At 51.4% G+C, this 144179-nt stretch overlaps 3 protein-coding genes across 7 annotated transcripts in view; all 3 read left to right on the top strand.

Annotated features, from left to right (window-relative positions):
• The first annotated feature begins 16355 nt into the window (after window positions 1-16355).
• On the top strand, window positions 16356-64011 carry CHRNB1 (cholinergic receptor nicotinic beta 1 subunit). The gene is made up of 11 exons (XM_073564856.1): window positions 16356-16866; window positions 30976-31115; window positions 33876-33920; window positions 34149-34258; window positions 34347-34455; window positions 34555-34702; window positions 34778-34969; window positions 50208-50431; window positions 50530-50693; window positions 53784-53931; window positions 63683-64011. Exons 1-11 carry the CDS (start codon window positions 16674-16676, stop codon window positions 63821-63823), a joined length of 1614 nt encoding a protein of 537 aa, XP_073420957.1. The 5' UTR covers window positions 16356-16673; the 3' UTR covers window positions 63824-64011.
• A 9767-nt stretch (window positions 64012-73778) lies between these two features.
• On the top strand, window positions 73779-108415 carry LOC141078054 (thialysine N-epsilon-acetyltransferase-like). Of its 4 annotated transcripts, XR_012227643.1 has the most exons (8): window positions 78034-79400; window positions 89014-89093; window positions 89168-89219; window positions 90678-90761; window positions 97852-97953; window positions 101113-101153; window positions 101346-101593; window positions 108043-108415. XR_012227643.1 is itself a non-coding variant. In XM_073564861.1 (7 exons), exons 2-7 carry the CDS (start codon window positions 89031-89033, stop codon window positions 101520-101522), a joined length of 519 nt encoding a protein of 172 aa, XP_073420962.1. In that variant the 5' UTR covers window positions 73779-73918; window positions 89014-89030; the 3' UTR covers window positions 101523-101738. The 4 variants fall into 4 exon arrangements, 3 of the variants coding, with proteins under 3 accessions (XP_073420962.1, XP_073420961.1, XP_073420960.1); XM_073564861.1 differs by lacking the exons at window positions 78034-79400; window positions 108043-108415 and adding an exon at window positions 73779-73918 and having other exon boundaries at window positions 101346-101738; XM_073564860.1 differs by lacking the exons at window positions 78034-79400; window positions 108043-108415 and adding an exon at window positions 73925-74068 and having other exon boundaries at window positions 101346-101738.
• A 22271-nt stretch (window positions 108416-130686) lies between these two features.
• SAT2 (spermidine/spermine N1-acetyltransferase family member 2) overlaps window positions 130687-144179 on the top strand; it is an 18285-nt gene continuing 4792 nt past the window's right edge. The window contains exons 1-4 of one of the 2 annotated variants that reach the window (XM_073564854.1): window positions 130687-130815; window positions 136347-136398; window positions 136490-136561; window positions 138824-138925. In XM_073564854.1, the coding sequence (XP_073420955.1) occupies window positions 130687-130815; window positions 136347-136398; window positions 136490-136561; window positions 138824-138925 (355 nt within the window). The remainder of the gene's footprint in view (window positions 130816-136346; window positions 136399-136489; window positions 136562-138823; window positions 138926-144179) is intronic. The other variant, XM_073564853.1, reaches the window with a different exon arrangement.

The following is a 144179-nucleotide window of genomic DNA, read 5'->3' on the forward strand; positions in this document are numbered from 1 at the left end:
ATACTACATGCTACATACATACTACATATATATTACATGCATGCTACATACATACTACATGCTACATACATACCACATACATACTACATACATACTACATGCATACTACATACATACTACATGCATGCTACATACATACTACATGCTACATACATACTACATGCTACATACATACTACATATATATTACATGCATGCTACATACATACTACATGCTACATACATACTACATATATACTACATACATACTACATACATACTACATGCTACATACATACCACATACATACTACATACATACTACATACATACTACATGCTACATACATACTACATATATACTACATGCATGCTACATACATACTACATGCATGCTACATACATACTACATGCTACATACATACTACATATATATTACATGCATGCTACATACATACTACATGCTACATACATACTACATATATACTACATACATACTACATACATACTACATGCTACATACATACCACATACATACTACATACATACTACATACATACTACATGCTACATACATACTACATATATATTACATGCATGCTACATACATACTACATGCTACATACATACTACATATATACTACATACATACTACATACATACTACATGCTACATACATACCACATACATACTACATACATACTACATACATACTACATGCTACATACATACTACATATATACTACATGCATGCTACATACATACTACATGCTACATACATACTACATACATACTACATACATACTACATATATACTACATGCATGCTACATACATACTGCATGCTACATACATACCACATATATACTACATACATACTACATACATACTACATGCTACATACATACTACATACATACTACATACATACTACATATATACTACATGCATGCTACATACATACTGCATGCTACATGCATGCTACATACATACTACATACATACAACATATATACTACATACATACAATACATTCATACAATACATACATAGACATACAGTACATATAACATAGAGTAACATACTTACCAATACTTGTCACATTGTTCCCCGAAACCATTGTCTTTTCCGGAATAAATATTAACATAACAAACCACAAAAATACTCACCCACGATCCGAAGCAGTCCACGAGTGTGTCCCACGACGATCTTGGGTAGAGAACTGCAGCATCAGATGATGCTGCCGTTCTCTACGGGCTGCAGGAATCCAATGACGGAAGGTAGGTATCCTTCCGCACTGTATTCCTCCGCCACTTAAAAAAAAAAAGTCCCTAGTCTCACTTTATGCCATTGCTGTGTGGGAATTTCCCACATGTAGTATACACTCACTGGCCACTTTATTAGGTACACCATGCTAGTAACGGGTTGGACCCCCTTTTGCCTTCAGAACTGCCTCAATTCTTCGTGGCAGAGATTCAACAAGGTGCTGGAAGCATTCCTCAGAGATTTTGGACCATATTGACATGATGGCATCACACAGTTGGCGCAGATTTGTCGGCTGCACATCCCTGATGCGAATCTCCCGTTCCACCACATCCCAAAGATGCTCTATTGGATTGAGATCTGGTGACTGAGGAGGCCATTTGAGTACAGTGAACTCATTGTCATGTTCAAGAAACCAATCTGAGATGATTCGAGCTTTATGACATGGCGCATTATCCTGCTGAAAGTAGCCATCAGATGTTGGGTACATTGTGGTCATAAAGGGATGGACATGGTCAGCAACAATACTCAGGTAGGCTGTGGCATTGCAACGATGCTCAATTGGTACCAAGGGGCCCAAAGAGTGCCAAGAAAAAATTCCCCACACCATGACACCACCACCACCAGCCTGAACCGTTGATACAAGGCAGGATGGATCCATGCTTTCATGTTGTTTACGCCAAATTCTGACCCTACCATCCGAATGTCGCAGCAGAAATCGAGACTCATCAGACCAGGCAACGTTTTTCCAATCTTCTACTGTCCAATTTCGATGAGCTTGTGCAAATTGTAGCCTCAGTTTCCTGTTCTTAGCTGAGAGGAGTGGTACCCAGTGTGGTCTTCTGCTGCTGTAGCCCATCTGCCTCAAAGTTCGACGCACTGTGCGTTCAGAGATGCTCTTCTGCCTACCTTGGTTGTAACGGGTGGCAATTTGAGTCACTGTTGCCTTTCTATCAGCTCGAACCAGTCTGCCCATTCTCCTCTGACCTCTGGCATCAACATGGCATTTCCGGCCACAGAACTGCCGCTCACTGGATTTTTTTTCTTTTTCGGACCATTCTCTGTAAACCCTAGAGATGGTTGTGCGTGAAAATCCCAGTAGATCAGCAGTTTCTGAAATACTCAGACCAGCCCTTCTGGCACCAACAATCATGCCACGTTCAAAGGCACTCAAATCACCTTTCTTCCCCATACTGATGCTCGGTTTGAACTGCAGGAGATTGTCTTGACCATGTCTACATGCCTAAATGCACTGAGTTGCCGCCATGTGATTGGCTGATTAGAAATTAAGTCTTAACACACAGTTGGACAGGTGTACCTAATAAAGTGGCCAGTGAGTGTATATGTAGTATGTAATTTTTTTTTTTTTTTTTTTACATTCAACACATTAGCCGGATGATAGGACTATTACTGTCCCATCATTGGCTAATGTGTCAATCACTGTCATGGTAGCAGGCATCGTCCGATGGGACTTGTAGTCCCATCGGACGATGCCTGCACAGACCCCCGAAGCCTGCACAGACCACCGGCAGGCCGGCACAGCCCCCCGGAGCCTGCACAGACCACCGGCAGGCCGGCACAGCCCCCCGGAGCCTGCACAGCCCCCCGGCAGGCCGGCACAGCCCCCCGAAAGGCCCGTACAGACCCCAGAGAGGCTGTACAAGGGCAGGAAAGGGTTTTTCTTATTCCGATACCGGAAGTCCCATAGACTTGAATGGGACTTCCGGTATCGGAATCGGCGATACCGATACTTTTTTTAAAGATCGGCCGATACCATCCGATACGATACTTTGAAGTATCGGACGGTATCGCTCAACTCTACAAGTGACGTGAAGCAGAACTATCAATATGGGAGAGGGAGAAACATAAACATTGGACCAGTTCATAGATAAGGAGTCCGGATGTTTTATGGTCCTCTGATTGGGGTCTAGTTCTGTGTTGCCCCCGCAAGGTTTTAAAAGGAAATTCCTTAATTGATGTAAAAAGAAGACACTCTCAGTGCTGGAATGAATGTGTCGCGTGGATTTATGTCTTTTTACATCAATTAAGGAATTTCCTTTTAAAACCATGAGGGGGCATCACAGAACTAGACCCCAATCAGAGGACCATAAAACATCCGGACTCCTTATCTATGAACTGGTCCAATGTTTATATTTATGTTTCTCCCTCTCCCATATTGATAGTTCTGCTTCACGTCACTTGTCTTATCTATTGCATTTTTTCTAGGCTGTATTGTGCATAAATGTGACTCTTCAGATTTTGTATTAGTCTAGCCTGATGAAGAGACCTGAGTAGTCTCGAAAGCTGCAATGTGTTACCATCTTTTCAGTTAGCCATTAAAAGGTATCAACTACTGAGGTGTAATACAGACACCCCTGTGTAATATTACAGGTGTAATACAGACACCCCCATGTAATATCATAGGTGTAATACAGAACCCCCTGTGTAATATCACAAGTGTAATTCAGACACCCCCCGTGTAATATCACAGGTGTAATACAGACACCCCCATATAATATCATAGGTGTAATACAGAACCCCCTGTGTAATATCACAAGTGTAATTCAGACACCCCCCGTGTAATATCACAGGTGTAATACAGACAATCCCCCATGTAATAACTGACATGCAATACAGACATCCCACCAGAGAGCTGCATGTTCCTAAATAGAACTGAAAGTGGAACCAAAAGTTGTGGGGTGATATCTCATTACAAAGTGATCATATATTCACGTTTGAATTTGTGACATATTGGTGGCAGCGGTGGGATCATAGAGCATTAGTGATCTGGTTTGAGCAATCATTCCTCTCACTTAAAACTTGCACGGTTCTTGTGAGGACCCTGCGCAAAACGTTTTGGAGAACGAACTTAGTGTTTATTAGATCTGAGACAATACTGTGTGTGTAGCAGTTACCCCCTCCCCATCTCTTCATTTGTTTGCCCTATCTTTTATTTGGCAATTATGGCTACGAGGGGAGCGCTCTGGTACGCCCAGCAGATAAAGGACACTTGCTGGAATATGTAGGTACAGAGGCATTGACCCCCATGGCAAAAACAAGACTAAATGGTCGCGGAACAGGTGCAACTTGAAGCAGATCAAGACCATTCCCAGAGCTCAGTGGAGGCAGGGGTCAGCCAAAGTATGGATGATACTGATCCAGAGGTCCAACCGGTGAATGCCGGCCCTACTCGCATCCAGAGCAATGTGGACCACTATCTGCATATGGCTCAATAACAATGCCCTGCAAACAATCATGAGGGACGTCTGAAGCTGATCCAGCAATACCAAGAGAGCCGAGCGGCAGGCCCAAGCCCTGCGAGAGGCCGAGCGGGAAGAGAGATAGTACCAGCTGGAGTTAGCCCGAATCCGGGGGAGAGGTCTTACCAGTCCAGCAGTGAGTCCAGCAACGCTCATTTCCTTAACCCCATCCTGAGCATTTTTCTGTGATGGAAAAGGACGCGGACTTGGATATACAGTGTGGAAAAAAGTATTTAGTCAGCCACCAATTGTGCAAGTTCTCCCACGTATAAAGATGAGAGAGGCCTGTAATTGACATCATAGGTCGACCACAACTGAGAGACAAAATGAGAAAACAAATCCAGAAAATCACCTTGTCTGATTTGGCAAGATTTATTTTGCAAACTATGGTGGAAAATAAGTATTTGGTCATTAACAAAAGTTAATCTCAATATTTTGTTATATATCCTTTGTTGGCAATGACAGAGGTGAAACGTTTTCTGTAAGTCTTCACAAGGTTGCCACACACTGTTGGTGGTCTGTTGGCCCATTCCTCCATGCAGATCTCCTCTAGAGCAGTGAGGTTTTGGGCCTGTCGCCGGGCAACACAGACTTTCAAATCCCTCCAAAGGTTTTCTATGTGGTTGAGATCTGGAAACTGGCTAGGCCACTCCAGGACCTTCATATGCTTCTTACGAAGCCACTCCTTCATTGCCCTGGTGTGCTTGGGATCATTATCATGCTGAAAGACTCATCCACGTTTCATCTTCAATGCACTTGCTGCTGGAAGGAGGTTTGCACTCAAAATCTCATGATACATGGCCCCATTCATTCGTTCATGTACACGGATCGGTCTTCTTGGTCGCTTTGCAGAGAAACAGCCCCAAAGCATGATGTTGCCACCTCCATGCTTCACAGTAGGTATGGTGTTCTTTGGATGCAACTCAGCATTCTGTCTCCTCCAAACATGATGAGTTTTGTTTCTACGAAACAGTGCTACTTTGGTTTCATCAGACCATATGACATTCTCCCAATACTCTTCTGGATAAACCAAATGCTCTCTAGCAAACTTCAGGCAGGCCCGGAAATGTACTGGCTTAAGCAAGGGGACATGTCTGGCACTGCTGAATCTGAGTCCCTGGCAGTGTCGTGTTACTGATGGTAGCCTTTGTTACGGTGGTCCCAGCTCTATTCAGGCCATTCACTACATCCCCCCGTGTGGCTCTGGGATTTTTTTCTCACCGTTCTTGTGATTATTTTGACCCCACGAGGTGAGATCTTGCGTGGAGCCCCAGATCGAGGGAGATTATCAGTGGTCTTGTATGTCTTCCATTTTCTTATTATTGCTCCCACAGTTGATTTCATCACACCAAGCTGCTTGCCTATTGCAGATTCAGTCTTCCCAGCCTGGTGCAGGGCTACAATTTTGTTTCTGATGTCCTTCGGCAGCTCTTTGGTCTTCACCATAGTGGAGTTCAGCGTATGACTATTTGAGGTTGTGGACAGCTGTCTTTTATACTAATGACAAATTCAAACAAGTGTCATTACTACAGGTAATGAGTGGAGGACAGAGAAGCCTCTTAAAGAAGAAGTTACAGGTCTGTGGGAGCCTGAAATCTTGCATGTTTTTAGGTGACCAAATACTTATTTTCCACCATAATTTGCTAAATAAATCTTACCAAATCAGACAAGGTGATTTTCTGGATTTATTTTCATTTTGACTCTCATAGTTGTGGTCTACCTATGATGTCAATTACAGGCCTCTCTCATCTTCTGAAGTGGGAGAACTTGCACTTGCATTGGTGGCTGACTAAATACTTTTTTCCCCCACTGTATTTCTGCAGGGATTTGAAAAAGCCTGCAGACTGTACCAGCTGCCTGAGGACCAATGAGCCCGATATTTAACCCCAGGGCTCAAAGGAAGAGCTCTGGAGGGGATTGCTTCTCTTCCCCAAGAGCAGAATAGAGATTATGAGGCCATCAAGCAGGCCTTGATAATGAAGTACCAACTGACTCGGGAGGTCTACCTCCAACGTGGCCCACACAACAGCTACAGAGATGTGGTGCATGGACTCAGAGCCCATTCTGACCAGTGGGTCCAAGGACTGTCAGTGATCTCCTTTGAGCAGCTGAAGGATCTGATGGTAAAATATCAGCTCCTATATCTTTTTCCGGCTGAGGTGCGACAGTTCATGATGGACCAGGAGCCAATAGATGCGGACAAAGCAGTGCAGATCGTCGACAATTACAAGGCCAACTGTAAACCGGAGGTGCAGAAGCCAGTCACCACCAGCTGGAAATGGGGTAGGTAAGCCATCAACCAACCCCAGTAGCCCTCCCGGCTGACCAATTGGAGGCCCTGTCTCCTTTGCCAACGCCAGGACTACACCTGAACCCTGCAAGTGTTATTACTGCAGTCGAACTGGACATCTCAGTGCCACTTGTCCGGAAAAGCAAAAGAAGAGCCCTCCAGCCAAGGCCTAATGCAGCAGTTCTTTTTGAGGGGGGGGGGCGGTTGGGAGGGCCAGTGAAAATTTGCAGATAGTCACCGTTGGGAACACTGTCGCTATAGGCCTCAAGGACACCGGGGCCGAACGAACCCTCATCCAACCTGAATTGGTGCCCCCTGAAGAGATTATTTTGGGGAAAACCCTGTCACCGGGATTGGGGGCGTCCACTGTCCCTTGCTGATGGCCCCAGTTTTTATAGATCGGGGTGCCAGGAGCGGTGTGAAGGAAGTGTGGGTGTCTGACAACTTGCCCACACACACTTTTGTTAGGAACTGATTTGGGGAGGATGTTTGCGTTTTATGTCCCTGACACCCCTCTCCAATCTGATACTGAGGGTAATGTTAATGCTAAGAATGTGAGTGTGCATGCCTTACCCATACCTCCCAACTTTTGAAGAAGGGAAAGAAGGACAAAGGCTGCGGCGCGTGCCATACAAATTTTAGGCCACGCCCCGACCACACCCATTTCACGACTAGTCACTCCCATGTTCATGCCCAGCCGCACCCATTTAGCACTGCTGATCACACTGACTGCTATTAGGGGCATAGCGGCTGGCATTGTGTGGCTGGCATTATGGGCACAGTGGCTGGTACTGTGGGCACACTGACTGGTACTAAGGAAAAGAAAGAAAAACAGAGAGAAAAAAGAAAATAGAGAGAAAGAAAGAAAGGAGAGCGAGAGAGAAAGAAGAAAGAACAGAAAGAGAAAGAAAGAGGGGTGTTACGTGCTACAGATCCACTCAGCACCCAGAATATGTTGTGCAGTTATATGGATGTATAATAGGTTCTATGTGAGATGCATGTCCCTAATGCATCAGCCCGCAGGCTGCACTCCTGGGCAGAGGGGACACGATATTCTCCTTTTGTCCGCCCTCCCCCCCACCTTTGTAATTCCCACAGTAAACATCGGCCACCTGCGGCTTTTGTAATGCTTGTCTGGCCTGCCGCTTTACTGTTGGCCTGCCCTCTGTATCTGTGTGATATATTCTGTGTCCTGTGCGTAAAGTGTTGTCAGACTGGAAATACGTGGAGAAGCAGTGATCTTTTATATGCGCCCATTTAACCAAGGAATTCCAGCCAGCGTCATTCATTCAGACTCCAGCCAACGCAGAGCGGACCTCCAAAAACACGGGGTGGTACTGAAAGAGGTACCCCAGCTTGGGTAGACCCCCTTACACTGGTGGCAGCAGTGGGATTTGATACCCCTTCTACAGGAGGAAAGGAATGAATGGAAAACAACTACCAGAAGTTAAAGAGGACTACATTAAAAGATCTGGTGAAAGCCCGAGTGTTGATCGCCAGCAACAAAACAAAAGCGGATTTGATAGCAGCCATTATGGAACACGACAGTGCAGCGCCTACCAATGTGAATGTGGAGGAGACAGAATTCCAGAGGGAGGTAAAGAACAGACTGGCGTCCTATGGCCCAAACCCTGCGGTAGAGATCATACAAGAGGTGGTGGCTGATGTGCGTACTGATCTGAAGGAAAAGATGGCCGAGCGGACCAGGATAGAGCTAGCCAAGATGGAGATGGCAAAGCGGACCAAAGTGGAGCTGGCCAAGATGGAAATGGCAGAGCGGAGAGAGGAGAGCCAGCGAGCAGGGGGAGCTCTGGCCTTCAACCAGGTACCTTCAACAGTAAGCCACAAAAAGATCCAGTATAATGCCTTCTGACAGTTGGGGGAGGCAGAGGAAGACATTGATGGCTTTCTGCAGGACTTTGAGCGGCAGTGTGCCCTTCATCAAGTGAAGCCGGAGGAACGGGTTCAGATTCTGGCCAGCAAGCTGACAGGCCGGGCAGCGGACGCCTATAACATGGTACCTGATGAGGACTGTATGGACTATGAGCAGATCAAAGAAGTGATCTTGGCCCGGTATGCGCTGACACCAGAGGCCTACCGCCAAAAGTTCCGCGGACTTATAAAACGCATAACCGATACCCACACTGAATGGGCCTGTAAATTACGGCCGTCACTGCTACAGTGGGTAGAAGGGAGCCAAGCAACCACTAAGGAGGACGTCCTCCAGCTCTTCCTGATAGAACGATTCTTTAATGGACTAAACCCCGAGACACACGAATGGCTTCGGGACAGGTGGCTAACGACTCTTGAGGAAGCCGCTCGTCTGGCCGATGAACATCATGATGCCAGGAGGCCGCAGTTGTCCGGATCAAAGGTGGTCACTAGGGGCATGCCCATGGACCTGGAGGGCCCCAAACCACCGAAAATTGTAGGGGGACCAGCTAGAAACCCGGCCTACCACAGTCCCCCTGGGGCGCGATGCCACACCTGTCGTCAGCTGGGCCACCTGCAAAGACAATGTCCCAACCGGACTCAGCATACCCAGTGGCCAAAGGCAGGAACAGCTACCTTCAGCCGGGCTGCTGTACACTGCTACCAAGGCGAAGCTGACCCGGCATTGGGGGCTACGACTGTAACGGGGTCTTCCAAGCTGGGGTAACTCTTTCAGTACCACCTCGTGTTTTCGAAGGTCTGCTCTGCGTTGGCTTGAGTCTGAATGAAGGACGCTGGCTGGAATTCCTCTGAGTGCATGGGCGCATATAAAAGATCACTGCTTCTCCATGTATTTCCAGTCTGACAACACTTTACTCACAGGACACAGAATATTTCACACAGATACAGAGGGCCGGCCAATAGACAAGCGTCCGGCCAGACATGCATTACAAAAGCAGCAGGTGGCCGGAGCCTGCGTATGTTTACTGTGGGAATTACAAAGGTAGGGGGAGGGCGGACACTGCTGATACATTAGGGACATGCATCTCACTTGGAACCTATTATATATACATATAACTGCACAACATATTCTGGGTGCTGAGTGGTTCTGTAACAACGACTAACCAAGGGGTGGAAGAGATTGAGGAAGTGCTGCATGAAGTAGACCCCGTGCAGGCAGCCCGGGCATATAATCGACAACAGCATCGACAGGTCATGTGGGTTAATGGGAAACGTATGCAGGGACTAAGAGGTTCTGGGGCAACTTTGACCCTTGTGAAGCCTCATCTCGTCCGGGACCAAGAGAAGACGGACCGGACAGTGGCAGTCCGTGTAGCAGGGGGAGCTATACATCGCCTACGCACTGCCAGGATTAACCGGAACTGGGGAGTCGGGGATGGCCTTGTTGAGGTCGGCTTGATGGAGGATTTGCCTGCAGACGTCTTGCTGGGAAATGACTTGGGGCCCATGTTGTCTGCATTCTCGGTGGCCCCTCTGGCTGAGACATATCCTGTGACCACCTGGAGACAAGCTCGAGCTGCGGAGGCGGAATCACACAGAGAAGGCCCAGGTAAGACATCCCAGCCCTGCACGTATTCCCATAGCCAGACACATTTCTTGGGCCACCCCAGATGAATTTAAGAGGGAGTTACTTGAGGATCCTTCATTAGAGGGATATCGTGGGAAGGCACAGGAGGGGAGAAGAGTACTGGAAGGGGAACAGTTTGTATGGAAGCAGGGACTCCTCTACCGGATCACAGAGCAGCACCACACAGGGACGAGCCCCACTATAAAACAGCTGGTAGTTCCCAAGAAGTATAGGCAGGAGTAACTGCGAATCTCTCATGATATACCCTTGGCCGGGCACTTCGGCGTCAGTCGCACCAGGCATCGTCTGACACAAAACTTCTTTTGGCCGGGGGTAACCTATGATGTTCGTCAGTACTGCCAGACCTGTGACAGTTGTCAGCGCATTGGCAAGAGGGGGGATCGATGCAAGGCCAAATTACACCCCCTCCCCATTGTGGAGGAACCATTTAGCCGAGTAGCGGTCGATCTGATAGGGCCGTTAGCCAAACCCAGTCCGTCAGGGAAAAAATATATATTGACAGTGGTAGATTATGCCACACGGTATCCAGAGGCGGTTGCGTTACCTAACATACTGGCAGAGACGGTGGCGGCCGCCCTGCTCCAGGTTTTCTCACGGATTGGATTTCCCCGGGAGATTACCTCGGACCAGGGTACCCAGTTTACAGCAGAGGTGACCAATCAACTGTGGAAGCTGTGCGGCGTAAAGTCCATTAGAAGCGCCCCATACCACCCGCAAGCCAATGGGTTGTGTGAACGCTTTAACGGTACATTAAAACAGCTCATTGGGACTTTTACCAGGACCTACAGGGACTGGGAGAAATTCTTGCCACACCTCCTGTTTGCCTATCGGGAGGTGCCCCAAGAATCCACGGGGTTCTCCCCGTTCGAGCTGGTATACGGGAGACGGGTAAGGGGACCCCTAGACTTAGTGCTGGAACACTGGGAAGGGGAGGGCCTCATAGAAGGGGTACCTATTGTACACTATGTGCTGGAATTCCGGGACTGCCTACAGGAGCTGGCTCAGGCTGTACGTGAGAACATGCAGGCGACCCAGCGGCGCCAGCGCATACGGTACGATCGGAGGGCCAGAGAGCGCACCTTGGAAATAGGACACAAGGTCCTGGTGTTAGAGCCCACTAAGCAGAATAAGTTTCAAGCTGCATGGCAGGGGCCCTACCAGGTAGTGGGGAAAATAGCCGACACAACCTATAATGTCGCCTATTGTGACGACCCCAGGGTTATCCGCATGTTCCACGTGAATATGCTGAAGCCTTACCGGGAGCGCCCTGAAGAGGTAGTGGCCATCTGTGCACCTGAAGCAGAGGATTTAGCCGGACTTCCCTTGCCGGATGTCTTAGGGGAAAGGACTCAGTCTAAAACATGGGACCAGGTACACTTGGGTGAAGACCTAGGCCCCCGGGAGAGACAGCAGGCAGAGGCGTTGTTGAGGCTGCGACAGAGGATGTTTTCAGAGAGACCGGGGTACACTCACCTGGCACAACACAAGGTTGAGACCCAGTATCAGACCCCCCTGCGACAAAACCCCTTCCGCGTCCCTGAGTCTGTACGAGCGGGGATGCGACAAGAGATACAAGAGATGTTGCGTTTAAGGGTCATTGAAGAGTCAGATAATCCCTGGGCATCCCCCAGTAGTGTTAGTGCCCAAGAAGGATGGGACTACACGGTTTTGTGTAGACTATCGTAAGCTCAATGAGAAAACAGTGACGGATGCATACCCCATGCCGCGTGTGGATGAGTTGTTAGACCGGCTGGCGGGGGCAAAGTATTTGACCACCATCGATCTATGCAAAGGCTACTGGCAGATTCCCCTTAGTCCTGACACTATTCCCAAGTCAGCATTTGTCACCCCGTTCGGCTTATTCCAGTTTCGAGTTAAGCCATTCGGGATGAAGAATGCCCCAGCGACCTTCCAAAGGCTGGCTGACCGGCTTCTGGATGGTCTCCAGGACTATGCTTGTGCCTACCTGGACGACATCGCCATCTACAGTGTGACTTGGGAAGAGCATCTAAATCACCTAGAGACAGTATTGGACAGGATCCACCAGGCTGGAATCACCCTGAACCCAAACAAGTGTCACGTGGGCAAAGCAGAGGTTCAGTATTTATGGCATTGGGTGGGAAGTGGGAAACAGCGACCAGAACCAGCCAAGATTGAAGCCATAGCCAAATGGCCCACCCCACGCACTAAAACCCAGGTCATGGGGTTTCTAGGGACAGCGGGGTATTACAGGAAATTCGTTCCCAATTACAGCAGCGTAGCCAAGTCCCTCACTGATTTGACCCGTAAGAACCAACCCCGCCAGGTAACCTGGACCTCAGAGTGTGAGGAAGCCTTCCGCCAACTAAAGGACGCCGTCACCAATACCCCTGTATTGGCCGCACCCGATCCAACTAAACGTTTCCTTGTTCACACAGACGCTTCTATGTTTGGATTGAGGGCAGTACTGAGCCAAGTCGGGCCGGACGGCCAAGAACACCCGGTAGCTTACCTGAGTCGGAAACTACTGCCCCGTGAAGTAAGCTATGTGGCCATCGAGAAGTAGTGCCTGGCGGTAGTATGGGCACTCAAGAAGTTGCAACCATATTTGTATGGACGACAGTTTTCCCTCCTAACGGACCATAATCCCCTAGTCTGGCTTAATCGGGTCTCCGGAGACAACGCCAGATTGCTGCAGTGGAGTTTAGCCCTACAACCTCTGGACTTCACCATCCACCACAGACCCGGCAAACAAAATGGTAACGCCGATGGACTAAGTCGACAAACGGAACTTGTACCAACCCCATAAACTTCAGTCATCCCCAAACCGATCCGTTGAGGATCAGACTGTGTATGCCAATCACGTCGCTGAAAAGGGGAGCCGTGTTACGTGTTACAGAACCACTCAGCACCCAGAATATGTTGTGCAGTTATATGTATGTATAAGAGGTTCTATGTGAGATGCATGTCCCTAATGCATCAGCCCACAGGCTGCGCCCCTGGGCAGAGGGGGCACGATATTCTCCTTTTGTCCGCCCTCCCCCCACCTTTGTAATTCCCACAGTAAACATCGGCAGGCTCCGGCCACCTGCGGCTTTTGTAATGCATGTCTGGCCTGCCGCTTTTCTATTGGCCTGCCCTCTGTATCTGTGTGATATATTTTGTGTCCTGTGAGTAAAGTGTTGTCAGACTGGAAATACATGGAGAAGCAGTGATCTTTTATATGCGCCCATGTAACCAAGGAATTCCAGCCAGCGTCATTCATTCAGACTCCAGCCAACGCAGAGCGGACCTCCGAAAATACAGGATGGTACTGAAGGAGGTACCCCAGCCTGGGTAGACCCTGTTACACCTGTGTAATCCGACACATGTAATAGACACTTCCCCATGTAATGCAGAGTTTCCCCCTTGTAATATCATTTGTATAATAAAGACACTCCCTCCATGTAATATCACACGTTTAATAGACACTCCACTGTGTAATACAGACTCTCCCCGTGTAATATCATACGTGTAATACAGACACTCCCCATTGTAATATCACACGCAACAGAGACTTTCCTTGTTTCCCCTTCCCCTTGGTGGATGTCGGGTGGGCCATCCGGCGCTGTTCTTCTGTTTTGAGCATATGGATGTTTGCCTGTCTGGGTGTCAAGGCTCGGATCTCAGGGTTTCTGGGTCTGGCCCCTCTGCAGCCTCGGGGCCCATGCTGTTCTACCTCTGACCGGCCACCACAGGGCTTAGTCATGGTTCACATTTGCGGCTGGGCGAGCTGCAAACATCCTCCGTGAAGCTCCGCCCATGGCCGCGCCTCCTCCGGTCAGCGCCGCATACTTCTGCATGCGGCCTGCGTACCCTATCTTTAGCATTGGGAACGCAGGTCATGCCGCAATATGCGGATGCCTCCGCATGTGTTGTTTTGATGATGTGACGAAAAAAACAAATTCCAACATGGTGCGTTTGACGCAGGTCGCCGCATCATCAAAACGACGCATGCGGACGCATCCGCATACTGCGGCATGACCTGCGTACCCAATGCTAAAGATAGGGTACGCAGGCCGCATGCAGAAGTATGCGGCGCCAACCGGGGGAGGCGCGGCCGTAGGCGGAGAATCACGGAGGACGTCCGCAGCCCTCAACAGCTCGCCCAGCCGCAGATGTGAAACCAGCCTTAGCTCTTCCTCTACTTTATACAATCTTCTGGATAATAATCCCTTGCACTAGTCTAAAATCCAAGACACTATGAAGAATGAAGTGTTGTTCTGGGCTGAGCACTATATTATGTGGAAATCTGGGGTTTCTGGTGGGTAGGTGATGTATCTGCTCCTCCACACTGAAATTACCACACCGAACAGGAGATGTGGTTAATTATGGAGATCACAGGATGGAGACGTCACTGATCTGTACATGTTGGAAGATGGGCACAACTTCATCACATCATCTGGATTGTCTAGTCTGGAATCTGAGCTACGTGCTGGGGTCCCCACAGTCACACAGCCCTCAGGATGCTCACAGAAGCACCAGCACCCACGCCCTGGCATTGTTGGGACACTTTGGCCAAGGGACCAGTACGATGGGTATTTCTCCAAATCGCTGCAACGCTAAGCTGTTAGTGCCCCTGGATGAAATCTAGAGGGGTCCAGCTGCCATACATGCCCCCATTCTACACCGTAATCCTCAGCGTAGGGACAGTGTGACGTTCTCTCATGATGGCCTCTTCATGGCGTTGCCTACATGGTTCTGTCAGATTAGAAGAATGGCTGTTAGTGATCCCTTCTGTACTGCAGGTAAAACTAGATGTGCCATACTGAGACTGACGTGTTACACAATCCATCGGATGGCATCAGGTAGGCAATAGGCTACAAGCCAGACATCTGGGCACTGGTGACCCCCTAGACTCACTACTCCACTGTCAAAGGTGATAATGGTGCAGATCACGATGGCAATGGTAGCTGGAGTGGAGGTCCATCCACCTCAGTAATGAATTCCAGTTTGGGATTGACAGAGATTGGTATGGAAACCATTAAGCATTAAGAGGTGTCCCTGGACCTCTTCCACACAAAACTTCCACACTGCATGTTCCTCATCCTACTGTAAGCTGCCTGTGTGGCCTAAATGTGCTCCTGTGGCTCAAGTGTCACCGGACTTGTTTCCATCGAGGACGTCAATGGTCAGTCATTACACAGGAACTGCCAGCAGCGTCTCTAGACTTGTCTCCATTGAGCACATTAAGGAGGGCATTGGTAGATGATTACACAGAAGCTGCCAGCAGCGTCTCCAAACTTGCCTTCATTGAGCAAATCGGAGATGTGATTGTTTGGTGATTTCATAGACGCTGTGGCAGCTTCTCCAGACTCTTCTCCATCAAGCACATCAGGGACATTATTTGTTGGTCATTATACAGGAGCTGCCAGCAGCCTCTCCGGACTTTTCTCCGTAGAGAACATCGGAGACATCATTGGTTGGTGATTACACTGGAGCAGCCGGCAGTGTCTCTGTACTTGTCTCCATCAGGGAGGGCATTGGTCGGTGATTACACAGGAGCTGACGGCAGCAAATCCTGATGATTCAGCCACAGAACCTTCCTCTGATGACCATTAATAACTTCATTGACAGCCGAGGCTGGAGGTGCCGGGATTTCTGCACAAGGTTCAGACTCCGAAGGGATATAATCTAGAGCAGAGGTCCCCAACCTTTCTGACCTTGAGAGCCACATTCAACTCAGAGAGGGTCGTGAGCCACATTCAGCTCCCGCCCCCCTCACAATAGTGGAAACCAACGCCCTCATTACAAGCATAATGGTATCCAAACATTTTCCACAGAAATCACCCCAAAGCAGTATACCATGATCCAGGGGTTCCCACGATACCCCCATTCAGTTCTCTCTCATCAAGCACTCCCAACACACTGTCACATCACGCTTCAATCACCTCCTCTGACAGGTGGTATCATCTGACAGCGAACCATACTTAAAATATCTCAAAACCCAAGACCAGTATATGTGCATCCAGATCTGCTCTTCTGTGCAGGGCTACTCACAAAATTCACCATTTTCCTATGTGCTCTTCATACCTGTTTGCTAGATCTGGAGCTAATGCGGCAAGCTGGCAGACAGTCGCGAGCCACAATTCATGGGACCGCGAGCCACATGTGGCTCCCGAGCTACAGGCTGGGGACCCCTGATCTAGAGGATGTGAAGAGGTTGTGCCCATTCTTCCATCATGTAGAGATCAGTGACGTCTCCGTCCAGTGGTCTCCATCATCCTCCACTTCTTTTCGATGCTGAGGAGTGGGGTCCCATACATGTAGTATATGGTGCGATTATCTGGGGTCTCCACGGACAGGACAGTAAATACGTGAGGGGAGGAATGTCTGGCGGAGGAGCAGGGGCTCATGTGACAGCTGCTGGAGGATTTCTGGATGACAAGACCAGACCCTCTGTCCCGTCTGTCAGACACATCCGGCAGCTGCTGCCAGAGACCGACCTGATCAGAAGAGACGACATGGAGGAGACGTGGAGACTGCTCACTACTATACTGCTGACCACCGCAGTCCTGCAAGGTAAGAAATGTACTACAATTCCTTGCATGGCTAAAATATGATTAATACACACTACACATAGAACACTATCCAACATACAGGAGCTTCTCACAAAATTAGAATATCATAAAAAAGTGAATTTATTTCAGTTCTTCAATCCATAAAGTGCCTCTACTCTATTCTATAGAGTCATTACACACAGAGCGATCTATGTCTCCTGTTATTTCTGGTAATGTTGATGATTATGGCTTACAGCCAATGAGAACCCAGAAGTCATTATCTCAGGAAATTAGAATACTTTATAAACACAAACCTGAAAAATGATTGTAAAATCTGAAATGTCGTCCTACTGAAATGTATGATCAGTAAATGCCCTCAGTACTTGGTCGGACTCCTTTTGCATCGATTACTGCATCAATGAGGCGTGGCATGGAGGCGATCAGCCTGTGGCACTGCTGAGGGGTTATGGAAGCCCAGGTTGCTTTGATAGCAGCCTTCAGCTCGCCTGCATTGTTGGGTCTGGTGTCTCTCATCTTCCTCTTGACAATACTCCATAGATTCCAATCAAGCCCAGTGATACTGTTGTGTGTACTCCAGGTATTGGTACTTTTGGCAGTGTGGACAGGGGCCAAGTCCTGCTGGAGAATGAAATTTCCATCTCCAACAAGCTTGTCAGGAAGCATGAGGAGCTCTAAAATGTCCTGGCAGACGGCTGCGCTGACTTTGGTCTTGATAAACCACAGTGGACCTACACCAGCAGATGACATGGCTCCCAAACCATCACCGATTGTGGAAACTTCACACTAGACCTCCAGCAGCTTGGATTGTGGCCTTCACGCCAATTGTCTGCCAGTTCTTGATGTTTACAGATGTGTTTTATGATAATTGCCTGCGGTACTGCTACATGTATAACTATGTATTACCGCTCATTGCTTATGACGTACCTCTTCCGACAAGCCTACAACCTGCAGTAACCACCGATCCACCAAACCGCTGCATGACCAGCTCTACCCTCGCCTACTGTATCCTCCCATCCCTGTAGATTGTGAGCCCTCGCGGGCAGGGTCCTCTCTCATCCTGTACCAGTCATGACTTGTATTGTTTAAGATTACTGTACTTGTATGTATTATGTATATGTACGGAAGGTGACCTGACGGACGGACGGACTTGTCAGAAAAGAGAGAGGAAGGTTTGCACAGCTTAGACAGGTGTCAGTTAGTACAGTGGGGAAACAGCTAGGAAAGTGTAGTGGACGTGCAGTACCTTGGGTTGACCATTAGAGGGCAGGGAGGAGTGTGAGCATAGGACTTGACATCAGCTTAGGGCTTAAGAAACCGTTGGTCATGGGGGCGGAGTCAGAGGGAACCGGGAATGATATAAATTTGACAGGAGGGTTCCAGAAAGTTCCAGTCCCCAGGGGAGCTCAAGTGACGAGGAGACTGACAGTTGCCGCACTGTGAGGAAAACCAAACAAGGGGGACTGAGGAGAAAGGAAGTCAGGGGGGTGGTCCTGACACCAGAGTACCGCAGCACAGACGAGGCCCCGGGGAAACACATACCGAATTGAAGACAATAACTGACCAGAAAAATTACTGTTGGTGTACGGGCCTAAGGCGGCCACAGTGGCCGAGCTGACAGGAATGTCGTTAAGCAGAAAGGGACGGTACGTGTATTTGCGTCCCTGGTGATAAGTACGGTGTGTGTGTGTAACGGGGCCTGGACACGGAGGGCCGTGAAGAGAATTGGCAGTGTATTGTGAGGGCCGTGACCTGAGCCAGCTGGCACGGGAAAGGAAAGGAGAAAGACATTGAACTGAAGCCTGAGCTTCCATAGGAGAGAAAGACAAGTACGGAACGTAGGAGTAAAAGGGAACACAGAGGACGTGGGTTAGAGGAAGAACCCTGCCTAGAAGTTCTAAGCGCAAGGCCGGGGCCCGGTCCCTGAAGTTGTATGGACACTTATGGTTCTGCAGCAGACACCGGTGGAGTAGTGGGCTGTAAATGCACTACTCCCATCTAAGACTTGAGGGCACAACAGCAACACGGATAGAGAGCCGGGACTCAGGAGTAGAGAGTCCCCGAAGCAGGCTACAGCTGTCTGCCGTGCCGTTCTTGGGAACATATGTCAGGAGGAACTCCAGTGTAACTCAGTACTAGGAGATCTTCACACTTAAAGGCGCTATAGAGGAGACGTTCAGGAAAGGCACATAAGTTGGCGGAGTGTGGAAGGGAGCATTCCATCTTGCCTGGAGGTTGGCTGAGTCCCAGACCCAGAGGACACGGTACAGAAGCTGGCACTACAGACTGTGAGTAAAGCTTTGGAACTACATGCCCTGGTGTCCTCCATTCCTTCCTGCGTCCGTCCGCCTGGCACTGCTACATCCCCTGCGCCAAACACTACACCAGCCAAGTGTCTCCACATCTACACTGCCCTGGGACAACAGCCCTGCCTGTGGAGGGCTATAACATCACTGCTGCACTACACCATCTGTCCCGGAGGATCTGTCTGCAGCGTCGGCTTAACACCTCCCTTGCCGAGCACCACAGGTGGCGTCACAAACTATTTATATAACTACATTCCACCATTCACACATCTTCCTATTACTTGGGCGCCCAGGGCCACGGTCCAGGTCACCGCTGCTGTGACACGTCCCACTGATACCGGCCCGGTACCGAGTACCCCACGGCCCTGGGAGGGCGACCCACTGAAGAGTGGTTTAGTTAGATGGGGCCAGGGCGCCAAAGTGTCCACATGGGCTATAGGCCCGGACAGCATGGCAGTCACATAACGTTAAGTCGTTATAGCCCATGTTACCCACGGCCACTGCGGTTCTTAGCAGTGGGTCAGAACAGGAAAAGGAAGATGTGGCGTCTTACCACCTGGGCCAATGCTTTAAGGGCAGAAGTTGGCTGGACTAAGGAGATGAAAGGAGTTGGAGCTTCAACGAGATCGGTGCAGACAGGCCGGACGCTTCATCAGGGCTCACCAAACATAGTGATTGATGAATTTGTGTCTGGTGCGAAACAGGCTGAAGGAAATGTCACTATAGTGAGGTCAGGCCTGGAAGGAACTGGGAAGCAGTCTAGTACGGTCCGGTCTGGCGTGTACTGCACACAAGTGACAACAAGCAAGGAAAAGATCAGGAAGCAAGCAAATGTTATCATCTGCCAACTGTGGATGTAACATGCGAAATCCTAAGTAAAGAAAGTGTTAAAGTTGTCTCAGACTGTGTCTCCATTGATGGGGCTCCCCTAGAAGAGGGACCGTTATGGCCTGGGAAGTGCCTGGGTGAAGCTGAATCTGAAGATGCAGGTATGCCGAGGAGAATAGTATTGCTTCATGTAGGGGAAGGACTGGACACAGCTGCCACCAGACTACAGGACACGACTGCAGCCCTGTCCCTCCCTTACAGCCTCTCCACTCTTCCTCCAGACTCTGGGACCACTGACAACAGTCCGGTTCTTCTTCTCCTTGGTCCAGGTAAGACGCTTCTGGCGTTGTCTATTGGTCATGAGCGGCTGACACAAGGAATGTGACACTTGTAGCCCATGTCCTGGAGACGTCTGTGTGTGGTGTGAAGCAATGACTCCAGCAGCAGTCCGCTCCTTGTGAATCTCCCCACATTACTGAATGGCCTTTTCCTAACAATCCTTTCCAGGCTGCGGTTATCCTGGTGGCTTGTGCACCTTTTTCACCACACTTTTTCCTTCCACTCCACTTTCCATTAATATTCTTGGATACAGCACTGTGTGAACAGCCGGCTTCTTTAGCAATGAGCTTTTGTGGCTTCCCCTCCTTGTGGAGTGTGTCAGTGACTGCCTTCTGGACATCTGTCAGGTCAGCAGTCTTCCCCATGATTGTGGAGTGTATCAGTGACTGCCTTCTGGACATCTGTCAGGTCAGCAGTCTTCCCCATGATTGTGGAGCTACTGAAACAGACTAAGGGACCTTTATAAATGCTTAGGAGCCTTTACAGGGGTTTATTGTTAATTATTCTAATTTCCTGAGATAATGATTTCTGGGTTCTCATTGGCTGTAAGTCATAATCATCAACATTACCAGAAACCCGTTACATAGATCACTCTGCGTGTAATGACTCTATAGAATATAGGAGAGTCACTTTTTGAATTGTGTCCTCAGTATTCCTCCCTACCCTCGGGCTGTCTACTCGATGCTCCTACCAGGAAGTCTCTTTAGCACGCCTCTTTACCCTCGGGCCATCTCCTCGGTGCTCCTCTCAGGCAGTCTCTTCAGCACTAATCTTTGCCCTTCGGTCTGTCTCCTCGGTGCTCCTCTCAAGCAGTCTCTTCAGCCCTTCTCTTTGCCCTCAGGCCGTCTCCTCAGCGCTCCTCCCTACCCACAGGCCAAGTGATGTTGCTGTCTGGAATGTCGCAGTGTCCCCTGGATCAAGAGCAAAACATCTTACTAGGGTTTTCCTTTTCAATCTTCTGTGCCTCATCTGTGGTATAAATGATGAAGTTTCCTGACCTCGCCTTCCCCGGCCCAATCACCCACTGGATCTGCTGCTGTTCTGGTCTTTTTTTCAGGCAACCACCAGTCACTGAGATCAACAGCTTGAGATGATTAAACCTGCAGGAGGACTGAACTTAGTGATTGGTGGCAGCGCCTCATGATGCACTAAAGGCGAGACATCACCAGGACGTCACTTATAACCAGTGAGGACACAAAATGAAAATGTGAAAATACCTCAGTATTCTCATATCATGTGATCGCTCACAGTACCCGGTGGTCTCTCTCATATCATGTGATCGCTCACAGTACCCGGTGGTCTCTCATATCATGTGATCGCTCACAGTACCCGGTGGTCTCTCTTATATCATGTGATCGCTCACAGTACCCGGTGGTCTCTCTCATATCATGTGATCGCTCACAGTACCCGGTGGTCTCTCTTCTATCATGTGATCGCTCACAGTACCCGATGGTCTCTCTCATATCATGTGATCGCTCACAGTACCCGATGGTCTCTCTCATATCATGTGATCGCTCACAGTACCCGATGGTCTCTCTCATATCATGTGATCGCTCACAGTACCCGATGGTCTCTCTCATATCATGTGATCGCTCACAGTACCCGGTGGTCTCTCATATCATGTGATCGCTCACAGTACCCGGTGGTCTCTCTCATATCATGTGATCGCTCACAGTACCCGGTGGTCTCTCTCATATCATGTGATCGCTCACAGTACCCGGTGGTCTCTCATATCATGTGATCGCTCACAGTACCCGGTGGTCTCTCATATCATGTGATCGCTCACAGTACCCGGTGGTCTCTCTTCTATCATGTGATCTCTCACAGTACCCGATGGTCTCTCTCATATCATGTGATCGCTCACAGTACCCGGTGGTCTCTCATATCATGTGATCGCTCACAGTACCCGGTGGTCTCTCTTATATCATGTGATCGCTCACAGTACCCGATGGTCTCTCTCATATCATGTGATCGCTCACAGTACCCGTTGGTCTCTCATATCATGTGATCGCTCACAGTACCCGATGGTCTCTCTCATATCATGTGATCGCTCACAGTACCCGATGGTCTCTCTCATATCATGTGATCGCTCACAGTACCCGGTGGTCTCTCTTCTATCATGTGATCGCTCACAGTACCCGGTGGTCTCTCTCATATCATGTGATCGCTCACAGTACCCGGTGGTCTCTCTTCTATCATGTGATCGCTCACAGTACCCGGTGGTCTCTCTCATATCATGTGATCGCTCACAGTACCCGGTGGTCTCTCTCATATCATGTGATCGCTCACAGTACCCGGTGGTCTCTCTCATATCATGTGATCGCTCACAGTACCCGGTGGTCTCTCTTATATCATGTGATCGCTCACAGTACCCGGTGGTCTCTCTCATATCATGTGATCGCTCACAGTACCCGGTGGTCTCTCTCATATCATGTGATCGCTCACAGTACCCGGTGGTCTCTCTTCTATCATGTGATCGCTCACAGTACCCGGTGGTCTCTCTCATATCATGTGATCGCTCACAGTACCCGGTGGTCTCTCTTATATCATGTGATCGCTCACAGTACCCGGTGGTCTCTCTCATATCATGTGATCGCTCACAGTACCCGGTGGTCTCTCTTATATCATGTGATCGCTCACAGTACCCGGTGGTCTCTCTTATATCATGTGATCGCTCACAGTACCCGGTGGTCTCTCTTATATCATGTGATCGCTCACAGTACCCGGTGGTCTCTCTTATATCATGTGATCGCTCACAGTACCCGGTGGTCTCTCTTATATCATGTGATCGCTCACAGTACCCGGTGGTCTCTCTTATATCATGTGATCGCTCACAGTACCCGGTGGTCTCTCTCATATCATGTGATCGCTCTCAGTACCCGGTGGTCTCTCTCATATTCTGTGATTGCTCACAGTACCCGGTGGTCTCTCATATCATGTGATCGCTCACAGTACCCGGTGGTCTCTCTTATATCATGTGATCGCTCACAGTACCCGGTGGTCTCTCTCATATCATGTGATCGCTCTCAGTACCCGGTGGTCTCTCTCATATCATGTGATCGCTCACAGTACCCGGTGGTCTCTCTCATATCATGTGATCGCTCACAGTACCCGGTGGTCTCTCTCATATCATGTGATCGCTCACAGTACCCGGTGGTCTCTCATATCATGTGATCGCTCACAGTACCCGGTGGTCTCTCATATCATGTGATCGCTCACAGTACCCGGTGGTCTCTCTTATATCATGTGATCGCTCACAGTACCCGGTGGTCTCTCTTCTATCATGTGATCGCTCACAGTACCCGATGGTCTCTCTCATATCATGTGATCGCTCACAGTACCCGGTGGTCTCTCATATCATGTGATCGCTCACAGTACCCGGTGGTCTCTCTTCTATCATGTGATCGCTCACAGTACCCGATGGTCTCTCTCATATCATGTGATCGCTCACAGTACCCGATGGTCTCTCTCATATCATGTGATCGCTCACAGTACCCGGTGGTCTCTCTTCTATCATGTGATCGCTCACAGTACCCGGTGGTCTCTCTCATATCATGTGATCGCTCACAGTACCCGATGGTCTCTCTCATATCATGTGATCGCTCACAGTACCCGGTGGTCTCTCTTCTATCATGTGATCGCTCACAGTACCCGGTGGTCTCTCTCATATCATGTGATCGCTCACAGTACCCGGTGGTCTCTCTCATATCATGTGATCGCTCACAGTACCCGGTGGTCTCTCTCATATCATGTGATCGCTCACAGTACCCGGTGGTCTCTCTCATATCATGTGATCGCTCACAGTACCCGGTGGTCTCTCTCATATCATGTGATCGCTCACAGTACCCGGTGGTCTCTCTCATATCATGTGATCGCTCACAGTACCCGGTGGTCTCTCTTCTATCATGTGATCGCTCACAGTACCCGGTGGTCTCTCTCATATCATGTGATCGCTCACAGTACCCGGTGGTCTCTCTTATATCATGTGATCGCTCACAGTACCCGGTGGTCTCTCTTATATCATGTGATCGCTCACAGTACCCGGTGGTCTCTCTCATATCATGTGATCGCTCACAGTACCCGGTGGTCTCTCTTATATCATGTGATCGCTCACAGTACCCGGTGGTCTCTCTTATATCATGTGATCGCTCACAGTACCCGGTGGTCTCTCTCATATCATGTGATCGCTCACAGTACCCGGTGGTCTCTCTTATATCATGTGATCGCTCACAGTACCCGGTGGTCTCTCTTATATCATGTGATCGCTCACAGTACCCGGTGGTCTCTCTCATATCATGTGATCGCTCTCAGTACCCGGTGGTCTCTCTCATATTCTGTGATCGCTCACAGTACCCGGTGGTCTCTCATATCATGTGATCGCTCACAGTACCCGGTGGTCTCTCTCATATCATGTGATCGCTCACAGTACCCGGTGGTCTCTCTCATATCATGTGATCGCTCACAGTACCCGGTGGTCTCTCTCATATCATGTGATCGCTCACAGTACCCGGTGGTCTCTCTCATATCATGTGATCGCTCTCAGTACCCGGTGGTCTCTCTCATATCATGTGATCGCTCACAGTACCCGGTGGTCTCTCTCATATCATGTGATCGCTCACAGTACCCGGTGGTCTCTCTCATATCATGTGATCGCTCACAGTACCCGGTGGTCTCTCTCATATCATGTGATCGCTCACAGTACCCGGTGGTCTCTCTTATATCATGTGATCGCTCACAGTACCCGGTGGTCTCTCTTATATTCTGTTATCGCTCACAGTACCCGGTGGTCTCTCTTATATCATGTGATCGCTCACAGTACCCGGTGGTCTCTCTTATATCATGTGATCGCTCACAGTACCCGGTGGTCTCTCTTATATTCTGTGATCGCTCACAGTACCCGGTGGTCTCTCTTCTATCATGTGATCGCTCACAGTACCCGGTGGTCTCTCTCATATCATGTGATCGCTCACAGTACCCGGTGGTCTCTCTTCTATCATGTGATCGCTCACAGTACCCGGTGGTCTCTCTCATATCATGTGATCGCTCACAGTACCCGGTGGTCTCTCTTATATCATGTGATCGCTCACAGTACCCGGTGGTCTCTCTCATATCATGTGATCGCTCACAGTACCCGGTGGTCTCTCTCATATCATGTGATCGCTCACAGTACCCGGTGGTCTCTCTTATATTCTGTGATCGCTCACAGTACCCGGTGGTCTCTCATATCATGTGATCGCTCACAGTACCCGGTGGTCTCTCTTATATCATGTGATCGCTCACAGTGCCCGGTGGTCTCTCTTATATTCTGTGATCGCTCACAGTACCCGGTGGTCTCTCTCATATCATGTGATCGCTCACAGTACCCGGTGGTCTCTCTTATATCATGTGATCGCTCACAGTACCCGGTGGTCTCTCTTATATCATGTGATCGCTCACAGTACCCGGTGGTCTCTCTCATATCATGTGATCGCTCACAGTACCCGGTGGTCTCTCTCATATCATGTGATCGCTCACAGTACCCGGTGGTCTCTCTCATATCATGTGATCGCTCACAGTACCCGGTGGTCTCTCTCATATCATGTGATCGCTCACAGTACCCGGTGGTCTCTCATATCATGTGATTGCTCACAGTACCCGGTGGTCTCTCTTACATCATGTGATCGCTCACAGTACCCGGTGGTCTCTCTCATATCATGTGATCGCTCACAGTACCCGGTGGTCTCTCATATCATGTGATCGCTCACAGTACCCGGTGGTCTCTCTTACATCATGTGATCGCTCACAGTACCCGGTGGTCTCTCTCATATCATGTGATCGCTCACAGTACCCGGTGGTCTCTCTCATATCATGTGATCGCTCACAGTACCCGGTGGTCTCTCATATCATGTGATCGCTCACAGTACCCGGTGGTCTCTCTCATATCATGTGATCGCTCACAGTACCCGGTGGTCTCTCTCATATCATGTGATCGCTCACAGTACCCGGTGGTCTCTCTTATATTCTGTGATCGCTCACAGTACCCGGTGGTCTCTCTCATATCATGTGATCGCTCACAGTACCCGGTGGTCTCTCTTATATTCTGTGATCGCTCACAGTACCCGGTGGTCTCTCTTATATTCTGTGATCGCTCACTCATTCTCACTAAATACATCATAAAAGTCCGCCAAATAATCAGGAACATCATGCGACTGAGGAGAGGTGGAAAACACCGGAGCCTCACTAAGGGCACACCGACAACCCCAACTCACCACAGACACAGATTTCCAATCCAAAACTGGATTATGGATTTGCAACCAGGGAAACCCCAGAACAATGGTATCATGCAGATTATGCAACACCAAAAACCTGCAATTTTCTTGATGGTCTGGGGCGACCCGCATTACCACCTGGGTCCAAAACTGAGGTTTATTTTTAGCCAAAGGAGTAGCATCAATCCCCCTCAAAGGGATAGGCGTCTGCAGAGGTGTCATCGGAAATCCACAACGTTTAGCAAAATCCAAGTTCATTAGGTTTAGAGCTGCTCCCGAAGATTCACCTCCGCCCCGGTTCTGCGGCAACCTGATGTCTCACTTCCGTTCCAGTTAGAGGTGGATGCTTCTGAGATTGGTGCAGGAGCTGTTTTGTCCCAAAAGGATCCTGTAACATCTAAAATGAATCCCTGTGCTTTCTTTTCCCGAAAGTTCTCTCCATCTGAACGTAACTATGATGTGGGGAATCGGGAACTGTTAGCCATGAAATGGGCATTTGAGGAGTGGAGACATTGGTTGGAGGGAGCTAAGCATCAAGTCGTGGTCCTCACTGACCACAAGAATTTGATTTACCTAGAGTCGGCCAAACGCTTGAACCCTAGACAGGCTAGGTGGGCCTTGTTTTTTTACACGTTTTGATTTTGTGGTTTCTTTTCTTCCTGGAACTAAGAATGTCAAGGCAGACGCCCTCTCTAGGAGCTTCTTTGCTGATTCTCCTGTGGTGACCAAGCCTGCTACCATCTTAGGCGAGGGGGTAGTTCTTTCTGCCATCTCGCCCGATTTGAGACGTGCTCTGGAAGAGTTCCAGCAGGACAAACCTGAGCGTTGTCCCAGTGGAAAGTTGTATGTTCCTGACCAGTGGAAGAAGAGAGTGATGTCTGAAGTTCATTGCTCTGCTTTGGCTGGTCATGCAGGTATTTTTGGTACTAGAGATCTGGTGAGTCGTTTTTTTTGGTGGCCCTCCTTGTCTCGTGATGTCAGGAATTTTGTGCAGTCCTGTGGAACGTGCTCCCGGTCTAAATCGTGTTCTCGCTCTAGTGGGTTGTTGATGCCTTTGCCTGTCCCCAAGAGGCCATGGACCCATATTTTAATGGATTTCATCTCTGATATGCCGGTCTCTCAAAGGATGACTGTTATTTGGGTGACTTGTGATAAGTTCTCTAAGATGGTTCATCTTGTACCACTCCCTAAGTTGCCGTCTTCCTCTGAATTGGTGCCCCTGTTTTTACAACAGGTGGTTCGCTTGCACGGGATTCCTGAGAACATTGTATCTGACAGAGGAGTCCAGTTTGTGTCTAGATTTTGGAGGACGTTCTGTTCCAAGTTGGGAATTCAGTTGTCCTTCTCCTCTGCATTTCACCCTCAGACCAATGGGCAGACAGAGAGAACAAACCAGACCTTGGAGTCGTATTTGAGATGTTTTATTTCTGCTGATCAGGATGATTGGGTTTCATTTTTGCCCTTGGCCGAATTTGCTTTAAATAATAGAGCTAGCTCTGCCACTTTGATGTCACCTTTTTTTTGTAACTTTGGGTTTCATCCTCGATTTTCTTCAGGGCAGGTGGAGCCCTCTGCCTGCCCAGGTGTTGACACTGTGGTGGAGAGAATGCACCAGATCTGGGACCAAGTGGTGGATAAGTTATCTCTCTCCCAGGAAAAGGCCCAGCGGTTTTCTAACAGACATAGGACCATTGGTCCCCAGTTTAAGGTTGGTGATATGGTGTGGTTATCATCAAAAAATATTGCTATGAAGGTGGCTTCTCCTAAGTTTATGCCTAGATTTATTGGACCTTACAAGATTTTGGAGATTATTAATCCGGTCTCTTTTCGTTTGGCTCTTCCTGTCACATTTAAAACCCATAATGTGTTCCATAAATCTTTGTTGAAGAGGTTTGTTGAACCTGTTGTTCCGGGGGTGGCACCTCCAGACCCTGTATTGGTTGAAGGTAACATGGAATATGAGGTAGAGAAAGTACTGGATTCCCGTCTGGCTAGACGGAGACTCCAGTATTTGGTTAAGTGGAAGGGTTATGGTCAGGAGGATAATTCCTGGGTCTCTGCCTCTGATATTCATGCCAAAAGATTGGTGCGTGCCTTTCATCGGGCTCACCCTGATTGCAATGGTGGCGTGGTTGAGGGTTCGGTGACCCCTCCTCAAGGGGGAGGTACTGTTGTGAGTTCATTTTCCCCTTCATTACTGAGGCCCGAGGAACTCCCTCTTCTGGTGAAGAAAGGTAGTGAGCCTGATTGTCAAACACCTGGGGCTGATGATGATGACTGGCTGAGTGGAGTTAATGACTGGATATAAGGCTGCCGACGCCCTTCTGGCCTGCGGGTGATTTCTCTGTGGACTTCTAGGAAACCAGTCTGATTCCTGCTCATCTAAAGCTAAGATTTCTGCTTTGCCTTTTTGCATTAGTGTTTTGTTTTCCTTGCTTTTCTGGATTCTGCCATTCCCTGCTGGGGTGAGCAGAATCTCCTTTTGCCTGTTGCTCTGTCTTCAGAATATTCCTGAGTACTGACATAGTCTTTTTGAAGCCTAGCGTCTTCATGGCCTTTTTCACTGTCAGTCTGTTGGCTCTTATTTTCATAGGGTTTTTTCACGGATTGCAGACAGCAGCCTTCCTGTCCTTTCCTATCTAAGCTAGCTTGGGCCCCATCTTTGCTCAGTCTATCTTTCTGTCTGTGTTTTGTTCTTTCTTCTTGCTTCACCGTCATTATATGTGGGGGGCTGCCTTTTGCTTTGGGGTCTGCTCTGGGGCAGTTTAGATTTCCCTTTCTGTCTTTAGGCTATGTAGTAATCCGGCTGTGATCGAGGGGCCTAGGGCATCGTAGGAGCCCCCCACGGCTACTGCTAGTTGTGTTGATAGGGTCAGGGGTCTGCAATCCGATAGCTGCCAACTTCTCTGGTTTTCTGGATTTAGCTAGCATTTCTATTTTTGCCTCCTACGGTGACTCAATCATAACACCGGTGGTCTCTCTTATATTCTGGGATCGCTCACAGCACCCGGTGGTCTCTCTTATATCATGTGATCGCTCACAGCACCCGGTGGTCTCTCTTATATCATGTGATCGCTCACAGGAGCCGGTGGTCTCTCTCATATCATGTGATCGCTCACAGTACTCGGTGGTCTCTCTCATATTCTGGGATCGCTCACACTACCCGATGGTCTCTCTCATATCATGTGATCGCTCACAGTACCCGATGGTCTCTCTCATATCATGTGATCGCTCACAGTACCCGGTGGTCTCTCTCATATCATGTGATCGCTCACAGTACCCGGTGGTCTCTCTCATATTCTGGGATCGCTCACAGTACCCGGTGGTCTCTCTCATATCATGTGATCGCTCACAGTACCCGGTGGTCTCTCTCATATTCTGGGATCGCTCACAGTACCAGGTGGTCTCTCATATCATGTGATCGCTCACAGGAGCCGGTGGTCTCTCTTCTATCATGTGATCGCTCACAGTACCCGGTGGTCTCTCTTCTATCATGTGATCGCTCACAGTACCCGGTGGTCTCTCTTATATCATGTGATCACTCACAGGAGCCGGTGGTCTCTCTTATATTCTGGGATCGCTCACAGGAGCCGGTGGTCTCTCTTATATTCTGTGATCGCTCACAGTACCCGGTGGTCTCTCTTCTATCATGTGATCGCTCACAGGAGCCGGTGGTCTCTCTTATATTCTGGGATCGCTCACAGTACCCGGTGGTCTCTCTTATATTCTGTGATCGCTCACAGTACCCGGTGGTCTCTCTTCTATCATGTGATCACTCACAGGAGCTGGTGGTCTCTCTTATATTCTGTGATCGCTCACAGGAGCCGGTGGTCTCTCTTCTATCATGTGATCGCTCACAGGAGCCGGTGGTCTCTCTTATATTCTGGGATCGCTCACAGCACCCGGTGGTGTCTCTTATATCATGTGATCGCTCACAGCAATCGGTGGTGTCTCTTATATCATGTAATCGCTCACAGTACCCGGTGGTCTCTCTTATATCATGTGATCGCTCACAGCACCCGGTGGTCTCTCTCTTTTATCATGTGATCGCTCACAGTACCCGGTGGTCTCTCTTATATCATGTGATCGCTCACAGTACCCGGTGGTCTCTCTTATATTCTGTGATCGCTCACAGTACCCGGTGGTCTGTCTCTCTGTAGCTTGTTCTTGGCACTGTCTCTCGCTCCCCGGCTGTCCTTCAGTATTGATCGTGTTCCTCCCGCCATCATTGATCCCTTCCAGTGTCGTCTCCGCAGTATCTATATAAAGAGAGCACTACTGCCCCCATCATGATCCAACCCTGCGAAATGAGTGAAATGCAATTATCTTATGAAGATGAAACACTACAACTCCCAGCATGACCTGATTATGTGACACTTCTATTATTGACAGGGGCTGGCGCTTCTAATGGTGAGGGACCACTGAGAGACAAACTGTTTGAAGGTTACAATGCTGATGTCCGACCTACGAGGAGCCCCCAGGAGAAGGTGACCGTCCAGGTCGGGATGGTCTTGTCCCAGCTCATCAGCCTGGTAGGAAGATAAACTGCATGCCGGCATCACCAAAGTAAGAGGTCACCATGATATCCCAATGCTGACCGAGAGAGAGCGGCCCCTGGGGCCACCATGCTATCACCATGTCAGTAGAGGGCGCCATGCTATACCCATTCCACTGCCCCAGGAAGAGCGGCCGCTAGAGGGCGCCATGCTATCTACATTCTAGTGCCCCAGGAAAAGCTGCCGCTAGAGGGCGCCATGCTATACCCATTCCACTGCCCCAAGAAGAGCTGCCGCTAGAGGGCGCCATGCTATCACCATTCCACTGCCCCAGGAAGAGCTGCCACTAGAGGGCACCATGCTATCCCCATTCCACTGCCCAGGAAGAGCTGCCGCTAGAGGGCGCCATGATATCCCAAGAATGCTGACCGAGAGAGAGCGGCCCCAGTGGCCACCATGCTATCACCATGTCAGTAGAGGGCGCCATGATATACCCATTCCACTGCCCCAGGAAGAGCTGCCACTAGAGGGGCGCCATGCTATCCACATTCTAGTGCCCCAGGAAGAGCTATAGCTAGAGGGCGCCATGCTATCACCATTCCACTTCCCCAGGAAGAGCTGCCACTAGAGGGCGCCATGCTATACCCATTCCACTGCCCCACGAAGAGCTGCCACTAGAGGGGGCCAACTATCCCCATTCCACTGCCCCAGGAAGAGCTGCCGCTAGAGGGCACCATGCTGTCCCCATTCCACTTCCCAGTAAGAGCTGCCGCTAGATGGCGCCATGCTATCACCATTCCACTGCCCCAGGAAGAGCTGCCGCTAGAGGGTGCTATGCTATACCCATTCCACTGCCCCAGGAAGAGCTGCCACTAGAGGGTGCTATGCTATACCCATTCTACTGCCCCAGAAAGAGCTGCCACTAGAGGGTGCTATGCTATACCCATTCTACTGCCCCAGAAAGAGCTGCTGCTAGAGGGTGCCATGCTATACCCATTCCACTGCCCCAGTAAGAGCTGCCGCTAGAGAGCGCCATGCTATCACCATTCCACTGCCCAGGAAGAGCTGCAGCTAGAGGGCGCCATGCTATCACCATTCCACTGCCCCAGGAAGAGCTGCCACTAGAGGGCGCCATGCTATCCATATTCTAGTGCCCCAGTAAGAGCTGCCGCTAGAGGGCGCCATGATATCCCAAGAATGCTGACCGAGAGAGAGCGGCCCCAGTGGCCACCATGCTATCACCATGTCAGTAGAGGGCGCCATGATATACCCATTCCACTGCCCCAGGAAGAGCTGCCACTAGAGGGCGCCAACTATCCCCATTCCACTGCCCCAGGAAGAGCTGCCGCTAGAGGGCACCATGCTATCCCCATTCCACTTCCCAGTAAGAGCTGCCGCGAGATGGCGCCATGCTATCACCATTCCACTGCCCCAGGAAGAGCTGCCGCTAGAGGGTGCCATGCTATACCCATTCCACTGCCCCAGGAAGAGCTGCCACTAGAGGGTGCTATGCTATACCCATTCTACTGCCCCAGAAAGAGCTGCTGCTAGAGGGTGCCATGCTATACCCATTCCACTGCCCCAGTAAGAGCTGCCGCTAGAGAGCGCCATGCTATCACCATTCCACTGCCCAGGAAGAGCTGCAGCTAGAGGGCGCTATGCTATACCCATTCCACTGCCCCAGGAAGCGCTGCCACTAGAGGGCGCCATGCTAACACCATTCCACTGCCCCAGGAAGAGCTGCCACTAGAGGGCACCATGCTATCCATATTCCACTGCCCCAGGAAGCGCTGCCACTAGAGGACGCCATGCTATACCCATTCTACTGCCCCAGGAAGAGCTGCCACTAGAGGGCACCATGCTATCCACATTCTAGTGCCCCAGGAAGAGCTGCCACTAGAGGGTGATATGCTATACCCATTCCACTGCCCCAGGAAGAGCTGCCACTAGAGGGCACCATGCTATCCATATTCCACTGCCCCAGGAAGAGCTGCCACTAGAGGACGCCATGCTATTCACATTCTAGTGCCCCAGGAAGAGCTGCCACTAGAGGGTGATATGCTATACCCATTCCACTGCCCCAGGAAGAGCTGGCACTAGAGGGTGCTATGCTATACCCATTCTACGGCCCTAGGAAGAGCTGCCACTAGAGGGCCATGCTATACCCATTCCACTGCCCCAGGAAGAGCTGCCACTAGAGGGCACCATGCTATTCACATTCTAGTGCCCCAGGAAGAGCTGCCACTAGAGGGTGATATGCTATACCCATTCCACTGCCCCAGGAAGAGCTGGCACTAGAGGGTGCTATGCTATACCCATTCTACGGCCCTAGGAAGAGCTGCCGCTAGAGGGCGCCATGCTATCCACTTTCTAGTGCCCAAGGGAAAGCTGATGCTATCCTCATATTTCTGCACTAGGAGCTGCAATTAGAGGGCACTATTTTATCTTTATTGTATTGCCCCAGTATCACTTGGTCCCTCCACACTAGAGGGCGCTGTGATGTCCCCATACTGCTTCTCCAGTAACTGTTACCCCACAAAGAGCTGCCACTAGAGTTTGGCATGTTATCGCCATCGCTCTGCCCCAGACTCTCCCAGGAAGAGCTTCCGCTGTGTCAGCCGCAGATACCTCCTTAGAGCTTGCCTGCTCCTCCACACAGTTGTCAGCCCTGACCTTATCAAGACCATTGTGTGGGGACACTATGGACCTTGTATGGTATCGACAGACAGAAGAGGCACGGTTGGTCTACAAGAGAGACAACAGTGCCTTGACTTATGTTTCTTTTGTCTCCTGTAGAACGAAAAGGATGAAGAGCTGACGACTAAGGGCTTCATGAATCTGGTAAGCGGTGGTCCGCGGAGGAAGGTCTCCGTGCTACACATTTGCCATTTTAGGGCTTGTACCTTCCTGGCATTGGGTTGATGAGACCACAAACACATAGACGGGGTTATGCTACCTGTCTAGGGAACCCCTCTGAGGAAATACGGGGGTTTCCTCCAACTGTGCATGGATCTGGAGCCACCATGCTGCTTCTCTTCAGTGATGGATCTGATTTTCTGCTTTGTACAGGCTTGGAATGATCTAAGACTCACCTGGGACCCCAAACAATATAGTGGTATCGAGACCCTGCGGATCCCCTCTGATCAGGTGTGGAAGCCAGATATCGTCCTCATGAACAAGTGAGTATGTGGATGAGAAACGCTGCAGTGATGGCGCTCCTGCGGCCCCGGGTCCCCACCGTCATCTAGTCATTCTTCATTTTGGCAGCAATGATGGCGAGTTTGATGTTGCATTAGCGGTTGAAGTCTTGATTAACTGGAAGGGGAATGTGACGTGGCACCCACCATCCCTGTATCACAGCAGCTGCAGCATTGAGGTGAGGACACCATTTGCATTCTTCTGCCATATTAGCTTCTCAGGCCTTCACCCATGGCCACTGACCTTCTCCATGGTCCTCTACATCCTCCTTGTCTAGGTGAAATACTTTCCCTTTGACTGGCAGAACTGCAGCATGGTGTTCCGGTCTCAAACTTATGAAGCGGATGAAATCACGCTAGAGCATCCCCGAGATTCCCAAGGAAAGGAAATAACACAAGTGGTCATCTTTCCAAACACCTTCACGGGTGAGGACATGTTCATGGTGTGTGCGGGTCCCATGGTTGCATCGACTGTGGCTGATGAGACTCGTATACTTCCAGAGAATGGTCAGTGGGAGATTCGCCATCGATCTTCCCGGAAAAACACCCTCCCCACAGACCCGACCTATGAAGATATCACCTTTTACCTGGTGATTCGACGGAAACCTTTGTTCTACATCGTCAACATCATTGTCCCGTGTGTCCTCATTACCATCCTCGCCATCTTTGTGTTTTATCTGCCCCCGGACGCAGGTAACAAACTGTACTGACTGACGGGCTCTTATCTCCACCGAAGCGGCAGCGTAGAGAAGGGCTAGACAAGAAAATGGGGTGACGAAGACGCAGCGGTGTAGTAGGGCGGTATATACAAACAACGCTGTAGTAGGACGGTATATACAGACAGTGGTGTAGTAGGACGGTGTATACAGACAGCGGTGTAGTAGGGCGGTATATACAGACAGCGGTGTAGTAGGACGGTGTATACAGACAGCGGTGTAGTAGGGCGGTATATACAGACAGCGGTGTAGTAGGGCAGTGTATACAGACATCGGTGTAGTAGGGCGGTGTATACAGACAGCGGTGTAGTAGGACGGTATATACAGACACCGGTGTAGTAAGACGGTGTATACAGACAGCGGTGTAGTAGGGCGGTATATACAGACAGCGGTGTAGTAGGGCAGTGTATACAGACATCGGTGTAGTAGGGCGGTGTATACAGACAGCGGTGTAGTAGAGAGGTGTGTACAGAAAGCGGTGTAGTAGGGCGGTGTATACAGACAGCGGTGTAGTAGGGCGGTGTATACAGACAGCGGTGTAGTAGGGCGGTGTATACAGACAGCGGTGTAGTAGGGCGGTGTATACAGACAGCGGTGTAGTAGGGCGGTGTATACAGACAGCAGTGCAGTAGGGCGGTGTATACAGAAAGCGGTGTAGTAGGGCGGTGTTTACAGACAGCGGTGTAGTAGGACGGTGTATACAGACAGCGGTGTAGTAGGGCGGTATATACAGACAGCGGTGTAGTAGGACGGTGTATACAGACAGCCCTGTAGTAGGGCGGTGTATACAGACAGCGGTGTAGTGGGACGGTGTATACAGACAGCGGTGTAGTAGGGCGGTGTATACAGACAGTGGTGTAGTAGGACGGTGTATACAGACAGCGGTGTAGTAGGACGGTGTATACAGACAGCGGTGTAGTAGGGCCGTGTATACAGACAGAGGTGTAGTAGGACGGTGTATACAGACAGCGGTGTAGTAGGGCGGTGTATACAGACAGCGGTGTAGTGGGACGGTGTATACAGACAGCGGCATAGTAGGACGGTGTATACAGACAGAGGTGTAGTAGGACGGTGTATACAGACAGCGGTGTAGTAGGACGGTGTATACAGACAGCGGTGAAGTATGGCGGTGTATACAGACAGCGGTACAGTAGGATGGTGTATACAGACAGTGGTGTAGTAGGACGGTGTATACAGACAACGGTGTAGCAGGGCGGTGTATACAGACAGCGGTGTAGTAGGACGGTGTATACAGACAGCGGTGTAGTAGGGCGGTGTATACAGACAGCGGTGCAGTAGGGCAGTGTATACAGACAGCGGTGTAGTAGGGCAGTGTATACAGACAGCGGTGTAGTAGGACGGTGTATACAGACAGCGGTGTAGTAGGGCGGTGTATACAGACAGCGGTGTAGTAGGGAAGTGTATACAGACAGCTTTGTAGTAAGGCGGTGTATACAGACAGCGGTGTAGTAGGGTGGTATATACAGACAGCGGTATAGTAGGACGGTGTACACAGACAGCGGTGTAGTAGGGCGGTGTATACAGACAGCGGTGTAGTAGGGCTGTGTATACAGACAGTGGTGTAGTAGGGCGGTGTATACAGACAGCGGTGTAGTAGGGCGGTGTATACAGACAGCGGTGTAGTAGGGAAGTGTATACAGACAGCTTTGTAGTAAGGCGGTGTATACAGACAGCGGTGTAGTAGGGTGGTGTATACAGACAGCGGTATAGTAGGACGGTGTACACAGACAGCGGTGTAGTAGGGCGGTGTATACAGACAGCGGTGTAGTAGGATTGTGTATACAGACAGCGGTGTAGCAGGGCTGTGTATACAGACAGCGGTGTAGTAGGGCTGTGTATACAGACAGTGGTGTAGTAGGACGGTATATACAGACAGCGGTGTAGTAGGACGGTGTATGCAGACAGCGGTGTAGTAGGGAGGTGTATGCAGACAGCGGTGTAGTAGGGAGGTGTATACAGACAGCGGTGTAGTAGGACGGTGTATACAGACAGCGGTATAGTAGGACGGTGTATACAAACAGTGGTGTAGTAAGGCGGTGTATACAGACAGCGGTGTAGTAGGGCAGTGTATACAGACAGCGGTGTAGTAGGGAGGTGTATACAGACAGCGGTGTAGTAGGACGGTATATACAGACAGCGGTGTAGTAGGGCGGTGTATACAGACAGCGGTGTAGTAGGGAGGTGTATACAGACAGCTTTGTAGTAAGGCGGTGTATACAGACAGCGGTGTAGTAGGGCGGTGTATACAAACAACGCTGTAGCAGGACGGTATATACAGACAGTGGTGTAGAAGTGCGGTATATATATATATATATATATATAGACAGCAGTGTAGTAGGGCGGTGTATACAGACAGCGGTGTAGTAGGACGGTATATACAGACAGCGGTGTAGTAGGACAGTGTATACAGACAGCGGTGTAGTAGGGCGGTATATACAGACAGCGGTGTAGTAGGGCAGTGTATACAGACATCGGTGTAGTAGGGCGGTGTATACAGACAGCGGTGTAGTAGAGAGGTGTGTACAGAAAGCGGTGTAGTAGGGCGGTGTATACAGACAGCGGTGTAGTAGGGCGGTGTATACAGACAGCGGTGTAGTAGGGCGGTGTATACAGACAGCGGTGTAGTAGGGCGGTGTATACAGACAGCGGTGTAGTAGGGCGGTGTATACAGACAGCAGTGCAGTAGGGCGGTGTATACAGAAAGCGGTGTAGTAGGGCGGTGTTTACAGACAGCGGTGTAGTAGGACGGTGTATACAGACAGCGGTGTAGTAGGGCGGTATATACAGACAGCGGTGTAGTAGGATGGTGTATACAGACAGCGGTGTAGTAGGGCGGTATATACAGACAGCGGTGTAGTAGGACGGTGTATACAGACAGCCCTGTAGTAGGGCGGTGTATACAGACAGCGGTGTAGTGGGACGGTGTATACAGACAGCGGTGTAGTAGGGCGGTGTATACAGACAGTGGTGTAGTAGGACGGTGTATACAGACAGCGGTGTAGTAGGACGGTGTATACAGACAGCGGTGTAGTAGGGCCGTGTATACAGACAGAGGTGTAGTAGGACGGTGTATACAGACAGCGGTGTAGTAGGGCGGTGTATACAGACAGCGGTGTAGTGGGACGGTGTATACAGACAGCGGCATAGTAGGACGGTGTATACAGACAGCGGTGTAGTAGGACGGTGTATACAGACAGCGGTGAAGTATGGCGGTGTATACAGACAGCGGTACAGTAGGATGGTGTATACAGACAGTGGTGTAGTAGGACGGTGTATACAGACAACGGTGTAGCAGGGCGGTGTATACAGACAGCGGTGTAGTAGGACGGTGTATACAGACAGCGGTGTAGTAGGGCGGTGTATACAGAGAGCGGTGTAGTAGGACGGTGTATACAGACAGCGGTGTAGTAGGGCGGTGTATACAGACAGCGGTGTAGTAGGGAAGTGTATACAGACAGCTTTGTAGTAAGGCGGTGTATACAGACAGCGGTGTAGTAGGGTGGTGTATACAGACAGCGGTATAGTAGGACGGTGTACACAGACAGCGGTGTAGTAGGGCGGTGTATACAGACAGCGGTGTAGTAGGGCTGTGTATACAGACAGTGGTGTAGTAGGGCGGTGTATACAGACAGCGGTGTAGTAGGGCGGTGTATACAGACAGCGGTGTAGTAGGGAAGTGTATACAGACAGCTTTGTAGTAAGGCGGTGTATACAGACAGCGGTGTAGTAGGACGGTGTATACAGACAGCGGTGTAGTAGGACGGTGTATACAGACAGCGGTGTAGTAGGGCCGTGTATACAGACAGAGGTGTAGTAGGACGGTGTATACAGACAGCGGTGTAGTAGGGCGGTGTATACAGACAGCGGTGTAGTGGGACGGTGTATACAGACAGCGGCATAGTAGGACGGTGTATACAGACAGCGGTGTAGTAGGACGGTGTATACAGACAGCGGTGAAGTATGGCGGTGTATACAGACAGCGGTACAGTAGGATGGTGTATACAGACAGTGGTGTAGTAGGACGGTGTATACAGACAACGGTGTAGCAGGGCGGTGTATACAGACAGCGGTGTAGTAGGACGGTGTATACAGACAGCGGTGTAGTAGGGCGGTGTATACAGACAGCGGTGTAGTAGGACGGTGTATACAGACAGCGGTGTAGTAGGGCGGTGTATACAGACAGCGGTGTAGTAGGGAAGTGTATACAGACAGCTTTGTAGTAAGGCGGTGTATACAGACAGCGGTGTAGTAGGGTGGTGTATACAGACAGCGGTATAGTAGGACGGTGTACACAGACAGCGGTGTAGTAGGGCGGTGTATACAGACAGCGGTGTAGTAGGGCTGTGTATACAGACAGTGGTGTAGTAGGGCGGTGTATACAGACAGCGGTGTAGTAGGGCGGTGTATACAGACAGCGGTGTAGTAGGGAAGTGTATACAGACAGCTTTGTAGTAAGGCGGTGTATACAGACAGCGGTGTAGTAGGGTGGTGTATACAGACAGCGGTATAGTAGGACGGTGTACACAGACAGCGGTGTAGTAGGGCGGTGTATACAGACAGCGGTGTAGTAGGATTGTGTATACAGACAGCGGTGTAGCAGGGCAGTGTATACAGACAGCGGTGTAGTAGGACGGTGTATACAGACAGCGGTGTAGTAGGGAGGTGTATGCAGACAGCGGTGTAGTAGGGAGGTGTATACAGACAGCGGTGTAGTAGGACGGTGTATACAGACAGCGGTATAGTAGGACGGTGTATACAGACAGTGGTGTAGTAAGGCGGTGTATACAGACAGCGGTGTAGTAGGGCAGTGTATACAGACAGCGGTGTAGTAGGGAGGTGTATACAGACAGCGGTGTAGTAGGACGGTATATACAGACAGCGGTGTAGTAGGGCGGTGTATACAGACAGCGGTGTAGTAGGGAGGTGTATACAGACAGCTTTGTAGTAAGGCGGTGTATACAGACAGCGGTGTAGTAGGGCGGTGTATACAGACAGCGGTGTAGTAGGGCGGTGTATACAGACAGCGGTGTAGTAGGGAGGTGTATACAGACAGCGGTGTAGTAGGACGGTGTATACAGACAGCGGTGTAGTAGGACGGTGTATACAGACAGCGGTGTATTAGGGCGGTGTATACAGACAGCGGTGTAGTAGGACGGTGTATACAGACAGCGGTGTAGTAGGACGGTGTATACAGACAGCGGTATAGTAGGACGGTGTATACAGACAGTGGTGTAGTAGGACGGTGTATACAGACAGCGGTGTAGTAGGGAGGTGTATACAGACAGCTTTGTAGTAAGGCGGTGTATACAGACAGCGGTGTAGTAGGATTGTGTATGCAGACAGCGGTGTAGTAGGGCGGTGTATACAGACAGCGGTGTAGTAGGACGGTGTATACAGACAGCGGTATAGTAGGACGGTGTATACAGACAGTGGTGTAGTAAGGCGGTGTATACAGACAGCGGTGTAGTAGGGCAGTGTATACAGACAGCGGTGTAGTAGGGAGGTGTATACAGACAGCGGTGTAGTAGGACGGTATATACAGACAGCGGTGTAGTAGGGCGGTGTATACAGACAGCGGTGTAGTAGGGAGGTGTATACAGACAGTGGTGTAGTAGGGAGGTGTATACAGACAGCTTTGTAGTAAGGCGGTGTATACAGACAGCGGTGTAGTAGGGCGGTGTATACAGACAGCGGTGTAGTAGGGCAGTGTATACAGACAGCGGTGTAGTAGGGCGGTGTATACAGACAGCTTTGTAGTAAGGCGGTGTATACAGACAGCGGTGTAGTAGGGCGGTGTATACAGACAGCGGTGTAGCAGGGCGGTGTATACAGACAGCGGTGTAGTAGGACGGTGTATACAGACAGCGGTGTAGTAGGGCGGTGTATTCAGACAGCGGTGTAGTAGGGCGGTGTATACAGACAGCGGTGTAGTAGGGCGGTGTATACAGACAGCGGTGTAGTAGGGCGGTGTATACAGACAGCGGTGTAGTAGGACGGTGTATACAGACAGCGGTGTAGTAGGACGGTGTATACAGACAGCGGTGTAGTAGGGCGGTGTATTCAGACAGCGGTGTAGTAGGGCGGTGTATTCAGACAGCGGTGTAGTAGGGCGGTGTATACAGACAGTGGTGTAGTAGGGCGGTGTATACAGACAGCGGTGTAGTAGGGCGGTGTATTCAGACAGCAGTGTAGTAGGGCGGTGTATACAGACAGCGGTGTAGTAGGGCGGTGTATACAGACAGCGGTGTAGTAGGGCGGTGTATACAGACAGCGGTGTAGTAGGACGGTGTATACAGACAGCGGTGTAGTAGGGCGGTGTATACAGACAGCGGTGTAGTAGGGCGGTGTATACAGACAGCGGTGTAGTAGGACGGTGTATACAGACAGTGGTGTAGTAGGATTGTGTATTCAGACAGCGGTGTAGTAGGGCGGTGTATACAGACAGCGGTGTAGTAGGGCGGTGTATACAGACAGCGGTGTAGTAGGGAGGTGTATACAGACAGTGGTGTAGTAGGGCGGTGTATTCAGACAGCGGTGTAGTAGGGAGGTGTATACAGACAGTGGTGTAGTAGGGCGGTGTATACAGACAGCGGTGTAGTAGGACGGTGTATACAGACAGCGGTGTAGTAGGGCGGTGTATACAGACAGCGGTGTAGTAGGACGGTGTATACAGACAGTGGTGTAGTAGGATTGTGTATTCAGACAGCGGTGTAGTAGGGCGGTGTATACAGACAGCGGTGTAGTAGGGCAGTGTATACAGACAGCGGTGTAGTAGGAAGGTGTATACAGACAGCGGTGTAGTAGGATTGTGTATGCAGACAGCGGTGTAGTAGGGCGGTGTATACAGACAGCGGTGTAGTAGGACGGTGTATACAGACAGCGGTGTAGTAGGACGGTGTATACAGACAGTGGTGTAGTAAGGCGGTGTATACAGACAGCGGTGTAGTAGGACGGTGTATACAGACAGCGGTGTAGTAGGGAGGTGTATACAGACAGCGGTGTAGTAGGACGGTATATACAGACAGCGGTGTAGTAGGGCGGTGTATACAGACAGCGGTGTAGTAGGGAGGTGTATACAGACAGTGGTGTAGTAGGGAGGTGTATACAGACAGCGGTGTAGTAGGGCGGTGTATACAGACAGCGGTGTAGTAGGGCAGTGTATACAGACAGCGGTGTAGTAGGGAGGTGTATACAGACAGCGGTGTAGTAGGACGGTGTATACAGACAGCGGTGTAGTAGGGCGGTGTATACAGACAGCGGTGTAGTAGGGCGGTGTATACAGACAGCGGTGTAGTAGGGCGGTGTATACAGACAGCGGTGTAGTAGGGCGGTGTATACAGACAGCGGTGTAGTAGGACGGTGTATACAGACAGCGGTGTAGTAGGGCAGTGTATACAGACAGCGGTGTAGTAGGGAGGTGTATACAGACAGCGGTGTAGTAGGACGGTGTATACAGACAGCGGTGTAGTAGGGCGGTGTATTCAGACAGCGGTGTAGTAGGGCGGTGTATACAGACAGCGGTGTAGTAGGGCGGTGTATACAGACAGCGGTGTAGTAGGGCGGTGTATACAGACAGCGGTGTAGTAGGACGGTGTATACAGACAGCGGTGTAGTAGGACGGTGTATACAGACAGCGGTGTAGTAGGGCGGTGTATTCAGACAGCGGTGTAGTAGGGCGGTGTATTCAGACAGCGGTGTAGTAGGGCGGTGTATACAGACAGTGGTGTAGTAGGGCGGTGTATACAGACAGCGGTGTAGTAGGGCGGTGTATTCAGACAGCAGTGTAGTAGGGCGGTGTATACAGACAGCGGTGTAGTAGGGCGGTGTATACAGACAGCGGTGTAGTAGGGCGGTGTATACAGACAGCGGTGTAGTAGGACGGTGTATACAGACAGCGGTGTAGTAGGACGGTGTATACAGACAGCGGTGTAGTAGGGAGGTGTATTCAGACAGCGGTGTAGTAGGGCGGTGTATTCAGACAGCGGTGTAGTAGGGCGGTGTATACAGACAGTGGTGTAGTAGGGCGGTGTATACAGACAGCGGTGTAGTAGGGCGGTGTATACAGACAGCGGTGTAGTAGGGCAGTGTATACAGACAGCGGTGTAGTAGGACGGTGTATACAGACAGTGGTGTAGTAGGATTGTGTATTCAGACAGCGGTGTAGTAGGGCGGTGTATACAGACAGCGGTGTAGTAGGGCGGTGTATACAGACAGCGGTGTAGTAGGACGGTGTATACAGACAGCGGTGTAGTAGGACGGTGTATACAGACAGCGGTGTAGTAGGACGGTGTATACAGACAGTGGTGTAGTAGGGCGGTGTATACAGACAGCGGTGTAGTAGGGCGGTGTATACAGACAGCGGTGTAGTAGGACGGTGTATACAGACAGCGGTGTAGTAGGACGGTGTATACAGACAGCGGTGTAGTAGGACGGTGTATACAGACAGTGGTGTAGTAGGACGGTGTATACAGACAGCGGTGTAGTAGGACGGTGTATACAGACAGCGGTGTAGTAGGATTGTGTATACAGACAGCGGTGTAGTAGGGCGGTGTATACAGACAGCGGTGTAGTAGGATTGTGTATACAGACAGCGGTGTAGTAGGACGGTGTATACAGACAGCGGTGTAGTAGGGCAGTGTATACAGACAGCGGTGTAGTAGGGAGGTATATACAGACAGCGGTGTAGTAGGGCGGTGTATACAGACAGTGGTGTAGTAGGATTGTGTATACAGACAGCGGTGTAGTAGGATTGTGTATACAGACAGCGGTGTAGTAGGGCGGTGTATACAGACAGCGGTGTAGTAGGGCTGTATATACAGACAGCGGTGTAGTAGGGCGGTGTATACAGACAGTGGTGTAGTAGGATTGTGTATACAGACAGCGGTGTAGTAGGATTGTGTATTCAGACAGCGGTGTAGTAGGGCGGTGTATACAGACAGCGGTGTAGTAGGGCTGTATATACAGACAGCGGTGTAGTAGGACGGTGTATACAGACAGCGGTGTAGTAGGATTGTGTATTCAGACAGCGGTGTAGTAGGGCGGTATTTACAGACAGCGGTGTAGTAGGGCGGTGTATTCAGACAGCGGTGTAGTAGGGCGGTGTATTCAGACAGCGGTGTAGTAGGGCGGTGTATTCAGACAGCGGTGTAGTAGGGCGGTGTATACAGACAGCGGTGTAGTAGGATTGTGTATTCAGACAGCGGTGTAGTAGGACGGTGTATACAGACAGCGGTGTAGTAGGACGGTGTATACAGACAGCGGTGTAGTAGGACGGTGTATACAGACAGCGGTGTAGTAGGACGGTGTATACAGACAGCGGTATAGTAGGATTGTGTATTCAGACAGCGGTGTAGTAGGGCGGTGTATACAGACAGCGGTGTAGTAGGATGGTGTATTCAGACAGCGGTGTAGTAGGGCGGTGTATACAGACAGCGGTGTAGTAGGATGGTGTATTCAGACAGCGGTGTAGTAGGGCGGTGTATACAGACAGCGGTGTAGTAGGGCGGTGTATACAGACAGCGGTGTAGTAGGACGGTGTATACAGACAGCGGTGTAGTAGGATTGTGTATTCAGACAGCGGTGTAGTAGGGCGGTGTATACAGACAGTGGTGTAGTAGGATTGTGTATTCAGACAGCGGTGTAGTAGGGCGGTGTATACAGACAGCGGTGTAGTAGGGCGGTGTATACAGACAGCGGTGTAGTAGGACGGTGTATACAGACAGCGGTGTAGTAGGACGGTGTATACAGACAGCGGTGTAGTAGGACGGTGTATACAGACAGTGGTGTAGTAGGGCGGTGTATACAGACAGCGGTGTAGTAGGGCGGTGTATACAGACAGCGGTGTAGTAGGACGGTGTATACAGACAGCGGTGTAGTAGGACGGTGTATACAGACAGCGGTGTAGTAGGACGGTGTATACAGACAGTGGTGTAGTAGGACGGTGTATACAGACAGCGGTGTAGTAGGACGGTGTATACAGACAGCGGTGTAGTAGGATTGTGTATACAGACAGCGGTGTAGTAGGGCGGTGTATACAGACAGCGGTGTAGTAGGATTGTGTATACAGACAGCGGTGTAGTAGGACGGTGCATACAGACAGCGGTGTAGTAGGGCTGTATATACAGACAGCGGTGTAGTAGGGCGGTGTATACAGACAGCGGTGTAGTAGGATTGTGTATTCAGACAGCGGTGTAGTAGGGCGGTATTTACAGACAGCGGTGTAGTAGGGCGGTGTATTCAGACAGCGGTGTAGTAGGATTGTGTATTCAGACAGCGGTGTAGTAGGGCGGTGTATACAGACAGCGGTGTAGTAGGGCTGTATATACAGACAGCGGTGTAGTAGGACGGTGTATACAGACAGCGGTGTAGTAGGATTGTGTATTCAGACAGCGGTGTAGTAGGGCGGTATTTACAGACAGCGGTGTAGTAGGGCGGTGTATTCAGACAGCGGTGTAGTAGGGCGGTGTATTCAGACAGCGGTGTAGTAGGGCGGTGTATTCAGACAGCGGTGTAGTAGGGCGGTGTATACAGACAGAGGTGTAGTAGGATTGTGTATTCAGACAGCGGTGTAGTAGGACGGTGTATACAGACAGTGGTGTAGTAGGACGGTGTATACAGACAGCGGTGTAGTAGGACGGTGTATACAGACAGCGGTGTAGTAGGACGGTGTATACAGACAGTGGTGTAGTAGGATTGTGTATTCAGACAGCGGTGTAGTAGGGCGGTGTATACAGACAGCGGTGTAGTAGGGCGGTGTATACAGACAGCGGTGTAGTAGGACGGTGTATACAGACAGCGGTGTAGTAGGACGGTGTATACAGACAGCGGTGTAGTAGGACGGTGTATACAGACAGTGGTGTAGTAGGGCGGTGTATACAGACAGCGGTGTAGTAGGGCGGTGTATACAGACAGCGGTGTAGTAGGACGGTGTATACAGACAGCGGTGTAGTAGGACGGTGTATACAGACAGCGGTGTAGTAGGACGGTGTATACAGACAGTGGTGTAGTAGGACGGTGTATACAGACAGCGGTGTAGTAGGACGGTGTATACAGACAGCGGTGTAGTAGGATTGTGTATACAGACAGCGGTGTAGTAGGGCGGTGTATACAGACAGCGGTGTAGTAGGATTGTGTATACAGACAGCGGTGTAGTAGGACGGTGCATACAGACAGCGGTGTAGTAGGGCTGTATATACAGACAGCGGTGTAGTAGGACGGTGTATACAGACAGTGGTGTAGTAGGATTGTGTATTCAGACAGCGGTGTAGTAGGGCGGTATTTACAGACAGCGGTGTAGTAGGGCGGTGTATTCAGACAGCGGTGTAGTAGGGCGGTGTATACAGACAGCGGTGTAGTAGGATTGTGTATTCAGACAGCGGTGTAGTAGGGCGGTGTATACAGACAGCGGTGTAGTAGGGCTGTATATACAGACAGCGGTGTAGTAGGACGGTGTATACAGACAGCGGTGTAGTAGGATTGTGTATTCAGACAGCGGTGTAGTAGGGCGGTATTTACAGACAGCGGTGTAGTAGGGCGGTGTATTCAGACAGCGGTGTAGTAGGGCGGTGTATTCAGACAGCGGTGTAGTAGGGCGGTGTATTCAGACAGCGGTGTAGTAGGGCGGTGTATACAGACAGAGGTGTAGTAGGATTGTGTATTCAGACAGCGGTGTAGTAGGACGGTGTATACAGACAGTGGTGTAGTAGGACGGTGTATACAGACAGCGGTGTAGTAGGACGGTGTATACAGACAGCGGTGTAGTAGGACGGTGTATACAGACAGTGGTGTAGTAGGATTGTGTATTCAGACAGCGGTGTAGTAGGGCGGTGTATACAGACAGCGGTGTAGTAGGGCGGTGTATACAGACAGCGGTGTAGTAGGACGGTGTATACAGACAGCGGTGTAGTAGGACGGTGTATACAGACAGCGGTGTAGTAGGACGGTGTATACAGACAGTGGTGTAGTAGGGCGGTGTATACAGACAGCGGTGTAGTAGGGCGGTGTATACAGACAGCGGTGTAGTAGGACGGTGTATACAGACAGCGGTGTAGTAGGACGGTGTATACAGACAGCGGTGTAGTAGGACGGTGTATACAGACAGTGGTGTAGTAGGACGGTGTATACAGACAGCGGTGTAGTAGGACGGTGTATACAGACAGCGGTGTAGTAGGATTGTGTATACAGACAGCGGTGTAGTAGGGCGGTGTATACAGACAGCGGTGTAGTAGGATTGTGTATACAGACAGCGGTGTAGTAGGACGGTGCATACAGACAGCGGTGTAGTAGGGCGGTGTATACAGACAGTGGTGTAGTAGGATTGTGTATTCAGACAGCGGTGTAGTAGGATTGTGTATTCAGACAGCGGTGTAGTAGGGCGGTGTATACAGACAGCGGTGTAGTAGGGCTGTATATACAGACAGCGGTGTAGTAGGGCGGTGTATACAGACAGTGGTGTAGTAGGATTGTGTATACAGACAGCGGTGTAGTAGGATTGTGTATTCAGACAGCGGTGTAGTAGGGCGGTGTATACAGACAGCGGTGTAGTAGGGCTGTATATACAGACAGCGGTGTAGTAGGACGGTGTATACAGACAGTGGTGTAGTAGGATTGTGTATTCAGACAGCGGTGTAGTAGGGCGGTATTTACAGACAGCGGTGTAGTAGGGCGGTGTATTCAGACAGCGGTGTAGTAGGGCGGTGTATACAGACAGCGGTGTAGTAGGATTGTGTATTCAGACAGCGGTGTAGTAGGGCGGTGTATACAGACAGCGGTGTAGTAGGGCTGTATATACAGACAGCGGTGTAGTAGGACGGTGTATACAGACAGCGGTGTAGTAGGATTGTGTATTCAGACAGCGGTGTAGTAGGGCGGTATTTACAGACAGCGGTGTAGTAGGGCGGTGTATTCAGACAGCGGTGTAGTAGGGCGGTGTATTCAGACAGCGGTGTAGTAGGGCGGTGTATTCAGACAGCGGTGTAGTAGGGCGGTGTATACAGACAGAGGTGTAGTAGGATTGTGTATTCAGACAGCGGTGTAGTAGGGCAGTTTATACAGACAGCGGTGTAGTAGGACGGTGTATACAGACAGCGCTGTAGTAGGGCGGTGTATACAGACAGCGGTGTAGTAGGACGGTGTATACAGACAGCGGTGTAGTACGACGGTGTATTCAGACAGTGGTGTAGTAGGGCGGTGTATTCAGACAGCGGTGTAGTACGACGGTGTATTCAGACAGCGGTGTAGTAGGGCGGTGTATACAGACAGCGGTGTAGTAGGGCGGTGTATACAGACAGCGGTGTAGTAGGATGGTGTTTACAGACAGCGGTGTAGTAGGGCGGTGTATACAGACAGCGGTGTAGTAGGTTTGTGTATACAGACAGCGGTGTAGTAGGACGGTGTATACAGACAGCGGTGTAGTAGGGCGGTGTATACAGACAGCGGTGTAGTAGGGCGGTGTATTCAGACAGTGGTGTAGTAGGGTGGTGTATACAGACAGCGGTGTAGTGGGACGGTGTATACAGAAAGCGGTGTAGTGGGACGGTGTATACAGACAACGGTGTAGTAGGGCGGTGTATATAGACAGCGGTGTAGTAGGACAGTGTATACAGACAGCGGTGTAGTAGGATTGTGTATACAGACAGCGGTGTAGTAGGACGGTGTATACAGACAGCGGTGTAGTAGGGCGGTGTATACAGACAGCGGTGTAGTAGGACGGTGTATACAGACAGCGGTGTAGTAGGGCGGTGTATACAGACAGCGGTGTAGTAGGACGGTGTATTTAGACAGTGGTGTAGTAGGACGGTGTATACAGACAGCGGTGTAGTAGGACGGTGTATTCAGACAGCGGTGTAGTAGGACGGTGTATTCAGACAGCGGTGTAGTAGGGCGGTGTATTCAGACAGTGGTGTAGTAGGGCGGTGTATACAGACAGCGGTGTAGTGGAACGGTGTATACAGAAAGCGGTGTAGTGGGACGGTGTATACAGACAGCGGTGTAGTAGGGCGGTGTATACAGACAGCGGTGTAGTAGGGCGGTATATACAGACAGCGGTGTAGTAGGACGGTGTATACAGACAGCGGTGTAGTAGGGCGGTGTATACAGACAGCGGTGTAGTAGGACGGCGTATACAGACAGCGGTGTAGTAGGGCGGTATATACAGACAGCGGTGTAGTAGGGCAGTGTATTCAGACAGCGGTGTAGTAGGACGGGGTATACAGACAGCGGTGTAGTAGGGCGGTATATACAGATAGCGGTGTAGTAGGGCAGTGTATTCAGACAGCGGTGTAGTAGGACGGTGTATACAGACAGCGGTGTAGTAGGGCGGTATATACAGACAGCGGTGTAGTAGGGCAGTGTATTCAGACAGCGGTGTAGTAGGGCAGTGTATTCAGACAGCGGTGTAGTAGGACGGTATATACAGACAGCGGTGTAGTAGGGCGGTATATACAGACAGCGGTGTAGTAGGGCAGTGTATTCAGACAGCGGTGTAGTAGGACGGTGTATACAGACAGTGGTGTAGTAGGGCGGTGTATACAGACAGCGGTGTAGTAGGGCGGTATATACAGACAGCGGTGTAGTAGGGCGGTATATACAGACAGCGGTGTAGTAGGGCAGTGTATTCAGACAGCGGTGTAGTAGGACGGTGTATACAGACAGTGGTGTAGTAGGGCGGTGTATACAGACAGCGGTGTAGTAGGACGGTATATACAGACAGCGGTGTAGTAGGGCGGTATATACAGACAGCGGTGTAGTAGGGCGGTATATACAGACAGCGGTGTAGTAGGACGGTGTATACAGACAGCGGTGTAGTAGGGCGGTGTATTCAGACAGCGGTGTAGTAGGACGGTGTATACAGACAGCGGTGTAGTAGGACGGTGTATACAGACAGCGGTGTAGTAGGGCGGTGTATTCAGACAGCGGTATAGTAGGGCGGTGTATACAGACAGCGGTGTAGTAGGGCAGTGTATTCAGACAGCGGTGTAGTAGGACGGTGTATACAGACAGTGGTGTAGTAGGGCGGTGTATACAGACAGCGGTGTAGTAGTGCGGTGTATACAGACAGCGGTATAGTAGGGCGGTGTATACAGACAGCGGTATAGTAGGGCGGGGTATACAGACAGCGGTGTAGTGGGACGGTATATATGCGGTTTTTCCATGGTCTTCCCTCTGGTCGTCCTTCCTATTCCGTGTCCCTCCAGGTGAGAAGATGACCCTCTCCATCTTCGCACTCCTCACACTCACTGTCTTCCTGCTGCTTTTGGCTGATAAGGTCCCGGAGACCTCGTTGGCCGTTCCCATCATTGTCAACTACCTGATGTTCGCCATGATCCTCGTCACCTTCTCTGTCATCCTGAGTGTGGTGGTCCTGAATCTGCACCATCGCTCCCCTAACACCCACCATATGCCCCAGTGGGTGCGGCAGGTATGGTGTGCTGCGTGCGTGGTGCTCCACATGTGTGAGGCCGTCGTGTATCGGGGAGAACAGCTCTCCTTGGGTTAATGTCGCCCTTCTATATTTAGATCTTCATCCTGATTCTGCCCCGATATCTCCGGATCAGTCGTCCTAAGCCCGAGCCTCCTGTAGTGACCCTTCCACCAGTACGGACAGTCGCCGCTCCACGACATGCAGACGAATACTTTATACGGAGGCCTGAGAATGACTTCATCTTCCCCAAACCAGAACGGTAGGTAACGAGCGTCAGCCATCCGCAGATGAGGACACGTCTACTCCGTAGGCCAGAGGGTGTACTGGGGGTGATGGGTAATAGTGGGGACTCGAGGCTCCCATACTGTGGAGGCCAGCGGTGCCCACCCCGGGTGTGAGGCCATGTACTGAGGTGATGGGTAATAGAGGAGGACTCCAGACTCCCATACTGTGGAGGCCAGCGGTGCCCACCCCGGGTGTGAGGCCATGTACTGAAGGTGATGGGTAATAGAGGAGGACTCCAGGCTCCCATACTGTGGAGGCCAGCGGTGCCCACCCAGGGTGTGAGGCCATGTACTGAAGGTGATGGATAATAGAGGAGGACTCCAGGCTCCCATACTGTGGAGGCCAGCGGTGCCCACCCCGGGTGTGAGGCCATGTACTGAAGGTGATGGGTAATAGAGGAGGACTCCAGACTCCCATACTGTGGAGGCCAGAGGTGCCCACCCAGGGTGTGAGGCCATGTACTGAAGGTGATGGGTAATAGAGGAGGACTCCAGGCTCCCATACTGTGGAGGCCAGCGGTGCCCACCCAGGGTGTGAGGCCATGTACTGAAGGTGATGGGTAATAGAGGAGGACTCCAGACTCCCATACTGTGGAGGCCAGCGGTGCCCACCCTGGGTGTGAGGCCGTGTATTGAGGTGATGGGTAATAGAGGAGGACTCCAGGCTCCCATACTGTGGAGGCCAGCGGTGCCCACCCAGGGTGTAAGGCCGTGTACTGGGGGTGATGGGTAATAGAGGAGGACTCCAGGCTCCCATACTGTGGAGGCCAGCGGTGTCCACCCCGGGTGTGAGGCCGTGTACTGAGGTGATGGGTAATAGAGGAGGACTCCAGACTCCCATACTGTGGAGGCCAGCGGTGCCAACCCCGGGTGTGAGGCCATGTACTGAAGGTGATGGGTAATAGAGGAGGACTCCCGGCTCCCATACTGTGGAGGCCAGCGGTGCCCACCCAGGGTGTAAGGCCGTGTACTGAGGTGATGGGTAATAGAGGAGGACTCCAGGCACCCATACTGTGGAGGCCAGCGGTGCCCACCCCGGGTGTGAGGCCGTGTACTGAGGTGATGGGTAATAGAGGAGGACTCCAGACTCCCCAGACTGTGGAGGCCAGTTTTGTCCACCTCGGTTGTGAGGCCATGTACTGAGGTGATGGGTAATAGATGGGGCTCCAGGTTCCCGTACTGTAGAGGCCAGAGGTGCCCATTCTGGGTGTAAGGCCGTGTACTGAGGGTGATGGGTAATAGAGGGGGTTTCCAGACTCCCACACTGTGGAGGCCAGCGGTGCCCACCCCGGGTGTAAGGCCGTGTACTGAGGTGATGGGTAATAGAGGAGGACTCCAGACTCCCATAATGTGGAGGCCAGCGGTGCCCACCCCGAGTGTGAGGCCATGTACTGAAGGTGATGGGTAATAGAGGAGGACTCCAGACTCCCATACTGTGGAGGCCAGCGTTGCCCACCCCGGGTGTGAGGCCATGTACTGAGGTGATGGGTAATAGAGGAGGACTCCAGGCTCCCATACTGTGGAGGCCAGCGGTGCCCACCCTGGGTGTAAGGCCGTGTACTGAGGTGATGGGTAATAGAGGAGGACTCCAGGCTCCCATACTGTGGAGGCCAGCGGTGCCCACCCTGGGTGTAAGGCCATGTACTGAGGTGATGGGTAATAGAGGAGGACTCCAGGCTCCCCAGACTGTGGAGGCCAGTTTTGTCCACCTCGGTTGTGAGGCCGTGTACTGAGGTGATGGATAATAGATGGGGCTCCAGGTTCCCATACTGTAGAGGCCAGAGGTGCCCATTCTGGGTGTAAGGCCGTGTACTGAGGGTGATGGGTAATAGAGGGGGTCTCCAGACTCCCATACTGTGGAGGCCAGCGGTAACCACCCTGGGTGTAAGGCCATGTACTGAAGTGATGGGTAATAGAGGAGGACTCCAGGCTCCCATAGTGTGGAGGCCAGTGGTGCCCACCCTGGGTGTGAGGCCGTGTACTCAGGACGACGAGTAGAGATGAGCGAACCTTTCAAGGTTTGGTTGGGATCGGCAAATGTGCCGATATTCGCTGAAAATGTTTGCAGAATGGTTCGCCGAACATACCCGAAACCCATTGACTTCAATGGGAGGCAAAACCAAACGCATAGACAACACCTTCTGGGGGGCCAAAAAGCTGCCAAAACAGCTAAAATTAGGGGCAGACACCAGGGAAAGTGGCATCACTTGACCCATCAGTTGCTCTATAAATAATTCATTAAAAAAAGCAAAAATTGACATGGGCTTCTCTGTATATTTCATAACTAGCCAGGCAAAACTGACAGCTGCGGGCAGAAGCCCTCAGCTGTCAGCGTTAACAGGGCTGTTATCAAGAATAGAGGGATCCCAACGCTGTTTTTTAAATTATTTAAATAAATAATAAAATAAAAATGATGTGGGGTCGCCCCCATTTTGACAACCAGCCAAGCTAAAGCAGACTGATGTGAGCTACTATTCCCAGGCTGGTAAGGGTCCGTGATATTGGCCTCCCCCAGCCTAGAAATAGCATCTATTAGATGTGCCAGTCCTGGTGCTTTGCCCGGCTCTTCCCACTTGCCCAGTGGCGCTGGAAAGTGGGGTTCATATTTGTGATGACACCTTTATATTGTCTGGTGACATCAAGCCCATGGCCTAGTAACAGAAAGGCGACCCTCCGAGCTGAAAACAACTGATGAATGAGCTGCTGCGAGTGCAGCCTCAGTGACCAACAGTGACGTCATCAAGGTTTCCGCCGGGCCCCTGAACTGCGGTGACCTTGGTGAGATCCCCGCTAGCACCATGAAAAAGTCTTAGGGTGCAGCGCTGATCTCACCGGAGTGCAGGTCAACGCAGTTCAGGGGTCCGGCTGGGAACGCAGCCTCAGTGACCGGCAGTAACCTCAATGCCGTCACCGCTGGTCACTGATGCTGCGCTCGCAGCAGCGCATTCATTAGTGGTTCCCAGCCTGGGAACTGCAGGCTCTCATACTGCGGAGGTCAGCATTGCACACTCTGGCTATGGGTCCGTTTATTGGGGGCTGATTTCTGGAGTCCTTTGACCACACAGGTACCAGGCGGAGGCCTTCTCCAAAGACATGAAGTGGTTCCTGGATGGTCCCAGTCTGGGTCTCACTCTACCACCAGATCTACAGTCAGCAGTCAGCGCCATCCGGTACCTCGCCCAGCAGCTGCAGGAGCAAGAGGACTACGATGCTGTGAGTATCGTGCAAGTGGGGGGCAATATTGACAACTGTACCATAATACCACCAGTTACTAACCAGAAAAGAAAACCCATGGGGCAAGAGGAAGGAGAACAACAAAGAAGTATTAATAGTATTATAGCCCTACAGACTGAGCTCCGCTAGGAGTAATAACAGTATTATAGCCCTATAGTCTGAGCTCTTCCAGGAGTAATAACAGTATTGTGGCCCTATAGACTGAGATCCTCCAGGACTAATAATAATATTATAGCCCTATTGATGGAGCTCCTCCAGGAGTAATAACAGTATTATAGCCCTATAGACTGAGCTCCTCCAGGAGTAATAACAGTATTATAGCCCTATAGACTGAGCTCCTCCAGGAGTAAGAACAGTATTGTAGCCCTATAGACTGAGCTCCTCCAGGAGTAATAATATTATTATAGCCCTATAGACTGAGATCCTCCAGGAGTAATAATAGTATTATAGCCCTACAGACTGAGCTCCGCTAGGAGTAATAACAGTATTATAGCCCTATAGTCTGAGCTCTTCCAGGAGTAATAACAGTATTGTGGCCCTATAGACTGAGATCCTCCAGGACTAATAATAATATTATAGCCCTATTGATGGAGCTCCTCCAGGAGTAATAACAGTATTATAGCCCTATAGACTGAGCTCCTCCAGGAGTAATAACAGTATTATAGCCCTATAGACTGAGCTCCTCCAGGAGTAAGAACAGTATTGTAGCCCTATAGACTGAGCTCCTCCAGGAGTAATAATAGTATTATAGCCCTATAGACTGAGATCCTCCAGGAGTAATAATAATATTATAGCCCTATTGACGGAGCTCCTCCAGGAGTAATAACAGTATTATAGCCCTATAGACTTAGCTCCTCCAGGAGTAATAACAGTATTATAGCCCTATAGACTGAGCTCCTCCAGGAGTAAGAACAGTATTGTAGCCCTATAGACTGAGCTCCTCCAGGAGTAATAATAGTATTATAGCCCCATAGACTGAGATCCTCCAGGAAGTATTATAGCCCCATAGACTGAGCTCCGCTAGGAGTAATAATAGTATTATAGCCCTATAGACTGAGCTCCTCCAGGAGAAATAATAGTATTATAGCCCTATAGACTGAGCTCCTCCAGGAGTAAGAACAGTATTGTAGCCCTATAGACTGAGCTCCTCCAGGAGTAATAACAGTATTATAGCCCTATAGACTGAGCTCCTCCAGGAGTAATAACAGTATTATAGCCCTATAGACTGAGCTCCTCCAGGAGTAAGAACAGTATTGTAGCCCTATAGACTGAGCTCCTCCAGGAGTAATAATAGTATTATAGCCCCATAGACCGAGCTCCTCCAGGAAGTATTATAGCCCCATACACTGAGCTCCGCTAGGAGTAATAATAGTATTATAGCCCTATAGACTGAGCTCCTACAGGAGTAATAATAGTATTATAGCCCTATAGACTGAGCTCCTACAGGAGTAATAATAGTATTATAGCCCTATAGATTGAGCTCCTCCAGGAGTAATAACAGTATTGCAGCCCTGTAGACTGAGCTCCTCCAGGAGTAATAACAGTATTGTAGCCCTACAGACTGAACTCCTCCAGGAGTAATAATAGTATTATAACCCTATAGACTGAGCTCCTCCAGGAGTAATAACAATATTGTAGCCCTATAGACTGAGCTCTTCCAGGAGTAAAAACAATATTGTAGCCCTATAGACTGAGTTCCTCCAGGAGTAATAATAGTATGATAGCCCTATAGACTGAGCTCCTCCAGGAGTAATAACAGTATTGTGGCCCTATAGTCTTAGCTCCGACAGGAGTAATAACAGTATTATAGCCCTATAGACTGAGCTCCTCCAGGAGTAATAATAGTATGATAGCCCTATAGACTGAGCTCCTCCAGGAGTAATAACAGTATTATAGCCCTATAGACTGAGCTCCTCTAGGAGTAATAATAGTATGATAGCCCAAAAGACTGAGCTCCTCCAGGAGCAATAATAGTATTATAGCCCTATAGACTAAGCTCCTCCAGGAGTAATAGTATTATAGCCCTATAAACTGAGCTTCTCCAGGAGTAATAATAGTATTATAGCCCTATAGACTGAGCTCCTCCAGGAGTAATAACAGTATTATAGCCCTATAGACTGAGTTCCTCCAGGAGTAATAATAGTATTATAGCCCTATAGACTGAGCTCCTCCTGGAGTAATAACATTATTGTAGCCCTACAGACTGAGCTCCTCCAGGAGTAATAATAGTATTATAGCCCTATAGTCTGAGCTCCGACAGGAGTAATAACAGTAGTATAGCCCTATAGACTGAGCTTCTCCAGGAGTAATAATAGTATTATAGCCCTATAGACTGAGCTCCTCCAGGAGTAATAATAGTATGATAGCCCTATAGACTGAGCTCCTCCAGGAGTAATAACAGTAGTATAGCCCTATAGACTGAGCTCCTCCAGGAGTAATAATAGTATTATAGCCCTATAGACTGAGCTCCTCCAGGAGCAATAATAGTATTATAGCCCTATAGACTAAGCTCCTCCAGGAGTAATAGTATTATAGCCCTATAAACTGAGCTTCTCCAGGAGTAATAATAGTATTATAGCCCTATAGACTGAGCTCCTCCAGGAGTAATAACAGTATTATAGCCCTATAGACTGAGCTCCTCCAGGAGTAATAATAGTATTATAGCCCTATAGACTGAGCTCCTCCTGGAGTAATAACATTATTGTAGCTCTACAGACTGAGCTCCTCCAGGAGTAATAATAGTATTATAGCCCTATAGTCTGAGCTCCGACAGGAGTAATAACAGTAGTATAGCCCTATAGACTGAGCTTCTCCAGGAGTAATAATAGTATTATAGCCCTATAGACTGAGCTCCTCCAGGAGTAATAACAGTATTATAGCCCTATAGACTGAGCTCCTCTAGGAGTAATAACAGTATTATAGCCCTATAGACTGAGCTCCTCTAGGAGTAATAATAGTATGATAGCCCTATAGACTGAATTCCTCCAGGAGTAATAATAGTATTATAGCTCTATAGACTGAGCGCCTCCAAGAGTAATAACAGTATTATAGCCCTATAGACTGATCTCCTCTAGAAGTAATAATAGTATTATAGCCCTATAGACTGAGCTCCTCCAGGAGTAATAATAGTATTATAGCCCTACAGACTGAGCTCCTCCAGGAGTAATAATGGTATTATAGCCCTATAGACTGAGCTCCTACAGGAGTAATAATAGTATTATAGCCCTATAGACTGAGCTCCTACAGGAGTAATAATAGTATTATAGCCCTATAGATTGAGCTCCTCCAGGAGTAATAACAGTATTGCAGCCCTGTAGACTGAGCTCCTCCAGGAGTAATAACAGTATTGTAGCCCTACAGACTGAACTCCTCCAGGAGTAATAATAGTATTATAACCCTATAGACTGAGCTCCTCCAGGAGTAATAACAATATTGTAGCCCTATAGACTGAGCTCTTCCAGGAGTAAAAACAATATTGTAGCCCTATAGACTGAGTTCCTCCAGGAGTAATAATAGTATGATAGCCCTATAGACTGAGCTCCTCCAGGAGTAATAACAGTATTGTGGCCCTATAGTCTTAGCTCCGACAGGAGTAATAACAGTATTATAGCCCTATAGACTGAGCTCCTCCAGGAGTAATAATAGTATGATAGCCCTATAGACTGAGCTCCTCCAGGAGTAATAACAGTATTATAGCCCTATAGACTGAGCTCCTCTAGGAGTAATAATAGTATGATAGCCCAAAAGACTGAGCTCCTCCAGGAGCAATAATAGTATTATAGCCCTATAGACTAAGCTCCTCCAGGAGTAATAGTATTATAGCCCTATAAACTGAGCTTCTCCAGGAGTAATAATAGTATTATAGCCCTATAGACTGAGCTCCTCCAGGAGTAATAACAGTATTATAGCCCTATAGACTGAGTTCCTCCAGGAGTAATAATAGTATTATAGCCCTATAGACTGAGCTCCTCCTGGAGTAATAACATTATTGTAGCCCTACAGACTGAGCTCCTCCAGGAGTAATAATAGTATTATAGCCCTATAGTCTGAGCTCCGACAGGAGTAATAACAGTAGTATAGCCCTATAGACTGAGCTTCTCCAGGAGTAATAATAGTATTATAGCCCTATAGACTGAGCTCCTCCAGGAGTAATAATAGTATGATAGCCCTATAGACTGAGCTCCTCCAGGAGTAATAACAGTAGTATAGCCCTATAGACTGAGCTCCTCCAGGAGTAATAATAGTATTATAGCCCTATAGACTGAGCTCCTCCAGGAGCAATAATAGTATTATAGCCCTATAGACTAAGCTCCTCCAGGAGTAATAGTATTATAGCCCTATAAACTGAGCTTCTCCAGGAGTAATAATAGTATTATAGCCCTATAGACTGAGCTCCTCCAGGAGTAATAACAGTATTATAGCCCTATAGACTGAGCTCCTCCAGGAGTAATAATAGTATTATAGCCCTATAGACTGAGCTCCTCCTGGAGTAATAACATTATTGTAGCCCTACAGACTGAGCTCCTCCAGGAGTAATAATAGTATTATAGCCCTATAGTCTGAGCTCCGACAGGAGTAATAACAGTAGTATAGCCCTATAGACTGAGCTTCTCCAGGAGTAATAATAGTATTATAGCCCTATAGACTGAGCTCCTCCAGGAGTAATAACAGTATTATACCCCTATAGACTGAGCTCCTCTAGGAGTAATAACAGTATTATAGCCCTATAGACTGAGCTCCTCTAGGAGTAATAATAGTATGATAGCCCTATAGACTGAATTCCTCCAGGAGTAATAATAGTATTATAGCTCTATAGACTGAGCGCCTCCAAGAGTAATAACAGTATTATAGCCCTATAGACTGAGCTCCTCTAGAAGTAATAATAGTATTATAGCCCTATAGACTGAGCTCCTCCAGGAGTAATAATAGTATTATAGCCCTACAGACTGAGCTCCTCCAGGAGTAATAATGGTATTATAGCCCTATAGACTGAGCTCCTCCAGGAGTAATAACAGTAATATAGCCCTAAAGACTTAGCTCCTCCAGGAGTAATAATAGTATTATAGCCCTACAGACTGAGCTCCTCCAGGAGTAATAATGGTATTATAGCCCTATAGTCTGAGCTCCTCCAGGAGTAATAATGGTGTTATAGCCCTATAGACTGAGCTCCTCCAGGAGTAATAATAGTATTATAGCCCTATAGACTGAGCTCCTCCAGGAGTAATAATAGTATTATAGCCCTATAGACTGAGCTCCTCCAGGAGTAATAATAGTATTATAGCCCTATAGACTGAGCTCCTCCAGGAGTAATAATAGTATTATAGCCCTATAGACTGAGCTCCTCCAGGAGTAATAATAGTATTATAGCCCTATAGACTGAGCTCCTCCAGGAGTAATAACAGTATTATAGCCCTATAGACTGAGCTCCTCCAGAAGTAATAATAGTATTATAGCCCTATAGACTGAGCTCCTCCAGGAGTTATAATAGTATTATAGCCCTATAGACTGAGCTCCTCCAGGAGTAATAATAGTATTATAGCCCTACAGGCTGAGCTCCTCCAGGAGTAATAATAGTATTATAGCCCTATAGACTGAGCTCCTCCAGGAGTAATAACAGTATTATAGCCCTATAGACTGAGCTCCTCCAGGAGTAATAATAGTATTATAGCCCTATAGTCTGAGCTCCTCCAGGAGTAATAATAGTATTATAGCCCTATAGACTGAGCTCCTCCAGGAGTAATAACAGTATTATCGCCCTACAGACTGAGCTCCTCCAGGAGTAATAACAGTATTATAGCCCTATAGACTGAGCTCCTCCAGCAGTAATAATAGTATTATAGCCCCTATAGTCTGAGCTCCTCCAGGAGTAATAATAGTATTATAGCCCTATAGACTGAGATCCTCCAGGAGTAATAATAGTATTATAGCCCTATAGACTGAGATCCTCCAGGAGTAATAATAGTATTATAGCCCTATAGACTGAGCTCCTCCAGGAGTAATAATAGTATTATAGCCCTATAGACTGAGCTCCTCCAGGAGTAATAATAGTATTATAGCCCTATAGACTGAGCTCCTCCAGGAGTAATAATAGTATTATAGCCCTATAGACTGAGCTCCTCCAGGAGTAATAATAGTATTATAGCCCTTCAGACTGAGCTCCTCCAGGAGTAATAATGGTAGTATAGCCCTATAGTCTGAGCTCCTCCAGGAGTAATAATGGTATTATAGCCCTATAGACTGAGCTCCTCCAGGAGTAATAATAGTATTATAGCCCTATAGACTGAGCTCCTCCAGGAGTAATAATAGTATTATAGCCCTATAGACTGAGCTCCTCCAGGAGTAATAATAGTATTATGGCCCTATAGACTGAGCTCCTCCAGGAGCAATAATAGTATTATAGCCCTATAGACTGAGCTCCTCCAGGAGTAATAATAGTATTATAGCCCTATAGACTGAGCTCCTCCAGGAGTAGTAACAGTATTATAGCCCTATAGACTGAGCTCCTCCAGGAGTAATAATAGTATTATAGCCCTATAGACTGAGCTCCTCCAGGAGTAATAATAGTATTATAGCCCTATAGACTGAGCTCCTCCAGGAGTTATAATAGTATTATAGCCCTATAGACTGAGCTCCTCCAGGAGTAATAATAGTATTATAGCCCTACAGACTGAGCTCCTCCAGGAGTAATAATAGTATTATAGCCCTATAGACTGAGCTCCTCCAGGAGTAATAACAGTATTATAGCCCTATAGACTGAGCTCCTCCAGGAGTAATAATAGTATTATAGCCCTATAGTCTGAGCTCCTCCAGGAGTAATAATAGTATTATAGCCCTATAGACTGAGCTCCTCCAGGAGTAATAACAGTATTATAGCCCTATAGACTGAGCTCCTCCAGGAGTAATAACAGTATTATCGCCCTACAGACTGAGCTCCTCCAGGAGTAATAACAGTATTATAGCCCTATAGACTGAGCTCCTCCAGCAGTAATAATAGTATTATAGCCCTATAGTCTGAGCTCCTCCAGGAGTAATAATAGTATTATAGCCCTATAGACTGAGATCCTCCAGGAGTAATAATAGTATTATAGCCCTATAGACTGAGCTCCTCCAGGAGTAATAATAGTATTATAGCCCTACAGACTGAGCTCCTCCAGGAGTAATAACAGTATTATAGCCCTATAGACTGAGCTCCTCCAGCAGTAATAATAGTATTATAGCCCTATAGTCTGAGCTCCTCCAGGAGTAATAATAGTATTATAGCCCTATAGACTGAGATCCTCCAGGAGTAATAATAGTATTATAGCCCTATAGACTGAGATCCTCCAGGAGTAATAATAGTATTATAGCCCTATAGACTGAGATCCTCCAGGAGTAATAATAGTATTATAGCCCTATAGACTGAGCTCCTCCAGGAGTAATAATAGTATTATAGCCCTATAGACTGAGCTCCTCCAGGAGTAATAATAGTATTATATCCCTATAGACTGAGCTCCTCCAGGAGTAATAATAGTATTATAGCCCTATAGACTGAGCTCCTCCAGGAGTTATAATAGTATTATAGCCCTATAGTCTGAGCTCCTCCAGGAGTAATAATAGTATTATAGCCCTATAGACTGAGATCCTCCAGGAGTAATAATAGTATTATAGCCCTATAGACTGAGCTCCTCCAGGAGTAATAATAGTATTATAGCCCTACAGACTGAGCTCCTCCAGGAGTAATAACAGTATTTTAGCCCTATAGACTGAGCTCCTCCAGCAGTAATAATAGTATTATAGCCCTATAGTCTGAGCTCCTCCACGAGTAATAATAGTATTATAGCCCTATAGACTGAGCTCCTCCAGGAGTAATAATAGTATTATAGCCCTATAGACTGAGATCCTCCAGGAGTAATAATAGTATTATAGCCCTATAGACTGAGCTCCTCCAGGAGTAATAATAGTATTATAGCCCTATAGACTGAGCTCCTCCAGGAGTAATAATAGTATTATATCCCTATAGACTGAGATCCTCCAGGAGTAATAATAGTATTATAGCCCTATAGACTGAGCTCCTCCAGGAGTAATAATAGTATTATAGCCCTATAGACTGAGCTCCTCCAGGAGTAATAATAGTATTATAGCCCTATAGACTGAGCTCCTCCAGGAGTAATAATAGTATTATAGCCCTATAGACTGAGATCCTCCAGGAGTAATAATAGTATTATAGCCCTATAGACTGAGATCCTCCAGGAGTAATAATAGTATTATAGCCCTATAGACTGAGATCCTCCAGGAGTAATAATAGTATTATAGCCCTATAGACTGAGCTCCTCCAGGAGTAATAATAGTATTATAGCCCTATAGACTGAGCTCCTCCAGGAGTAATAACAGTAGTATAGCCCTATAGACTGAGCTCCTCCAGGAGTAATAACAGTATTATAGCCCTATAGACTGAGCTCCTCCAGGAGTAATAATAGTATTATAGCCCTATAGACTGAGCTCCTCCAGGAGTAATAACAGTATTATAGCCCTATAGACTGAGCTCCTCCAGGAGTAATAACAGTAGTATAGCCCTATAGACTGAGCTCCTCCAGGAGTAATAACAGTAGTATAGCCCTATAGACTGAGCTCCTCCAGGAGTAATAATAGTATTATAGCCCTATAGACTGAGCTCCTCCAGGAGTAATAATAGTATTATAGCCCTATAGACTGAGATCCTCCAGGAGTAATAATAGTATTATAGCCCTATAGACTGAGATCCTCCAGGAGTAATAATAGTATTATAGCCCTATAGACTGAGCTCCTCCAGGAGTAATAATAGTATTATAGCCCTATAGACTGAGCTCCTCCAGGAGTAATAATAGTATTATAGCCCTATAGACTGAGCTCCTCCAGGAGTAATAATAGTATTATAGCCCTATAGACTGAGCTCCTCCAGGAGTAATAATAGTATTATAGCCCTATAGACTGAGCTCCTCCAGGAGTAATAACAGTAGTATAGCCATATAGACTGAGCTCCTCCAGGAGTAATAATAGTATTATAGCCCTATAGACTGAGCTCCTCCAGGAGTAATAATAGTATTATAGCCCTACAGACTGAGCTCCTCCAGGAGTAATAACAGTATTATAGCCCTATAGACTGAGCTCCTCCAGGAGTAATAACAGTAGTATAGCCCTATAGACTGAGCTCCTCCAGGAGTAATAATAGTATTATAGCCCTATAGACTGAGCTCCTCCAGGAGTTATAATAGTATTATAGCCCTATAGACTGAGCTCCTCCAGGAGCAATAATAGTATTATAGCCCTATAGACTGAGCTCCTCCAGGAGTAATAACAGTAGTATAGCCCTATAGACTGAGCTCCTCCAGGAGTAATAACAGTATTATAGCCCTATAGACTGAGCTCCTCCAGGAGTAATAATAGTATTATAGCCCTATAGACTGAGCTCCTCCAGGAGTAATAACAGTAGTATAGCCCTATAGACTGAGCTCCTCCAGGAGTAATAACAGTAGTATAGCCCTATAGACTGAGCTCCTCCAGGAGTAATAACAGTAGTATAGCCCTATAGACTGAGCTCCTCCAGGAGTAATAATAGTATTATAGCCCTATAGACTGAGCTCCTCCAGGAGTAATAATAGTATTATAGCCCTATAGACTGAGCTCCTCCAGGAGTTATAATAGTATTATAGCCCTATAGACTGAGCTCCTCCAGTATAAGTTACTGCTGATTCCTCTCTCTTTCCTGCGGCAGCTGAAGGAGGACTGGCAGTACGTTGCGATGGTGGTCGACCGTCTCTTTCTCTGGACTTTCATCACTTTCACCACTCTGGGGACTCTGGCCATCTTCCTGGACGCCAGCTTTAATCTCCCACCAGACGTGCCGTTCCCCTGATTTTGTGTTTCTGTATTTTGGAGCCTATGAACCCAGTTGTAATGGTGCCATGCAAGTCACAGGGAGCGTGAACATCGCCCTCCAGACATGTGACGCCCACGTCACACAACAGTTAGATAAAACTTGACGTTGTTGGGGTCTCGGCTGGCCTTGTTAATTTAAATAAAGAATTTTTCTCATTTTTCAGATCCTGCGATTAAGTTTAATTCTCTATATGTAGAATATCCTACAGTATACACTACTGCAATAAAAAAAAAATTTCCCCAGTTCATGACCTGCATTTTTAGCACTTGGTACAGCACCACTGGCTGGTGTGACCTGCTGTCACTCTCGCTGTTATGACCAGGTGCCCCACTAGCTGGTGTGACCAGCTGCTCCTCTGGCTGGTGTAACCAGCTGCCCCTCTGGTTGGTGTAACCAGCTGCCCCTCTGGCTGTGATGATCTGCTGCAGACGAGACGCACAACCAAACACCACCTTTTATCGATATGTCTGAGGAATATTAACCTAGTCCTCATGTGCAATGGACCTTATATGCTGGAGATGCAGCCACATCTTCACCAAAGACATTCTATGGGTTTCCGCTCAGGTGACTACAACTGCCTCTCCAGAATCTGCGAGGATTTCTGACATGGAGACTCCGTGCACTATGAAGTCCTGGGATCATTGTCATGACCGAAGGTCTGTTGGTGGCCAAGCTTTAGCTCTTCACAGGACAAGATGTTCTCCCAGGATTTCCTGATACTTGATACAGTGACTTGCGAAATTATTCACCCCGTCCGCCTATGTGCAATCTAAGTGTCACATGTCTGTCAGTATATACGTTTTACCTTTTCTGAAAGGCCACAGAGGCTACAACACTATTAACAGGAGGCACCACTAACCCAACACCACCATGAAGACCAAGGAGATCTCCAAACACCACCATGAAGACCAAGGAGATCTCCAAACATGTCAGGGACCAAGTTGTTGAGATGTATAAGTCAGGTTGTGTTGCAAAAAAATATCCCGATCTCTGATGATCCAGTGGAGCACCATCAAATCCATTATCATCAAATGGAAAGAACATGGTACCACAACAAATCTGCCAAGAGAGGGTGGTGCCCACCAAAACAATCAGAGTGGGCAAGCAGGGCATTAATCAGAGAGGCAGCACAAAGACCAGAAGTAACCCTGAAGGAGCTGCAGAGTTCCCAAGCAGAGACTGGAGTATCTGACCATACAACTACAATAAGCCATACAGTCCATAGAGGTGGCCTTTATGGAAAAGTCGGCGGGAAAAAAACCTTAACTTACACATAGAAGTTGTAAGGCTTGTTTTGAGCTTGCCAAAAGACTTGTGGGAGACTCCCTAGATGTATGGAGGAAGGTGCGGTAGACAGATGAGATGAAAACTGAACTTTTTGACCACCAAGGTAAATGCTGTGTCTGGTGCCAAACCAACACATCTTATCACCCCAAGAACACCTTCCACACAGTGAAACAGAGTGATGGTAGCATCATGCTGTGGGGATGTTTTTCCACAGCAGGGACGAGGAAATTGGCCCTAGTCGAGGGGAAGATGGATGGAGTGAAATTCAGGGATATTCTTGAGCAAAACCTGTTTCAGTCTGTCAGTGATTTGAGGCTAGGGTTCACCATCCAACAAGACAATGTCTCAAAGCATACCGGTAAAGTAACACTTGAGTGGTTTAAGGGAAAACGTGTAAATGTTCTGGAGTGGCCTAGTCAAAGCCCAGACCTTAATCCAATGGAGAAACTGTAGGGAGACTTGAAGATCGCTGTTCACCAGAGGAAACCATCAAACCTGAAGGAGCTGGAGCAGTTTTGCCTTTAGGAATGGGGAAAAATCCCAGTGGTCAGATGTGCAAAGCTCATAGAGACTGACCCAAAGTGACTAGCAGCTATAAAGGCAGCAAGAGGAGGCTCTACAAAGTACTGACTTTAGGGCGGTGAATAGTTATACACACTGGAGTTTACAGTTATTATATCCTATTTGTTGTTTGCTTCATAACAGGAAAACCAAATATTCACAGTTGTAGGAATGTTCTTTACATGCACTGATGCAAACCCTATAAAAAGTGAAATTTTCAAGTTGTGAGGTAGCAAAACACAAAAAAATGCCAAAATGGGACAGGAGTGAATACTTTCGCAAGCCACTGTAGATTCCATCTTTCCTTCCACACACTGCACGTCTACAGCCCTACAGCTGCACTGTAAAAATCACTCAGCCCCGTCATGTTTCACTGTGAACATCACCAAGCCACTGCCATGCATCATTGTAGATATCAGCAAGCCATTGCCATGCTTCACTGTAGATATCACGAGCTCCCGCCATGCTTCACTTTAAACATCACCAAGCCACCGCCATGCTTCATTGTAGACATCACAGAGACCACACCATGCTTCACAGAATATTTCACCAAGCTCCCGCCATGCTCCTCTGTAGACATCGAAGCCCATGAGTGCTCCACTTTAGACATCGAGCCCCCACCTGTCATGGTTTATTCAGAATGCTGGGCAGGTGGTGTAGGGGTTAATTGGTAGAACCTCCTTCTGGGTCTGGGGAGGGTTTTTATAGCTTCAGGTGAGGACCCTCCCCTGTCGTTTATACTCCTAGTTTGAGTGTGCCCGACCCTGCTCCGTTTGTGCTCTCGCCTGTCCTGGTACGATTGTTTAGTGTATGATCTGGTTTGGCCTCGGTTTACGTCTCTTGGATTCTGCTTTTGTACTTGTGTGTCCGTCCCGTGTATGACCCTTGGCTTTGTCCTGACCTCGCTGTGATCGCCCCTCTGGTACTTCTGCCTCCATCCCGTGTGTGACCCACTGCTACGCCCGACTATTCTCTGACTCACGATTCTGTACCTCGTTTGCCTGGACTGTGTATGACCTTCGTTTTGCCCGACTCTGAGTTTTCTACCATCTCTGAAAGCAGGATGCTAAGCCCCGCCCCCTTGCTGTCACATGACCGTAGGTCCTGTGCCTGCTTGCTAAAGCTTCAGCGTTCAGGTTCTGTGCATCTGTACTTTCCGGCTATTCCTGTCCCCGGGGCCCCTACAGTACGGGTGAGTCCCTGCTCAGCGGAGGCTGCACGCCGGCGCTGTCAGGAGCCTGATACAACGTGCTCAACTGTAGACGCCACTGCCATGCTTTCATTGTAGACATCACTAAGCCCTTGCTGTATTCCACTGTACACATCACCGAGCCACTGCCGAGCTCCACTGTAGACATCACTGAGCCCCCAACGTTCTCCACAGTAGACACCACTGAGCCACCTGCTTCCATTCTAGACATCACTGAGCTATTATTCGGTAACTTTGTGGTGGTAATATGTGGTCTGGTCATAGTGTTGCTGTATTTATCCCTTACATGAGGCATTATTTGGTCCCTATGTGGTGGTAATACGTGGTCTGGTCATGGTGTGGTGGTATTTGTTCCATGTATGTAGTAGTGTTCAGTCACTATGTGATGGTAATATGTGATCTGGTCAATGTGTGGTGGTATTTATCCCCTTTATGTGGTATTAGTCACTATGTAATGATATGTGGTCTGGTCACAGTGTGGCAGTATTTGTTCCCTGTATGTGGCATTACTTGGTCACTATGTGGTGGTAATATCTGGTCTGGTCATGGTGTTGTGGTATGTGATATTATTCGGTCACTATATGGTGGTAACATGATATGGTCATTGTGTGGTAGTATTTGTCCCTTGTATGTGGTATTAGTCAGTATGTAGCGGTAATTTGTGTTCTGGTCATGGTGTGGCGGTATTTGTTCCTTATTTGTGGTATTATTCAGTCACTATGTGGTGGTGACATGTGATCTGGTCATGGTGTGGTGGTATTTTAATTCTTGTATGTGGTATTATTCAGTTACTATGTGGTGTTAACATATGGTCGTCATGGTTTGTTGGTACTTGTTCCTTGTATGTGGTATTATTTCATCAGTATGTAGGGGTAACTTGTGTTCTGGGGTACTTGTTCACTGTATGTGGCATTATTTGTTCACTATGTACTGGTAACATGTGATCTGGTCATGGTGTTGTGGTATTTGTCCCTTGTATGTGGTATTATTCAGTCTGTGATGGAGTCAGCTATCGCTGAGTCCTTTTCTTTAGAGTGGACCCTCTGGGTCATGGCACCCACCCACCTATGGCGAGCTGACCTTGTGAGAAACCACCCCCTATACAGGGAGTGTCAGGGGCAAGACCAAGGGGTTGAGCCACCACGACTGCTGGAACCAGACGGCCGGCTAAGGTAGACACAATGTGTGAGTGTCTGATGACAAGGGACGTGCAGGAAACAAGACAATGCATGGTTTCAAGGTATCTTCATTAAGGCGAACTCAGGGTAACATCAGGTGCAAGACGTGATAATAGGGAAAACATAGCAAGGTGCGTGCGTGGCACGCCAAGGTCCATGGTATGGTACGTGCTAGATGACACGCCTGGGTACAGGCAAAGGCTCGATGGCATCGAACTCTGGACAGCTGGCAATGATCGACAGGATCAGGGCATCAGGCCGCAGTCATCAGGCTTATGATCTCTGGCAGCGATCGGCAGGTTCCGGGCATCCAACAGGCAAACCAGGGTTCAGGCAAGGAGGAACGACAGAGCTCCAGACATGGTGCGTGCTAGGGAACACGCCAAGGTCCATGGCAAAGTTCAAGGCAGGATGAGTGCTAGGAGCACACCAGGGTCCAGGGCAAGGTGCAAGGCAAGGTGCATGCTAGTTACACTCCAGGGTCCAAGGCAAGGTACAAGGCAGGGTTCAACACACTAGGCATGGTGCGTGTTTGGGGACACGCCAGGTCCTGGGCTTGCTAAAGAAGCCACCAGGATTCAAGATTCAAGGTCCGGTGCGTGCTAGAGGCACGCCAGGGGTACGGTACAAAGAATGGTCCTGGCCGCGCTAGGAGGCACGTCAGGGTGTATGGTTAACAGCAGGTCCCACACGTGCTAGGGAACACGTCAGGCTTTGAGGTTCAGGACATGGTCCTGCGCGTGCAGAGGGGCACGTCGAGGTTCAGGCTAAGGTCCTGCACGTGCAGAGTGCACGCCAGGGTTCAGGCTAAGGTCCTGCGCTTGCAGAGGGGCACGCCAGGGCTCAGGCTAGGGCAAGGGCCTGCGCGTGCTAGGAGGCATGCCAGGGTCCAGGCTAGGGCCTGTGCGTGCAAGAGGGCAAGACAGGGTCCAGGCTATGGCCTGTGCATGCTATAGAGCACGACATGGTACATGGCAGGACCTGTGCTTGCCAAGAGGGCACGCAGTGCACAGTGCGGGGGCAGCGTGGGTGCAAGGAAGCACAGAGCACGGCTGAGGCACTGGCTAGCTGGTCGGGCTGAGGCTCAGACCGGCGGGCAAGACTGAGGCGAGCACGGCTGAAGCACAACAGGCGGACATAGCTTAGTCACTGACCGACGAGCACGGCTGAGGCACAAGCAGGCGGGCACGGCTAAGGTGGGAACGGCTGAGGCACAGACAGGCCGGCGAGGGAAGGCCAGGCGCGTGCAAAGTGCATGCGGAGAAACAAGGCAAGAAAAAAGGCAAGGTACAGAACAAGGTGTGGAACGTAGGCAGAAGCACAGAGCCGGGTCAGAGAGTATAGGGCTAGCAGTGGAACGTAGGCCGAAGCCCAGAGCCGGGTCAAGGCAGAACCTTGAGACTAGCCATGAAATGTGCTAAAGAGCACCACAGGACAGAGTAAAGAAAACCAGGCAAAGACAGAGAACGTGGAAGTACTACAAGGCTCAGAATAGCAAAGACCAGACATGGCGAAACAGGCAAATGCAGAGACTTAGGAAGTACTACAAGGCAAAGAATAGCAAGGACAAAACATGGCATCAAAGACAACACAAGACATGGCACGAGACAAGAGGCAGAGTACAAGCGCAGAACGTGTGCAGAGAAGCACGACAGGGCAGAGTGCAGGGGCACAGAATACAGAGCGACCGAGCAGACCAAGCAGCCATGCAGGGAAGCAACACGATACTCAGGCCCCGACCACAGGAAGGGGCGGTCTGATAAAGGGCATTAGCACCTGCACTTCCGGGTCAGGACCAGGAGAGGACTTCCGGTACAGATCCTCCAGGATCATAGAGAGGATAGCTGGATCAGACTGTGCTGGACCATAGAGAAGGTCACATGGTCAGAGTCTCCAGGACCATAGAGAGGATTGCTGGATCTGATTCTGCTGAACCATAGAGATGATCACAGCAGGCAGAGCAGAGACGGACGCGCGCACAGCAACGGCATGCAGCCATGAGGTGAGGTGCGCATGCACACTGCTCCAGGGGTCGTGCGGCATATCAGACATGGCGGGCATGACACAGTCACTATGTGGTGATAACTTGTGCTCTGGTCAAGGTTTGGTTGTACTTGTTCCTTGTATGTGGTATTGTTTCATCACTATGTAGTGGAATATTCAGAGTTGAGAGTCCTCAGTAGTTGATACCTTTTAATGGCGAACTGAAGAGATGGTGACACATTGCAGCTTTCGAGACTCCTCAGGTCTCTTCATCAGGCACTGACTAATACAACATCTGAGGAATCACAGATTATACACAACACAGAAATAACACAATAGATGAGACAAGTGATGTGAAGTGGAATTATCATTATGGGAGAGGGGAAACATAAACATTGGACCAGTTCATAGATAAGGAGTCCGGATGTTTTATTGTCCTCTGGGGTCTCCTAATGTGTTGTGTGATGACCCCACAAGGTCTTAGGAGCAAATTCCTTAATTGAGGTAAAGACATAAATCCATGTGACACATTCATTCCAGCACTGAGAGTGTCACAGGTCATCATGAGCTTGTACTCCCAGACTCTTCTGTCTCTCTGAGAGTTGAAGTTACCTCTCAATACCAGTAATTTAATGTCCATCATGCTATGGCCGGGGATACAGAAATGTTTGGCCACAGGTAGATCCATTGTTTTTTCTCTTATTGTGTGACGATGAGCATTCATCCTTGTTCTCAGTTTTTGCCCTGTCTCCCCCACATACAGACCCCCAGTAGGACATTTAGTACAAATAATTAAGTACACCCCATTAGATGTGATGCAGCTGAGAGTACCTGGGATCTTGTAGTCCTGATGTGAGTTGGGGATCTTTATCTTGTCCGTGGTCATTATAGATGGACAGGTTTTGCATTTTTCTGGTTGCAAGGAAAGGTTCCTGCAGCTGTTGGAGAGGACAGGGAGCTTCTGACAATGACGCTTCTTAGATTCGGGGGCTGCCTAAAGCACAGTAGTGGGGGGTCTGGAAAGATGGATTGTAATCGGGCATCTTTTTGTAGTAAAGGTTGTAATTTCCGTGCAGCTCCCCTTAGCACCTCCAGATTTGGGTTGTAGGTGACTACTAGAGGCTCCCGGTTATTCTCTTCTTCAGCTTTGTAATGTAGCAGGTGATTCCTTGACATTCTGGTGGCTCTTGTAGTCTGGTTTTGAATTGTTCTTGGATGGTAGTCCTGATTCATAAGGTCTTTCTGAGGCGACCAAGAGGTTCATCTCTATCCATGGGGTTGGAACATGTACGATTGTATCTGATGGCTTGGATGTAGACAATAGAGTTTTTTATGTGCTTTGGATGGAAACTGTCCCATTTACGGTATGTTGGACGGTCGATTGGCTTCTGATACAGGGATGTCTCTAGTTCATTGTTCTTTAGCTTAATGATGGTGTCTAAAAAGTTAATCTTTCCTGTATCAGTATGTAGTGGTAATTTGTGTTCTGGTCATGGTTTGGTGGTACTTGTTCCTTGTATGAGGTATTAATTGGTCACCATATGGTGGCAATGTGTTCTGGTCATGGTGTGGTGGTATTTGTGGTATTATTCGGTCATTATGTGGAGGTTATATTTGATTGAGTCAGATGTGTGGTTTGGAGTGTGCCTTGAGGTGTGGCTAGGGATGAGGTGAACTGCATGGTTTGTCCTTTTTCTGCTTATTAAACTTTGAGAGGTGTGTAATTATGCGGATTGGAGGCTGGGGGAGTTAGATCACTGCCTGCACTCCTCACTGTCAGTAAGTGAAGCAGGTTGTCTGAAGGACAGCAGACATGGAGCGCAGAGAGAAATTAGCACATATCTGACAATGGTTGGAAAGGAACTGTGACTGTACATTCTCATTACTAAAGAGGTGTGAATCATGTCAAGGTGATGAATCCTGGTCTGAAGGCAGACGGCACGGCTGCATATCCAAAATGTCACACGACAATGAAAGTACAGTATTATCCATGAAGTATCTATTAAATCTGAGTTTCACCCAATTCATGGATTCCTCCTTGATCTGAGAACAGTTTCAGATGTGGGTAAAATCTGAAAAGTTTGTTAGCTGGCAACACAGAGGAGGCAATATCTCCCCGAATTATGGATCTATCAGATTCATTTGTGGTCTAAATAGAAAGCTAAAATGATAGGAAATATGGTGTTAATATCTCTTGCCTGGGACCTCCGGGGAGACAGATATCCTTTATATCTCCCGCCTGGGACCTATGGGTAGACAGATATCATTTATATCTCCCGCCTGGGACCTCCAGGGAGACAGATATCCTTTATATCTCCCGCCTGGGACCTCCAGGGAGACAGATATCCTTTACATCTCCCGCCTGGGACCTCCAGGGAGACAGATATCCTTTATATCTCCCGCCTGGGACTTCCGGGGAGACATATCCTTTATATCTCCCGCCTGGGACCTACGGGTAGACAGATATCATTTATATCTCCCGCCTGGGACCTCTGGGGAGACAGATATCCTTTATATCTCCCGCCTGGGACATCCAGGGAGACAGATATCCTTTATATCTCCCGCCTGGGACCTCCGGGGAGACAGATATCCTTTATATCTCCTGCCTGGGACTTCCAGGGAGACAGATATTCTTTATATCTCCCGCCTGGGACCTCCGGGGAGATATCCTTTCTATCTCCCGCCTGGGACCTCCGGGTAGACAGATATCCTTTAGATCTCCCGCCTGGGACCTCCGGGGAGACAGATATCCTTTTGATCTGGGATCTCATCATTCTGGTACTTGAGCCGGATGTCATTTGCTGGCCTACATCTGAGGTCACTAGAGGAGGTTGGTGGAACCAGTTGGTACTGGGTAAAACCAGATTCTGACCTTGATCCCATGATCAGTGGTGGGAGATAGTGCGCAGTAAAGACTGCACCCTTTCCTAATCGTAGCACCCGCCTCTTTCAGATCTACACCGTTCCTCTTACAACTTTCTATATTTTATGTATTTATATATCGTATTGTTTGTTTCCATTTTGTATAATCTTGTATATTTTTATTTATACTGCCCATCTTTCTGGATTAAAAATATGAATTTAATCACTCCTGTCACTTACTGCTCCTCTTGCTTTGTGAGCCGCACTCCTGAAGCCATACGCTCCTGTATAAATGATTGGTGGTGACAGCTCGATCCTCTCGTTATCGCAGAGCTGGTAGTGACGGTGCTGAGGTGTATAGAATATATATTAGGCTGTGTTCACACTAGCGTGTCTGCCGCCTGCGCACGGCCGCCGATAAGCCCCGCCCCCTGCTGACATCACCGCTTATTATCGCACATGGCCGCATGCGATCTGCGTGTCCTATCTTTAATATAGAGTGCGCTGACCGTGCGCTAGTAGGATTTGTGAGTGCGCTGCGCAGTTTTGTAGGTTGCGCCTAACGCAGCATGTTGCATTTTGGCGCGCTCGGCGCACCTCGAAAAGTGTGCAGCGCACTCACAAATCCTACTAGCGCACGGTCAGAGCACCGTATATTAAGGCTAGGGTGCGCAGATCGCATGCGGCCATGTGCGATAATAGGCGGTGATGTCAGCAGGGGCTTATCGGCGGCCGTGCGCAGACGGCAGAAACGCTAGTGTGAACACAGCCCTACACATCTAGCTCATCGGTTGGACTCTGATGTACACTATCCCGTCTCCTCAGAATCAGGCCCAGCAGTGGGAGCGGCCGCCTTCATCACTCGTCAGACCATTGCTTCACTGTGCTGACGATTGGTAGCAGCGGTGCAATCTGACCACTACACCGAGAGCGGAAAGCGACACACAGACCCGACCTCGCCGGAGACGTCAGCACAGACGAGATCTACAGGTGAGCGCCGGACCGAGGGCGGGAGCGACCGGGCACGTGATGTGACGTCATATCAGAGGCGTCCGACCGGAACAACACCGGAGCCCGAGCCGCCCCCGTGCTCCACACTGACAGAGCAGCACCGGGCGACGGAGCAGCAGCAAAGCCGGAGTGAGTGCAGGAACGCGGGGAGAGGAGCCTGGGGACAGCCGGGAAGTATCGGCCCCGACATCAGCCGGGGGCACAAGACCTCCCACCATAGACCACAGCAGACATTACCGGGGGCACAAGACCTCCCACCATAGACCACAGCAGACATTACCGGGGGGCACAAGACCTCCCACCATAGACCACTGCAGACATTACCGGGGGGCACAAGACCTCCCACCATAGACCACAGCAGACATTACCGGGGGGCACAAGACCTCCCACCATAGACCACTGCAGACATTACCGGGGGGCACAAGACCTCCCACCATAGACCACTGCAGACATTACCGGGGGGCACAAGACCTCCCACCATAGACCACAGCAGACATTACCGGGGGGCACAAGACCTCCCACCATAGACCACTGCAGCCATTACCGGGGGGCACAAGACCTCCCACCATAGACCACTGCAGACATTACCGGGGGGCACAAGACCTCCCACCATAGACCACAGCAGACATTACCGGGGGGCACAAGACCTCCCACCATAGACCACTGCAGACATTACCGGGGGGCACAAGACCTCCCACCATAGACCACAGCAGACATCAGCCGGGGGGCACAAGACCTCCCACCATAGACCACAGCAGACATCAGCCGGGGGCACAAGACCTCCCACCATAGACCACAGCAGACATCAGCCGGGGGCACAAGACCTCCCACCATAGACCACAGCAGACATTACCGGGGGGCACAAGACCTCCCACCATAGACCACAGCAGACATTACCGGGGGGCACAAGACCTCCCACCATAGACCACAGCAGACATTACCGGGGGGCACAAGACCTCCCACCATAGACCACAGCAGACATCAGCCGGGGGGCACAAGACCTCCCACCATAGACCACAGCAGACATTACCGGGGGGCACAAGACCTCCCACCATAGACCACTGCAGACATTACCGGGGGGCACAAGACCTCCCACCATAGACCACAGCAGACATTACCGGGGGGCACAAGACCTCCCACCATAGACCACTGCAGACATTACCGGGGGGCACAAGACCTCCCACCATAGACCACAGCAGACATTACCAGGGGGCACAAGACCTCCCACCATAGACCACTGCAGACATCACCGGGGGGCACAAGACCTCCCACCATAGACCACTGCAGACATTACCGGGGGGCACAAGACCTCCCACCATAGACCACAGCAGACATTACCGGGGGGCACAAGACCTCCCACCATAGACCACTGCAGACATCACCGGGGGGCACAAGACCTCCCACCATAGACCACTGCAGACATTACCGGGGGGCACAAGACCTCCCACCATAGACCACTGCAGACATTACCGGGGGGCACAAGACCTCCCACCATAGACCACAGCAGACATTACCGGGGGGCACAAGACCTCCCACCATAGACCACTGCAGACATTACCGGGGGGCACAAGGCCTCCCACCATAGGCCACAGCAGACATTACCGGGGGGCACAAGACCTCCCACCATAGACCACTGCAGACATCACCGGGGGGCACAAGACCTCCCACCATAGACCACTGCAGACATTACCGGGGGGCACAAGACCTTCCACCATAGACCACTGCAGACATCACCGGGGGGCACAAGACCTCCCACCATAGACCACTGCAGACATTACCGGGGGGCACAAGACCTCCCACCATAGACCACAGCAGCCATTACCGGGGGGCACAAGACCTCCCACCATAGACCACAGCAGCCATTACCGGGGGGCACAAGACCTCCCACCATAGACCACTGCAGATATTACCGGGGGGCACAAGACCTCCCACCATAGACCACAGCAGACATTACCGGGGGGCACAAGACCTCCCACCATAGACCACTGCAGACATTACCAGGGGGCACAAGACCTCCCACCATAGACCACAGCAGACATTACCGGGGGGCACAAGACCTCCCACCATAGACCACAGCAGACATTACCGGGGGGCACAAGACCTCCCACCATAGACCACTGCAGACATCACCGGGGGGCACAAGACCTCCCACCATAGACCACAGCAGACATTACCGGGGGGCACAAGACCTCCCACCATAGACCACTGCAGACATCACCGGGGGGCACAAGACCTCCCACCATAGACCACTGCAGACATTCCCGGGGGGCACAAGACCTTCCACCATAGACCACTGCAGACATCACCGGGGGGCACAAGACCTCCCACCATAGACCACTGCAGACATCACCGGGGGGCACAAGACCTCCCACCATAGACCACTGCAGACATTACCGGGGGGCACAAGACCTCCCACCATAGACCACAGCAGACATTACCGGGGGGGGCACAAGACCTCCCACCATAGACCACTGCAGACATCACCGGGGGGCACAAGACCTCCCACCATAGACCACTGCAGACATCACCGTGGGGCACAAGACCTCCCACCATAGACCACTGCAGACATTACCGGGGGGCACAAGACCTCCCACCAAGACCACTGCAGACACATAATGTAAGAGAGACCACGGGGTACTGTGAGCGATCACATGATCTAAGAAAGACCACCGGGTACTGTGAGCGATCACATGATAGAAGAAATCCTCCCCGCCGGTCAGAGCCGCGGTTCCCAATCTGTCAAAAGACAATGGGAGCGCTCAGCTGTGATTGGAGGTATAACGTTTACCTCCGGTCACTGGTGTCAACTGATGGGACTACTGATCCCATCATCCGACGTCCGCAGCCGCTAATTACAGTGAGAGCAGGAGCGGCGGATGCGAGTATTCGTCAGCCGCTCCTGCGCTGTAAATAAATAATAATAAAAAACAAAATAACTGCATGGGTTCCCCTGTGTTTTTTTCTAACCAGCCAGACAAAACTCACAGCAAGGGGCTGCAACCCTCAACTGTCAGCTGTAGCAAGGCTGGTTACCAAGAATAGAGGGGTCCCCTCTCTGCTTTTTTAAAATTATTTAAATAATTTGTAAAGAACTGTGTTGGGTCCCCCGATTTTTGATAACCAGCCTTGCTTAAGCAGAGAGCTGGGGGCTGGTATTTCAGGCTAGTAAGGGGTGGATATTGCCCCCCAGCCAAAAAATAGCAGCCCGCAGCTGCCCATAAGACACATCTGGCGCTTTGCCTGGCTCTTCCCTCTTGCCCTGTAGCGGTGTCAAATGGGGTTCATACTTGTGGGGTTGATGTCACCTTTGTATTGACCTGTGACATCAAGCCCATGGCTTAGTAATGGAGAGGTGTCTATAAGACATCCATCCATTACTAATCGTATAGTTGTATGGTAAATAAAGACACATCCAGAATAAAATCCTTTATTAGAAATAAAACTAAACACAGTTTTCCATTTTTATTTAAGCGCCTAATTCCGGCAAAGTCGTCGATCACCTGTAATAAAGGTAAAATAAAAAACAGCAATATACCACACCTGTCCGTCATTCTGTCCCACACCGTAATCCATTTTTGGGGGAAAAACAGTTTTCAAACTGGACATTGCCAAGATGTGACCATCCAGGGTGAGAACCACTGGTGACTGAGCTACTGGGAGCGCAGTGTCAGTGACCGGTGGTGACGTCATCGAGGTTACGTCCGGTCACTGAGGCTTCTCGATGATGTCACCACCGGTCTCTGACGCTGCGCTCCCAGTAGCTCAGTCACCAGTGGTTCTCAGCCGGGACAGTCGCATCTTGGCACCGTCCAGGTTGAAAACTGTTTCTTCCCCAGACATGGATTACTGTTTGGGACAGAGCGATGGACAGGTATGGTATATTGTTGTTTTTTATTTTACTTTTATTACAGGAGATCGAGGGCTTTGCTGGAATTAGGCTTTTAAATAAAAATGGAAAACTGTGTTTAGTCTTACAGCAATAAAATCCTTTATTTGAAATATCTTTATTTACCATACAACTATAGGATTAGTAATGGATGGCTGTCTTATAGACTCCTCTCCATTACTAAGCCATGGGCTTGATGTCACCTGAAAGGTGACATCAACCCCACATTGACAATATTACCCAACTTGCCACCGTTATAGGGCAAGTGGGAAGAGCTGGACAAACCGCCAGAATTGGTGCATCTAATAGACGTGCCTTTTCTGGGCAGCTGTGCCAATATCAATGGCGCATTAACAGTCTGAGAATACCAGCCCCCAGCTGTCTGCTTTAGCAAGGTTGGTTGTCAAAAATAGGGGGGGACCCCTTGCCATTTTTTAAATTATTTACTTAACCCCTTTCTGACATTTAACGTACTATACCGTGCATGTGCCCTGGGCCCCTATGCTCATGGACGGTATAGTACATCATTGCGATCAGCTGCGCTCTCGGGGAGCGCAGCTGATCGAGGCCGGGTGTCAACTGATTATCACAGCTGACACCCGGCACTATGTGGCAGGAGCCGTCACGGACAGCTCCCGCCACATTAACCCCTGGCACACTGCGATCAAACATGATTGCAGTGTACCGGGGGGCATAGTGAAGAATCGCGCAGGGAGGGGGCTCCGTGTGCTTCCCTGAGCCCCTTGGAACAACGTGATGTTCTCGTGTTGTTCCGAGGGCCAACTTCCTGCAGGCACCTTGGATACTTCTTGGATATCGGTCAGAGGCACCTGACCGATATCCAAGAAGTATCGTTTCTCCTTGCGGAGAATTACAGTGTCTGCAAATTGAGATTCTAGTTTTGGCTTTTATCCTAAGTCATGTAACAAGGCTCGTTAAAGGGTCGACATTGACTTTTAGGATTGCTCCTTCCAATAGGGGGCGCTAGAGTTCTAGTCCTCTTCCTCTCTGAAGAGACAATTTGTATCTTTCCTTAGAGGAGCATTGCGGCTTTAAGTCTCCTCATCTCGGCATGCTTAGCATGTCAATCTCCGCAAGGAGAAACGATAAAAATGGCATTTTGTGGAGAATTTGGAAAAATCAATTTTTCTCTTTGTTGCTCAGATATTTCCGTTTATTGCAAACAGCAGAAATTTTCCTATTTTACAGAATGAGCATGGTTTCTGTTGCTTCTGTGCTTCTTGTTCAGACAGTGGTTGCTCCTTCTCTTTGTCAGCTGTTTATTTCCTCTCCTATCTGTCGTTGTGTCCTTCATTACCGCCTTGCGGCTGTTTGTCGCCCTTTGATCCCGTCCATGACGCTGCTTGCTCGCATTATCTCCTTGTGTCTCACAAGGGGCTGAACCCGGTGACATTTCGGAGCTTTCACTAGACTCCTGCTTTCCATTATACCGCTGGCGGATTAGTGTTATTCTTGGATGCGGCGTCCATAGTTAGTGATGCAGTTTGTCAATCTTTTCTCTCTTCACTTGCCCAATGGATGGAAATAGCGAACGACATCTAGGGAATCTGCAAGGTCAGTGGTGAAGCTATTGTTTTCTGTTACCAGCTAACTCATCGAAGAACATAGGATTTGCTCCGATCCTGGTATTTCTGTTCTGTAGCGCTGGGATAATGTGCATGACGTTCATCACACAACATATATATTATCCCTCTCCTCAAACCGCGCACAGAGCACGGGAAAGGCCCCAGGCCGCACATATCAATCACTGAATAATGTGGTCTGCTTCAGCCCCACTGCCCCAGCATATAACATCCAGACCCATCACCTCTCTCCCCCAGCATATAACATCCTTCTCCATCACCCCCTGGTGTATAACATCCAGACGCATCACCTCCAAGGGTATAACATCCAGCCCTATCACCTCCCTCCCACAGCATCACTTGCCTCCCCCAGTGTATAACATCAGGCCCCATCACCTCCCTCCCACAGCGTATAACATCCGGCCCCATCACCTCCCCTACCCCAGCGTATAACATCTGGCCCCATCACCTCCCCTACCCCAGCGTATAACATCCGGCGTCATCACTTTCCTCCCCCAATGTATAACATCCGGCCCCAACACCTCCCCCAGCATATAACATCTTTTCCCATCACCAGCCCCATACCCCTAGAGTACAACATCCGGCCCCATCACCTGCCTCTCCCAGCATATAACATCAGGCCCCATCACCTCCCTCCCCCAGCATATAACATCCGGCCCCATCACCTCCCCTACCCCAGCATATAACATCCGGCCCCATCACCTCCCCTACCCCAGCGTATAACATCCGGCGTCATCACTTTCCTCCCCCAGTGTATAACATCCGGCCCCAACACCTCCCCCAGCATATAACATCGATTCCCTTCACCAGCCCCATACTCCTAGAGTATAACATCCAATCACCTGCCTCCCCCAGCGTATAACATCCGGCCCCATCACCTGCCTCCCCTAGCGTATAACATCCAGCCCCATCACCTCCCCCAGCGTATAACATCCAGCCCCAACACCTCCCCCAGCATATAACATCCATTCCCATCACCAGCCCCATACTCCTAGAATATAACATCCGGCCCCATCACCTGCCTCCCCCAGCGTATAACATCCAGCCCCATCACCTCCCCCAGCATATAACATCGATTCCCTTCACCAGCCCCATACTCCTAGAGTATAACATCCAATCACCTGCTTCCCCTAGCGTATAACATCCGGCCCCATCACCTGCCTCCCCTAGCGTATAACATCCAGCCCCATCACCTCCCCCAGCATATAACATCCATTCCCATCACCAGCCCCATGCTCCTAGAGTATAACATCCAATCACCTCCCTCCCCCAGTGTATAACATCTGGCCCCCACATCCCTCTCCCAGCGTATAATATCCAGCCGCATCACCTTCCTCCCACAGCGTATAATATCCGACCCCATCACCTCCCTCCAGCATATAACGTTCGTCCCCATCACCCCCTGGTGTATAACATTCAGATTCATAACCCCCTAGTGTATAACATCTGGTCACCATCACCTCCCTCCCCCAGCGTATAATATCTGACACCATCACCTCCCTCCCCCAGCGTATAACATCCAGCCCCATCACCTCCCTCCCCCAGCGTATAACATCCGACACCATCACCTCCCTCCCCCAGCGTATAACATCCGGCCCCATCTCCTGCCTCCCCTAGCGTATAACATCCGGCCCCATCTCCTGCCTCCCCCAGCGTATAACATCCGGCCCCATCTCCTGCCTCCCCCAGCGTATAACATCCGGCCCCATCACCTGCCTCCCCCAGCGTATAACATCCGGCCCCATCACCTGCCTCCCCCAGCGTATAACATCCGGCCCCATCACCTGCCTCCCCCGCGTATAACATCCGGCCCCATCACCTGCCTCCCCCAGCGTATAACATCCGGCCCCATCTCCTGCCTCCCCCAGCGTATAACATCCGGCCCCATCTCCTGCCTCCCCCAGCGTATAACATCCGGCCCCATCTCCTGCCTCCCCCAGCGTATAACATCCGGCCCCATCTCCTGCCTCCCCCAGCGTATAACATCCGGCCCCATCTCCTGCCTCCCCCAGCGTATAACATCCGGCCCCATCTCCTGCCTCCCCCAGCGTATAACATCCGGCCCCATCTCCTGCCTCCCCCAGCGTATAACATCCGGCCCCATCTCCTGCCTCCCCCAGCGTATAACATCCGGCCCCATCTCCTGCCTCCCCCAGCGTATAACATCCGGCCCCATCTCCTGCCTCCCCCAGCGTATAACATCCGGCCCCATCTCCTGCCTCCCCCAGCGTATAACATCCGGCCCCATCTCCTGCCTCCCCCAGCGTATAACATCCGGCCCCATCTCCTGCCTCCCCCAGCGTATAACATCCGGCCCCATCTCCTGCCTCCCCCAGCGTATAACATCCGGCCCCATCTCCTGCCTCCCCCAGCGTATAACATCCGGCCCCATCTCCTGCCTCCCCCAGCGTATAACATCCGGCCCCATCTCCTGCCTCCCCCAGCGTATAACATCCGGCCCCATCTCCTGCCTCCCCCAGCGTATAACATCCGGCCCCATCTCCTGCCTCCCCCAGCGTATAACATCCGGCCCCATCTCCTGCCTCCCCCAGCGTATAACATCCGGCCCCATCTCCTGCCTCCCCCAGCGTATAACATCCGGCCCCATCTCCTGCCTCCCCCAGCGTATAACATCCGGCCCCATCTCCTGCCTCCCCCAGCGTATAACATCCGGCCCCATCTCCTGCCTCCCCCAGCGTATAACATCCGGCCCCATCTCCTGCCTCCCCCAGCGTATAACATCCGGCCCCATCTCCTGCCTCCCCCAGCGTATAACATCCGGCCCCATCTCCTGCCTCCCCCAGCGTATAACATCCGGCCCCATCTCCTGCCTCCCCCAGCGTATAACATCCGGCCCCATCTCCTGCCTCCCCCAGCGTATAACATCCGGCCCCATCTCCTGCCTCCCCCAGCGTATAACATCCGGCCCCATCTCCTGCCTCCCCCAGCGTATAACATCCGGCCCCATCTCCTGCCTCCCCCAGCGTATAACATCCGGCCCCATCTCCTGCCTCCCCCAGCGTATAACATCCGGCCCCATCTCCTGCCTCCCCCAGCGTATAACATCCGGCCCCATCTCCTGCCTCCCCCAGCGTATAACATCCGGCCCCATCTCCTGCCTCCCCCAGCGTATAACATCCGGCCCCATCTCCTGCCTCCCCCAGCGTATAACCTGCCCCATTCACCTCCCTCAGGGTATCAAGGTATAAGATCTGAATAAGAATTTTAAGCGTGCCCTGAAAACGCATTTATTCAGACTGGCCTATCGCCTCAACATATTAACCTAATCTATCCCTGTGTGGCACAGCCAAAAGTTTCACCATAACCATGTTCCCCGCATCATGTTCCCACATGCTTTATGCATCCATTAGCCCTCTGTGTCTGTACTGTTACACACTTAACATTATGGCTGGTCCATACAATCAGGGCAACTGTTACCACCCACCTTTCGTGTCTCCCTCTTTCCTCATAGACTGTAAGCTTGCGAGCAGGGCCCTCACTCCTCTTGGTATCTGTTATGATCTATGTGATTATTGTTATGCTGTAATGTCTATTGTCTGTACAAGTCCCCTCTGAAATGTAAAGTGCTGCGGAATATGTCGGCGCTATAGAAATAAAATTTATTATTATCTGGCCCCATCACCTCCCTCCAGCATATAACATCCTGCCCCACTCACCTCCCTCCCTCAGGGTATAAGATCCGGCCCCATCACCTCCCCCCACCAGTGTATAATTGCATGCAGTGCATTCACCCCCCTCCGTCGTCCTCCTCACACAGATTTCCAGTGAGGAGGCAGACAGCTGACAGTCTGAGCCTCTTGACTAAACTGTACAATGGACATGATGTAGGGAATTACATATAGTTGTTAAATGAACCATCCTAATTAACTTTCAGGCAATCCCTTTTAGAAATAAAGGACCGCTGCAGTGTCAAGGAGGATGTATTTTGTTTGTGAGACAGAGGAATATAGATTGGACAAATAACTAAGACAGGAATAGTTCTTGTCAGAGGGTTGGAACAAAGGTGCCTGTGTTTACACATAGAGCCGTGGATGAGGCTCTTTTTACATCCTGAATTTAAATTACACCTGGGTTTCCATCAGAGGAAATGCTATACATTTACAATAGATGTCTGCCTCCGAAAGAAATTTTATGAATATTGGAGTTCGTTTAGACCTGATAGTAATGGGACTACATTTTCAGCTTTAGGGCTAATCAGGGAAGAAGATGCATGTTTTTTCATAACCGTGATACCTGTCCATAAGCCCCACATCCATAGTTGCCAGATAACTGAAAATAGCCATGTCCTGTTTGTTTACTGGGGAACGATAACATCCCAATAAAAAGTAAGACTGCAATCTCGAACTTCTGCAATCATCAGGAGTGAATATATCACCGAAGTTATTTATTTATATAGCGCCATTAATTCCATGGTGCTGTACATGAGAAGGGGGGTTACATACAAAGTTATAGATATCGTTAACAGTGAACAAATTTACAATGACAGAGTGGTACGGAGGGGAGAGGACCCTGTCCTTGTGGACTTACATTCTACGGGATAGTGGGGAAGAGACAGAAGGTCGGGGGTGCAGCATCTCTGGTGGTGATGAGGCGGCAGCTCGGGTGGTGGTTAGGCGGCAGAATGGTCATTGCAGGCTGCAATCTTTCCTGAAAAGATGGGTTTTCAGGTTCCGTTTGAAGGATCCGAGGGTGGTGGATAATCGGATGTGTTGAGGCATGGAATTCCAGAGGATAGGGGATATTCAGGAGAAATCTTGGAGGCAGTTGTGTGAGGAACGAATAAGTGTGGAGGAGAGTAGGAGGTCTTTGGAGGATCGAAGATTACGTGAGGGAAGATATTGGGAGATTAGTTCAGAGATATAGGGAGGGAAAAGGTTGTGGATAGCTTTGTAGGTCAGTGTTAGTAGTTTGAACTGGATTCGTTAGTGAATTGGGAGCCAGTGGAGGGATTTGCAGAGGGGAGAGATGGGAGTAGCGAGGAGAGAGGTGGATTAGTCGGGCAGCAGAATTGAGGACAGACTAGAGTGATGCAAGAGTTAGCAGGGAGGCCACAGAGGAGAGTGTTACAGTAGTCAAGGCGGGAGATGATGAGGGCATGTTCAAGAGTTTAGTAGAGTGAGGGCTGAGGAAGGGACCGATTCTGGAAATATTTTTGAGTTGGAGGTGGCAAGAGTTTGGGCGTGTGGTTTGAAGGACAGGGCAGAGTCTAGAGTTACTCCGAGGCAGCGGATTTCAGGTGCGGGAGAGAGCGTGATGCTGTTTACCATAATAGATAGATCAGGTAGGGAAGATACGCGAGATGGAGGAAAGATAATGAGTTCAGTTTTGTCTACATTGAGTTTTAGGAAGCGAGAGGTGAAAAAGGAGGATATGGCTGATAGACACTCCGGGATTCTGGATAGCAGAGAGGTGACATCTGGCCCAGAGAGGTAGATCTGAGTGTCGTCCGCATACAGGTGGTACTGGAAGCTATGGGACTTTGAGTTGTCCTAGGCCAAGAGTATAGATGGAAAAAAGTAGGGGCCCCAGGACAGAGCCTTGGGCGACTCCAACAGATAGGGGGCGGGACGAGGAGGTAGTGTGAGAGTGGGAAACGATGAATGTGCGGTCAGAAAGGTATGAGGAGATCCAGGACTGGGCGAGGTCTTTGATGCCAAGGGAAGAAAGAATCTGTAGCAGTAGGCAGTGGTCGACTGTGTCGAAGGCAGAGGACAGGTCGAGGAGGAGGATGGAGAACTATCTGTTAGCTTTGGCTGTGAGTAAGTCATTAGTAATTTTGGTCAGGGCAGTTTCAGTGGAGTGGTGGGGGCGGAAGCCGGATTGCAAGATGTCAAGAAGGGAGTTAGATGAGAGGTGGGAGGGAAGTTGAGCATGGACATGCTGTTGAAAGGAGTTTGGAAGCTAACGGGAGCAGTGATATGGGGCGATAGCTGGGCATAGCTGTTGGGTCAAGGTTTGTTTTTTTGAGGATGGGTGTAATAGTGGCATGTTTGAAGGCAGAGGGGAAGAAACCAGAAGATAAGGATAGGTTGAAGAGATGGGTTAGGGCTGGAATTATCATGTTAGTTAGGTTGGGGAGCAGGTGGGAAGGGATGGGGTCAAGTGCACAGGTGGTGAGGTGTGATTTGGAAAGGAGATGAGTAAGCTCTCCTTCAGTGATGTTGGAGAGGGAGGTTATTAGGGAAGGGCAGAGGTCTGGTATGTGGAGTGTTTGGGGTGGTGGAATTGTAAAGGTTTGCCTTGTTTGGTCGATCTTGTTTTTGAAGTAGGTGGCAAAGTCCTCGGTAGAGATGAGGGGAGTTGGAGGGCGGAGGAGAGAGTTGAATGTGCTGAACAGTTGTTTTGGGTTGTGGGATAATGAAGATACAAGGTTTGTGAAATATGTCTGTTTAGCAGAGGTGAGGGCTGATTAGAAGGCAAGTGTAGCTTGTTTAAAAGCAGTGAAGTCGTCTGGCAGGCGTGTTTTCTTCCAACGCCGCTCCGTGACCCTGGATGCTTGTCGAAGTTTTTTGGTGAGGTTGTTGTGCCAGGGTTGCCTATTGATTTGTCGCACTTTGCCATGCATGAGAGGGGCAACTGAGTCTATGGCTGATGTGAGGGTGGCGTTGTAGAAAGCGGTGGCACTGTCTGTGTTGTGGAGTGAAGATATGGAAGACAGAGGTTGAAGAGAGTCTGTGAATGTCTAGGTGTGCGAGGTTTCTGCGAGGATGTGCTAGTGGCTGGACATGGGGGGCAGGTGAGGAGGAAAAGGATGAGAAGGTGAGTAGATGGTGGTCAGATAGGGGGAAGGGAGAGGTTGTGAGATTAGATAGGGAACAGAGGCGGGTGAAGATGAGGTCTATTGAGTGTCCGTATGCGTGGGTGGCTGTGGAGGACCACTAAGTCCAGAGGATGAGGTAAGTGAAAGGAGTTTGGAAGCTGTTGGCGGGTGGGTGTCAATGGGGATGTTGAAGTCCCCCATGATGATGGTGGGGATGTCAGCAGAGAGAAAGTGGAGGAGCCAGGTGGAGAATTGGTCGTTGAAGGCAGTGGTGAGCCCGGTGGTCGGTATATGGCAGCCATTTGGAGATTAGAGGGAGAGTAGATATGGACAGAGTAAACCTCGAAAGAAGGGAGGATAAAGGAGGGTGGAGGTTGGATAGGGTTGAAGGAGCAGTTTTTAGAAAGGAGGAAACCCACTCCACCTTGTCTGTTGCCAGGGCGAGGAGTGTGAGTAAAGTGGAGGCCGCCATAACTCAGTGCGGCCGAGGAGGCCATGTCAGGTGGTGTCAGCCATGTCTCAGTGAGGGCCAGGAAGGAAAGGTTGCGGGAGGTAAGGAAGTCATGGATCACGTGGGGCTTGTTGCAGATGGAGCGAGCATCCCAAAGTGCTCCAGAAAGAGGGTGCAGAAGGGTGGGGGTCAGTGGCACGGGTTTAAGTGTGAGGGATTGCGGAAGTTTCTCTTAGTGTGAGAAAGATAGGGGTGAGAATTAGTGGGATGTATGAGGCGGGGGGGGGGCAGGATTGGGGGATATGTCACCAGCAGTGAGAAGAAGCAGGGAAAGGGAAAGCAGGTGGGTGAAGGAGAGTGATCGTCTTGTATTGTATTTTAGTAGGAGAGGTCTGAGGTTAAGGAGTATGTCTGCAGAAGAAGCGAGGTGGGAGAGTAAGAGAGAGGGGGAGATAGTTGTTTGGTTCAAGGGTGCAGGGGTTTGGTGATAGCGAAGGAGAGTGAAGATTAGTGGAGCAAAAATGGTGATGGCAAATGTGAGCAATAAAAAAAACAGAGGGTGAGGAATGCATGAGGGTTCGGGAGTTCAGTGGGCATTCTGGATTAAGCGGGTTCAGCAGACGTACCTGTGGATGAAAGCAGATGGATCAGGACATGGCAGCATGAAGGAGAATATGCTATGGTTTATCTATCTGGTATATTTATCATGTATCACTTTAAAGATGTCACTCCAAATGATGTCATATCTGACCTGCTCTCTTCAACTTATACCATTCAAGTTGGGAATTGTATAAAATCCTAAAGGGATGAGGACATCCCTCAACCCGGCCCACCTGAGGGGGGGACACTAAGCCGAGTCATCTCTGTGAGCAGCGTAGTGAGTTCTTTTGTTAATCCCTTTTTATTTTCTTTCTAACCGTATATGCAGCATTGTTTTGTCCTCTTTGTAAAATAGTTTGTAAATTTTTTTTAAACTGCCTATCGTTTGGATTAAATATAATATTTACTATTTCTGCTCCTTTTGTTCTTTAACCTGCACCTTTAAGCCATAAGCTACAAGGACCAGAACCATGCCTCCATTCAGCCTGTATAAAACACGACTGGTGGCGGCAGCGAGTAGCCTGAGGTTAGCGTGGAGCTGGCAGTGACTGTTTCGGGGGTATATACATATTTTCTATGTTTGGAAATCAGAGATGTATATACCATACGCTTACTGTTAGATTCCTGATAACCGGCCTAATAGTGGAAACAGCCTGCGGCCTCCTATGTTGGTCATTGGTCAATCTCGTAATTGTCGGGATGATAGGGGGCAGCAGAGAGCTATTCACTCCAAAGATAGCAGGGGGGTGGTTCTGAGATATGACCCTCTGGCTGCGATCTTTGATAGTGATCTGATCAAGTGTAAAAGGGAAACACAGCTGTAGGGGGGGAGGATGGAGAGCGGCTGTAGGGGGGAGGCGAGAGCGGCTGTAGGGGGGAGGCGAGAGCGGCTGTAGGGGGGAGGCGAGAGCGGCTGTAGGGGGGAGGATGGAGAGCCGCTGTGGGGGGGAGGATGGAGAGCGGCTGTAAGGGGGGGAGGCGAGAGCGGCTGTAGAGTGGGGCAGGCCCGAGAGCGGCTGTAGAGTGGGGCAGGCCCGAGAGCGGCTGTAGAGTGGGGCAGGCCCGAGAGCGGCTGTAGAGTGGGGCAGGCCCGAGAGCGGCTGTAGAGTGGGGCAGGCCCGAGAGCGGCTGTAGAGTGGGGCAGGCCCGAGAGCGGCTGTAGAGTGGGGCAGGCCCGAGAGCGGCTGTAGAGTGGGGCAGGCCCGAGAGCGGCTGTAGAGTGGGGCAGGCCCGAGAGCGGCTGTAGAGTGGGGCAGGCCCGAGAGCGGCTGTAGAGTGGGGCAGGCCCGAGAGCGGCTGTAGAGTGGGGCAGGCCCGAGAGCGGCTGTAGAGTGGGGCAGGCCCGAGAGCGGCTGTAGAGTGGGGCAGGCCCGAGAGCGGCTGTAGAGTGGGGCAGGCCCGAGAGCGGCTGTAGAGTGGGGCAGGCCCGAGAGCGGCTGTAGAGTGGGGCAGGCCCGAGAGCGGCTGTAGAGTGGGGCAGGCCCGAGAGCGGCTGTAGAGTGGGGCAGGCCCGAGAGCGGCTGTAGAGTGGGGCAGGCCCGAGAGCGGCTGTAGAGTGGGGCAGGCCCGAGAGCGGCTGTAGAGTGGGGCAGGCCCGAGAGCGGCTGTAGAGTGGGGCAGGCCCGAGAGCGGCTGTAGAGTGGGGCAGGCCCGAGAGCGGCTGTAGAGTGGAAGCTGTCTTCCTTTCTCAGGACTTGTGGTCACCATAGTGATGTGAAACATGGTGTGATTGAGAATGATTACTCCCTCCAGGTACTACTCACCCCATCATGGACTGCACCATTCGGCCGGCAGAAGCTGCGGACTCCGCACAGATCATGAGAATGATCCGGGTAAGAACATAATAACACTATAATGATTCAACCCTGATGTCACATTATATTATATCACACGTCTCCATCTCCAGGAACTGGCGGAATACGAGAAGATCACACACCTCATCAATCTGACGGAGGAAGGTAAGCGGGACGTGGGTGATAGATGTTGGGGGCATAGGGAACATGGGCGCTAGGCATGGGGTGGCGTGGGCACTAGATATTGGGGGATGTAGGAGGACACAGGCGCTAGATATGAGGGGGACATTGGCACTAGATATTGGAGGATGTAATGTGACATGGGCGCTAGATGAGGGGATGTTAGCACTAGATATTGGGGGATGTAGGAGGACACAGGCGATAGATATGAGGGGATGTTGGCACTAGATATTGGGGGATGTAGGGGGACACAGGCACTAGATATGAGGGGATGTTGGCACTAGATATTGGGGGATGTAGGGGGACACAGGCACTAGATATGAGGGGATGTTGGCACTAGATATTGGAGGATGTAGGGGGACAGGCACTAGATATGAGGGGATGTTGGCACTAGATATTAGGGGATGTAGGGGACACTGGCACTAGATATTGGGGGATGTAGGGGGACACCGGCACTAGATATGAGGGGATGTTGGCACTAGATATTGGGGGATGTAGGGGGACACAGGCACTAGATATGAGGGGATGTTGGCACTAGATATTGGGGGATGTAGGGGGACACAGGCACTAGATATGAGGGGATGTTGGCACTAGATATTGGAGGATGTAGGGGGACACAGGCACTAGATATGAGGGGATGTTGGCACTAGATATTAGGGGATGTAGGGGACACTGGCACTAGATATTGGGGGATGTAGGGGGACACAGGCACTAGATATGAAGGGATGTTGGCACTAGATATTGGGGGATGTAGGGGGACACAGGCACTAGATATGAGGGGATGTTGGCACTAGATATTGGGGGATGTAGGGGACACTGGCACTAGATATGAGGGGATGTTGGCACTAGATATTGGAGGATGTAGGGGGACACAGGCACTAGATATGAGGGGATGTTGGCACTAGATATTGGGGGATGTAGGGGACACTGGCACTAGATATGAGGGGATGTTGGCACTAGATATTGGAGGATGTAGGGGGACACAGGCACTAGATATGAGGGGATGTTGGCACTAGATATTAGGGGATGTAGGGGACACTGGCACTAGATATTGGGGGATGTAGGGGGACACAGGCACTAGATATGAGGGGATGTTGGCACTAGATATTGGGGGATGTAGGGGGACACAGGCACTAGATATGAGGGGATGTTGGCACTAGATATTGGGGGATGTAGGGGACACAGGCACTAGATATGAGGGGATGTTGGCACTAGATATTGGAGGATGTAGGGGGACACTGGCACTAGATATGAGGGGATGTTGGCACTAGATATTGGGGGATGTAGGGGGACACTGGCACTAGATGAGGGGATGTTGGCACTAGGTATGGGGGGATGTAGCAGAACACTTGTGGGTGTTTATAGGGGCAGTATATTTGGGGGCAGTACTGTTGGAGGTGGCACACTACAGTCTTTAATGATGTTTTTTCTCCACTCTCGCAGCACTGCTCCAGGATGGATTCGGGACGACTCCGTGGTTTCATTGTTTGGTTGCTGAACTGTCAGAAAGGGAAAGAAGCGAGAGCGGTGAGTGATGGATAACCCCAGCACCGTGCACCACCGTGTGGTGCACACATACCGCAATAATGTCTCCACCATATGGTCACACATCAGGTACCGTATGTATGTGATATAACGGTGTTAGCATGTACCACTGCACCGAGAATGTAATAACGTCCAGACAGGAACATACCGTAATAATGTGGGCACACTGGAAGATATAACAATGTGCACACAGACATTGTAATAGGCGCCCGCCGGAACATGCCCTAATAACATGCGCATGCAGGAACATACTGTAATAATGTGGGCACACTGGAACATATCGTAATAATGTGGTGTGAGGGACGAGGGAGACTCCATTCTGGATTTATGAATTCAGGCCCCATAGATTATCCAAAGATCTCCCGTCACCCCTGAAATGTGGCCGCCACCTATGGGAAAAGTACACAGTTCCCAAAGAAGCAAACCGTCTGCCATTGTTGCGTGTACTTGTCCTGTGTGATGCGACCCACAAGTCGGTAGCTGAAACAATACAAAAGGGGAACACATGGGGAAACAGTTACAACGGTGGGCCCTGCATTAGGGAACGGGGAAGTGGAGACCTCCTGAACACTCCTAACGTTCCTTATACAGGCTCCTCACCTGTCGCCGAGCAGGATACCTGAATCCCTCACTATCCCTGCACCTATCCCTTACTAGGGAACTGGATAGTGCAGACACTGGTCCCACCGCTGTACTAATATAACACCAGGGAAAATACAACAAACGGGGGAAAACAACAAAACACTTATCTTTCTCTGCTGCAGACACCGGGCAGCAGCGCTCAGCACAAGATCAGCTTTCAGCAGTGGCTCAACACCTCAGAGCCAGCTGCTACCTTCACCGTTTTCTCTGCTACAGACACGGGGCAGCAGAGATCAGCACCAGATCAGCTTTCAGCAGTGGCTAAGGACCTCAGAGCCAGCTGCTAACTTCACCATGGTTGGAAGCCACTAAGGACCTGCTATAACCAACATCAGCTGATACACCAGGTGACCTTATATAGGAAAGGGGGAATGGTCACCATCAGCAGAGAAAACAAATGTAACAACCTCAGTGACCACCGGGGGCAAAAGGTATAGCAAAGTGAAACTATCAAGACGTAATAACACCTGTGGCCACTGGGGGCAAAAACCCATATTAACCCCCCAATGGCCTAAAAGGAAAAAAAGGGTTTAAATGAGGGAATCCAGAATCTGACACAGATCCAAGAATTGGACTGTGACAGCCATTTGGCCAGTGAATTAGAGGCCACATGTTAATGAAGGCAAAGAGGAGCAGAGCTAGGACCCCCTGCTGTCTTTTGTGCAAGGCAACCAACATCAAAGCAAACTCTAGACCGCATGTCACCGACACATAGAGATGGATTATGAAAGTACCGTGAATCTCAGGGTTAAGTCCAAGGTATCACCAGAACCCTGGGAGCCCTCCGCACGCACTCCTGCATCTCATATTTCTATATCAGTCCCGGATACCAAGCTATCGAGACTGGCTCTCCAGAATCACTTAGCCGACCCAAGTTTGGACTCTATCGGTGCAGCCACAACGAACCAGCTGAGATGTCAGTCGTCTCATTTGAATCTCCCACCAGGGCCGCCATCAGGGCATTACTGTCCTGACTGGCAATATTTAAAGCCGTCAGCCAATAGGAGGCTGGCAGCTCACGTCAGCGCGCAGGTCGCTGATGTCATTGTCATTCAACGCCGTGGGCGCGCTTTCAGCCTGGAGGGAAGATCGCTCGCCACAGGAACGCGGCAAGGTAAGGAGAGTTTTGGGGTTTTTTTTATTGAAAGCGGCAAGCTGGTAGGATGGAGACGTGTCCATCCTGCCGGGGGCAAGATGAAAGATATGGGGGCAGGATTCGAGACACGGGGCAGGATGAAAGATATAGGGGCAGGATTGGCGACACGGGGCATGATGTGAGACAGGAGCAGGATGAAAGATGGGGGCAGGATTGGAGACATGGTGGCAGGATTGGAGACAGATGGTGAAGGTTCGTGGGACAGATGAGATCATATGGGGCAGAATGGATACTCATGAGGGCAGGATGAGAGAACATATGGCTGGAGCCAGGAATGAGACACACGAGGGCCAGATGGGGGATATTACCACCATATTGGCTAATTAAGGGATTATTACTGCAGTGATGTATTTATTTTTTTGAGTATACTGTTTTAAATGGGGGGCGGTCCTGTTACTGAGTAGAGTGATACTATGTTGCCTTTTTTTCTTCATCTGGTGTAGTGTAGAAGTTGGGGAAAAAATAATGTGTTCTGCAAGCGGAGCTCTAGATAACTGTTATTTCCTGAAGAGACGAGCCCTGGCTGGAAGACGTGATGGCGGTCTGTGCTGGATGAAGATGAAAGACTTCACCTAGAGGCGTCACTGGTGAGTCAGTGTGTTACATATACACTGACACTATACACTGTATACTATATACAGCGGTCCTGTGTACAATGTCACCAGTGATCACTGTATTACCTTTACACTGACACTGCATACTAAGTACAGATCTCCTGTGTATAATGGCACATGTGATATTAGTATTGTGGTTTTTTTTTATTACTGATCAGTATTGTAGTAGTCAGTCACAAAGTGGTGGTAATATGTTGTCCAGCCATGGTGTGGTAGTATTTGTTCCTTGTATGTGGTATTATTGGTCACTATGTGGTGGTAATATGTGGTCTGGTCATGGTGTGGCGGTATTTGTCCCTTGTATGTGATACTAGCTGAAGACCCCGGCGCTGCCCGGGCATAGTAACTAACTGTGGTTAGTTATAACAAATTATAATTATCCTCCATCCCATAGTCCCGTGCCCATATACCCATCACACATCCTCTATCCCATAGGCCCGTGCCCATATACCCATCATACATATCCCATGTACCCATCACACATCCTCCATCCCATAGTCCCGTGCCCATATACCCATCACACATATTCTCCATCCCATAGTCCTGTGCACATATACCCATCATAAATATCCTCCATCCCATAGTCCCATGCCCATATACCCATCATACATATCCTCCATCCCATAGTCCAGTGCCCATATACCCATCATACATATTCTCCATCCCATTGTCCCGTGCCCATATACCCATCACACATCCTCTATCCCATAGGCCCGTGCCCATATACCCATCATACATATCCCATAGTCGAGTGCCCATGTACCCATCACACATCCATCCCATAGTCCCGTGCCCATATACCCATCACACATCCTCCATCCCATAGTCCCGTGCCCATATACCCATCATACATATCCTCCATCCCATAGTCCAGTGCCCATATACCCATCATACATATTCTCCATCCCGTAGTCCCGTGCCCATATACCCATCATACATATCCTCCATCCCATAGTCCCGTGCCCATATACCCATCACACATATTCTCCATCCCATAGTCCTGTGCACATATACCCATCATAAATATCCTCCATCCCATAGTCCTGTGCACATATACCCATCATGCACATCCTCCATCCCATAGTCCTGTGCACATATACCCATCATAAATATCCTCCATCCCATAGTCCTGTGCACATATACCCATCATACATCCTCCATCTCATAGTCCCGTGCCCATATACCCATCATACATATCCTCCATCCCATAGTCCTGTGCCCATATACCCATCATACATATTCGCCATCCCATAGTCGAGTGCCCATATACCCATCATACATATCTGCCATCCCATAGTCCCGTGCCCATATACCCGTCATACACATCCTCCATCCCATAGTCCCATGCCCATATACCCATCATACATATCCTCCATCCCATAGTCCCATGCCCATATACCCATCATACATCCTCCATTCCATAGTCAACCATTATGACATCATAATGAGCGACGGGGCTTGCAACCTATGATGACATCAGCGTCGCCATGGCAACCATTGTGACATCATAATGGGGGGCGGGGCTTGATACGCACACTGTTTCCCCAGTATGTAGATAGGGGCATTGACATAATGAGGGGCGGGGCTTAACGCGCACACACTTTTTCCCCAGTATGTAGATAGGGGCAAAATTGTTTGGTGAATTGGAATGCGCGGGGTTAAAATTTCGCCTCACAACATAGCTTAGGACGCTCTCGGGGTCCAGACGTGTGACTGTACCAAATTTTGTGGCTGTAGCTGCGACGGTGCGGATGCCTATCCGGACATACACACACACTTTGAGCTTTATATATATTAGATTATTCGGTCACTGGTGGTAATATGTGATCTGGACATGGTGTGGCGGTATTTGTTCTTTGTATGTTGCATTATAGGTCACTATGTGGTGGTAATATGTGGTCTGGTCATGGTGTGGCGGTATTTGTTCTTTGTATGTTGCATTATAGGTCACTATGTGGTGGTAATATGTGGTCTGGTCATGGTGTAGTGGTATTTGTTCTTTGTATGTTGCATTATTGGTCACTGTGGTGGTAATATGGTGTCTGGTCATGGTGCGGGTGGTATTTGTTCTTTGTATGTTGCATTATAGGTCACTGGTGGTAATATGTGGTCTGGTCATGGTGTATTGGTATTTGTTCTTTGTATGTTGCATTATAGGTCACTATGTGGTGGTAATATGTGGTCTGGTCATGGTGTATTGGTATTTGTTCTTTGTATGTTGCATTATAGGTCACTATGTGGTGGTAATATGTGGTCTGGTCATGGTGTATTGGTATTTGTTCTTTGTATGTTGCATTATAGGTCACTATGTGGTGGTAATATGTGGTCTGGTCATGGTGTATTGGTATTTGTTCTTTGTATGTTGCATTATTGGTCACTATGTGGTGGTAATATGTGGTCTGGTCATGGTGCGGTGGTATTTGTTCTTTGTATGTTGCATTATAGGTCACTATGTGGTGGTAATATGTGGTCTGGTCATGGTGTATTGGTATTTGTTCTTTGTATGTTGCATTATAGGTCACTATGTGGTGGTAATATGTGGTCTGGTCATGGTGTATTGGTATTTGTTCTTTGTATGTTGCATTATTGGTCACTGTGGTGGTAATATGGTGTCTGGTAATGGTGCGGTGGTATTTGTCCCTATTGTGAGATATTATTGGTCATTTTAAAAATATATCTAAATTGTATTGTATATTTCAACAAATATTTAATAGGGTAGAGTAGAGCTCGGCTAAAAGAGTCTACCGTTTAGTAGAAAACACCGTGTGCACTACTGTAGTGGTGCCAAGTTAGGTTCCCAAACCATATATGATAAAATGAAAACCTGGCACTCCACTTCATGCTTGGTGCGGCAGTTTATTGTAGTCCCAGAAAACGTTCCGGTCAGTATAGACCTTCATCAGTTACGTGCTGGTATGTTTGAAAGTAGCTTGAAGGAGGGCGCTCTTTATGTTGTTCACTGATAACGCCAGTCATCAAATGGTCAGAAGGCTGCTGTGACGCAGGATAATCAGCGCGGCCTGGTCCTCCTGGACGGGGGTAAACACACAGACAAGCTGATATTTTCAACTATTAAGCTTATCCTGACAATTTGATTACTGATGAAGGTCTATACTGACCGGAACGTTTTCTGGGACGACAATAAACTGCCGCACCAAGCATGAAGTGGAGTGCCAGGTTTTAATTTTATTATAAAACTGTCTCCCGTGTCGTGATGGCGGCCGAAACAAGAGCTGCCGGCTGTATGTGTGATCTGGTGATGGAACTGTTAATGTGTGATTGGTGAGAAGTGGGGCTGTGGACAGTTCGAGGGGTGGAGTCTCAAGGGGGCCCCGAAAAATTCCTAGTGGCAGCCCTGCCTCCCACTAGGAAGTTATCACCCATCCCAGATACTGGGAATTGTTTCAGCCAAGAGAATTCAGTCCAACCCCGAGGGGTGGAAGCCATGTCACGTCCCGTGTGGAGACGGACCAGAAACTACGGAAGTACCTGTGGACTCAAGCGCTTCCCTGGGGCCCATATGCTAAAAGACACGGCAACGTGACGGGTGTTATTGGGGGATCCTGGGACTGGTGATATATACACCGCCCTCACTGCAGAGTGCTGATAACCAGCACGTGACAGGGCAGCCTCTCCGGCGACTACTTATCCTAGGTGCAGTTCCCTGACTGACCACAGGGTAATGGGGGCACCAGAGAGCTGTGATTGTGTAAGCTCCTTCACAGATTAGTGACGGCGGGGGGATATGTCCTCTCGAGTGTTGTTTCCTTACATGTGGGCACGCTTGAAGATATAATGCGCACACAGATACATTGTAATAGAGGCCCACCGGAACATGCCGTAATGGCAGGCGCCTGCCGGAACATGCCGTAATGGCAGGCGCCTGCCGGAACATGCCGTAATGGCAGGCGCCTGCCGGGACATACCGTAATAGCAGGCGCACTGGAACATACCGTAATAGCAGGCACCTGCTGGGACATACCGCAATGGCAGGCGCGCTGGAACATGCCGTAATAGCAGGCACCTGCCGGGACATACCGTAATAGCAGGCGCACTGGAACATACCGTAATGGCAGGCGCCTGCCGGGACATACCGTAATAGCAGGCGCACTGGAACATACCGTAATAGCAGGCACCTGCCGGGACATACCGTAATAGCAGGCGCACTGGAACATACCGTAATGGCAGGCACCTGCCGGGACATACCGTAATAGCAGGCGCACTGGAACATACCGTAATGGCAGGCGCACTGGAACATACCGTAATGGCAGGTGCACTGGAACATGCCGTAATGGCAGGTGCACTGGAACATGGCGTAATGGCAGGCGCACTGGAACATGCCGTAATGGCAGGCGCACTGGAACATGCCGTAATGGCAGGCGCACTGGAACATGCCGTAATGGCAGGCGCACTGGAACATGCCGTAATGGCAGGCGCACTGGAACATGCCGTAATGGCAGGCGCACTGGAACATGCCGTAATGGCAGGCGCACTGGAACATGCCGTAATAACAGGCGCACTGGAACATACCGTAATAGCAGGCGCACTGGAACATGCCGTAATAACGTGCAGATGTTGACTATAATAATACAGTGATGGAGGATGGGGGCTTAGCTGGGTGATATATGATGGCAGTAATAGTACCTCGGTGTTATTACAGGTCGCCCCTTCGCCGGTTACGCCCTATTTGCTCACAGTTACAGTAGTTGGACGGGTCGGACGCTTCATCTGGAGGATCTGTACGTCTGTCCACAGTTCAGAGGTCAGTGACCAGGGATCCCCCTATAATGATATGTACAGAACTCAAAAAATAATGGGGCAGGACTCTACCACTGTATTATATGGGGGGAGCAGTCCGGTGAGGGGGCAGGACTCCACCACTGTATTATATGGGGGGAGCAGTCCGGTGAGGGGGCAGGACTCCACCACTGTATTACATAGGGGGAGCAGTCCGCAGAGGGGGCCAGGACTCTACCACTGTATTATATGGGGGGAGCAGTCCGTGGAGGGGGCAGGACTCTACCACTGTATTACATGGGGGGAGCAGTCTGGAGGGGGCAGGACTCTACCACTGTATTACATGGGGGGAGCAGTCCGCAGAGGGGGCCAGGACTCTACCACTGTATTACATGGGGGGAGCAGTCCGCAGAGGGGGCCAGGACTCTACCACTGTATTATATGGGGGGAGCAGTCCGGTGAGGGGGCAGGACTCTACCACTATTATATGGGGGAAGCAGTCTGCAGAGAGGGCAGGACTCTACCACTGTATTATATGGGGGGAGCAGTCCGTGGAGAGGGCAGGACTCTACCACTGTATTACATGGGGGGGAGCAGTCCGGTGAGGGGGCAGGACACTACCACTGTATTACATGGGGGGGAGCAGTCCGGTGAGGGGGCAGGACTCCACCACTGTATTACATAGGGGGAGCAGTCCGGTGAGGGGGCAGGACTCCACCACTGTATTATATGGGGGAAGCAGTCCGTGGAGTGGGCAGGACTCTACCACTGTATTATATGGGGGGAGCAGTCCATGGAGGGGGCAGGACTCTACCACTGTAATACATGGGGGGAGCAGTCCGGTGAGGGGGCAGGACTCTACCACTGTATTATATGGGGGGAGCAGTCTGGTGAGGGGGCAGGACTCCACCACTGTATTATATGGGGGGAGCAGTCCGCAGAGGGGGCCAGGACTCTACCACTGTATTATATGGGGGGAGCAGTCCGTGGAGGGGGCAGGACTCTACCACTGTATTACATGGGGGGAGCAGTCTGGAGGGGGCAGAACTCTACCACTGTATTATATGGGGGGAGCAGTCTGGTGAGGGGGCAGGACTCTACCACTGTATTATATGGGGGGAGCAGTCCGCAGAGGGGGCCAGGACTCTACCACTGTATTATATGGGGGGAGCAGTCCGCAGAGGGGGCCAGGACTCTACCACTGTATTATATGGGGGGAGCAGTCCGTGGAGGGGGCAGGACTCTACCACTGTATTACATGGGGGGAGCAGTCTGGAGGGGGCAGGACTCTACCACTGTATTATATGGGGGAGCAGTCCATGGAGAGGGCAGGACTCTACCACTGTATTATATGGGGGGAGCAGTCCGTGGAGAGGGCAGGACTCTACCACTGTAATACATGGGGGGAGCAGTCCGGTGAGGGGGCAGGACTACCACTGTATTATATGGGGGGAGCAGTCCGCAGAGGGGGCCAGGACTCTACCACTGTATTACATGGGGGGAGCAGTCTGGAGGGGGCAGAACTCTACCACTGTATTACATGGGGGGAGCAGTCCGCAGAGGGGGCCAGGACTCTACCACTGTATTATATGGGGGGAGCAGTCTGTGGAGGGGGCAGGACTCTACCACTGTATTATATGGGGGGAGCAGTCTGGTGAGGGGGCAGGACTCTACCACTGTATTACATGGGGGGAGCAGTCCGGTGAGGGGGCAGGACTCTACCACTGTATTATATGGGGGGAGCAGTCCGTGGAGGGGGCAGGACTCTACCACTGTATTATATGGGGGGAGCAGTCTGTGAAGGGGGCAGGACTCTACCACTGTATTATATGGGGGGAGCAGTCTGGTGAGGGGGCAGGACTCTACCACTGTATTATATGGGGGGAGCAGTCCGGTGAGGGGGCAGGACTCTATCACTGTATTATATGGGGGGAGCAGTCTGGTGAGGGGGCAGGACTCTACCACTGTATTATATGGGGGGAGCAGTCTGTGAAGGGGGCAGGACTCTACCACTGTATTATATGGGGGGAGCAGTCCGGTGAGGGGGCAGGACTCTACCACTGTATTACATGGGGGAAGCAGTCCGGTGAGGGGGCAGGACTCTATCACTGTATTATATGGGGGGAGCAGTCTGGTGAGGGGGCAGGACTCTACCACTGTATTACATGGGGGAAGCAGTCCGGTGAGGGGGCAGGACTCTATCACTGTATTATATGGGGGGAGCAGTCTGGTGAGGGGGCAGGACTCTACCACTGTATTATATGGGGGAAGCAGTCCGGTGAGGGGGCAGGACTCTATCACTGTATTATATGGGGGGAGCAGTCTGGTGAGGGGGCAGGACTCTACCACTGTATTATATGGGGGAAGCAGTCCGGTGAGGGGGCAGGACTCTACCACTGTATTACATGGGGGAAGCAGTCCGGTGAGGGGGCAGGACTCTATCACTGTATTATATGGGGGGAGCAGTCTGGTGAGGGGGCAGGACTCTACCACTGTATTATATGGGGGGAGCAGTCTGGTGAGGGGGCACGACTCTACCACTGTATTACATGGGGGAAGCAGTCCGGTGAGGGGGCAGGACACTACCACTGTATTACATGGGGGAAGCAGTCCGGTGAGGGGGCAGGACTCTACCACTGTATTATATGGGGGGAGCAGTCCGGTGAGGGGGCAGGACTCTATCACTGTATTATATGGGGGGAGCAGTCTGGTGAGGGGGCAGGACTCTACCACTGTATTATATGGGGGGAGCAGTCTGTGAAGGGGGCAGGACTCTACCACTGTATTATATGGGGGGAGCAGTCCGGTGAGGGGGCAGGACTCTACCACTGTATTACATGGGGGAAGCAGTCCGGTGAGGGGGCAGGACTCTACCACTGTATTATATGGGGGGAGCAGTCTGGTGAGGGGGCAGGACTCTACCACTGTATTACATGGGGGAAGCAGTCCGGTGAGGGGGCCAGGACTCTACCACTGTATTATATGGGGGGAGCAGTCTGTGGAGGGGGCAGGACTCTATCACTGTATTATATGGGGGGAGCAGTCTGGTGAGGGGGCAGGACTCTACCACTGTATTATATGGGGGGAGCAGTCCGGTGAGGGGGCAGGACTCTACCACTGTATTTTATGGGGGGGGGGGATGGTACACGGTAAGGCGGTGACTATTGATGTTTCTTTCGGACAGGTCGCGGTCTGGGGAGGCAGCTGATGATACGAGTGGCACAGGTGAGTGAGTGGCGGTGTCTTGAGGGAGGTTATTTTGCAGTTATCAGGGGTCACGTGACTATTATTGGTAGCGATTATGTGACGTCTCCATCGGTCTGCACCATTAGTCTGTGCAGGGGGAGATGCGGATCTGTACTGCCAGTATATGGCTGCCAGTGGCCTGTTATCACCTCCGCCCATGTCACTTTACAGGAAGGAGTGAAGTCCGGCTGCTCTCAGATCCACCTTTCCGTGCTGAAGTGGAACATTCCGGCTATCAGCCTCTATCGGTCCCTGGGGGCGGAGAATCTGACAGAAGAGCCCGGCTACCAAGTCATGAGCTTCCAGGAGGAGGCGCTGAGGAACCTGGCAAAGGAGGAGCCTCAATGATGGACATGAGGGGCTGACCCACACCAAGATCCCCGATGTGTAACACCGAGTGTGGGATTGCCACATCCATAGTAAGAAAGGGGCAAGAAGCGAAGCCTTGGGGTCCAGACATTAACTGAGCCGTGGTCATCAGACCCAGATTGCTTACATTCTCTGTGCTGCTGTTAGTGAAGGGCCGATCACGATATTAGTGTAAATAATATCCTGACCTCTCAAGAGAGTCTTGTTACTGGCTTCAGAAGATACAAAACAAGTCCGAGAGGGTAACGGGCCCCACACCACACATGGAGAGCAGGGAGAGGGTAACAGGCCCCACACCACACATGGAGAGCAGGGAGAGAGTAACAGGCCCCACGTCACACATGGAGAGCAGGGAGAGAGTAACAGGCCCCACACTACACATGGAGAGCAGGGAGAGAGTAACAGGCCCCACACCACACATGGAGAGCAGGGAGAGGGTAACAGGCCCCACACCACACATGGAGAGGGTAACAGGCCCCACACCACACATGGAGAGCAGGGAGAGGGTAACAGGCCCCACGTCACACGTGGAGAGCAGGGAGAGAGTAACAGGCCCCACACCACACATGGAGAGCAGGGAGAGGGTAACAGGCCCCACACCACACATGGAGAGCAGGGAGAGGGTAACAGGCCCCACACCACACATGGAGAGGGTAACAGGCCCCACACCACACATGGAGAGCAGGGAGAGGGTAACAGGCCCCACGTCACACGTGGAGAGCAGGGAGAGAGTAACAGGCCCCACACCACACATGGAGAGGGTAACAGGCCCCACACCACACATGGAGAGCAGGGAGAGAGTAACAGGCCCCACACCACACATGGAGAGCAGGGAGAGGGTAACAGGCCCCACACCACACATGGAGAGCAGGGAGAGGGTAACAGGCCCCACACCACACATGGAGAGCAGGGAGAGGGTAACAGGCCCCACACCACACATGGAGAGCAGGGAGAGAGTAACAGGCCCCACACCACACATGGAGAGGGTAACAGGCCCCACGCCACACATGGACAGCAGGGAGAGAGTAACAGGCCCCACGTCACACATGGAGAGCAGGGAGAGGGTAACAGGCCCCACACCACACATGGAGAGCAGGGAGAGGGTAACAGGCCCCACACCACACATGGAGAGCAGGGAGAGGGTAACAGGCCCCACACCACACATGGAGAGCAGGGAGAGGGTAACAGGCCCCACGTCACACGTGGAGAGCAGGGAGAGAGTAACAGGCCCCACACCACACATGGAGAGGGTAACAGGCCCCACACCACACATGGAGAGCAGGGAGAGAGTAACAGGCCCCACACCACACATGGAGAGCAGGGAGAGAGTAACAGGCCGCACACCACACATGGAGAGCAGGGAGAGGGTAACAGGCCCCACACCACACATGGAGAGCAGGGAGAGGGTAACAGGCCCCACACCACACATGGAGAGCAGGGAGAGGGTAACAGGCCCCACACCACACATGGAGAGCAGGGAGAGAGTAACAGGCCCCACACCACACATGGAGAGGGTAACAGGCCCCACGCCACACATGGACAGCAGGGAGAGAGTAACAGGCCCCACACCACACATGGAGAGCAGGGAGAGAGTAACAGGCCCCACACCACACATGGAGAGCAGGGAGAGAGTAACAGGCCCCACCCCACACATGGAGAGCAGGGAGAGAGTAACAGGCCCCACGCCACACATGGAGAGCAGGGAGAGAGTAACAGGTCCCACACTACACATGGAGAGAAGGGAGAGAGTAACAGGCCCCACACTACACATGGAGAGGGTAACAGGCCCCACGCCACACATGGAGAGGGTAACAGGCCCCACGCCACACATGGAGAGCAGGGAGAGAGTAACAGGTCCCACACTACACATGGAGAGCAGAGAGAGTAACAGGTCCCACGCTACACATGGAGAGCAGAGAGAGTAACAGGCCCCACACCTCACATGGAGAGCAGGGAGAGAGTAACAGGCCCCACACCACACATGGAGAGCAGGGACACAGTAACAGATCCCACACTACACATGGAGAGCAGAGAGAGTAACAGGTCCCACGCTACACATGGAGAGCAGAGAGAGTAACAGGCCCCACGCAACACATGGAGAGCAGGGAGAGAGTAACAGGCCCCACGCTACACATGGAGAGCAGGGAGAGAGTAACAGGCCCCACGCTACACATGGAGAACAAGGAGAGAGTAACAGGCCCCACACCACACATGGAGAGCAGGAAGAGAGTAACAGGCCCACACTACACATGGAGAGCTAGGAGAGTAACAGGCCCCACACTACACATGGAGAGCAGAGAGAGAGTAACAGGCCCCACGCTACACATGGAGAGTAGAAGGACCCACACTACACATGAGAACAGAGAGTGAGTAACAGGTCCAGCACGACACATGCAGGGATGGGAGAGAATAACAGGTGTAGTGCAGCAGAGTTGGTGCAGCTTGACAGACAGGCAATGATTACAGGAAAGGTCAAAACAAAGTGTCTTTTTATGTCTAACGTACTCACAAAACAAAATGGTATCCTCCTGATCGCAGCTGGGAATCAAGACAGTCCGTATCAGAGACTTGTTGTTGTGGGCAACTGCACCACTGTTATGCTGAGGTGTGCCAGGCCTTTTGGCTTTGCTTGGCTCTGTGTTACTTCACACAGGCTGAGCCTTGCAGAGTCACCTGCTCAGCAGTTTGCAAACCAAAACTTACACACCCAACACTTTGCTGGAGGGTTTTTAAATGGAATTTGTGGCCATGGGCCACTTGTAAGACCCGGCTGGAGGGAGAGAACCGCACCACTACCATCCTTTAGAATGCTCCAAAAATAATAGTGCGTGCTGGATTTTCTTAAATCTGCCTTGGCCAAGTAGCTTGTCCAAGACCAAACTTACTTTTTTTTGCACTGCAATCACAGCTATCTCTGTGACTGCGATGCACTCCAGAGGTCTTAATATTCTATGTGCATCCTGGGAGATACACAACGACCCTCATAAATCCAGACCAGTTCAAACTTGTGGGGTTGAACACTTGTCACCATAGAGGGGGCCCGTGACAGGTCAACCACATTTCCCTGCGACTTTCCCGCCTGATGTTTCACTGAAAAACTGAAGTTTTATAGAGACAGGACCCATCTGGTGACCCGAGCACTCCTTTCCTTTGCATTTCTCATCCAGACGAAGGGTGAATGGTCTGTTACTAAACGAAACTGGCGAACGAGCGTAGGGACTCCAAGGCCCTCTTAATCGCCAAGCACTCCTCCGCTATGCTATAATTCTTCTCTGCCGGGATCGGTTTCCTGCTCAAGTAGGTGACTGGATGCTCTTCCCCATTCAGCTCTTGCGACAGCACCGCTCCTTGGCCTACCTCTGAGGCATCGTACGTACGATGAAGGTTTTACTGAAGTTGGGGGTTGATGAGGACTGGCTGTCCACACACTGACTTCTGGGACTGGAATGCTTCCTCCGCTTGAGGATTCCACCGGACCGTGACCATAACCGACTTCTCACCATTTAAACAGGTCAGTTAGGGGTGCCGATCTCCCAGCAAAATAGGGTAGAAACCAGCAGTAGTACCCAATGATGCCGAGTAACACCCTTACCTGTTCGGTAACGTCTTGGGCCAGTTTTGGATGGCCTTAATCTTATTTGATTGGGGTTTGATAACCCTTTGGCCAATCACCGGGCTTTCGTGAGTCCTAATGCACATTTTTTGGGGGTTCGCTGTTAACCCCCCATTCCAGCGCTGCTTGTTTGTACCTGGGACAGGTGGATATTCCAGTCTGTAATAAAGATGGCTAGGTCATCTAAATATGCCGATGCATACTTCAGATGAGGCTGTAACACTAGGTCCGTCAGTCTCTGGAATGTAGGTGGAGCTCCATGTAATCCAAAAGGCAAGGCCACATAGAGATAGAGATCCTCTGGCATTATAAAGATGGTCTGTTTCACTGAGACTGCAGAGACCTGTGTGTCGTAAGCGGTGCCTTCCCGCCTCCCACCTATCCCGTAATAACAAAATACCGACAGGCATGGATGGGTGAACAGGTCAGTCACAGTTTATTAATAAGCAGAGAGAGGCAAGAACACTTCGCAACGGACTCAAAGCTGTAAGCCCGCGACCGCTGGGCACGTCGGCTGATGAGAGGTTACGAACCTTGCCCCCTCTACACTACCGCCACGGAGGATCATGTGTATGACCTACACAGGACTCCGACCCCCACACAACATCATTAAGGCCTGTTCAACCCCGTCCTGCAAACTAGTTAAAGATTTCTAGCCCGATATCTGTTAGATGAACGCTGTCCGGTCTCAGGAAGAGTGAGATGTCTTTCTCCAGGTTGTGGTGGTGAACCACGATGCCGTAGTTCTCTTTGACAAACGTTGCCATCTTTGCGTTTATCCTTCTCCTTGACTTGTCGATGGCATTAGGGTCTTTAGCTCCATGCCAGATCGTTCGTGATATTATATTGGACCACACCACCACCATATCTGGTATCAAGCAAACAGCCCGCTTTTCTCCATGTCTACAATCCCCACCCCACAAACTTTCACACCCTCGCAGAAATCTTAAACACCTTGACCTACACTCATTCTCTGAATTCCTCCTTCCTCTCACAGATATAAGTTCCTTACACAATGCAGATGACGCTGCTGCTCTATATAACACCACAATAGCTGCAGCTTTGGAATCTGCTGCCCCACTTACACATACCAAAGCTTGCAAAATCAACAGACAGCCCTGGCACACCAGCCTGACCAAAGAACTGAGGCGAGCTTCCAGGGCTGCTGAGCACAGATGGAAAAGATCCCACTCCAACGAGCACTTCATCGCATTCAAACAGTCCCTCACTACTTTCAAGACCACACTCGCCACAGCTAAACAAACCTACTTCTCATCTAATATCCTCCGTGTCTCACAACCCTAAACAGTTATTGAACACCTTCAATTCTCTCCTCCGTCCCCCAGCACCTCCTCCCTCCCCACTCATCTCAGCTGAAGACTTTGCCTCATTTTTCAAGCAGAAGATTGATAACATCAGAGACAGTTTTGGTCAACAACCCCCTGCCCTACACCTCCAAAACCAACTTCTCCACCATCACAGAAGATCGACTCTCCACTCTACTCTCAAGATCACATCTCACCACCTGTGCACTTGACCCGATCCCATCCCACTTCATCCCAAACCTCACCACAGTCTTCATCCCAACCCTAACCCATCTCTTCAACCTATCACTAACAACTGGTGTTTTCCCCTCAAGCTTTAAACATGCCTCCATCACACCTATCCTCAAAAAGCCCTCTCTTGATCCATCCTCTGCATCTAGCTATCGCCCTATATCACTTCTCCCCTATGCCTCCAAGCTACTGGAACAACACGTCTACCTTGAACTTTCCTCCCATCTCTCTTCTTGCTCCCTCTTCGACCGCTTACAATCTGGCTTCCGGTCACACCACTCCACTGAAACTGCCCTTACTAAGGTCACCAATGACCTCTTAACTGCCAAGAGCAAGCAACACTACTCTGTCCTCCTCCTCCTGTACCTGTCGGCTGCCTTTGACACAGTGGACCATTCCCTATTATTACAGACCCTCTCATCCCTTGGCATCACAGACTTGGCCCTATCCTGGATCTCATCATACCTAACAGACCGGACATTCAGCGTCTCCCACTCGCACACCACCTCCTCACCTCGCCCCCTATCTGTCGGATCCCACAAGGTTCAGTCCTAGGACCCCTGCTCTTCTCCATTTACACCTTTGGCCTGGGACAGCTCATAGAATCTCACGGCTTTCAGTATCATCTCTATGCTGACGACACACAGATCTACATCTCTGGACCAGATATCACCTCCCTACTAACCAGAATCCCTCAATGTCTGTCCACTATTTCATCCTTCTTCTCCACTAGATTTCTGAAACTTAACATGGACAAAACAGAATTCATCATCTTCCCCCATCTCATGTGACCTCTCCAACGAACCTATCCATTAAAGTAAATGGCTGCCCACTCTCCCCAGTCCCACAAGCTCGCTGCCTCGGGGTAATCCTTAACGCTGATCTCCTTCAAACCACACATCCAAGCCCTTTTCACTTCCTGCCGACTTCAACTCAAAAATATTTCACGAATCCGTTCATTCCTCAACCAAAAATCTGCAAAAACCCTAGTCCATGCCCTCATCATCTCTCGCCTTGACTACTGCAACCTCCTGCTCTGTGGCCTCCCCTCGAACACTCTCGCACCCCTCCAATCTATTCTAAACTCTGCTTCCCGACTAATCCACCTGTCTCCCCGCTATTCCCCTGCTTCTCCCCTCTGTCAATCCCTTCACTGGCTCCCCATTGCCCAGAGACTCCAGTACAAAACCCTAACCATGACATACAAAGCCATCCACAACCTGTCTTCTCCATACATCTGTGACCTCGTCTCCCGGTACTTTCCTGCACGCAACCTCCGATCCTCACAAGATCTCCTTCTCTACTCCCCTCTTATCTCCTCTTCCCACAGTCGCATACAAGATTTCTCTCGTGCATCCCCCCTACTCTGGAACTCTCTACCACAACATATCAGACTCTCACCTACCATCGAAACCTTCAAAAAGAGCCTGAAGACCCACCTCTTCCGACAAGCCTATAACTTGCAGTAACCACCGATCGACTAAACCGCTGCACGACCAGCTCTACCCTCGCCTACTGTATTCTCACCCATCCCTTGTAGACTTGTAGATTGTGAGCCTTCGCGGGCAGGGTCCTCTCTCCTCCTGGACCGGTCATGACTCGTTTATTTAACATTATTGTACTTGTTCTTATTATGTATACCCCTCCTTACATGTAAAGCGCCATGGAATAAATGGTGCTTTAACAATAAATAATAATAATAATGTCCGTCTTCATTGTCGTGAATAGCTCCGCACCTGTTGTCTTGCACAAATCATTTCCACCAGCATGTAACACCAATATCAGTGGCCATTTTGCCATTTTAGAAATTTTAACCAACTCTGGGAAGATCTGGTCCCACTGGAGCCCTCTGATGCCTCTACAGTTGACCTCTAGTTGTGGGCAGTAAGAATTCTTACCACCGGGGCGAATCTCTGCTCTTTTGCGCTCCCAATAAATAAAAGAATGTCCCAATACCCAAACTGTGGGCTTATGACCTGTAAGAAACAAGATGTGTTATAGCAGGTCTGGTCTTATGTATCTTGCAAAGCATGCGGATTTCCAACGGCCCAATCTCTGCACTTCGGCTTCAGCCACACCGGCCCTAGCTGCTTCAGTGGCCGTTCCGATTCTAAAAGAATGCGTCCCGTATTCTTTGGGGTCTACACCGACAGCTTGTAGACATTTCTTAAAAATTGTGTGAAATTGATATTTAGTAAGTGGGGACCCGTCTGTGTGTGAGAGGAAAAATCTACTTTCGTGTCTTATCGCAGCGTAGTGTCTGACTATTTTGACCGGGCATATGGGGCAGTCTAGGGCCTTGACCAGGACCCACGACCCTCTACCCCATCGGGTCACATTTGGATTTCCGCACTCTAATGCGCAGAGCGTCGCTGCATATTGCGAGATCCTCATTAATTAACCCACCTGCTGATGCTGTTTTAGAATGCGGCACTAGTTCACTAATTCGCAGCACCCCGAAGAATGCGATCGCAAACGCTACAGATATTATGGCTGACTCGTATTGTGACTTGCACACCGTTCTAGATTGTTATCATATCATGCAACAGACAAAGAAACGGGGGGGCGACGACATTCCTGACTAGGCTGGAGCCTTTTCCAGCCTTTAACGGCTTGCTTTATGAAAAATTATTTAGTTACATCGGCCCATCCCACTAGCTGAAAGAAAAAGGCTATTCCCGATAAATGACGCTGCGCTAATGTGCCCGACGCACCTCTACTCCTGAGCTGATTCAGGAGTTCCACCACCACGTCGCATCTCGCCCGATCACAAGTATCGACTGACCTTCCTCTAATTAGCGAGCACCACTCTTCCCATGCCTTACCATAGACCTGCCAGGTAACCGGTGTCACTGAGGCGCGGATCAAGGGCATCAGTCATTGGCCACTGTGTCCCAGAGGGAGGGAGGACAGTCGGCCCATTGGTTATGCACCTGAATTTAACCCCTGGGGTGTGGCCGGACGCCCCTTCCTCTCTCTTCCCGTTGGTCAGTTGGGTGTCCTAATTATGGCATCACCTGGTGGGGGGAGTAGTGGGAGGGGGAGGCATTGCATGGAGTTCCCTTCTAAATTAAGTCTATGGGGGCTCTACAGTCAGAGGCACGGTCCTTAAGCAGTACCGTGCCTGCCATTCTGTCAGTGGGACCTGCCAGTAACCTGTGGTGAGATCGCGCATGGTGAAGTCCTGGGCCTCCCGCAGTCTCTCAATTAGCTCGTCCACCCTGGACATTGGATAGAGGTCAAACTTGAATACCGAAATAGCAAAGGATCTACCGGCCAAAATAATATAGATGAGCAGCAAGCTAGTGCCACTATAGAAAGACACAAGTAAAATTAATCTACTTTATTTCAAATTCTTAAAAAGGAAACATATCCTGATAAAAGTGCACATAGCAGAAAAAGACAAACAAACATAGACAGACTATCAGATTTGAACTTTTCAGATAGTCAGAAAATGAACCCCAAGGGCTATTGGGCACTCTGCAGTGAGGGCGGTATGTATATCCCCAGTCTCAGGCTGAAAATACACACATAAACCTCCGTTCCATCACTGGCAGGGTTTCCCAAATCCCCCAGAACACTTTGCTGCCAACTGCTGCTCGTTTGACATTAAAACCAATATTGGGTCAGGAGCCCACCCACAAGGTAGCATAGTTTAGCACGGAGGACGTGGCAGTTCATTCATAGAGCAAGGAAAACGAAACTAGTAAATTTGATACGTTTACTCCAAAAGTATAGGCAGTGTTTACAAAAATACAGAAGATATTACAAAAGAGAGAAAATACAATATATACAACAGTTACACATAAAAGAGGATTAAAATAAGAACTTACTACATCTCAGTCCCTGGTATGACGAGTTGATGAGGGGAGTTCCCAAGGATAAAGATTCAGTCCACAGCATGGATGGTAGATAGACGTCTTCCCCAGGTCTGAACACTCCTCATTGAGCATCTGAGCTTTATACCTTTGCCCAAAACCAAGGGTCTCCCCCCTTTGCTGACCTCACTTGGTGGGCTGAGCCCGCCCCTTTTGGAGTTATTAGAAACTTCTAGTTGCCATATCTCCAGCTGGGGAGCTCGCAGAGTGACAACAGGGGCATCATATGGTCGGCTACAAATTTATCCCTCTTTAGATACCAATCATATGTCTGTGTATTACTGGGAGGCTTACATCCTTTTCTTGGTTTCTGGTGGACGTAGAAGTCGCAAAACGCTGCTGCGTGTAGCTTTAATCATGCTGATCCCAAAAATATAGACTTCCCGTCTCTAAGCTTATTGTGTGTTATTAACCCCTTACTGCCATCGGACGGTATAGTACATCCTTTGGCAGTATCCCTCACCTTGATGTTGGCTCCGGCGGTGAGCCCACCTCAAATCTGGGACATGTCAGCAGTTTAGAACAGCGGACATGTGCCCACAATAGCCGCGGGCGGAATCGCGATCCGCCCGTGGCTATTAACTAGTTAAATGCCGCTGTCAAACTCTGACAGTGGCATTTAACAAGCGCTTCCTGCCATCGGGCTGGAAATACCCACACTGGTGACCTGCGTCACATAATCGGGGGTCACCGGTGTGTCAGCATGACAACCAGAGGTCTCCTTGAGACCTCTATGGCTGTTGATGCCGGATTTCTATGAGCGCCACCCGGTGGTCAGCGCTCATAGCAAGTCTGTAATTCTGCTACATAGAGGCAATCTGATCATCGCCTCTATGTAGCAGAGCCGATCGCGCAATGGCAGCTTCTAGTCTCCCATGGAGACTATTGAGGCATGACAAAAGTAAAAGAAAAATAGTTTTAAAAATATAAAAAAATAAAATATATAAGAGTTTAAATCACCCCCCTTTCGCCTCATTCAAAACGAAACAATAAAACAAAATCACACAAGGTATCGCTGCGTTCGGAATCGCCCGATCTATCAATATTAAAAAAAAAGGATTAATCTGATCGCTAAACGGCGTAGCGTAAAAAAAAAAAATCAAAACGCCAGAATTACGTTTTTTGGTCGCCACGACATTGCAATAACAGGCGAACAAAAGATCTTATCTGCACCAAAATGGTGTCATTAAAAGTGTCAGCACACAAAAAATAAGCCCAAACCCAACCCCAGATCATGAAAAATGGAGACGCTACGGGTCTCGGAAAATGGCGCAATTTTTTTTTTTTTTTAGCAAAGTTTGGAATTCTTTTCACCACTTAGATAAAAAAAAGAACCCAGACCTGTCTGGTGTCTGTGAACTCGTAATGACCCGGAGAATCATAATGGCAGCTTTATCATTTAGTGAACCTAGCAAAAAAGCCAAACAAAAAACTAGTGTGGGACTGCACTTTGTGTTTGCAATTTCACCGCACTTGGAATTTTGTCCCCCATTTTCTAGTACACATGGTCAAAACCAATGGTGTCGTTCAAAAGTACAACTCGTCCCGCAAGAAACAAGCCGTCACACGACCATATTGATGGAAAAATAAAAAAAGTTATGGCTCTGGAAAGAAGGGGAGCGAAAAACGAAAACGCAAAACCGAAAAAAAGCTCCGGCATGAAGGGGTTAAATTTGATCTGAAATAAACAAAGCGATACGTGGCTGGAAAAACTTCATTTCCTGCTTGAGCCCAGAGACCCTGACCTCACATTACACAAAGGTGTCTACCTGAAGGGAGGGGCGAGTGGCCATTCCGACAGGGGAATGAGGGAGGGGAGAAGAGAAGCTGCAGCTACGGGCCGGCACATGGGCTTGGGGTTTACGCTGCACAAACCTGATGGGGGATGGGACAGCACGAGCACTGGAAGTGTACATAGAATTTTAGGAATTATTCATATTTTCCTGACGGGGCAGTTGGCAGCCATATGTCCAGGCCCTTGGCACCACCAACACTTAATAGAAGCAGCATGACTGGACCTCGGGACCAGTTTAGGGGAAACAGGACTCTTGTCACCCTCACTTCGGGGTACCCCATCAGTACGGGCTCGGTCCTGATTTGTCCCAACAGAGGGTCGAGGACTTTTCCCAGTCTCCAGGGCTGGCGGTGCCCAACGTGACAGCCGAAGCGGAGCAGTGTCCCGTATAAAGTTCTGAGTGGCCGTACGCCGCTCAACTAGTCCAGCCACCTAGTCCAGAGTGTCCAGGTCCCCTTGACCCACCCTACGCTGTATGGGTGCTGGCAGAGCCCTCACCAGACAGTCAACCACCACCTTCTCCACCATCTGGTGAGGGGTTAAGTTCTCAGGCTGGAGCCACTTTTTTAACAGCTGCAGCAAGTCATATGCCTGAGACCTGGCCGGACGAGACTCCGCAAAGGACCACTGGTAAACCTGCTGAGCCCGCACATATGTATTAACCCCCAGTCGGGCAAGGATCTCACCTCTCATGGTCCAGTGCATCATCCCGACTGAGGTCTGGGCATCTCCCGTCAGGAAGGGGGCCACCACTTCAGCCCACTGGGACATTGGAAAGCTCTCCCGCTCTGCTGTGCGCTCAAACATGGTGACGAAAGCTTCCAAATCATCCTCAGGACTCATCTTCCTCAATGCTGACCGGACTTTGTACCAGGCCTCCGATCAGACCTTGGTCGTTGGTGAAGGTGCCTCTTGCATAGATGCAACATGCTGCAGAATCAGCTCATTAGTCTTTTGCTGCTGATGATTGTGCTGCTCCTGCTGCCGTTGCTAAGTGAGGACCAACTGCTCCAAAAGCGCCTCCATCTTGTCAGCAGGCTTGAACTAGAGCGTTATTGGCTTAATTACTGACATGCAGCAGGCTTTGGGTATGCCTCAGTTCACACTGCCCGCATTCTCCACTATATGTAGTGCAGCAGGGTGAGTGCAGTGTGATAGGCAGTGACCACAGGAAAGTTCAAAACAAAGTGTCTTTTACATCTAACGTACTCACAAATGAAAAACAAAATGGAATCCTCCGGATTGCAGCCGGGAATCAAGACAGTCCGTATCCGAGACTTATTGCCATGGGCGACTGCACCGCCGTGACACTTCAAACAGGCTGAGCCTTGCAGAGCCACCTGCTCCGCAGTTTGCAAACCAAGACTGACCCACCCCTCTGCTGCAGCGTTTTTATAAGGTACCTGTAGCCATGGGCCACCTGTAAGACCCGGCGGGAGGGAGTGAACGGCCTCACTACCATCCAGTAGACCGCTCCAAAAATAAAAGCCCATAGCAGGTTTTTTTAAATCTGCCTTGGACAAATAGCTTGTCCAAGACCAAACTTGCTTATAATTTGCACTGCAATCACAGCTATGTCTGTGACTACAATGCACTCCTGTGGCCTCAATACGCTTCTGTGCGCATCCTGGGGGACACATAGCGATCCTCACATATAATACCTGTCACTGCCTCACACAGGCCCCACACTACACATGGAGAGCTGGGAGAGAGTAACAGGCCCCACACCACACATGGAGAGCAGGGAGAGAGTAACAAGCCCCACACTACACATGGAGAGCAGAGAAAGTAATAGGCCCCGCAATACACATGGATAGCAGAGAGAGTAACAGGCCCCACACCACACATGGAGAGCAGGGAGAGAGTAGCAGGCCCCACACTACACATGGAGAACAGGGGGAGAGTAACAGGCCCCACACTACACATGGAGAGCAGAGAGAGTAACTGGCCCCACACTACACATGTAGAGCAGAGAGAGTAACTGGCCCCACACTACACATGGAGAGCAGAGAGAGTAACAGGCCCCACACTACACATGGAGAGCAGGGAGAGAGTAATAGGCCCCACACTACATATGGAGAGCAGGGAGAGAGTAACAGGCCCCACACTACACATGGAGAGCAGAGAGAGTAACAGGCCCCACACTACACATGGAGAGCAGAGAGAGTAACGAGCCACACACTACACATGGAGACCAGGGAGAGAGTAACAGGCCCAACACTACACATGGAGAGAGTAACAGGCCCCACACTAGACATGGAGAGCAGAGAGAGTAACAGGACCCACACCACACATGGAGAGCAGGGAGAGTAACAGGCACCACACCACACATGGAGAGCAGGGAGAGAGTAACAGGCCCCACACTACACATGGAGAGCAGGGAGAGAGTAACAGGCCCCACACTAAACATGGAGAGCAGGGAGAGAGTAACAGGCCCCACACCACACATGGAGAGCAGGGAGAGAGTAACAGGCTCCACACTACACATGGAGAGCAGAGAGAGTAACAGGCCCCACACTAAACATGGAGAGCAGGGAGAGAGTAACAGGCCCCACACCACACATGGAGAGCAGGGAGAGAGTAACAGGCTCCACACTACACATGGAGAGCAGAGAGAGTAACAGGCCCCACACTACACATGGAGAGCAGGGAGAGTAATAGGCCCCACACTACACATGGAGAGCAGAGAGAGTAACTGGCCCCACACTACACATGGAGAGCAGAGAAAGTAATAGGCCCCACACCACACATGGAGAGCAGAGAGTAACAGGCCCCACACCACACATGGAGAGCAGGGAGAGAGTAACAGGCTCCACACTACACATGGAGAGCAGAGAGAGTAACAGGCCCCACACTACACATGGAGAGCAGGGAGAGTAATAGGCCCCACACTACACATGGACAGCAGGGAGAGTAATAGGCCCCACACTACACATGGAGAGTAGAGAGCAACAGGCCCCACACTACACATGGAGAGCAGAGAGAGTAACAGGCCCCACACTACACATGGAGAGCAGAGAAAGTAATAGGCCCCACAATACACATGGAGAGCAGAGAGAGTAACTGGACCCACACTACATATGGAGAGCAGAGAGAGTAACTGGCCCCACACTACACATGGAGAGCAGAGAGAGTAACAGGCCCCACATCACACATTGAGAGCAGGGGGAGAGTAACAGGCCCCACACTACACATGGAGAGCAGGGAGAGAGTAACAGGCCCCACACTACATATGGAGAGCAGGGAGAGAGTAACAGGCCCCACACTACACATGGAGAGCAGAGAGAGTAACAGGCCCCACACTACACATGGAGAGCAGAGAGAGTAACAGGCCCCACACTACACAAGGAGAGCAGGGAGAGAGTAACAGGCCCCACACCACACATGGAGAGCAGAGAGAGTAACAGGCCCCACACCACACATGGAGAGCAGAGAGAGTAACATGCCCCACACCACACATGGAGAGCAGAGAGAGTAACAGGCCCCACACTAAACATGGAGAGCAGGGAGAGAGTAACAGGCCCCAGACCACACATGGAGAGCAGGGAGAGAGTAACAGGCCCCACACCACACATGGAGAGCAGAGAAGAGAGTAAAAGGCCCCACACCACACATGGAGAGCAGAGAAGAGAGAGTAACAGGCCCCACACCACACATGGAGAGCAGAGAGAGTAATAGGCCCCACACTACACATGGAGAGCAGGGAGAGAGTAACAGGCCCCACACTACACATGGAGAGCAGGGAGAGAGTAACAGGCCCCACACTACATATGGAGAGCAGGGAGAGAGTAACAGGCCCCACACTACACATGGAGAGCAGAGAGAGTAACAGGCCCCACACTACACATGGAGAGCAGAGAGAGTAACAAGCCACACGCTACACATGGAGACCAGGGAGAGAGTAACAGGCCCAACACTACACATGGAGAGAGTAACAGGCCCAACACTAGACATGGAGAGCAGAGAGAGTAACAGGACCCACACCACACATGGAGAGCAGGGAGAGAGTACCAGGCACCACACCACACATGGAGAGCAGGGAGAGAGTAACAGGCCCCACACTACACATGGAGAGTAGGGAGAGAGTAACAGTCCCCACACTACACATGGAGAGCAGAGAGAGTAACAGGCCCCACACCACACATGGAGAGCAGAGAGAGTAACATGCCCCACACCACACATGGAGAGCAGAGAGAGTAACAGGCCCCACACTAAACATGGAGAGTAGGGAGAGAGTAACAGGCCCCACACCACACATGGAGAGCAGGGAGAGAGTAACAGGCCCCACACCACACATGGAGAGCAGGGAGAGAGTAACAGGCTCCACACTACACATGGAGAGCAGAGAGAGTAACAGGCCCCACACTACACATGGAGAGCAGGGAGAGTAATAGGCCCCACACTACACATGGAGAGTAGCGAGAGCAACAGGCCCCACACTAAACATGGAGAGCAGAGAGTAACAGGCCCCACACTACACATGGAGAGCAGAGAAAGTAATAGGCCCCACAATACACATGGAGAGTAGAGAGAGTAACAGGCCCCACACCACACATGGAGAGCAGGGAGAGAGGAACAGGCCCCACACTACACATGGAGAACAGGGAGAGAGTAACAGGCCCCACACTACTTATGGAGAGCAGAGAGAGTAACTGGCCCCACACTACACATGGAGAGCAGAGAGAGTAACAGGCCCCACATCACACATGGAGAGCAGGGGGAGAGTAACAGGCCCCACACTACACATGGAGAGCAGGGAGAGAGTAACAGGCCCCACACTACATATGGAGAGCAGAGAGAGAGTAACAGGCCCCACACCACACATGGAGAGCAGAGAGAGTAACAGGCCCCACACTACACATGGAGAGCAGAGAGAGTAACAAGCCACACATGGAGACCAGGGAGAGAGTAACAGGCCCAACACTACACATGGAGAGAGTAACAGGCCCCACACTAGACATGGAGAGCAGAGAGAGTAACAAGACCCACACCACACATGGAGAGCAGGGAGAGAGTAACAGGCACCACACCACACATGGAGAGCAGGGAGAGAGTAACAGGCCCCACACTACACATGGAGAGCAGAGAGAGTAACAGGCCCCACACTACACAAGGAGAGCAGGGAGAGAGTAACAGGCCCCACACCACACATGGAGAGCAGAGAGAGTAACATGCCCCACACCACACATGGAGAGCAGAGAGAGTAACATGCCCCACACCACACATGGAGAGCAGAGAGAGTAACATGCCCCACACCACACATGGAGAGCAGAGAGAGTAACAGGCCCCACACTAAACATGGAGAGCAGGGAGAGCGTAACAGGCTCCAGACCACACATGGAGAGCAGGGAGAGAGTAACAGGCCCCACACCACACATGGAGAGCAGAGAAGAGAGAGTAAAAGGCCCCACACCACACATGGAGAGCAGAGAAGAGAGAGTAACAGGCCCCACACCACACATGGAGAGCAGGGAGCGTGTAACAGGCCCCACACCACACATGGAGAGCAGAGAGAGAAACAGGCCCCACACAACACATGGAGAGCAGGGAGAGAGTAACAGGCCCCACACCACACATGGAGAGCAGGGAGAGAGTAACAGGCCCCACACTACACATGGAGAGCAGAGAGAGTAACAGGCCCCACACTACACATGGAGAGCAGGGAGAGAGTAACAGGTCCCACACTACACATGGAGAGCAGAGAGAGTAAAAGGCCCCACACTACACATGGAGAGCAGAGAGAGTAACAGGCCCCACACTACACATGGAGAGCAGGGAGAGAGTAACAGGCCCCACACTACACATGGAGAGCAGGGAGAGAGTAACAGGCCCCACACTACACATGGAGAGCAGGGAGAGAGTAACAGGCCCCACACTACACATGGAGAGCAGAGAGAGTAACAGGCACCACGCTACACATGGAGAGCAGGGAGAGAGTAACAGGCCCCACACTACACATGGAGAGCAGGGAGAGAGTAACAGGTCCCACACTACACATGGAGAGCAGAGAGAGTAAAAGGCCCCACCCTACACATGGAGAGAAGAGAGAGTAGCAGGCCCCACACTACACATGGAGAGCAAAGTGAGTATCAGGCCCCACACTACACATGGAGAGCAGGGAGAGAGTAACAGACCCCGCACTACACATGGAGAGCAGAGGGAGAGTAACAAGTCCCACACTATGCATGGAGAGCAGAAAGAGTAAAAGGCCCCACACTACACATGGAGAGCAGGGAGAGAGTAACAGGCCCCACACTACACATGGAGAGCAGAGAGAGTAACAGGCCCCACACTACACATGGAGAGCAGGGAGAGAGTAACAGGCCCAACACTACACATGGAGAGCAGAGAGAGTAAAAGGCCCCACCCTACACATGGAGAGAAGAGAGAGTAGCAGGCCCCACACTACACATGGAGAGCAGAGTGAGTATCAGGCCCCACACTACACATGGAGAGAGTAACAGGCCCAACACTACACATGGAGAGCAGGGAAAGAGTAACAGACCCCGCACTACACATGGAGAGCAGAGGGAGAGTAACAAGTCCCACACTATGCATGGGGAGCAGAAAGAGTAAAAGGCCCCACACTACACATGGAGAGCAGGGAGAGAGTAACAGGCCCCACACTACACATGGAGAGCAGAGAGAGTAACAGGCCCCACACTACACATGGAGAGCAGGGAGAGAGTAACAGGCCCAACACTACACATGGAGAGCAGGGAGAGAGTAACAGGCCCCACACTACACATGGAGAGAGTAACAGGCCCCACACTACACATGGAGAGCAGGGAGAGAGTAATCACAGCTATATATGTGACTACAATGTACTCCTGTAGCCTCAATATGCTTCTATGCGCATCCTGGGGGACACACAGTGACCCTCACATATAATACCTGTCACTGCCTCACACAGGCCACACACTACACATGGAGAGCAGGGAGAGAGTAACAGGCCCCACACTACACATGGAGAGCAGAGGGAGAGTAACAAGTCCCACACTATGCATGGAGAGCAGAAAGAGTAAAAGGCCCCACACTACACATGGAGAGCAGAGAGAGTAACAGGCCCCACACTACACATGGAGAGCAGAGAGAGTAACAGGCCCCACACTACACATGGAGAACAGAGAGAGTAACAGGCCCACACTACACATGGAGAGCAGAGTGAGTAACAGGTTCCCACACCACACATTGAGAGCAGGGAGAGAGTAACAGACCCCGCACTACACATGGAGAGCAGGGAGAGAGTAACACGCCCCACACTACACATGGAGAGCAGGGAGAGAGTAACAGGACCCACACTACACATGGAGAGAGTAACAGGCCCCACACTACACATGGAGAGCAGGGAGAGAGTAATCACGGCTACTTATGTGACTACAATGCACTCCTGTGGCCTCAATATGCTTCTGTGCGCATCCTGGGGGACACACAGTGACCCTCACATATAATACCTGTCACTGCCTCACACAGGCCACACACTACACATGGAGAGCAGGGAGAGAGTAACAGGTCCCACACTACACATGGAGAGCAGGGGGAGAATAACAGGCCCCACACTACACATGGAGAGCAGGAAGAGAGTAACAGGCCCCACACTACACATGGAGAGCAGGAAGAGAGTAACAGGCCCCACACTACACATGGAGAGCAGGGGGAGAATAACAGGCCCCACACTACACATGGAGAGCAGGAAGAGAGTAACAGGTCCCACACTACACATGGAGAGCAGGAAGAGAGTAACAGGCCCCACACTACACATGGAGAGAGTAACAGGCCCCACACTACACATGGAGAGCAGGGAGAGAGTAACAGGCCCAACACTACACATGGAGAGCAGAGAGAGTAAAAGGCCCCACCCTACACATGGAGAGAAGAGAGAGTAGCAGGCCCCACACTACACATGGAGAGCAGAGTGAGTATCAGGCCCCACACTACACATGGAGAGAGTAACAGGCCCAACACTACACATGGAGAGCAGGGAAAGAGTAACAGACCCCGCACTACACATGGAGAGCAGAGGGAGAGTAACAAGTCCCACACTATGCATGGAGAGCAGAAAGAGTAAAAGGCCCCACACTACACATGGAGAGCAGGGAGAGAGTAACAGGCCCCACACTACACATGGAGAGCAGAGAGAGTAACAGGCCCCACACTACACATGGAGAGCAGGGAGAGAGTAACAGGCCCAACACTACACATGGAGAGCAGGGAGAGAGTAACAGGCCCCACACTACACATGGAGAGAGTAACAGGCCCCACACTACACATGGAGAGCAGGGAGAGAGTAATCACAGCTATATATGTGACTACAATGTACTCCTGTAGCCTCAATATGCTTCTATGCGCATCCTGGGGGACACACAGTGACCCTCACATATAATACCTGTCACTGCCTCACACAGGCCACACACTACACATGGAGAGCAGGGAGAGTAACAGGCCCCACACCACACATGGAGAGCAGGGAGAGAGTAGCAGGCCCCACACTACACATGGAGAACAGGGGGAGAGTAACAGGCCCCACACTACACATGGAGAACAGGGGGAGAGTAACAGGCCCCACACTACACATGGAGAGCAGAGAGAGTAACTGGCCCCACACTACACATGTAGAGCAGAGAGAGTAACTGGCCCCACACTACACATGGAGAGCAGAGAGAGTAACAGGCCCCACACTACACATGGAGAGCAGAGAGAGTAACAGGCCCCACACTACACATGGAGAGCAGGGAGAGAGTAATAGGCCCCACACTACATATGGAGAGCAGGGAGAGAGTAACAGGCCCCACACTACACATGGAGAGCAGAGAGAGTAACAGGCCCCACACTACACATGGAGAGCAGAGAGAGTAACGAGCCACACACTACACATGGAGACCAGGGAGAGAGTAACAGGCCCAACACTACACATGGAGAGAGTAACAGGCCCCACACTAGACATGGAGAGCAGAGAGAGTAACAGGACCCACACCACACATGGAGAGCAGAGAGAGAGTAACAGGCACCACACCACACATGGAGAGCAGGGAGAGAGTAACAGGCCCCACACTACACATGGAGAGCAGGGAGAGAGTAACAGGCCCCACACTACACATGGAGAGCAGAGAGAGTAACAGGCCCCACACTACACAAGGAGAGCAGGGAGAGAGTAACAGGCCCCACACCACACAAGGAGAGCAGGGAGAGAGTAACAGGCCCCACACCACACATGGAGAGCAGAGAGAGTAACAGGCCCCACACCACACATGGAGAGCAGAGAGAGTAACATGCCCCACACCACACATGGAGAGCAGAGAGAGTAACAGGCCCCACACTAAACATGGAGAGCAGGGAGAGAGTAACAGGCCCCACACTACACATGGAGAGCAGGGAGAGAGTAACAGGCTCCACACTACACATGGAGAGCAGAGAGAGTAACTGGCCCCACACTACACATGGAGAGCAGAGAAAGTAATAGGCCCCACACCACACATGGAGAGCAGAGAGTAACAGGCCCCACACCACACATGGAGAGCAGGGAGAGAGTAACAGGCTCCACACTACACATGGAGAGCAGAGAGAGTAACAGGCCCCACACTACACATGGAGAGCAGGGAGAGTAATAGGCCCCACACTACACATGGAGAGCAGGGAGAGTAATAGGCCCCACACTACACATGGAGAGTAGAGAGCAACAGGCCCCACACTACACATGGAGAGTAGAGAGCAACAGGCCCCACACTACACATGGAGAGCAGGGAGAGAGTAACAGGCCCCAGACCACACATGGAGAGCAGGGAGAGAGTAACAGGCCCCACACCACACATGGAGAGCAGAGAAGAGAGAGGAAAAGGCCCCACACCACACATGGAGAGCAGAGAAGAGAGAGTAACAGGCCCCACACCACACATGGAGAGCAGAGAGAGTAATAGGCCCCACACTACACATGGAGAGCAGGGAGAGAGTAACAGGCCCCACACTACACATGGAGAGCAGAGAGAGTAACTGGCCCCACACTACACATGGAGAGCAGGGAGAGAGTAACAGGCCCCACACTACATATGGAGAGCAGGGAGAGAGTAACAGGCCCCACACTACACATGGAGAGCAGAGAGAGTAACAGGCCCCACACTACACATGGAGAGCAGAGAGAGTAACAAGCCACACGCTACACATGGAGACCAGGGAGAGAGTAACAGGCCCAACACTACACATGGAGAGAGTAACAGGCCCAACACTAGACATGGAGAGCAGAGAGAGTAACAGGACCCACACCACACATGGAGAGCAGGGAGAGAGTACCAGGCACCACACCACACATGGAGAGCAGGGAGAGAGTAACAGGCCCCACACTACACATGGAGAGTAGGGAGAGAGTAACAGTCCCCACACTACACATGGAGAGCAGAGAGAGTAACAGGCCCCACACCACACATGGAGAGCAGAGAGCGTAACATGCCCCACACCACACATGGAGAGCAGAGAGAGTAACAGGCCCCACACTAAACATGGAGAGTAGGGAGAGAGTAACAGGCCCCACACCACACATGGAGAGCAGGGAGAGAGTAACAGGCCCCACACCACACATGGAGAGCAGGGAGAGAGTAACAGGCTCCACACTACACATGGAGAGCAGAGAGAGTAACAGGCCCCACACTACACATGGAGAGCAGGGAGAGTAATAGGCCCCACACTACACATGGAGAGTAGCGAGAGCAACAGGCCCCACACTAAACATGGAGAGCAGAGAGTAACAGGCCCCACACTACACATGGAGAGCAGAGAAAGTAATAGGCCCCACAATACACATGGAGAGTAGAGAGAGTAACAGGCCCCACACCACACATGGAGAGCAGGGAGAGAGGAACAGGCCCCACACTACACATGGAGAACAGGGAGAGAGTAACAGGCCCCACACTACTTATGGAGAGCAGAGAGAGTAACTGGCCCCACACTACACATGGAGAGCAGAGAGAGTAACAGGCCCCACATCACACATGGAGAGCAGGGGGAGAGTAACAGGCCCCACACTACACATGGAGAGCAGGGAGAGAGTAACAGGCCCCACACTACATATGGAGAGCAGAGAGAGAGTAACAGGCCCCACACCACACATGGAGAGCAGAGAGAGTAACAGGCCCCACACTACACATGGAGAGCAGAGAGAGTAACAAGCCACACGCTACACATGGAGACCAGGGAGAGAGTAACAGGCCCAACACTACACATGGAGAGAGTAACAGGCCCCACACTAGACATGGAGAGCAGAGAGAGTAACAAGACCCACACCACACATGGAGAGCAGGGAGAGAGTAACAGGCACCACACCACACATGGAGAGCAGGGAGAGAGTAACAGGCCCCACACTACACATGGAGAGCAGAGAGAGTAACAGGCCCCACACTACACAAGGAGAGCAGGGAGAGAGTAACAGGCCCCACACCACACATGGAGAGCAGAGAGAGTAACAGGCCCCACACCACACATGGAGAGCAGAGAGAGTAACATGCCCCACACCACACATGGAGAGCAGAGAGAGTAACAGGCCCCACACTAAACATGGAGAGCAGGGAGAGCGTAACAGGCTCCAGACCACACATGGAGAGCAGGGAGAGAGTAACAGGCCCCACACCACACATGGAGAGCAGAGAAGAGAGAGTAAAAGGCCCCACACCACACATGGAGAGCAGAGAAGAGAGAGTAACAGGCCCCACACCACACATGGAGAGCAGGGAGCGTGTAACAGGCCCCACACCACACATGGAGAGCAGAGAGAGAAACAGGCCCCACACAACACATGGAGAGCAGGGAGAGAGTAACAGGCCCCACACCACACATGGAGAGCAGGGAGAGAGTAACAGGCCCCACACTACACATGGAGAGCAGAGAGAGTAACAGGCCCCACACTACACATGGAGAGCAGGGAGAGAGTAACAGGTCCCACACTACACATGGAGAGCAGAGAGAGTAAAAGGCCCCACACTACACATGGAGAGCAGAGAGAGTAACAGGCCCCACACTACACATGGAGAGCAGGGAGATAGTAACTGGCCCCACACTACACATGGAGAGCAGGGAGAGAGTAACAGGCCCCACACTACACATGGAGAGCAGGGAGAGAGTAACAGGCCCCACACTACACATGGAGAGCAGAGAGAGTAACAGGCACCACGCTACACATGGAGAGCAGGGAGAGAGTAACAGGCCCCACACTACACATGGAGAGAAGAGAGAGTAGCAGGCCCCACACTACACATGGAGAGCAAAGTGAGTATCAGGCCCCACACTACACATGGAGAGCAGGGAGAGAGTAACAGACCCCGCACTACACATGGAGAGCAGAGGGAGAGTAACAAGTCCCACACTATGCATGGAGAGCAGAAAGAGTAAAAGGCCCCACACCACACATGGAGAGCAGGGAGAGAGTAACAGGCCCCACACTACACATGGAGAGCAGAGAGAGTAACAGGCCCCACACTACACATGGAGAGCAGGGAGAGAGTAACAGGCCCAACACTACACATGGAGAGCAGAGAGAGTAAAAGGCCCCACCCTACACATGGAGAGAAGAGAGAGTAGCAGGCCCCACACTACACATGGAGAGCAGAGTGAGTATCAGGCCCCACACTACACATGGAGAGAGTAACAGGCCCAACACTACACATGGAGAGCAGGGAAAGAGTAACAGACCCCGCACTACACATGGAGAGCAGAGGGAGAGTAACAAGTCCCACACTATGCATGGAGAGCAGAAAGAGTAAATGGCCCCACACTACACATGGAGAGCAGGGAGAGAGTAACAGGCCCCACACTACACATGGAGAGCAGAGAGAGTAACAGGCCCCACACTACACATGGAGAGCAGGGAGAGAGTAACAGGCCCAACACTACACATGGAGAGCAGGGAGAGAGCAACAGGCCCCACACTACACATGGAGAGAGTAACAGGCCCCACACTACACATGGAGAGCAGGGAGAGAGTAATCACAGCTATATATGTGACTACAATGTACTCCTGTAGCCTCAATATGCTTCTATGCGCATCCTGGGGGACACACAGTGACCCTCACATATAATACCTGTCACTGCCTCACACAGGCCACACACTACACATGGAGAGCAGGGAGAGAGTAACAGGCCCCACACTACACATGGAGAGCAGAGGGAGAGTAACAAGTCCCACACTATGCATGGAGAGCAGAAAGAGTAAAAGGCCCCACACTACACATGGAGAGCAGAGAGAGTAACAGGCCCCACACTACACATGGAGAGCAGAGAGAGTAACAGGCCCCACACTACACATGGAGAACAGAGAGAGTAACAGGCCCACACTACACATGGAGAGCAGAGTGAGTAACAGGTTCCCACACCACACATTGAGAGCAGGGAGAGAGTAACAGACCCCGCACTACACATGGAGAGCAGGGAGAGAGTAACACGCCCCACACTACACATGGAGAGCAGGGAGAGAGTAACAGGCCCCACACTACACATGGAGAGCAGGGAGAGAGTAACAGGCCCCACACCACACATGGAGAGCAGGGAGAGAGTAACAGGCCCCACACTACACATGGAGAGAGTAACAGGCCCCACACTACACATGGAGAGCAGGGAGAGAGTAATCACGGCTACTTATGTGACTACAATGCACTCCTGTGGCCTCAATATGCTTCTGTGCGCATCCTGGGGGACACACAGTGACCCTCACATATAATACCTGTCACTGCCTCACACAGGCCACACACTACACATGGAGAGCAGGGAGAGAGTAACAGGTCCCACACTACACATGGAGAGCAGGGGGAGAATAACAGGCCCCACACTACACATGGAGAGCAGGAAGAGAGTAACAGGCCCCACACTACACATGGAGAGCAGGAAGAGAGTAACAGGCCCCACACTACACATGGAGAGCAGGGGGAGAATAACAGGCCCCACACTACACATGGAGAGCAGGAAGAGAGTAACAGGTCCCACACTACACATGGAGAGCAGGAAGAGAGTAACAGGCCCCACACTACACATGGAGAGAGTAACAGGCCCCACACTACACATGGAGAGCAGGGAGAGAGTAACAGGCCCAACACTACACATGGAGAGCAGAGAGAGTAAAAGGCCCCACCCTACACATGGAGAGAAGAGAGAGTAGCAGGCCCCACACTACACATGGAGAGCAGAGTGAGTATCAGGCCCCACACTACACATGGAGAGAGTAACAGGCCCAACACTACACATGGAGAGCAGGGAAAGAGTAACAGACCCCGCACTACACATGGAGAGCAGAGGGAGAGTAACAAGTCCCACACTATGCATGGAGAGCAGAAAGAGTAAAAGGCCCCACACTACACATGGAGAGCAGGGAGAGAGTAACAGGCCCCACACTACACATGGAGAGCAGAGAGAGTAACAGGCCCCACACTACACATGGAGAGCAGGGAGAGAGTAACAGGCCCAACACTACACATGGAGAGCAGGGAGAGAGTAACAGGCCCCACACTACACATGGAGAGAGTAACAGGCCCCACACTACACATGGAGAGCAGGGAGAGAGTAATCACAGCTATATATGTGACTACAATGTACTCCTGTAGCCTCAATATGCTTCTATGCGCATCCTGGGGGACACACAGTGACCCTCACATATAATACCTGTCACTGCCTCACACAGGCCACACACTACACATGGAGAGCAGGGAGAGAGTAACAGGCCCCACACTACACATGGAGAGCAGAGGGAGAGTAACAAGTCCCACACTATGCATGGAGAGCAGAAAGAGTAAAAGGCCCCACACTACACATGGAGAGCAGAGAGAGTAACAGGCCCCACACTACACATGGAGAGCAGAGAGAGTAACAGGCCCCACACTACACATGGAGAACAGAGAGAGTAACAGGCCCACACTACACATGGAGAGCAGAGTGAGTAACAGGTTCCCACACCACACATTGAGAGCAGGGAGAGAGTAACAGACCCCGCACTACACATGGAGAGCAGGGATAGAGTAACACGCCCCACACTACACATGGAGAGCAGGGAGAGAGTAACAGGCCCCACACTACACATGGAGAGCAGGGAGAGAGTAACAGGCCCCACACCACACATGGAGAGCAGGGAGAGAGTAACAGGCCCCACACTACACATGGAGAGAGTAACAGGCCCCACACTACACATGGAGAGCAGGGAGAGAGTAATCACGGCTACTTATGTGACTACAATGCACTCCTGTGGCCTCAATATGCTTCTGTGCGCATCCTGGGGGACACACAGTGACCCTCACATATAATACCTGTCACTGCCTCACACAGGCCACACACTACACATGGAGAGCAGGGAGAGAGTAACAGGTCCCACACTACACATGGAGAGCAGGGGGAGAATAACAGGCCCCACACTACACATGGAGAGCAGGAAGAGAGTAACAGGCTCCACACTACACATGGAGAGCAGGAAGAGAGTAACAGGCCCCACACTACACATGGAGAGAGTAACAGGCCCAACACTACATATGGAGAGCAGGGAGAGAGTAATCACAGCTATATATGTGACTACAATGTACTCCTGTGGCCTCAATATGCTTCTATGCGCATCCTGGGGGACACACAGTGACCCTCACATATAATACCTGTCACTGCCTCACACAGGCCACACACTACACATGGAGAGCAGGGAGAGAGTAACAGGCCCCACACTACACATGGAGAGCAGGGGGAGACTAACAGGCCCCACACTACACATGGAGAGCAGGAAGAGAGTAATAGGCCCCACACTACACATGGAGAGCAGAGGGAGAGTAACAGGTCCCACACTACACATGGAGAGCAGAAAGAGTAAAAGGCCCCACACTACACATGGAGAGCAGAGAGAGTAACAGGCCCCACGCTACACATGGAGAGCAGAAAGAGAGTAACAGACCCCGCACTACACATCGAGAGCAGAGTGAGTAACAGGCCCCACACTACACATGGAGAGCAGGGGGAGAATAACAGGCCCCACACCACACATGGAGAGCAGGGAGAGAGTAACACGCCCCACACTACACATGGAGAGCAGGGAGAGAGTAACAGGCCCCACACTACACATGGAGAGCAGAGTGAGTAACAGGCCCCACACTACACATGGAGAGCAGGGAGAGAGTAACAGACCCCGCACTACACATGGAGAGCAGGGAGAGAGTAACACGCCCCACACTACACATGGAGAACAGGGAGAGAGTAACAGGCCCCACACTACACATGGAGAGCAGGGAGAGAGTAACAGGCCCCACACTACACATGGAGAGAGTAACAGGCCCCACACTACACATGGAGAGCAGGGAGAGAGTAATCACAGCTACTTATGTGACTACAATGCACTCCTGTGGCCTCAATATGCTTCTATGCGCATCCTGGGGGACACACAGTGACCCTCACATATAATACCTGTCACTGCGTCACACAGGCCACACACTACACATGGAGAGCAGGAAGAGAGTAATAGGCCCCACACTACACATGGAGAGCAGAGAGGGTAACAGGCCCCACACTACACATGGAGAGCAGGGAGAGTAACAGGCCCCACACTACACATGGAGAGCAGGGAGAGAGTAACAGGCCCCACACTAGACATGGAGAGCAGAGAGGGTAACAGGCCCCACACTAGACATGGAGAGCAGGGAGAGAGTAACAGGCCCCACACTACACATGGAGAGCAGGGAGAGAGTAACAGGCCCCACACTACACATGAAGAGCAGGGAGAGAGTAACAGGCCCCACACTACACATGAAGAGCAGGGAGAGAGTAACAGGCCCCACACTACACATGAAGAGCAGGGAGAGAGTAACAGGCCCCACACTACACATGAAGAGCAGGGAGAGAGTAACAGGCCCCACACTACACATGAAGAGCAGGGAGAGAGTAACAGGCCCCACACTACACAGGGAGAGCAGGGAGAGAGTAACAGGCCCCACACTACATATGGAGAACAGGGAGAGAGTAACAGGCCCCACACTACACATGGAGAGAGTAACAGGCCCCACACTACACATGGAGAGCAGGGGGAGAGTAACAGGTCCCACACTACACATGGAGAGCAGGGAGAGAGTAACAGGCCCAACACCACACATGGAGAGCAGAGAGAGTAACAGGCCCAACACCACACATGGAGAGCAGAGAGAGTAACAGGCCCCACACTACACATGGAGAGCAGGGAGAGAGTAACAGGCCCCACACTACACATGGAGAGCAGAGAGAGTAACAGGCCCCACACTACACATGGAGAGCAGGGAGAGAGTAACAGGCCCCACACTACACATGGAGAGCAGGGAGAGAGTAACAGGCCCCACACTACACATGGAGAGCAGGGAGAGAGTAACAGGCCCCACACTACACATGGAGAGCAGAGAACTTACGTTATAATAAGTTTTCAGGAAACCACGAGGTTGTCATGAGCAGCGCATGCGCTGAAGCCGAGCACCGAAACCGCATGAATATAAGCAGTATATATAAACCGGGGGAAAACCATAGAATGTGGCTGTTACATGTTACAGAACCACTCAGCACCCAGAATATGTTGTGCAGTTATATGTATATATAATAGGTTCCAAGTGAGATACATGTCCCTAATGTATCAGCAGTGTCCGCCCTCCCCCCACCTTTGTAATTCCCACAGTACACATCGGCAGGCTCCGGCCACCTGCGGCTTTTGTAATGCATGTCTGGCCTGCCGCTTTTCTATTGGCCGGCCCTCTGTATCTGTGTGATATATTCTGTGTCCTGTGAGTAAAGTGTTGTCAGACTGGAAATACATGGAGAAGCAGTGATCTTTTATATGCGCCCATGTAACCAAGGAATTCCAGCCAGCGTCCTTCATTCAGACTCCAGCCAACGCAGAGCGGACCTCCGAAAACACGGGGTGGTACTGAAAGAGGTACCCCAGCTTGGAAGACCCCGTTACAGGGGCCAAGAAATCAATACTGTGATAATAAAAGATATATATAGTGCACCCCTGTCTCCATGTACAATAATATATAATAGTGTGATACACCGGACCCCGCCCTCAGCCCCTCCCCCTCCTCAGCCCCGCCCCCACAGCTTCAGCGAGCGGGAATATGCTGCTGCTCCAGCGACGGCCCCTCCCCTGGACACGCCCACCACAGCCTTCACCTGCGAAGTGCAGACTCGCTGCCCGGAATATGTGTGTCCCCTCCTGGCTCCTCCCCCAGCTGCTCCGTCACTCTGCACAGGACGTTACACGCAGTGGGTGGAGCGCCCTCTAGTGTTAGCAGCGGACAGGTAATAGACAGGTGGGCGGAGCTAGAGTGTGCATCGGGGAAGCCGCTGAATGTACAGGGCGGAGCTTAGTGATGATAGTGGCGACAGAGGCGGGGCCTGCAGGGAGTTCAATATGGCGGCGCCCAGAGTGAGAGCTGCGGAGGCGGCAGACTGCGAGGAGCTAGTGCGCATGATCCGGGTGAGGGGAGGACCGGGGGAGGAGGAGGAGGCAGACCGCGAGGAGGAGACGGCGCGGGAGGACCGGGGGAGGAGGAGGCCGGGTGAGGGGAGGACCGGGGGAGGAGGAGGCAGACCGCGAGGAGGAGACGGCGCGGGAGGACCGGGGGAGGAGGAGGCCGGGTGAGGGGAGGACCGGGGGAGGAGGAGGCAGGCCGCGACGAGGAGACGGCGCGGGAGGACCGGGGGAGGAGGAGGCCGGATGAGGGGAGGACCGGGGGAGGAGGAGGCAGGCCGCGAGGAGGAGACGGCGCGGGAGGACCGGGGGAGGAGGAGGTAGGACGCGAGGAGGAGACGGCGCGGGAGGACCGGGGGAGGGGAGGAGGAGGCAGACCGCGAGGAGGAGACGGCGCGGGAGGACCGGGGAGGGGAGGACCTGGGGAGGAGGAGGCAGACCGCGAGGAGGAGACGGCGCGGGAGGACCGGGGAGGGGAGGACCAGGGGAGGAGGAGGCAGACCGCGAGGAGGAGACGGCGCGGGAGGACCGGGGAGGGGAGGACCTGGGGAGGAGGAGGCAGACCGCGAGGAGGAGACGGCGCGGGAGGACCGGGGAGGGGAGGACCTGGGGAGGAGGAGGCAGACCGCGAGGAGGAGACGGCGAGGAGGACCGGGGAGGGGAGGAGGAGGCAGGCCGCGAGGAGGAGACGGCGCAGGAGGACCGGGGAGGGGAGGACCGGGGGAGGAGGAGGCAGACCGCAAGGAGGCGACGGCACGGGTGACCCGGGGGAGGAGGAGGCAGGCAGCGACGGCGCGCGTGACCCGGGGGAGGAGGAGGCAGAACGCGAGGAGGAGACTGCGCGGGAGGACCGGGTGAGGAGGAGGAGGCAGACCGCAAGGAGGAGACGGCACGGGAGGACCGGGGGAGGAGGAGGCAGGCCGCGAGGAGGAGACGGCGCGGGAGGACCGGGGGAGGAGGAGGTAGGACGCGAGGAGGAGACGGCGCGGGAGGACCGGGGGAGGGGAGGAGGAGGCAGACCGCGAGGAGGAGACGGTGCGGGAGGACCAGGGGAGGGGAGGACCAGGGGAGGAGGAGGCAGACCGCGAGGAGGAGACGGCGCGGGAGGACCGGGGAGGGGAGGACCTGGGGAGGAGGAGGCAGACCGCGAGGAGGAGACGGCGCGGGAGGACCGGGGAGGGGAGGACCTGGGGAGGAGGAGGCAGACCGCGAGGAGGAGACGGCGCGGGAGGACCTGGGGAGGAGCAGGCAGACCGCGAGGAGGAGACGGCGAGGAGGACCGGGGAGGGGAGGAGGAGGCAGGCCGCGAGGAGGAGACGGCGAGGAGGGGAGGGGAGGAGGAGGCAGGCCGCGAGGAGGAGACGGCGCAGGAGGACCGGGGAGGGGAGGACCGGGGGAGGAGGAGGCAGACCGCAAGGAGGCGACGGCACGGGTGACCCGGGGGAGGAGGAGGCAGGCAGCGACGGCGCGCGTGACCCGGGGGAGGACCGGGGGAGGAGGAGGCAGAACGCGAGGAGGAGACTGCGCGGGAGGACCGGGTGAGGAGGAGGAGGCAGACCGCAAGGAGGAGACGGCACGGGAGGACCGGGGGAGGAGGAGGCAGGCCGCGAGGAGGGGACGGCGTGCGTGACCCGGGGGAGGGGAGGACCTGGGGAGGAGGCAGACCGCGAGGAGACGGCGCGGGAGGACCGGGGGAGGAGGAGGCAGGCCGCGAGGAGGAGACGGCGCAGGAGGACCGGGGAGGGGAGGACCGGGGGAGGGGAGGACCGGGGGAGGGGAGGCAGACCGCAAGGAGGCGACGGCATGGGTGACCCGGGGGAGGAGGAGGCAGGCGGCGACGGCGCGCGTGACCCGGGGGAGGACCGGGGGAGGAGGAGGCAGATCGCGAGGAGGAGACTGCGCGGGAGGACCGGGGGAGGAGGAGGAGGCAGACCGCAAGGAGGCGACGGCACGGGAGGACCGGGGGAGGAGGAGGCAGGCCGCGAGGAGAAGACGGCGCGCGTGACCCGGGGGAGGGGAGGAGGAGGAGGCAGACCGCAAGGAGGCGACGGCACGGGTGACCCGGGGGAGGAGGAGGCAGGCCGCGAGGAGGAGACTGCGTGCGTGACCCGGGGGAGGGGAGGACCGGGGGAGGAGGATGAGGCAGACCGCAAGGAGGCGACTGCACGGGTGACCCGGGGGAGGAGGAGGCAGGCCGCGAGGAGGAGACGGCGTGGGAGGACCGGGGGAGGAGGAGGCAGGCCGCGAGGAGGAGACGGCGCAGGAGGACCGGGGAGGGGAGGACCGGGGGAGGGGAGGCAGTCCGCAAGGAGGCGACGGCATGGGTGACCCGGGGGAGGAGGAGGCAGGCGGCGACGGCGCGCGTGACCCGGGGGAGGAGGAGGCAGATCACGAGGAGGAGACTGCGCGTGAGGACCGGGGGAGGGGAGGACCGGGGGAGGAGGAGGAGGCAGACCGCAAGGAGGCGACGGCACGGGAGGACCAGGGGAGGAGGAGGCAGGCCGCGAGGAGGAGACGGCGCGCGTGACCCGGGGGAGGGGAGGAGGAGGAGGCAGACCGCAAGGAGGCGACGGCACGGGTGACCCGGGGGAGGAGGAGGCAGGCCGCGAGGAGGAGACGGCGTGCGTGACCCGGGGGAGGGGAGGACCGGGGGAGGAGGATGAGGCAGACCGCAAGGAGGCGACGGCACGGGAGGAACGGGGAAGGAGGAGGCAGGCCGCGAGGAGGAGACGGCGCGCGTGACCCGGGGGAGGGGAGGACTGGGGGAGGAGGAGGAGGCAGACCGCAAGGAGGCGACGGCACGGGTGACCCGGGGGAGGAGGAGGCAGGCGGCGAGGAGGAGACGGCGCGCGTGACCCGGGGGACAGGAGGACCGGGGGAGGAGGAGGCAGGCGGCGAGGTGGAGACTGCGCGCGTGACCCGGGGGAGGGGAGGACCGGGGGAGGAGGAGGAGGCGGCAGGCGGCGGCGACGCGCGTGACCCGGGGGAGGGGAGGACCGGGGGAGGAGGAGGCAGACCGCAAGGAGGCGACGGCACGGGTGACCCGGGGGAGGAGGAGGCAGGCAGCGAGGAGGAGACGGCGCCCGTGACCCGGGGGAGGGGAGGACCGGGGGAGGAGGAGGCAGGCGACGAGGAGGAGACGGCGTGCGTGACCCGGGGGAGGGGAGGACCGGGGGAGGAGGAGGCAGACCGCAAGGAGGCGACGGCACGGGTGACCCGGGGGAGGAGGAGGCAGGCGGCGAGGAGGAGACGGCGCCCGTGACCCGGGGGAGGGGAGGACCGGGGGAGGAGGAGGCAGGCGACGAGGAGGAGACGGCGTGCGTGACCCGGGGGAGGGGAGGACCGGGGGAGGAGGAGGCGGGCCGCGAGGAGGAGAAGGCACGGGAGGACCGGGGGAGGAGGAGGCAGGCCGCGAGGAGGAGACGGCGCGCGTGACCCGGGGGACGGGAAGACCGGGGGAGGAGGAGGCAGGCGGCGAGGTGGAGACGGCGCGCGTGACCCGGGGGAGGGGAGGACCGGGGGAGGAGGAGGAGGCAGACCGCAAGGAGGCGACGGCACGGGTGACCCGGGGAGGAGGAGGCAGGCGGCGAGGAGGAGACGGCGCGCGTGACCCGGGGGAGGGGAGGACCGGGGGAGCAGGAGGCAGGCCGCGAGGAGGAGACGGCACGGGAGGACCGGAGGAGGAGGAGGCAGGCCGCGAGGAGGAGACGGCGCGCGTGACCCGGGGGACGGGAGGACCGGGGGAGGAGGAGGCAGGCCGCGAGGAGGAGACGGCGCGCGTGACCCGGGGGAGGGGAGGACCGGGGGAGGAGGAGGCAGGCCGCGAGGAGGAGACGGCACGGGAGGACCGGGGGAGGAGGAGGCAGGCGGCGAGGTGGAGACGGCGCGCGTGACCCGGGGGAGGGGAGGACCGGGGGAGGAGGAGGCAGGCCGCGAGGAGGAGACGGCACGGGAGGACCGGGGGAGGAGGAGGCAGGCCGCGAGGAGGAGACGGCGCGCGTGACCCGGGGGACGGAAGGACCGGGGGACGGGAGGACCGGGGGAGGAGGAGGCAGGCGGCGAGGTGGAGACGGCTCGCTTGACTCGGGGGAGGGGAGGACCGGGGGAGGAGGAGGCAGGCCGAGAGGAGGAGACGGCGCGGGAGGACCGGGGGAGGGGAGGACCAGGGGAGGAGGAGGAGGAGGCAGACCGCAAGGAGGCGACAGCACGGGTGACCCGGGGGAGGAGGAGGCAGGCGGCGAGGAGGAGACGGTGCGCGTGACCCGGGGGACGGGAGGACCGGGGGAGGAGGAGGAGGCAGGCGGCGAGGTGGAGACGGCGCGCGTGACCCGGGGGAGGAGGAAGCAGGCCGCGAGGAGGAGACGGCGCGGGTGGACCAGGGGAGGGGAGCCCCATCGGGGACAGTGATGAAAATATGTGCAAACTGTAAAGCGCTGCGGAATATGTTAGCGCTATATAAAAATAAAGATTATTAAGATTATTAGGGGAGGACCAGGGGAGGAGGAGGAGGTAGACCGCAAGGAGGCGACGGCACGGGTGACCCGGGGGAGGAGGAGGAGACGGCGCGCGTGACCCGGGGGACGGGAGGACCGGGGGAGGAGGAGGCAGGTCGCAGAGGAGGAGAAGGCGCGCGTGACCCTGGGGACGGGAGGACCGGGGGAGGAGGAGGCAGGTTGCAGAGGAGGAGAAGGCGCGCGTGACCCTGGGGACGGGAGGACCGGGGGAGGAGGAGGCAGGCGGCGAGGAGGAGACGGCGTGCGTGACCCTGGGGACGGGAGGACGGGGAGGAGGAGGCAGGCGGCGAGGAGGAGACGGCGCGCGTGACCCGGGGGACGGGAGGACCGGGGGAGGAGGAGGCAGACCGCGAGGAGGAGACGGCGCGCGTGACCCGGGGGAGGAGGAGGCAGACCGCGAGGAGGAGACGGCGCGCGTGACCCGGGGAGGAGGAGGCAGACCGCGAGGAGGAGACGGCGCGCGAGGACCGGGGGAGGAGGAGGCAGACCGCGAGGAGGAGACGACGTGCGAGGACCGGGGGAGGAGGAGGCAGGCCGCGAGGTGGAGACGGCGCGCGTGACCCGGGGGAGGAGGAGGCAGACCGCGAGGTGGAGACGGCGCGCGAGGACCGGGGGAGGAGGAGGCAGGCTGCGAGGAGGAGACGGCGCGCGTGACCCGGGGGAGGGGCCGACCGGGGGAGGAGGAGGCAGACCGCGAGGAGGAGACGGCGCAGGAGGACCGGGGGGGAGGAGGAGGCGGCGGCGGCGGCAGACCGCGAGGTGGAGACGACGCTCGTGACCCGGGGGAGGGGAGGATCGGGGGAGGAGGAGGCAGGCCGCGAGGAGGAGACGGCGCGCGTGACCCGGGGGAGGGGAGGACCGGGGGAGGAGGAGGCAGACCGCGAGGAGGAGACGGCTCGCGTGACCCGGGGGAGGGGGTGTGGGGCCTGAGGATCGGGGGATGGGGTGTGGGGCCTGAGGACCGGGGGAGGGGATGTGGGGCCTCTGTGGTTGTTTCTGTTGCTTCATCTTCCTTTTCTGCAGGAATTGGCGGAGTATGAGAACTTATCTGACCAGGTGAAGATGACGGCGGGAGGTGCGCTCCTGTGGGGCAGTGGTAGCGCTGGGGGAGGTGGTGGGATTATGACTCCTCTCTGACCCTCTTCTTGTCGCTCCCCTACATTCAGTTCTTCGCCAGGATGGATTTGGTGACGCTCCGCTCTACAGATGTTTAGTGGTGGAAAATGAAGATGTGGAGGGTGAGTGACGGCACCGTATACGGGGAGGACACTGTCAGTAATGTAACGGCACCGTATACGGGGGGAGGACGCTGTGTTGGGGGAACTCCTCAGATTTCTGCGGCTGATGAGGTTTCGCCCTGCTGCTGGCATCTTCTCCGTCTTTTGTGATATTTTTGCTTCCTCCCCTGTGTGGTGGATGTCGTCGGTCTCGTTCCCGGTCTTTGCTCCCCGTGTGGTGGATGTCGTCGGTCTCGTTCCCGGTCTTTGCTCCCCGTGTGGTAGATGTCGTCGGTCTTTGCTCCCCGTGTGGTAGATGTCGTCGGTCTCGTTCCCGGTCTTTGCTCCCCGTGTGGTGGATGTCGTCGGTCTCGTTCCCGGTCTTTGCTCCCCGTGTGGTAGATGTCGTCGGTCTCGTTCCCGGTCTTTGCTCCCCGTGTGGTGGATGTCGTCGGTCTCGTTCCCGGTCTTTGCTCCCCGTGTGGTAGATGTCGTCTGTGTCGTTCCCGGTCTTTACCCTCCGTGTGGTGGATGTCATCGGTCTCGTTCCCGGTTTTTGCTCCCCGTGTGGTGGATGTCATCGGTCTCGTTCCCGGTCTTTACCCTCCGTGTGGTGGATGTCGTCGGTCTCGTTCCCGGTCTTTACTCCCCGTGTGGTGGATGTCGTCGGTCTCGTTCCTGGTTTTTGCTCCCTGTGTGGTAGATGTCATCGGTCTCGTTCCCGGTCTTTACTCCCCGTGTGGTAGATGTCATCGGTCTCGTTCCCGGTCTTTACTCCCCGTGTGGTAGATGTCATCGGTCTCGTTCCCGGTTTTTGCTCCCTGTGTGGTAGATGTCGTCTGTTTCGTTCCCGGTCTTTGCTCCCCGTGTGGTAGATGTCGTCGGTCTCGTTCCCGGTTTTTGCTCCCCGTGTGGTAGATGTCGTCGGTGTCGTTCCCGGTCTTTACTCCCCGTGTGGTAGATGTCATCGGTCTCGTTCCCGGTTTTTGCTCCCCGTGTTGTAGATGTCGTCGGTCTCGTTCCCGGTTTTTGCTCCCCGTGTGGTAGATGTCATCGGTGTCGTTCCCGGTCTTTACTCCCCGTCTGGTAGATGTCGTCTGTTTCGTTCCCGGTCTTTACTCCCCGTGTGGTGGATGTCGTCGGTCTTGTTCCTGGTTTTTGCTCCCCGTGTGGTAGATGTCATCGGTGTCGTTCCCGGTCTTTACTCCCCGTCTGGTAGATGTCGTCTGTTTCGTTCCCGGTTTTTGCTCCCCGTCTGGTAGATGTCGTCTGTTTCGTTCCCGGTCTTTACTCCCCGTGTGGTGGATGTCGTTGGTCTCGTTCCTGGTTTTTGCTCCCCGTGTGGTAGATGTCATCGGTCTCGTTCCCGGTTTTTGCTCCCCGTGTGGTAGATGTCATCGGTGTCGTTCCCGGTCTTTACTCCCCGTGTGGTAGATGTCATCGGTCTCGTTCCCGGTCTTTGCTCCCTGTGTGGTAGATGTCGTCTGTTTCGTTCCTGGTTTTTGCTCCCCGTGTGGTAGATGTCATCGGTGTCGTTCCCGGTCTTTACTCCCCGTGTGGTAGATGTCATCGGTCTCGTTCCCGGTTTTTGCTCCCCCGTGTGGTAGATGTCATCGGGCTCGTTCCCGGTTTTTGCTCCCCCGTGTGGTAGATGTCATCGGTCTCGTTCCCGGTCTTTACTCCCCGTGTGGTGGATATCATCGGTCTCGTTCCTGGTTTTTGCTCCCTGTGTGGTAGATGTCGTCTGTTTCGTTCCTGGTTTTTGCTCCCTGTGTGGTAGATGTCGTCTGTTTCGTTCCCGGTCTTTGCTCCCTGTGTGGTAGATGTCGTCTGTTTCGTTCCCGGTCTTTACTCCCCGTGTGGTAGATGTCGTCGGTGTCGTTCCCGGTTTTTGCTCCCCGTGTGGTAGATGTCATCGGTCTCGTTCCCGGTTTTTGCTCCCCGTGTGGTGGATGTTATCGGTGTCGTTCCCGGTCTTTACTCCCCGTGTGGTAGATGTCATCGGTCTCGTTCCCGGTTTTTGCTCCCCGTGTGGTAGATGTCATCTGTTTCATTCCCGGTCTTTACTCCCCGTGTGGTGGATGTCGTCGGTCTCGTTCCCGGTTTTTGCTCCCCGTGTGGTAGATGTCATCAGTCTCCTTCCCGGTCTTTACTCCCTGTGTGGTGGATGTCGTCGGTCTCGTTCCCGGTTTTTGCTCCCCGTGTGGTGGACAGTCTACTACCATTATGGCGGATGTAGAGCAGGTGACCATCCTTCGTTTAATCTGCCTCTGTCTCTTCCAGGACCTCGGCTGGTAGGCTATGCTCTGTCGTTCTTAACCTATAGCACCTGGGAGGGGCGAGCACTCTACCTGGAGGACCTGTACGTCATGCCGGAGTACCGAGGTACCTGTCTTCCAGCTGCACCCACAGCAGCACAGAGGGTTTCAGCAGAGGAGTGCACAGTAAACACTGTGCGGCGTTGTGAACACTTTTGAACTTGCTTCTGAGTTGGGCTCCCTCAGGTGGTTGCTACGGGTACTGGAGCTGGTCTGGTTGACAGAAGTCAATCACCTGAAGAGGATGATTGGAGGTCAGCTGTTACAGACTGGGAAGATTTAAGTGAGCAACCTTCTCTCAGTTGTTGCCGGTGATTTGGTTTTCTTCCTGTGCATTTTGGAAGTCTGTTTGCCTCCTGCTTTGTCCTGCATCTTTCAGATAAGTGATTTGCTGGAATCGTTTTGCATTTGATCCATTTTTTGCCTTTCTCTGATTTCTGATTTGCTGCTGTGTGTTCAGCCCTGTTCCCTGCTGGGACCTGTGCTGGACCCTGTTCCATATGCCACAGCTCATGTCAGTCTGTTCAGTATTGCTAATCCCCCGGTATATCAGTATCTTTTGCTTTGCTTCCAGTTCACACCAGAATGCTGATCTAGTGGGGGAGAGGTCATGTGGCCTCAGTATTTTTGCATATCAGACGTGTTGGATTTTTCTTAGGGTTTTTTGCGTTATTGCAGACAGCGTCTTTCCTTTCCTGTCCTGTCCTGTCAGTGTGGGCCCCATCATTTGCTCAGTCTATTTTCTAGCAAAAAATAGTAGAAAAGAGAGCGGCACTCACCGGGTGGTGTAGTCAAGGCTTTATTGTAACATGGTGAGCTGTAGCCAGCCAAGGAAATACCCACAACCAGAGGTCCGGACCCCTCCTCCCACCGGCGCCGCTCACCTGCTGAGCAATCAACAAAACAGCAAAAAAAAGTACATAATTCACATGAATGGAAACAAAAAACATGATGCAGACAATGGTACCATAAATAAAAATGGAAAAAAAGAAAAAACAAAGCAGAAAAAGGCAAAAAAATAATGATAATTCTTCACAAAAAAACCAGACCTATCAATCCTCTCATTGAGCCCCGTACGCTCTGAAGCACGGTTGTGCATAATCCACCTGGCCTCTCCTTTCAGTAAATTCCTATTCAGATCACCTCCCCGTGAGGGTAAAGTAACCCTTTCTATGCCAGTAAATGATAATGCATGGGGATTGCCACCGTGTGCTTCTCTCATATGGTTAAAGGGGTTGTCTGGGCTTTTCACATAATCTCAGTACATATCTGAGCTGCAGAATTATGACAATAAGTAATTTACTTTCTGTCACTAGTTTGCACGGTTTTCTAGATATTCTGAACAGAACGTCCAAGGGGGGGGGTGTTCTGGCATTGAAATGAGAACTGGTCGTAGCCTCCTACTCTACTCCAAACATGCCTTCTATAGCAACAACCCCACCCTCCCCGTTTGCAGCCGTCCGGGAAGATGCGGCTTTATTAACCAGTTGATGTGACGTGAATGCTTCCGCAGAACACAATGACGCAGGGGTTTTTGAATCTGTTAAACCTTTCCTGCGGGGTGTAAAATCCACGTTTATGCCTCCGCTCTCTCCAGGCAATGTGGTTGATTTGTTGGAGACGCAGGTATTGAAGGATGTGGAGGCTTTGGTTTACAAGAGGGCTCCCTCCATCTCCTGAGGAGACGCGAGCGTTGTCCGAGATCACCAAGTGCTCTGATGTCGTGGTAAGAACCGCAGATAAAGGGGGCAACACGGCGCTCTTTCCAAGGTCACTTTATCTGAATGAAGCCACCAGACAACTTTCTGACGTTAATACTTACATGAGGCTTCGAAACGATCCCACGGGGAAATTTAAAAATGACCTTCGTTCTTTTCTCAGGAGATATGTCGAATCAGGGGTCATCCCCAAGAAATGAGCAGAACGCTTGCTACCGGAGTTCCCCAAAATCCCTATTGGCACTGTATTCCTAAAATACGTAAGTCTATGTCCTGCCCTCCCGGCCGACCCATTGTGTCCCGGATGGGGTCTCTCACGGAGCCTCTCTCCCAGTACATGGATTGGCTGCTTCGTCCTCTTCTTGGCGACATCTCCTCATATATAAAAGACACCAAAGACTTTTTGAAAGTTGTCAATGACTTTAAATGGCAGCCTGGTTTTTCTCTTGTGTCCATTGATGTGGATAGTCTCTATACTAAGATCCCCCAGGATCTAGGGGTAGATGTGATAAGGGAAATTTTAGCCACAACGGACACAGACGCTGCATTCTTTGACTTTGTATGTGAGGGGATCCGTCTGGTTTTGAGACACAATGCATTTAAATTTCAGAATACTTGGTCCCTACAGCAGGTCGGGACGGCGATGGGGACTCGGGTGGCGTGCACTTTCACCAGTCTTTTTTTGGCTGTTTTTGAGAACAGGCATATCTATTCACTTTCTAACGTCTTTTTGAAACCCATCAGGATGTCTATTAGATATGTGGACGATGTATTCATGGTGTGGGACGGCCCCCCAGATGTATTTGACAATTTTGTGGAGTATCTTAACAATTTAGGTGACATGAATATGTCATTTACTTCCAAATTTGTGGCACCTAAGTTGAATGTTTGGACGTTCTCTTGGAGGTTAGAGAGGGTTCTCTCTGTACTTCAGCTTTCCGTAAACCATCCTCCACGAACGCCGTGCCCCACTAGAACAGTTATCACCCTTCTTACATGAGAAACTCTTTACCGTACAGATTCTTAGACTGAAACGTATAACTAATACCCAGAAAGGCTTTGTCGGCCAATCGCGAGAATTACAGTGGGGAAAAAAAGTATTTAGTCAGTCAGCAATAGTGCAAGTTCCACCACTTAAAAAGATGAGAGGCGTCTGTAATTTACATCAGTGGTCCCCAACCTTTTTTGCACCAGGGACCGGCTTGAACCAAGACCATTCTTCCATGGCCCGGCAGGGCGGGGATGGAGGTGTGACAGGGGCGGGGCTTTGGTCATAAGGGGGCGGGGCTATGGACGCGGTTGTAGTTTAGCAGTGCATATTTATCATTTAATTATAACATTTTTAATGTGACTCAACTCACCATAGGTTTTGAATGAGTGGGAGCACCTGGCTTGTTTCTCTGTTTCAGTGGGAGCACTGGGCTACTTCTACTGATGACCGTCACTGCTAATGATGATTGGAACCTACAAGGAAATGGAGCATTGAGCACTTAAGAACAATTGTACTGGAGTACTGTACATGCTGATTATTTTCTAATCATCAGAAAATGTATGTGTGGTCCCCCCCGTCCAGCTCTGTGTGGCTCCCCCTGTTGTATGCATGGCTCCCCTGTCCCATCCTGTATACATGGCTCCGCTCCCATCCTCCCATCCTGTATACATGGCTCTGCTCCCACTCTTCTATCCTGTATACATGGCTCCCCTGTCCCATCCTGTATGCATGGCTCCGCTCCCACTCTCCCTCCCTTGTATACATGGCTTCGCTCCCACTCTCCCTCCCCTGTATATATGGCTCCGCTCCCACTCTCCCTCCCTTGTATATATGGCTCCGCTCCCACTCTCCCTCCCCTGTATATATGGCTCTGCTCCCACTCTCCCTCCCTTGTATATATGGCTCGGCTTCCACTCTCCCTCCCTTGTATATATGGCTCCACTCCCACTCTCCCTCCCCTGTATATATGGCTCTGCTCCCACTCTCCCTCCCTTGTATATACGGCTCTGCTCCCACTCTCCCTCCCTTGTATATATGGCTCCGCTCCCACTCTCCCTCCCCTGTATATATGGCTCTGCTCCCACTCTCCCTCCCTTGTATATATGGCTCGGCTTCCACCCTCCCTCCCCTGTGTATATGGCTCCGCTCCCACTCTCCCTCCCTTGTATATATGGCTCCGCTCCCATTCTCCCTCCCTAGTATATATGGCTCCGCTCCCACTCTCCCTCCCTTATATATATGGCTCCGCTCCCATTCTCCCTCCCTTGTATATATGGCTCCGCTCCCACTCTCCCTCCCTTGTATATATGGCTCCGCTCCCACTCTCCCTCCCTTGTATATATGGCTCCGCTCCCACTCTCCCTCCCCTGTATATATGGCTCTGCTCCCACTCTCCCTCCCTTGTATATATGGCTCGGCTTCCACTCTCCCTCCCTTGTATATATGGCTCGGCTTCCACTCTCCCTCCCTTGTATATATGGCTCCGCTCCCACTCTCCCTCCCTTATATATATGGCTCCGCTCCCACTCTCCCTCCCTTGTATATATGGCTCCGCTCCCACTCTCCCTCCCCTGTATATATGGCTCTGCTCCCACTCACCCTCCCTTGTATATATGGCTCGGCTTCCACCCTCCCTCCCCTGTGTATATGGCTCCGCTCCCACTCTCCCTCCCTGGATGAAGCCGCCGCGGGATGAAGCCGCCGCGGGATGAAGCCGCCGCGGGATGCAGGGTGAGTATCAGCTGCTGCACCGCCCCCCGGCTCCCCTTGTGTCCGCGGACCGGCAAGGGCACTGCAACGGCCCGGTGCTGGGCCGCGGACCGGCGGTTGGGGACCCCTGATTTACATCATAGGTAGACCTCAACTATGGGAGACAAACTGAGAAAAAAAAATCCAGAAAATCACATTGTCTGTTTTTTTTTCATTTTATTTGCATATTATGGTGGAAAATAAGTATTTGGTCAGAAACAAAATTTCATCTCAATACTTTGTGATATATCCTTTGTTGGCAATGACAGAGGTCAAACGTTTTCTGTAAGTCTTCACAAGGTTGCCACACACTGTTGTTGGTATGTTGGCCCATTCCTCCATGCAGATCTCCTCTAGAGCAGTGATGTTTTTGGCTTTTCGCTTGGCAACACGGACTTTCAACTCCCTCCAAAGGTTTTCTATAGGGTTGAGATCTGGAGACTGGCTAGGCCACTCCAGGACCTTGAAATGCTTCTTACGAAGCCACTCCTTCGTTGCCCTGGCGGTGTGCTTTGGATCATTGTCATGTTGAAGGACCCAGCCATGTTTCATCTTCAATGCCCTTGCTGATGGAAGGAGGTTTGCACTCAAAATCTCACGATACATGGCCCCATTCATTCTTTCATGTACCCGGATCAGTCGTCCTGGCCCCTTTGCAGAGAAACAGCCCCAAAGCATGATGTTTCCACCACCATGCTTTACAGTAGGTATGGTGTTTGATGGATGCAACTCAGTATTCTTTTTCCTCCAAACACGACAAGTTGTGTTTCTACCAAACAGTTCCAGTTTGGTTTCATCAGACCATAGGACATTCTCCCAAAACTCCTCTGGATCATCCAAATGCTCTCTAGCAAACTTCAGAC

Source organism: Dendrobates tinctorius, unplaced genomic scaffold (assembly GCF_039654945.1).
Source record: "Dendrobates tinctorius isolate UK_male_01 unplaced genomic scaffold, ASM3965494v1 ptg000495l, whole genome shotgun sequence".
NCBI classification, from domain to species: domain Eukaryota; kingdom Metazoa; phylum Chordata; class Amphibia; order Anura; family Dendrobatidae; genus Dendrobates; species Dendrobates tinctorius.

Excerpts from the sequence above, each read along its gene's own strand:
- CHRNB1 (XM_073564856.1), top strand. The coding sequence starts at position 16,674 with ATGTCTGGCGGAGGAGCAGGGGCTCATGTGACAGCTGCTGGAGGATTT. Across the intron at positions 34,970-50,207 it reads TTATCTGCCCCCGGACGCAG|GTGAGAAGATGACCCTCTCC; the intron begins GTAACAAACTGT and ends GTGTCCCTCCAG. Across the intron at positions 50,694-53,783 it reads ATCTTCCCCAAACCAGAACG|GTACCAGGCGGAGGCCTTCT; the intron begins GTAGGTAACGAG and ends TTGACCACACAG.
- LOC141078054 (XM_073564859.1), top strand. The coding sequence starts at position 79,361 with ATGGATGGAAATAGCGAACGACATCTAGGGAATCTGCAAG. Across the intron at positions 97,954-101,112 it reads CGTCTGTCCACAGTTCAGAG|GTCGCGGTCTGGGGAGGCAG; the intron begins GTCAGTGACCAG and ends TCTTTCGGACAG. Across the intron at positions 101,154-101,345 it reads TGATGATACGAGTGGCACAG|GAAGGAGTGAAGTCCGGCTG; the intron begins GTGAGTGAGTGG and ends GTCACTTTACAG.